Raw genomic sequence first — 116,622 nt, 5'->3', positions numbered from 1 at the left:
TATACAGAATAATATAAATAATAGAAATGTAAGGACCGTGCTTTTTGACGTTTTTCAGCATCACTACACTTACAGGTCAACAAATCAGCAAAGTACTCCCTTTATCCCAATGAAATTGACATAAATGTGGATTAACTCCTTTAAGCTCCTGTGTGGAGCCTGTATCCGTGACAGGCCACCCAAAGAAGCTGCCTGTTGCCCTGAGTGCTTCCCTCTGCCCTTAGTGACCTTCCATCTTCCTGCGCCTTCCTCTCCTCCTTCAAATCAATTCATTTTTATATAGCGCCTTTCACAAGTCGCCCCAAGGTGCCTTTCATGGGGATATTTTACAACATAATTTAGACAGAATGATACAAAAACAGGGAAAAGCAAAGAGAAAGAAATGAAAGAGAAAGGAAGCCAGATGGACAGGAGAGTAGAGGAACCAAAGACTCCCAAGTAGGCAGAAGAAAAACCTCTGAGGGTCTAAGGTCAACTGGCTGCCCCCCCCCCCCTGCTGGGCACGCTAGTATTATAGAAAAAGATAGTGTGGGCTTCCTTGCTAAAAGCAAGGTGTAGACTGTGATCAAGGTCAAAGCCAAAGTCCTTGAATGAGTCTGTTCCCCACACCACGCCGGTCTGTGTAGGGTGGGAAATTGAAGCACGATGTCACAGTTCGTAAGTTACATCTGCAATATCCTCCCTCGCTTTTCGCTTTGTGCCTGAGTGATGTACACTCCTCTGCCCCCCCCCCCCCCCCCCCCCACTTCCGCTCTGTCTGCTATTTGCCTCCCTGTCTCTCACTCGGCTTTGCAGGCTGTCACAGGTCACATTCACAGAGCTGTTTGCGCTTGTAACCCTGCCCCAGTAACGGCCTTAATGCTGCGGAGGTCACAGGGTGACACCCAGCACTGTCTGAGTTTGGGCCGTAGCAAGTGTCTCACAGACAGATCAAAAACAAATCTGTTACTGACACTGCTGACTCTGCTCACTGGGGGAGGATTTAGCGGGAATGCTACTGGCCGTGACAGGAGAGCCACACGGGATGGCAAATGTCATCCCTGCCAGCAAGGTAGGTCGGTGGATGGATGGATGGATGGATGGGCAGACCACCTTAGGTGTTGCTATGCTACAGAATGTCTTGTACCTCTTCCTTGAGGCTGGTGACAGACTGCTTATCTGATTAAACAGAAATCAAACCCATTTATCAGGGGACAGCATCTACTCATATGCACAGGCGTGTGTGTCTGACATGCCACCCTCTCTGTGCTCACACTTGGCCACGTTACTCGTGCCTGCTGCCCGCCAGGCCTGAGATGAGCCTCTGCTGCCTTCAGGAAGGCCCTCCCATCAGGCCCAGTGTGAATCGGGCCTCACTGTAAGCCCAAGGAAATTAGGTCTTCATGGAGATTTAAAAAAACACAAAATACTTTCAAGGACATGAGGTACAACAGGCAGGTTCTGGCAGGGTTGCAGCGCAGCCAAACATGAAAAGTCACAGTGACCGCAGCCACGGTCGAGCTTTAATATTAAACTGTGGCCCTCTGGCAGCCCTTTCATAAAGCAGCCTCTCGCTCTAAAGGGTGCTCTGGAACCTTCTGCCCTCTTGTGTTTTGGTTTTGGTTTTTTGGGGGCTCGTCTCCTGCACCAGCCATATGGTCTCTGCATCCACGTGGTCGGCGCCGACCTTTGAAAAGTGCGATGTGTGTGTGTGGGATCACTGACCGCCACAGACTCTTGCAGAACCCCACTGACAGGGGGCGATAGCGCTACCCTTCCCAGCATTCTCTGTGGGCGTCTGTAGCACAAACACATTATTCAGGTATAAATGTACATCCGTCCGTCTATCCATCCATTCATCCGGGGCACAGTTGTAGTTATCTCTGTGTGTGTGTGTGTGTGTGTGTGTGTGTGTGTGTGTCCATAAACACCTGCCTCAAATCCACTTGTTCTTCCCTCTTCTGCTATGAGCCCTGGTCCTGCGGCAACTTTCTGGGAACACTTTTGCATGATTTCATAACGCACACATTTTGACGGCTGCCTCTCTCTCGCTCACTCTCTCTCGCTCTCTCTCACTCTCTCTCGCTTTCTCCCTCCTCTGTCTGGCTGAGCTGCTGCTCTCAATAGGAAGATCTGCCATCTGTTAAGAAGCAACGTCAGTTTATTCCTTCCTCTGCTTCCTCCCTCCATCTTCCAGGGCAGCCTTCATCTTTTTAATCATGATCAATTCATCATTCTTCCATTGTAGTTTTGCCGCCTTTGTGAAATTCATACTATTCTTTTTTAAGTAGAGCTCCTGTGAATATTCTTGGCATTTTGGAGGCTGTTCCAGAGAAGCCATTACTGGTTTTTTTTTTTTTGTTTTGTTTTATGTCCTATGAATGGACTTGTGTTACAATGTCAATGCACATTGTATACAGCACAAAATAAAACCAGTTATTTTGACATTGATCTGCTGCCGAGAGAAAATCCGGGCCCCAGTACGAAGAAGGTGTGTGGGCCCTCATACAAAATTCTACACGCATGTATGTGTGTATATTATTATTTATTTATAACAATTGTAGATTACATTTATACATTTAGATAAGTATGTATAGGTATAAATGTAATAATAAAGTAATATATTTATAATAGTAAAAGATGTTTATAATAGCATTTATTGTCTGTTGAACAAAGATGTTTTTCTGACCTTTTTCCTGGGGAAACTCTGAATTACATAATCAAAATTAATCTGTTACGCTAGATCAGACTCAATACTTAGTCTTGCCAAATGTACTAGTCGCGCTTGTGAGATAGTGGATCTTAGATTTTTTTTCACTTGCTTCAGCACTCTGCAGAGGTGACAGTGGCAGGAATTGTCAACAGAATATGCAGACTGACGCACATATTTGGAAAGAGTCCTTCCAGTTCGTACTTTTTCATGCAATTCAGCAGCTCCAATGGGCTCAGTTGGTTTTCTCTAAAATTTGATGGATGAACAGCTGGCAGATGACTTATCTCCATTACAAGATCTTCACTGATGGCAATAAGTTCGAAGCTAGGAATAAACATGTGAGAACACTCGTCGATAGTCACTTTCACGAGTTTTTGTGCATTGACCACTGCTAAGTACCCTGTGACCCACGTGCCTTTTTCATTTTGAAACTAAGCAGACATGCAAAATTAAAAAAAAAGACAATAAAAATTTGATGAATTAAATAAATAAATGTTCAAATTACAGTGATCCCCACCTATCGCGGACGTTACTTCCAGAACCATCAGCGAAAGGTGAAAATCCACAATATAAAAAGACCATATCAAAAACATTTTTTTAATATAGTTTAAGCCTTAAAATACCCCTCCGATGCACTTTAAACACATGTAAACTTATTAAAACACTTTGTAAACACATATGATATGTGGATGTCGGGCTAAGGATATGAGTAACATAATAATAATAATAATGTTATAATTACAGTAATACATTGTTGTTATTAATAGTTTAGCATAGAAAAATGCTTATTTCAATGTAAAAAGTTGTCAAAAACCCATAAAAAACAATCACTATAAAACCGCAGATTTCCACGATAGAAAATTACATACAGTATGTTCCACAGAGAAATCCGTGATACACTGGGGGCACAATAGCTGAACCGCAGTATAGCTGGGGATCACTGTATAATAAAAATTATGGGACGCGTTGGACTTCATGGGCCCCCTTGAGCTTCATGGCCCCCCTTGAGCTTCATGGCCCCCCTTGAGCTTCATAGCCCCCCTTGAGCTTCATGGCCCCCCTTGAGCTTCATGGCCCCCCCTTGAGCTTCATGTACCGGCTGCACCCCCCTCTCCTCGGGCCTGTCTGTGACTGCAATCAAATAACTAAAAATGCCAAAAGTCTCGTATTTTGTTTGGTTACCTATGCTTAAGGTTAGGGTTGGGCAGCGGTTTAGGTCGTCATGTTGGGATTAGAGTTTTCCCCATAGAAATGAATGGCGAGTCCCCACAAAGATATAATTACAAACCTGTGTGCATGTGTGAGTGTAAGTGTATGCATATGCATGTGTGCCTGTGTGCACGAGTGTGTATGTGTGTGTGTGTGTGGATGTGTATGTGGAACTTGCACACTCTCACCATGTCATGTGGGCTTGTTACTCCAGTTTCCTGCCATTTAGGTGAAATGGTGTAAAATACCCATAACGAGTGAAGCTGTACGCCCTGTTATGGACTGGCATCCCTAGGGTGTCCCCTGCCTTGTTCCCTGTGTTTTCTGGGAATCACTGCAGGTTCAATGCAACCTTGTGCCAGATAAGCAGGTGGAAGATGGGTGAAACTTACTGATTTGTGATGTAATACATTAACTGAAATCTGATAGGTTTAAGGTGCTTCCCCTAAGTGTTTTTATGGCGATTGTTACCGGGACCTCGTGGCTCTGCATGCCTAGAGGCTTAAACTGTATAGATGCTTGTTTGGATAAACTCGACAACTCCTGGCTACACTGTCAACCAGCTGGCTTTGTCACAGTTAAACGTTAATGCTTGAGGGTCACTTACTTTACATTTATTAAGTACGAATGCGATATACCCATAACAACAACAAATTTATTTTTGTATAGCGCATTATCACAACATTACATCGTCTCAAAGCGCTTACAGCATCCCCACCCAAAGCCCCCAGTGAGTAAGCCATAGGCGACAGTGGCAAGGAAAAACTCCCGAGAAGGAAGAAACCTTGGGAGGGACCAGACTCAAAGGGGGAGCCCATCCTCCAGGGGCCGGCAGGGAGAGTCAAATCGGATTAGATTTACCCGTATGTAAATCTAATACAGCCCTTCATTGATGTACTGTAAGAGAGTCTCTTTCAGTTTCTGGAGTCAGTATGTGGCCGTGGAGAGAATGTGATACAGTCACGTAGCTTCCTCAAGAGTTAGCCTCTCAACGACTGCACTGCTACGTTTGCCCTGACATGGCTGGCCTTCTGATACCTTCGCTGTCTCGCCGTTTGATGCCTTGCCCTGCCTCATCTCCCTCCTCTTATGCTTCCCTTTTGCTAACCTGTCATCCCTGGGAAGGGTGTCCCATTCATCAGCGGGGTCCGGATTGCCCTCCCTTCCATCTCTCCAGTTCCGCCAATGAGACCATCGGCGACAGATTGTCTCACAGGGAGCGTGGTGGATTAGTCGCAGCCTCGCTCACAAGCTGCCCTCTGGGAAGGACATGCAGGGACAGGTAGGGGCATTGGAAGGCAGCCCCCCCATGACTGCTCAATAGCTGTCACTGCTGGAAGGGGTTACAGTGTGTTGACAATCACTGCCTTAACCCAATAGCAGGGATCACAGAGTGCTGTCAATCAGTGCTTTACCTCAATGGGAGGGGTTACAGTGGGCTATCAATCACTGCTTTAACACAATGGGGGGGGGGGGGGGGTACAGTGGGCTATCAATCACTGCTTAAACCTTAATGGGAGGAGTTACAGTTCTATCAATCACTGCTGTTACGAGCTCCAGTTTAGGGTTGGAGCCTGACAGAAAGGAAAGGGAAAGGGGAGGTCAAGACAAACAGGCAACGGAAAAAGGGAACACGAGTAACAAAGGGTTTTTTTCCCATATTTTTAAATATTTTATTCACACCACACAGAGACTTCACCAAACACCTGGTGCAACAAGACTTTTGGAGTGACTGAGGCCAAAACAATAAACAAACAAACACCTACCGAACACATTCCCAAAGCTAACCTAATCCTACGTGCAACAAAACAAAGTGGAAACAAAACAACAATCCTAAACCCCGATTCCCTAACCAAACGAACATTAAATGGCAGCCACTCTGTACACACCGATTCACACACACGCGCAACAAATACACAATCCGAAAATACAGTGTCTGAGAGGGCGAGCAAAAGAGTGGTCAGTAATCAGGCGGGAGATCGAAAGCCAGAAATGCAATTAAACGAAAACAAAAGTACAAAAGGGGCAAAGCGAAAATCAGAAAACCAATAAGCAAAACTGTCATACACAATAAATCCAAAACCAATAAAGCAAACCAACAATAATCAAAGCAATGAGCAGAGCTCTCGAGGTTTCTCTTTGTAGGCTTTTCAGGTCGAGGAGCCAGAAGTGATGAACGGTGCATCGGGCAAGTCATGGGCGGGGTCTGGACGGCGAGGAGGAGCGAAGGGCAGAGCTGAAGAGACAGCTGGCAGGTGAAGACCTGAGGGCAGAGTCGAGGCCACCCGCAGCCACAGCCACAGGAATTCTTTACGGCACATAACACTGCTTTAACCCAAAGGGAGCAATTACAGTGCGCTCTCAGTCACTGCTTTAACCCAAAGGGAGAGATTACAGTGTGCTCTCAGTCACTGCTTTAACCCAATAAGAGGGATTACACTGGGCTCTCAGTCACTGCTTTAACCCGACTGGATTACAGTATGCTGTCAATCACTGGCTCAACACAGTGGGAGGTAGGTAAAGCCAGTGAGTGACAGCCTCTCAGTGTTGGTTTGCAGTCTGGAATTTCATGCTGTTAGTGTTGCGTAAGAGTGAAAGTGGGACTTTGGCTGACCTCCATCATTCTAGATTGAGGAGAAACCGGACAAGAGACAGACACACTAAGTCAGATGTTACGAGATGCTTTTTAAATGCAATTGCTGTTCACAATTTTCATTTTACTTGCTTGCCAGTTTAGTTTAGCTGTAAACCTCCTAGAACAGACAAGGTGAGGTGCCCTTTACACCATGGCCAATTCTAATAGACATTTTCATCAAAATGCAATTTTTACAGGTATTATTTAACAACATAGCCTACAAAGATTTAATCTTCCCCAATCAAAACATCTTGGTGACACAGAAGAGTCTAGTCATGGGTATGTTTATGCGTATATGGCCAGGCTGACACTGCCTGACCCTGTACGCTAATACAACAGTAAGGCCCTGGATGCTGATCTAGCCCCTTAGCTGCTATGCCGCCTGCTGGGTGCTGGCAGGCGAGTCAGAGGCATGACGACAGGGGGCAGGGCCTGCTGTGGGGGCACTTCCTGTGCTGCTCTCGGCCCTCTAATCCCTCTGATCCCTCCTTGCCCTGTGTCGTCACCCCCGGCTCCCTCTCCCAACGCGTCTCACCTCTCCCGCTTGTGGGACGCTTGGAGGTGCCTGCTCCTTTCTCTCTTCTCCCTTTTGCACTTACTCATCCTCCCGCAGCCCCTGGCTGCTCCCTCCCTCCCTCCCTTCCTCTCTATCCACATGAAATATTGATAGCTTTCCCGAGTGTAATTACACAAGCAGAATATTCCCGCACCTACAGAATGACCATCACTCGTCTCTGAGCTGTCTCCAGTTTAATCCCTGTGTGATCCTTTGGAAGAAGCTCTCAGGATATATGGATGCATTATCCCATCCTTGACGTTGCTTCTTTTAAAAATATGCTTTTAACAAAGCGAGAGATTAAAAGATTAATGGGGTTCTTGCTTGGCCATTTTGTTTCTCAGCTTAACAAAATGTTTGCCTTGAGGAGACCTGGGTGTGTAATTGAAAAACCCCTAAAATGATGCAGCTTTTTGGGGTTCTGACTCTCCCCGGCAGCGTGACCAAAAAAGCATGCTGACACTGTTTGTAATTGAATTTAATCTCAAGGTGGAAACATGGCATTCTCCGGGGGCTGGCCGCCGTTATGCTGACAGTACCGTGTGACCTCATGAAGGGAACGAAGGCCAGTCAGGTCCCTGCCAAGGGGACTGGCCGCTCGCCATGGCGTGTCGCACGCGCTGTCCTGTCCCAGGCTGCCTCCGTGCGGACGGCAGGGCACACGGTGCACCTGGGGCACCTGAACGGGAGCGGGGGCCTGAAATGCTCCTCACGTCCCATAGATGCCCTCTGCAAACCAAGGCACCATGGTGTGATGCTGCCGGCAAGTTCCCCCGAAATGCTAAAAGAGGATGTCGTGTTTCTGCTTTCAAAAGGAGGGAATAAAAAGGAGAGAGGTATCCCACCTCTCTGAGTCCTCCTTTCTGCCGCACTGGAGGGGAGGAGAGGGAGGCATGGCAGGAGAATTTGCTGGAAGGTAAACTCTGTGGGGGGGCCAGGCAGGGAACAGGGGATGACGTAAACCAAGAGGAGGAGATCCTGGGGGCGGGCATGAATTTTTTATCTAACGCTCCACTGCTCCACTGCACATGGTCTGGCTTGCAGTCTAGGGGTCCCAGGGCAGCAGGCCACCAGGGTCAGGGTGCGGGGGGGGGGGGGGGGGGGGGCATGGATGCAGAGTTAACTGATAGTCAGGCTTCCTGAATAAACCCTAGCTGGGAAAGTGACAGCCAGAATTCTTTTCAAATTTTCATTTTTTAATATTCTTGAATGTATTTCAATATCATTCTATTTATTCCCTCCTACTGTACGGTCATCATGTCATATGGACCAGCATGCTCGCAGCGTGATGACATGTCAGGGGTTGCGTCATGTGACTGCTGTGCCCTTTCCCCACCTCCGCCCATCTGATGGGGGGGATGGGGGGGGGGGGGGCTGCTCACCATGGTGTTGTGGTCTATCTGTTGCTTCACTCTGTCACCTGCCCAGTTAATCCTGTCTGAATTTACAGACACCAGGATGCTGTCATGTCATGTGACAGCGCATCGCATTCATACCGAGCATGTTGTTGTTTTTGGAGGCGGGAGGCATGGTAATGAGGAACCTGCTGACTGAAAATATTCTAAGGTAAAAACTATGAGCTGAGCAAATTTATGTGAATGAATGATGATCATGTAAAACAGTGTCTCCCTGCAGTGAGCCAGTGAGTAAACATGCAGTAATGTCCAAGCTTTCGGGTCACTCTAACCTGGCAGCCACACTGTCTGATATTTGTACAGCACAATAACAGGTCATTCGTCATGAACACAGTGAAGCGCAGACTGAACAAGTGTCAGATAGGACTTCTGCCCATGGGTGCAGGAGCACAGCAAAAACTCTCTAAGCATCGCTTCTCGGCTCTGAGGTGAGTCAGCCGCCAGCCCGTGCTTCCTGCCCATGCCTGTGCTGCAGTGAATTCACTTAATCTTTTGACTTGGGGAGGGGGTATTTGTTCCTGTGAGTCTGATAAAGGGAGTTTCCTTTCAGCCAAAGATAGACCAACCTACTGGTAGCAGACTCCAGAATTTTGAACAGAATCATGGCATGTGCTTATTATGTCCCGGAGAATGTGTCTGCAAAGGAATGCAAGTGTGTCTCTCTTTCTGTGTCGCAGTGCTTTTATCTTCGAGATTCAAGATTCAAAGCGTTTATTGTCATATGTACAGTAGGAAGTGCATTTCTCTGTGCAATGAAATTCTTACTTTGCTGTCCACACAAAAAATGCCGAGGTACAATAGAAAAAGAAATAGAAAAATAAATACTTTGTGTACTGTTAATTCAAAATAATTCATTTTCTCTTAGTTTATTACCCTGTTTATCCCGTTCAGTAATGAGCTCCCTCCCCCTCTCTCCCTGTCTCTCTCCCTCTCTTCATCACTCCCTCTTTTCATCTCTCCCTCTCCCCACCTCTCAAACCCTCTCCTTCTCTTCCTACATCCTTTTCTGTCTAGCGCTCTCTTTTTGTCTCCCTCTCTCCGTCTTTCTCTCTCTACCCCTATCCCCGTCTTCCCCACTCCCTCTCCCTCCCTATCTGACCCTCTCCCTCCCCCTCTCTCCATCTCTCTGCCTCCCCCACTCCCTTTCTCCCTGTCTCCCTCTCTCCCTGTCTCCCCCTCTCCTGGTAGGATGAGGCACATCATGCGCCGCTTCACTCGGCCGGCCTGCCTGCTCCTAGCCTGCCTGTCCCTGGCCCTACACCTTCTCCTGGCTGTCATCTCCTTGTCGGTCCTCCAGTTGACCTGTGACCCCCTCTCTGCCATCACCCCCAAAGCTCCCAGGATTTTGCCTGATGCCGGTCTCACCACCCCACGGGCTGGACTGGTGAATCCAGCTGGGGTCTTCTCAGGCCCTCTTACTTCTTCTGGGCTGGGCCACTCCAAACTAGCCGCCCTCTTTGAGCACCCCCTGTACACTCTGCCTCGGCTGGCACTGCAGGAGGACGACCGGCTGCTGCGGGTGAAGGCACGGCTGCAGGCCAGTGAGGTGGACAGCTCGCAGGAGTGGTGAGTCGCCCACGTGGGCCAAGGCTCAAACAGGGCAAAGCCACCAATGGGCTGTCAGAGAGGGAGTGTCCAGAGGCTGCAACATCACCCATTACAGGGAGGATGCATCAAAGTTTCTGACACACCGACACCCTGCAGATGAGCATCTGCTCATATCCAAAATAGAAGCTGGAATTATAACCACATAGGGCATAAGATCCGGGCGAAGGTAACAGCGACAGTCTGTCCCAGTAATGCCCCCCCCCCATTTCCAGGGTGAGCGACACTGAGGATGGCTATGACGCCACCCACTGGAACGACAGTGTGGAGTCCCATCCAGCATGGCTGCGCTTCCACTTGGGCATCTCGCGCTGGGAGCTGTATGACGGGCGGGACCCAGCCCTGCCGGCCCTCATGGAGCAGCTGGCCACACACCGCATCGTCAGCGCAGGTAGGGGGTTGGAGAAAGGGGCTGAACGTAGCCTGAGAAGGACATGGGTTCCAATCCACTTGCTTTGTTTTATAGTGCCTTTCCCAACACATGTACCCAAACACTTTATATTTTCGTTGATATAAAAACACAGAAAAGTCCGGAAAGTCGCACATGACGCTCCTTGGCTGTTGCTGGTCACCATTCTCACTCCGGAAGGTCTCCATCCTGTCCTGCGAACCATGACACCCTGGACACCCTGGCTGGGATGCCAGTAAATCGCAGGACACACTCGCTCACCCACATAATTTCGTTTTGGGACTACGGAAGGAAACTGGAAGAGGCATGCAAACCTCATACACACCCCAACTTCTGATTCCACTCCTTTGAGGTCCATCCTTCCTCTCTGAATCTTAATCACCGTTTTATCTGTCTGTGACCCATCAATCCATCTTCTATAATCAGTGGGTGTGAGCCTCTGCAGGTTAGAACTGTCAGAAGGTCACTGCTTCAAATCCTGTGGTCTGCAGAGTGATCTCACTGTTAGACCCCTGATCAAGGCTCTTAACTCCTTGCTCCTTTGACCATCCTACCCTGCGTTTTGGATAAAAGTATCTGCTAAATAAGCGACATAATAACCTCCTGCAGCCACAGCATGTACTGCATGTCTGTCCGTGACGATCATAGTTAGATTCCATGTAAACTGTTGACACTTCATAAATGTCTTTGCTTTGCTTGAGTAAGTATGAGTTACTATATAAAATCAATCAAACTGAATTATTCATCCTAGTTTGGCTGACATACACTGGGCAGAGTGAGACCAAATCATGTCAACTATATATCAAAGAATATTCCAGACAATGAAAATAGGAAGAAGACCTCCAGAAAGGGAACAAAAGCAGAATGGGCAGAAGCAAGTGAAAAGCCCCTCAGCCCCCCCCTTACGTGGTCTGGAGGGGTCCAGCTGTTTAATCCAACTGTGATTCTGCCCTAGTGCAAACAGACACTTAACAGCCCATGCAGAATGAACATTACGCAACATCGCAGCTTACGCGAATTTGCCTGCCAGTCCCCCCATTCCCGACCCCCACCCCTGCCATGTGCACCGAGCTTACCTGCGTCATTGGTGATTTTCTCATCGATGGCCTGTTCACACATCGCAAATTCAGCTCCCACAGGCTCCCTCATGATGTTACAGTACACTTACGCATGACATCTGCATGGTTAACAATGTGCTTCATTTCAAATGAGAGAGCTTCATACTTGAGTTACTCTGCAATATCTACATGCATGTCATTTATTCACACACTCATTCATTTACTATATATCCATTTAAGCTCTCCTGTCCTGAAATGCCCAGTTAGGGGAGTTTTCTGTCTTATTTGCCCACCTACAATAGTCCCTTAGGTCACTTGTGTTCATAATTTTTTGTTTTGGTCAGCAGTTCTGTTAATCCTCATTGGTCCTGCGCACTCACATACGTCTCCCTCACGTTTGACACGAAACACAGCATGAATTGCGTTACCACAGGTCTGCTGCCAATGTGACTCTATTACGAAGTACAGAAGTGCAGAATTCCCTGGGTTGTGGTGCCCCCTAGTGTACAAACTGACAAGATACTTTAGTCATATGTAAATATGGCGAGGGAGAATTACTAAAGAAGAAAACTTCACAACTGAAGATACCGTTGTTCTGGAAGTGCCAAGTTGTTTTTGCATTTAACTCCCAGATTCATTCAGTTTATCTGTGTTTTTGGTGTTTCAGTGCAGAAGACGGGAGGCACGCAGCTGAAGCTGGTTATGTCCTTCCCCAATTATGGCCAGGCGCTCTTCAAACCCATGAAGTGAGGCTTTGTAGTCCTGCTTAATTGCACTAACCCAGTATTGTCGTCATGACAACACCGCGCCGCTTTTCTGCTTCACTAAATGGAAAGTGCAAAGGACTTTGGCCTGGCTAGAGGCCCACAAATGGACATGTGTTCTGGTGCCATGGCCTCAGTAAAGACCTCAGCCTGATCACCACTGATGCTGGTCTGACCCCAGGCAGGACCGGAATGAGGAGACGAACCCCAACCTCTTCTACTTTTCTGACTTTGAGAGACACAACGCTGAGATTGCGGCCTTCCACCTGGACAGGTACGATAAAAAAAGACCTATCCACGTTGTACTGCCTTCTGGCTACCTGCTTATCCTTTGTCATTTTTAGGGTGCTGGGTTTTCGGAGGATTCCCCCGGTGGTCGGGAGGCTGATCAATGTGACCAAAGAGATCAAGCATATTACCACGGACCGCAAGCTGGCCAGGACCTTCTACACCTCCCCCGGTTTGTCTCCTTGCAGTCACCCTGCTGTGCTTGCCGGAGTCTTGCATTGCTTCTGCAGGGCCAGCAGATGGCCCCAGAGGGTAGAGCTGCCAATGAACATGGTTTGGAAATATGTTTAGGAGGAATTGCTCCGACAGAAGGCTCAGTACCATTAGTGTAAGCATGTGCAGTGAACCCTCAGTGATGGTGCCATCATGGAAACATGAGCATGAGGTGGGGGGGGGATACACTGAGGGAGTCCTGAGAAGGGGGTGGGGGGTAAGATGTGCAGCGTATTATCTGAGAATGACAGATACAAAGATCATATAGAGAGCTGAGTGCCTCTGGTCTACTGAGCGTAACCCCAGCTGTCCCTCCTCTCCTACGCCTCCTAGTGGGTAACGTGTGCTTCTACGGCCAGTGCTCTTACTACTGCTCCCCGGAGCATGCCATCTGCGGCTGCCCCACTAACCTGGAGGCCTCGCTGGCTGCCATGCTGCCCGACCTCTCTCTGGCTCCCCGGCGATCCTGGAGAAACCCCTGGAGGCGTTCATACAGCCGCAGCAAGCTAGCGCAGTGAGTCCCTGTGGGGAGGGAAGGGGAGGGGAGGGGGAGGGCCAAAAAAGGTGATATTTGGGTAACGTACACATACAATTTATGGGGGGGGGGTGCTCTTATAATTCAAGAACCCTGGTCTTTAACAATCACTGTCAGGGAAATTTTCGTTTTGTGCAGTTATGTCATAACCATCCAGTGATTTATGTTGTTTTATCTGCAGGTGGGAAAAGGATCCAGACTTCTGTGGCACTGTGAAAAAGACTCTGCCGTACAACAAGGGCACAAGACTAGTGGACTTGATTGACATGACAATACTGGATTTTTTAATGAGTGGGTATTTATACTCAGTTACATTATACTCAGTTACATATATCATTAGATCAGTCAGATGTGAATGTGCAGCTTACATATTGGCAGAGACTGGCTTGAGTGAGGGATGGATTTTACTGTGACATGAGTAAGAATGAGTAAGCATGAGTAAGCATGTATTTAAGGGACAGTAGAAACAGGAGAAGGCATGAGCTCTTCTTGCTCATGGCCACACACTCCCACTCTTATGTGACAGGTAACATGGACAGACATCACTACGAGACCTTCGAGAAGTTTGGGAATGACACCTTCATCCTGCACCTAGACAACGGACGGGCGTGAGCTGATGTCATCTCTAATCCTCACAATAAACCCTACTGGTTGCTTTTCACTGCCGTCCTGGGCTATGTTACAGAGTTGCTGTCACTTGGCCCCTTACAGGTTCGGACGCCACTCTCGGGATGAGCCCTCCATACTGGCCCCCCTTCGCCAGTGCTGCAGGTGAAAGAGAGCTGTAGGGTAGAGCTGTCCAAAGGAACCCTATCTGTGGGGTTGGCATTTGTGAGCTTCTCAAGGGGTTTTGGAAAACTGCGCTTCTGACCCCCCCCCCCCCCCATTCCCCCCCCCCCCCCCGCTTTAGAATCCGTCGCTCCACGTTCCTGCGCCTGCGTCTCCTGTCACTGCCACAATTCCGACTCAGTGATGTCATGCGAGAGTCCCTCACCCTGGATCCCCTGGCCTCAATGGCCCCCCTCCTGTCGGAGCCCCACCTCATCGCCCTGGACCGACGCCTGTCCACCGTTCTGCAGGTTGTGAAGCAGTGTCAGCAGCAACACAGCACAGTAGAGGCGGTCATCTTCGACGACCTGAGTGCTCACATCGCTAACAGCTTTGCATCTGGGCTGCAGAAAAATACTTCAAATGATCAAGAGCCTTGGCGCTCATGAGAGAGGTTACCACTAAATACTGGATATGTACTCTAAAGCCCTATTCAGACAGGATTCATTTAACATGGGCATGTAATGTAATTGAAGCAATTGCAGATAAAAGCCATAATTTTAATCCATTTCAAATTTGGTATGTTTGTAATTCTGGAGCCAAGTACCTTTTGTATTTCTGTGAAAACAGATCTCTTTTACTAATAGTGGTCCTGTCTGAATTGTGATCAGGGTAATAAGGTTGTATTTGTAAAGAAATGCCTCTTTTTGTAATGTGGAAACAGCACTGAACCATTCTGGCAATGAGCTTCTAGAAAAGGTTCAGTTCCTGTTGCTTCTCCCAAATACTGCGCCATCTGCTGGGCAGATTTTAGAATACACAAAAATGTTAAAAGCCAAGTTTACTCAATGATGTGACACCAGGCCTTGGAACTAACTGTTGTCAAAAATATATATGAATAAAGAAAACAACTGTATGATTGTTTTTTTTATTTGTCTGAGCAGCATATCTTCATATATAATAATTAACACGACTGTTAACAGAATCAACTTAAAGTTCAAGACGAATGAGCTGGGTGTTTTCTGCGCTGTGGCTTGCTGGGGAAGTGCCATCACTTCAAGTAATACCAAACTCCTGAGCAAACTGCTCAGGACAGCCAGCTCCACCACAGCACTGACCCTGAACAAAATCATCAGGACAGCCAGATCCACCACAGGACTGACCCTAAACAAACTCACCAGGACGGCCAGCTCCACCACAGGACTGACCCTAAACAAACTCACCAGGACGGCCAGCTCCACCACAGGACTGACCCTAAACAAACTCACCAGGACGGCCAGCTCCACCACAAGACTGACCCTTAACAAACTCACCAGGACGGCCAGCTCCACCACAGGACTGACCCTAAACAAACTCACCAGGACGGCCAGCTCCACCACAGGACTGACCCTTAACAAACTCACCATGCAGGACGGCCAGCTCCACCACAGGACTGACCCTAAACAAACTCACCAGGACGGCCAGCTCCACCACAGGACTGACCCTTAACAAACTCACCAGGACGGCCAGCTCCACCACAGGACTGACCCTGGACCCTGCATAAACCCTCACAGCACAATACAATTCAATACATTTAAGGTTTATTACTTTGTCCGCGGCTCCCCCGCTCATTTTTTTTATCGCTTTTTCAGTATAATTATATAAATTGGAAGGATAGCTGGGACACTTTCATTGCTTGCTGGAGTTTAGCATCAGCTCGCAATGCATACGCGTTTTGTTTCGGTAACTTAATATAACAAAGTTTTAAGCAAAAGCGGACCCGTTACGTCAATAAGGTGGCGAATGCCAAAGGGCTTGACAGATGATAGAGATAACATCTAAAACATTTTTTTGAATGTCGCGCAATCTACCTTCACTACCTTTGCAATCTACTGGTCGGTCGCGATCGACGTATTGGGCACCCCTGGTCTATATGAACATATGACACTGAGCATATTAAGCAATTATTAGCCTAATTATGTTATGACCTATAATAACTAATAAATATTAATTTAATTTTCATATTTGTACTTTTGCAATGGTGTGGTATGCAAACAACAATTTATTTAGGTTTTACCTCAGATTACAGATGTAACCAAGGCATCACTTTAAAGTGTATTAGACGTTCTTTCAATTGTTATGCGGTTTTTAGCACTGACAACCGCGGTGGTATTCAGGCGGTTTATACCCATGGGATTTCATTTCATGTAGGCTATCTGTTTTCACATTTGTGCTCAACTTGGAAAAGAAGTTTGTCAGTATTTGCTTTCCCTCATTTTGTTTTTTCTTTTCTTTTCTGACAGCATGATTTCGCTTTCTTGGACAAGGGCATCGTCAACTGCAAAGCTACAATGCGCGCTCTAGTAGAAGGAACGGAACGCTAAGTAAAATGCGTCTAGTTAAAAAGCCCGCTGAAGGCAGACTAAATCATTTCGTGTTTTTGCAAGGGGTGAGGGGTGGCCTGTCCTCAGACACTATATACAGTATGTGGGATACAAAATTCAATCCATCACTCAACCGATTTATTCAACCAAAACATTCAATTTACATTAGTTAGAAACATTCATTGTGACCTTTATTTATGATAGTAATATTGAAAGAAAGATAAAATTCCAGACTTCTCAAGGGCCCTCCCCTGACTTGGGGTCCTGGTAAGACAGTCCCATTTTCCCCCCCACTATGACGCCCATGGCAATGGACACTGCCTGCTGCCATCAGACACCACCTACCCCCAGTCAAAATACTATGAAGTCAGGTGAGACCGACAATGGACATCCCACCGGACTGACCCTAGAGGCAGTAGTAGAGAAGAGAATGATGGCAAATTTGGAGACCGTTATGGACAGTTGTGCTCATCCGTGAACTTATATTCTTTTCCTAACATTTATTTCCTTAATATTCAATAATATTCTGTTTTGCACCACGTTCTTCGAAGCATGCAGCCCCTGAATTCGAATATAGCCATACTGTATGTTTGTCTGTGCTCTACAAACTTGTTGTTGCATGCAGAAGAATGGGAACCTGTCACATGGAAAGGATGGGCAGCGAGGCTTCACGCATCAGTGATTACATCACAGGTACACACTGATACAACTGTATTCTAATGTAAGGTGCACCTCGTGCTCGCTTCATTTCCTGAATTGCTTGACACGCATTTCTAAGCCTTGAGTACGTCTCACGTAACATCACTAGTACTGAATTTTCCACAACTTATAACATATACCTACAGACTCTTCTGTGTCAAGGTTTGAAGTAGGTGCAGAGCAGTATAGCACTACTGAGTACACACATTTCTTATCCTGTCTGAATCGATTAGTCAAATCACTTTACCATCTACATGCTCAACCTCCTTAGGAAAAACTAATCCCTATCCGAACTGGTCTTAAGGATCAATCATAACATATCCAGTGAAATATACATATCTTATGTAAGCCTATCCTATGTTCTTGTGGGAGAATTGTGCGAGATTTGAATGGCCCTTCTGATATTTTACAAAAACATAAAATATATAATTTTATTCAAGGAAAAAATGTTTATATGTATTTTTAGCCATACTGGCGTGGTACGAATTTGACGACGATAAGCCCATTCGCTGTAGCTGGGACGGAGTTTCAGTTTCATTTTCCCTTTCACAGGAGTAAAAAGTAACTTCCGCAAGAGACGCCGGCGGGAACTTTCATAAAAAAGAAAAAATTAGCACGGTAAAGAAACACAACGTCTTAACTCAGCAATCGAAGCATATAGTACGCCAGGGGTAGTGTCGCATCTTGGGAAGTCTGGTTTTCGTTATTCGCCGAGCAAGCAGGTTATTTGGGCAAATAAATATAAGCAAGGCCTGTATCGGGCTCATCCTATGAACATCTATGTGAATGGTACTGAAATCTTAATGATCGAGATTTGACCACAAAAACTCAAACTATGAATCCGTTAGACTTTAAAACCAACGAGGAATTAACCGGATTTTTCCGCTGCAAGAAGACCGAGCTGTCGTGCATGGAACAGCCGCAAACGTTCCTTCGTCAACTAAGAGACCACGGCCTTATTCCCGAGGATAAATACAAGGTGTGCGCTGTTCTTTTATTATTTTAAGTCAAACTGCATTGAATATTATTCGTCTTTACTGTTCATATTATGCGCTGATTTCCGTCTTTATAATGTGTTGGCATGTCTGGCGCTGTACATGTCTGGCGGCTTTCCTCCCCTCAGAAAGTGATAAAAACGAAGATCAAGCAGAGAAGGGTGGATGGGGTCTACGAGGTACTGGACTGGCTGGAGACGACGCGGCCCGAAAACATCTCGGCCTTCTGGAGATGTGTTTTCGAAGACCACATCCTCCAGCAGTACCCGATTCTGCGCGACATGCGAGAAAGACTGCTGGGCAGTGAGTTCCTTCGCGCTTTAATTACTGGTTCCACCATCGTGGGTTGCACGACTGAAATACGTACATACAAATAACAGTATAATTGGATAACTAGTAGTAATGAGTCAAAATCGACATGATATTATTCAAAACTCAAATCGCAGGTGACACACTGCTTTTTGGCACTTTTGAATGAGTACCTAACTGGAAGGAATAAAAGAGTAATAAAAGCCAGATGTTAGTTATGCAAAAATAAACGTGTGCTAAAATGTTAAATTAGATAATTTTCCCTTGAATATTGTAATAAAATGTGATATTTGAGAACAGTGCACTTGGGGGGTTGAGTCTGATGCCTGCTCTGTGTGTGTGGAGTTTATGTGTCCTGGGGTTGCCAAGACTCACACATCTGGTGTAACATGGTTTCAAACTTTAATGCTCATGCAAGAAATCTTACAGCAAATCTGTATTATCCAATTATAAACCTAAAATTAGCTACATCAAAAGTTTTGGGGTAGGTTGCAAACCCTACAGATGATTCACTTTAATAAAAATGTTACAAACATGTCTTATGAGGAGAGATTAGCTGAGCTGAATCTGTTTAGCCTCGAGCAAAGGAGACTAAGGGGGGATATGATCCAGGTCTATAAGATTCTAACAGGTCTGGATGCTGTTCAGCCAAATGGCTACTTCAGTATTATTTTAAATACTAGAACTCGTGGCCATAAGTGGAAATTAGCGGGAGAACATTTTAAAATGAATTTGAGAAAGCACTTCTTTACACAGCGTGTAAATATGGAATAGTAAGTATGGAATAGTCTTCCTGCTAGTGTAGCGGAAGCTAAAACCCTGGGTTCCTATAAATCAGAGCTACTATAGATAAGATTTTAACAACTCTGAGCTGTTAGTTAAGTTCTCCCCAAACGAGCTTGATGGGCCGAATGGCCCCCTCTCATTTTTAAATTTCTTATGTTCTTATGTAAAGTTGTTTGCAGACTTGTCTCGAATTGAAAATCTCACGCCAGCCAGCTGAACAAAGTTGGTGACACTGATGTCCTCCTTCAGTCAGGTGGGCTCCTGTGGGTTCTTCCCATGGTCCAAAGATGTGCAGTTAGGCTAACTGACATCTGTATATCGCATGTCTGTCTTCCAAGTGGCATCCCATTCATGGTGTACCCCTGTGCTGGTACGAATAGGTTGCAGGTCTCCAAACTCCCCATGACCATGTCCAGGATAAGTTGGCAGAAGACAGGTAGAGAATTAAGAGCATGTGTGGGCTTTTTGAGCCATCTCTGAAGCATAACCTTCATGTGATTTTAGAGTCCTCGACTTCTTCTGGAAAGCTGTCAGAGAAGAAAGAAACAATGGAGGCAAAAGAAGGAAAGGGGGTCAAAAGAAGGAAAATAGAGGATGGAAGTAAGGCAGAGAACCTGGAGGAGACAGAGAGCTCTAAAGAGGAGGAGAAATTGGGGACGTCCAGATGCTGTGAGTTTCCACATCATGAGCTGATTGATGACTCATTATGTTGTTTCCCTGCATTATGGAGATTCACGGGGCTGTATCCTATAAACTCTTTGCCCTACAATATAACTCAGTGGAAATAGCCTTGAATTTTATTGCTTGGGATATGTGAACAATACAATGTAGTCAGAACAATTCATGCAGTCAAAAAATGCAGTGTGGACAAGCAGAGAGTGAAGTCCGGTGACGAGGTACATTCTGGATGTCATCATGCTTAATTGTTTATGTTGGTATAAATCCACAGGGCCCCCTTTCAAAGAAAGCAAGACAGAGGAAAACTGGCTTGTGGTCTGTGGAGTCAAGAAGGGGCTTCTTTACAGAGACAAGCTAGCCAGAGGTAAGGGTTGGCAGAACACAGGGAGAGGTGGGGTCTTGCTTGGAGGGTGGGAGGAAAGTGGAGACGGAGCCTCACTGCTTCTCGCAAAATGAAGGAAAGGCCTGCCTACAGCCTTCCAGTCCTGAAAATCACAGCTGAATTGTTCTAGCTAATATCTCAAATTTGTGTGCCCTCCTCTTCATTCATCCCAGGGGAGAAATGTATCTTGGCAGACCAACGCTGGTTTTACCCCTTCGAGTTTGAGGAATATGGAGGGAAAAAGACCAGCCGGAACTGGAAGATCAGCATCCGCTATCAGAACAAGACCCTGCATAGGCTGATACAGGTGGGGAACAGCACCAACATAATGAGCCATGGAGGCCATTCAGATCAATGTGGCTACGTGCTGGGATTAGCATAGGTTAGCTGAATTTACTGAGGTAGTAGTAAGTTCACAAACCATGCTGGGGCAGATCTTGTTACCTGTGGATGACAGCTTTGCACTGTCACCTTCTGTGTCGTGCTGAACTGCAAACATTCTTTTCTATTGTCTCTGCAGGAGGGTCATTTGATATGTGGAAAATTTAAGCAACGCCGTTCTCGGAGTAATGAGGTAAACAACCGCAGAAGCAGTTAATTAACCAAGGCCCTATTTAGTATGATGCTGCAGTGACTAGGTAACTAAGGCCCTCTTCAGAAAACAACGTTGAATGAAGTAAAAAAATTAATGGCTGTCTGGTCGGAAGAAGAGATGCAACAAAAAGATCAAAATGACTTGACAAGAAATTTAAAAAGTATTTTGTTTTATGTACTAGGCGTGCTGTGAGCTATAGTGACCAGGTAACTGAAGCTCTCTTTACAGTGGAGCTATAGTGACCAGGTAACTGAAGCCCTCTTTACAGTGGTGCTATAATGACCAGGTAACTGAAGCCCTCTTTACAGTGGAGCTATAGTGACCAGGTAACTGAAGCCCTCTTTACAGTGGAGCTATAGTGACCAGGTAACTGAAGCCCTCTTTACAGTGGTGCTATAATGACCAGGTAACTGAAGCCCTCTTTACAGTGGAGCTATAGTGACCAGGTAACTGAAGCCCTCTTTACAGTGGAGCTATAGTGACCAGGTAACTGAAGCTCTCTTTACAGTGGAGCTATAGTGACCAGGTAACTGAAGCCCTCTTTACAGTGGAGCTATAGTGACCAGGTAACTGAAGCTCTCTTTACAGTGGAGCTATAGTGACCAGGTAACTGAAGCCCTCTTTACAGTGGAGCTATAGTGACCAGGTAACTGAAGCCCTCTTTACAGTGGTGCTATAATGACCAGGTAACTGAAGCCCTCTTTACAGTGGAGCTATAGTGACCAGGTAACTGAAGCCCTCTTTACAGTGGAGCTATAGTGACCAGGTAACTGAAGCTCTCTTTACAGTGGAGCTATAGTGACCAGGTAACTGAAGCCCTCTTTACAGTGGAGCTATAGTGACCAGGTAACTGAAGCTCTCTTTACAGTGGAGCTATAGTGACCTGGTAACTGAAGCCCTCTTTACAGTGGAGCTATAGTGACCAGGTAACTGAAGCCCTCTTTACAGTGGTGCTATAATGACCAGGTAACTGAAGCCCTCTTTACAGTGGAGCTATAGTGACCAGGTAACTGAAGCCCTCTTTACAGTGGAGCTATAGTGACCAGGTAACTGAAGCCCTCTTTACAGTGGAGCTATAGTGACCAGGTAACTGAAGCCCTCTTTACAGCTATAGTGACCAGGTAACTGAAGCCCTCTTTACAGCTATAGTGACCAGGTAACTGAAGCTCTCTTTAGCGCAGTGCTACAGTGAAACTTGGGAGAGGTTACAGCCAACAATAATATAAATATTCCATGAACTGCTGAAATTGTTCACCTTATTTCCTTTCAGAGATTGAGACCGAAATCAAAAAATCAAGCAGAAGTCTCCACCTCAGGTCAGGCTTCCTTTCTCCACTTGGTTACCCCATGTTCTCACCTTTTAGTAAGTCCTTTCCAATCAGTTTGTTTTTGTGTAAAACAGTAAATGGAAGTCTGCCCTTTGGTGCCTTTCAGGGTCTAAGTCAAAGAGACAGCTGGAGGAGGCCAGAGAATCATCAGCAGGGGGTGCAGCGGCCCATGACAGAGGGGATGGTGTGAAGAACCCATCCCAGTTTGGAGGAAACCGTCTTGCGGTAACTTGTGGATCAGCTAGAGGGATTCTACATAAAGATCGCTTTGCGACAGGTGAGCATTTGTGTGTGTGTGTGTGTGTGTGTGTATGTATGTATGTGTATATGTGTATTTATATGTATGAATGTATGGTAAAACTAGGGATGCTCCTTTTGACCGTTTAACCGTTAACCGAAATAATTAATTTTGACCGAATATTACTATCAGTTAAACGGTTTAAAATGTTTTTATATATATTTATATATATTTTAATTATTAGTAGTAGTATGAAGTTTTGTGGCATCTCAGCTGAAGATCGCTTTTCACATTCTAAATACACTGTGTTTGAATCGGCGACTGTGATTACAGGCACACAGGCTTAGCCCACTGAGCCATGAACACAGGTACGAGCTTTGCTGCTGAAAATGGAAACATTGGCGCAAAGCTTCAGCGGCAGAGACGTATCCGTGTGCTATATTGTAGCCGATCGGTGTAAACACTACCCAGACATGTGCTCTTGTTTTATTTCGGTTACAATGGGCGTATTCACATATTTCTTTATCCAATACTAATTGTCGGATTATCATGTTGTTATCATGCGAATAGCGCAATTTGCAAGTGGGAAGGCGATCAGAGCTGCTTCGAGACGCAGACGCTTAAGTCAGTCACTCTTGTTCTTTCTATTCGTATCACGAAGCTATAAAAATATATTTCGTTTCTACCTATATATATATTTGAAAAGTAGACCGTCCAAGGTTTCTGAGGGTGTTTTTTAAATGTGTAGGCCTATATGATAAAACCTTGCAGAGTTATTTAAATGGTTTGGCGAAATTTCTGTCAGATCCCGCCGGCAGGACTGCCGACCCCAGAGGAATTTAATATTCTAATCTAATCAGTTAACGGTTAATGTTCGGTTAACGAACGGCGGTTGTCGGTTGGGAAAATTAATCGAAATGAGCATCCCTAGGTAAAACCTGTTTTACTTTTTAGCTTGTGGGGACATTTGTCATGTCGGGGGCGTTTGTTAACATAAAATTAACAAACACACATACACACAGGCGCTTTTGATGCGTTTCCTTTAGTAGATATTAAATCTTTGAATTCATCATACCCCTCTAATAAAAGGTCTTGCTGGGATTGCGTGAAAAATTGTGCCCTGTTTTTTGACATTTTCTGGAAGCCAATGAGAGACTTGCCGATGAAGTTTTCTAGACTCGATATATATGGGCTTTTCAAGCAGTGTGGGCGCGCGCAATCATCTCGGATGAATGGGTCCAGCTACACACAGCTGCGTTTGAAAAACCAACTTATCCCGGATGAGTTTCACCGGCATTAACTCATCCAAGATGAGGCATCTGATCTCGAATGATTTAAGCGACGTACGAAAAATACCCCTTAGGTAGTGTTACACCAAATTTTGTGACCGTCGTAAAGTGTGACTCCAGAGGCGCTGTTTCACATGTTGCTGGGATGAACGCAAGTTAAATCCTAAATTTCCTATGGGATTAATTAAATATCTATCTTCCTGTTCACGTGCACGAGCCCTCAGCGCAGTTTACGTGCCGTAATTATTTTAACTTTTCCAAGGCAGCAGCGTTTACATACATGAATATATACTTTATCAATAGGTGTTTTTAGCTTACATGCATCCTCTTTGAAATAAATAAAAAAGCAAGCAGTCATGATAAATAGTTGCAGTTTTGCTGGTCGGATATACGCACCTCTATAATTTGCTAATGTTGAACCACCGTATTTCTACTTTTAAAACATGCTATGACTGCTGAGGTGTTCCTTTCTTCCATGATGCACCAAAACAGTAGCATGTGGCGCGCTTCCTTAATTTAATTTAATAGGCATATGGATTCGCCGATTTTATACACATTACTAACTTGTGGGCATCACAATGTGCTTCTCATGAATATTTTAGGTGCACTGCTAATCTTCTTATCTAATTGTGGATGTTTAGTTAATGTCTGTATCGTGCCAAAGAGCCAGCGTCTGTTACCTAAACCCCTCCAGTGTCATAGTTTGTTGTCAAAACAAAACTTAAATGAAACTGTTAATTTTAGGGCTGTTAAAATTAATGGGTTAACGCGGATTAATCCATCATCATGATTAATCTGATTAAAATTTTTAACGCAATTAACCCATCTGCAGTGCAAAATCCCTAAAATGTCTTTCAACCCATTTCGGGCAGTTTTGGTGCGTTCCATTTGACCTCGGAACTCGGTTTCCGAGTCGGATTCCGAGTTTTAAATCCGGAAGTGGCGACATGCGCGCTCCTGTATCTCGGCAATCCGAGAAATATCTCGGAGCAGCACAGAGGATCCCGAGTTCAGAATCCAAGATATGCTGCGCCCTTTATCAACAGAAGGGAAAGTTGTAGTTTTATACTGTTTAAGCACTACTTCTCATTTGTGGCTCATTAAATGGGTCTGCCACACTATACTGTCCAACTTATCTGTGGACGTGTTGCTACGGAGTTTTATATGTAAACAATATGTAACAATGGCAATTAACCGGGCTAGAATTGGATTTCATGATTAGTCGGATTATTTGTCGGATTTACGGTAGTTCGTGCTAATTGTAAGTGAACGCAGATAAAGACCATTTAAACTGAGGTACCTTAAATCCGACAAGTTGTCCAGCTAAGCAAAAAATCTTGCTTTTTGATATGGGTCCATGGTATTGCACTTCTGTGGCAAATGGAATGCATCCGACTCGTGTTCAAGATGTTCAGTAAACATGTTAAGTGCATATACTGTATATTCCCTTTTTTCTTGAGTCTGTTTGCTCATGCAAAATGAAATGCGATTAATATAGATTAAAAATTTATGATATTTAATCGTGGTTAATCGAAATTAATCCACAGTAACCCTGTGATTAATCTGATTTAAAAATTTTATCGTTTGACAGCACTAGTTTGATTTTCTTTAGGAAAATTAATTGTTCACATTAACCGACCAACCGGTCAAATAGTCAATAACTTAATCAATACAGAAACAGTCATTAGTGGCAGCCCTACCCCACAGTATAAACCTCAGTTTTACAGAAATCTGCAAATGCAATCAAAAAGTAAAAATGTTAAAAATCTTGCATGTTGTTTGGTTACTTGTGGATAAGGTTAGGGCTGGGTTTGGGTTAAAGCTGTCATAGATAGGATTAGGGTTATGACCACAGAAAGGAAATCCACCGGTTATGACCGGTTTCCTGGTCCCCATAAGGGAAAACTCTATTTTATAAAAATCGGTGACTGCTATGAAAAAACTAAAAATGCAAAAACTCTTGTATTTTGTTAGGTTACTTATGGTTATGGTTAGGGCAGGGTAGGGGTTAAGGTTGTCATAGTTAGCGTTAGCATTTTTCCCATTGAAATGAATGAGCGGTCCCCATAACTTAGGATATGTTTACCCTACGTGTGCGTGTGTGTGTGTGTGTGTGTGCGTGCAAAAATTTTTTATGGAAACAAGGTGGTTTTCGTAGACTCCCATGCACGCTCACCTGGACAGTGTGACAGGCTGCCTTTAGTGAGCTAGTTCCCTGCCCGTCCCCTCAGGGTTGCTGGGGAAGTGCATACGGATGGAAGACAAGTGGGTGACACCAGTGGATTTTTTGAAAGAGGACCCAACATTAGGTGACATCGATTGGATGAGCAGGATCCTGTGTTTGGGAGTGCCCCTCAGCGACCTCCTCAAGGTGCGTCGGATGGAGAATGACCCCGGGTGGGACAGGGAAGCCTGGTGTGAAGACACTTTGGCTTTGTGCTCTTCCCATATTTCATGGGCTTTTTTGTTTGGTTGCTTTGAGATGTTGTCTATAAGCTAGAGGTGACATAGATGCAGAGGTGTAAAGTAACAAAATACAAATACTTTGTCACTGTATTTAAATAGGTTTTTACTAGATTTTTATTTTACTTGAGTATTTCAAACTGTTGCAGCTTTTTATATTCTTTATTTTGACTCTGTCTTGCCTCAGATATAGAGAACTCGAGGTTTTATTTCAAGATCAGCCAAGACCACTCATCAAAACGTCTCAGTATTAATTACATCTTAATATTCATCTGTTAGTTATTCCAGAGATCCCAACAAATACAAAATGTGTGGATTTTCACACCCATTAATCTCAGACTCATAACTTTTGATAGGTATAATGCACAGACATGAATCGCATATCTTTGCAATCGAGAGAACTTACTCGATCCGGTTATATTTTAAACATTTCCCACGAAAAAGCACCCCTAATAATCCATAAAACATTGTTATTATTCACATTAGACGAAAAACAGGGCATTTTCACTTCCACAATCATCCACACACTACCCTTCTGGGAAGAAAATATTGGTAACACTTGAAGCAGTCATATTGCATTATACATACCTTCATAATGAATTATAATACATTCATAAAGTTTTATAAACACGGCTATAGCCATAAGACATTATACTCGTGTATTATGTGAAGGTCTCATCTATAATGCATTATAAATACCTTCATAATACAGCATATTCATAATACTGACCGTTATTAATCATTATGAAGGTATTCTGACTGACGTTTACATACATTGATACCTTTGCATTTTTGAGTCCAAATACAGTTCCTGCTCCTTTGCCATATCACATGGTTCAGTTGGTGAGTGTTATCCTGTCAGACCAAACACTAAGGCCTTGCCTGTCTGTCTGTCTGTCTGCCTACAGAAAAAGGTCCTGCACTTTCACCAACTCCAGTGTGATTGCAGACTGTGCACCAGTAAAGCTCAGACCTTGGTGAGAAGCTTTGTGGCTCTGAGGTCACTGCCGTGGCGACACCACCCCTGTACTCCATCTGGCACAGAAAGCCTTTTCCCACTCAGCTGTGAAACCTTTTAATACTCCTGTTAAAGTGAGGTGCAGATGCTCACCTGGAGTAAAGCAACATGCAGTTAGAGCGTAGTATACCTTACATTTTTGCTGTTTTTGGTTATGGTTAAGGTTAAGGTCACATAATTGTAACTGTTTATTGGAAATTGGAAACTGTTTATCATGGAGCATTAAGGTTCATTACTGACTGGAGATCTTATATGCATCATTATATTTGCATTTTCCAGTGTTATGTTTTCATTTATTAGAACATTTCAGATAAATGTTATTTGTCTGCTTTAATGCCCCAGAAAGATCTTAAGATAAATATTTCATGCTATCTTATTATTAGATGTGAGTCTTTTATGCGTTCGTTGTCTGAAACGATTTTTATTTCTCCCTATCACTTGGTGGGACTAACCTGGTTAAATTAAGGTCAAATAAGTTTAACAAAAAATTTAAATCTGCTTTTTATCTTCTATTTCTTTGTCTTTCCCTGTCACTTCTCCCCACATGCCACAATACATGTAGCAGGACCAAAACAATGACGATGACTGCTTCATATGCGATGTGCCGGGCTGCCTGCTGTGCTGTGATCAGTGTCCGCGTGCCTTCCACTTTGAGTGCCACGTCCCTGCTGTGAATAGAACTGTGGAGTGAGAACCCCTACTGACCATTAACTATTCTACATGAGAGGGAGACAATGCAAAGCAGTTAATGAACACATATTTGGGTACCTGGGCCAAATAGTTCAAACAAGCCCATGGTTTTGTTATAGGATTCATTTCTTTGGATCTTGTCCTAAATCCATATGTACTGTCATTGCTGCACAATTTTAGGGACTGTGGTCACATGACTCCCACAGACAATGAGTAACAGGCACATTAAAAATCAGGTGTCGTCGATGAGGCACCTCGGTGCAAACAAACGTGGGGTTTCTGTGTGAGTAACTGACCTTGCTCTCCAGTTACAGGGACAAGTGGATTTGCACTTACTGCGTGCTGAAGAATACTCAAGGTTGGCGCCACCCCTGCAAAATGACACTCCAGATTGCGCTGGAGAGCCCTATTTCAGCTCGCCTACTGGTGAGTGCAAACAGCTTTACTGCCCCATTGCTAAGCTAACCACTCAAAAACAAGGGCTGCATATCAACAGACGTAGGTCACTGACAGCATACTCCAACCTTACCGTAGTTCAGGCCATGACAGTTTCGCTTTTTATATTTGTTGCCTTGGCGATACCTTTAATTGGCCCTGATACTTTTCTAGGACTGCCAGTACCTCCTGTTGTGTCTGTACAAGGAGGACAGGGAAAAGGTCTTCAAAAGTGACTCCCAGCGCTTGGTGAGTGTGTTGGACATTTTTCATGCCCCTGTCTGTGCTTGTGTGGGTTTTCTTGGGTGGGATTAAAGTATGTGCACACTTAAGACTACCGGTGTGCACGGCAGGCAAGTTCAAAAGTCCAGGAGCCAATGTGGCTCGACAAGATTGCGGAGAAGCTGCAAAGCAAGTCCTACTCCACTGTGGGGCAGTTCTTCTCAGATGTCCACCTGATGTTTCGAAACCAGGTAAGATGGAGAAGTCTTGGCATAGAATTAAAACTCAGCAGATAAACACAGAAAGTTGTGAAAACAGAGGGTGTATGTCACAAACATAAAATAGTTTAATTCTGGTGTAATTATTGATCTCTGGTTAAAGGTAAAAGGATAAATATTTAAATATAAATTGTGCTTCCATTTTTCTTTTTGGTGACACTTAAAGTTTATGTTGTTCTAAATTTAGAAATTTTTCTTCTTCCTCAGGGGAAATGTTTTGCGAAGCTGGGCACCAAACTCACCAGCTTGTTTGAAGAGGAATTTAGGAAAGTCTTCTTCATACACCCTTAACCTCAGATACTGTACTTGTTGTGTCTAAGTATATCTCTGTTGTAAGACTAAATGTGGAAACTTAAAGCATTTGGAAAATATGACGATGTATTACAGGCCAGACTACTCTGGATGCAGGGGTGGAAAGTAACAGTAAAAAGCATTTTTTTCTCTTACTTAAGTAGTATGTCAGTGGATGACTTTTACTTGAGTAACATTTGGTGTGGTATCTTACTTTACCATGAGTATGTAAATTGAGTACTTTTTCCACCATTGCCTGGAAGTAAAAGTACTTATAGAAAAGTGGTTGTCACATCTGATGCAGATTTAAAATTGGAATCTGCAAATGACATGCCAGGTGAGATAAAGACTACAATACAGGTGGCTACAAGGCCCAGGGTGAGTAATTTAACTTCCAGTTCAATATTTGATTACTTGCTCATTCGAAGTTGTTTTAAATGCATTCTACTTTGATAATTATGCTTACGGTTGTGGTAAACTTAATAGCACTGTATCTGTAAAACAATATTTTATCTGTCAGCTAACCTGCAAACATATCAACTGCCTGCTTTTATATAATCAGACAATCAACTTTTGCTGTAAAAGATTATCACTATAAGGATACTCTCAGAAAGCAGAATGACATGAAATGCTTGTATTATCTTATGCCTTTAAAATTTAAAGCTGAATTTCACAACTGCTGTGTTCAATTTTTTGTCTCTCCCTTAACGATAAGAATGTTTTAATGGTTGTTTCATAAATAATGAGAAGTGATAAAGTTTAAGATGATAAGTTTCAAACAACCCATTAAGCTTTCACCAACTGCAATCCCATTCAATGTATACATAATCAATGATATAGATATATGCGGATCTAATCTTGATACCTGAACTCTGAATGCAGCTTGTAGGCAAGCATTATTTTTTATTACTATTAGGTTTTTGCATTCTCCATAGCTCAATCAATCAGAGCCTCTTGCCACTCATTACAAGAATTTAGGAAGAAAGCGTAGCATAACGTAAAATACGTTATTTAAAAGTCGTGTCCGTTTGTGGAGCGTCTTCAGATATCCAACTTTCATTTACAAAATGGCCGGTTTGAGTTACATGACTATATATTTTTTTACATTTGGATAGGGCTATAGTTTTATGTAGACACCATAGTGACTAAAATGCAAGAGAATGTAAAAAATACGCGCATGCTGTTTGCCAGGTGGCAACGCCAGCCCATCTGCGCCGCTGCTTCAACGTCTGCGCCACGCTGATGCAGGCCCTGCGTATTACGTCAGCGCACAGGCCATCAGCCAATCCCTGCCCAGAAATGCGCAGCACTGTTGCGCAGACGCGCTCGTCAAAGAGCGCAGCCATTACTGCGCGAATAACCCAGGCGGTCGCTTATGTAAACTGCACAGCAATACTTGAACAACAGTGTTTTGCAGAGTGAAAAACTAAAATTCAATGAGTCGGGGGGCATGGAAAAAGTTCGGATGCGCCGGATGGGTGTAAAAAGAACACTACCGCACATACAAGATAAATCCAACCGGGAAAGCTACCTTCATGACATATAAAACGGCAGTACCAACTCTCCTAAACGTAAAAGGGAGAAAAGTACTGCAGTAAACGGGAATGAACGGCAGCCCGAGCAGTGACTCGTTCCTAAGCGGGAGCGAACTATCGCGGTCGCGCACTGGTGAAGACGTCTTTGAATCCACGGACACTCCTGGCAGCGCATCGCAGGCGGCCCATGCGCTACAGACAGCGCAGACGGCCGATGCTGCCGCTCCCATCATCCTCTGTGAGTCGCGCTGCCTTCCCTCGCCTTGTCCCAGAACAATACACTGATATCGACTCTAGGTGTTCAAATAACGGCAGATTAATTGTTGTCCACACGTGCAATTTGTATGATGTAATTCGGCTTGACATTTTTGCTAGATCTTGTATGTAAGCAAACCAATTGATCGTTGAGAGGTTCCTTGTCGGACAGTATCCAGTACAAGCATGGCAATTCACATGTGAGTGATGTAAATTACAGGGCATCAAGCATTTCATCCTGATGTGGGATTTTCGCCAACCGAAAAAGTCTGGAGGCACAACCAGAAAATATTATATATAATAAAATATAAGTATTTTTTCTCAAATGGAAACATTCACAGATAATTTAAGTGTCTACAACTCTACATTGTTAATTTTATACGTGTTTCTTGCGTGCAGGATTAGTGGTAATATTAATTGCAGTTGTGCCACTTGCCTTTTTAAGCTCATTTCATATTAAACGGACACATGCTTGAACACCTGCACATAATTCAGTCCTTGACATCAAGTTTATACATATAATTTTAATAGTTATTATATCGTAACATTTTCACGATTTCCCGAAGATAAAAATGTTGGGTTTTTTTTGCTGATGTTTGAATTAGACTGACTTTTTCACTGCGCCATGAAAGATCACTTGCGGTCTTCTTTATGATGTAATATTATGACTTTTTAATAAAAACCTACCGTTCTTGATTGTTCCAGGTATTGTACATTTGCGGACAATTATTTTTAAATTTTCTTAATGTTTTGAAACCACGGTGTTTAGCAATTTTTATAAGTTTAAAGGTTTCAAACACAAAAGTATGCCTATCTTGATTAATTTAATGTTTGTCATTACTTAAGTAGCAATTTTAATAATTTTGTTACTCTGCTCATTTGTTGTAAGGATGCACATCTGACATTTTTGGACTTTGAGACTGTATATTATTTAAAACTATTGAAAATATATTCACATTAAAGAGATCGCATACAATAATGTTAGGCATGGTATGTATTTATTAAAAGATTATATATATGTATTAGATTCAGTCAGAAATGTACAAATATGTATGTCATGACATCTCGACATTCACCCACCTGCATGTCCTCACACAGACCCAGTGAGCTCCGACAGGGTTATTTCCACAACCACCTCAGACGGCAAAACCATTTTTAAGATCGCTGCAGGTGAGCCAAGTCCAGCTCTGATTGCTTCTTATCTCGTCGGGTGTCCTCCCAGCTGACACGGGATTTTAAATGTGTTGACCCTGCACACATCCATTAAGATGTCAAGCTAGAAGCTGATATAATTCCTGGATGAGCTTTTGATGCACTACAAGCAAATATGCATTTATGAGCAGAAATTGCACTAAAAACATTTGTAATTGGAAATTGGTGGGTTAGTGTAGCTGAAGGAGGGCTTTCTGCCTGTAGGTCCAGTCCCTACAATGCCAAAGCCACCCCCTGCTGGCAGTGCAGAGAAAATCGCCGCTCCAGAGTTCACCTACCAGGCCATTGTGTTCCTGATTGAGGCTGTGGGCCGGCGCTGGAGGCTATATGGCTCGCGGGAACGTGCCCAGCTCTTCCAGGGCGTGCAGCAGGAGCTGGAGGGCCAGGGATACTGCCTGCCTGTGGAGAGGATCCGCCGCAAATGGAACAACCTCATTGTCACGTATAAGCGCGTTAAGGACAGGAGCCGCGAGACGGGCCAGGCCAAGACATCCTGGGAGTACTATGAGGTATGGGTATGGTGGGCACAGCGAACAGCCATCCTGGGAGTACTATGAGGTATGGGTATGGTGGGCACAGCGAACAGCCATCCTGGGAGTACTATGAGGTATGGGTATGGTGGGCACAGCGAACAGCCATCCTGGGAGTACTATGAGGTATGGGTATGGTGGGCACAGCGAACAGCCATCCTGGGAGTACTATGAGGTATGGGTATGGTGGCACAGCGAACAGCCATCCTGGGAGTACTATGAGGTATGGGTATGGTGGGCACAGCGAACAGCCATCCTGGGAGTACTATGAGGTATGGGTATGGTGGGCACAGCGAACAGACATCCTGGGAGTACTATGAGGTATGGGTATGGTGGGCACAGCGAACAGACATCCTGGGAGTACTATGAGGTATGGGTATGGTGGGCACAGCGAACAGCCATCCTGGGAGTACTATGAGGTATGGGTATGGTGGGCACAGCGAACAGCCATCCTGGGAGTACTATGAGGTATGGGTATGGTGGGCACAGCGAACAGCCATCCTGGGAGTACTATGAGGTATGGGTATGGTGGGCACAGCGAACAGCCATCGTGGGAGTACTATGAGGTATGGGTATGGTGGGCACAGCGAACAGACATCCTGGGAGTACTATGAGGTATGGGTATGGTGGGCACAGCGAACAGCCATCCTGGGAGTACTATGAGGTATGGGTATGGTGGGCACAGCGAACAGCCATCCTGGGAGTACTATGAGGTATGGGTATGGTGGGCACAGCGAACAGCCATCCTGGGAGTACTATGAGGTATGGGTATGGTGGGCACAGCGAACAGCCATCCTGGGAGTACTATGAGGTATGGGTATGGTGGCACAGCGAACAGCCATCCTGGGAGTACTATGAGGTATGGGTATGGTGGGCACAGCGAACAGCCATCTCCTGGGAGTACTATGAGGTATGGGTATGGTGGGCACAGCGAACAGACATCCTGGGAGTACTATGAGGTATGGGTATGGTGGGCACAGCGAACAGCCATCCTGGGAGTACTATGAGGTATGGGTATGGTGGGCACAGCGAACAGACATCCTGGGAGTACTATGAGGTATGGGTATGGTGGCACAGCGAACAGCTATCCTGGGAGTACTATGAGGTATGGGTATGGTGGGCACAGCGAACAGCCATCCTGGGAGTACTATGAGGTATGGGTATGGTGGGCACAGCGAACAGCCATCCTGGGAGTACTATGAGGTATGGGTATGGTGGGCACAGGGAACAGCCATCCTGGGAGTACTATGAGGTATGGGTATGGTGGGCACAGCGAACAGCCATCCTGGGAGTACTATGAGGTATGGGTATGGTGGGCACAGCGAACAGACGTCCTGGGAGTACTATGAGGTATGGGTATGGTGGGCACAGCGAACAGCCATCCTGGGAGTACTATGAGGTATGCGTATGGTGGTCACAGCGAACAGACATCCTGGGAGTACTATGAGGTATGGGTATGGTGGGCACAGCGAACAGCCATCCTGGGAGTACTATGAGGTATGCGTATGGTGGTCACAGCGAACAGACATCCTGGGAGTACTATGAGGTATGGGTATGGTGGGCATAGCGAACAGACATCCTGGGAGTACTATGAGGTATGGGTATGGTGGGCACAGCGAACAGACATCCTGGGAGTTCTATGAGGTATGGGTATGGTGGGCACAGCGAACAGACATCCTGGGAGTACTATGAGGTATGGGTATAGTGGGTACAGCGAACAGGCATCCTGGGAGTACTATGAGGTATGGGTATGGTGGGCACAGCGAACAGACATCCTGGGAGTACTATGAGGTATGGGTATGGTGGGTACAGCGAACAGCCATCCTGGGAGTACTATTAGGTATGGGTATGGTGGGCACAGCGAACAGCCATCCTGGGAGTACTATGAGGTATGGGTATGGTGGCACAGCGAACAGCCTCTGCCATTTGGAAGACACAGGACCAGCGGGGCTTTTGTTCCTTGCAGTAGAGTTACTGACAGAAATTATTAATCATAATTATAACTAGAATCACTTCTGTAATTTTATAGTTTGCATCCATCTGTGTTCTGCAGTCAGTGCTAAGGCTGATGCCTGTGCCATTCAGCACAGACATGAGGCAGGGGAGACCCTGGGCAGGCAGATCCAGGGCAAAGACACACACAGGCACACATAATCACACATGATTTTTAGAGGCAGGAAATCCCTAAATGAGAAACAGTAATAAATAACTCTGTTTTCCCTGTCCTGTCTTGTCTCTGGCCTGTGGCTCTGTTCCCTCTATAGATGATGGACGCCATGCTTGGCGACACGATTGGTGCTCAGGTCGGTGGGAGCACGTCAGCAACCCTGCTGGACGTGGGCAAGGAAACAGCTTCCGCCAACCTGGGCGACATCACCAAGCAAGGCCTGCTGTCCCCCTGCAGCCTTGCCCCCTCCTGTGCCCAGATTCCCACCCTCGTCTCTGCTTCCCCGCTCCCACCCGTCAACCCGGACCTGTCTCCCTTGCTTCCTGGTCCCCCCCGCAGCACAGGCCGGCCCCGCGCACGGCAGAAGCTGCGGCGCGATTCAGGCTGCACGCCGACGCCCATCTCCTTCCCAGCCCGTCGACAGGACCAGGCCGAGGAGTGTGCCTCCCTGCTGCGCAGCCTAGCCAGCAACCAGGAGGAGCGTAGTCGGCAGGAGGAGGTGCGGCTGCGCCGGGGAGAAGCCCGCGAGAAGCGTCGCGAGAGGAGGGAGAACAAGATGCTGGAGGCCCTGGGGAGGATGGCCACTGCCCTGGAGCTACTGTCTGCCAAGCAGGACACCATTATCGCCTTACTGCAGAGGCTGGCAGACAGGCAGTGAGGCAGCAGGGCCCGCGGACAGCTGTGGGAGCCGAGTCTGCTGAGGGTGGGGGGACCAGCCATCTTGACTGCACCTGTGTGGCTCAACTGGATGATGTTGATTACACTCCTGCTTGTTGTTAAGGGCCTTGTCTCATTTCCTGCCTTAGGTTTCATTCTGAGGAGGGAAAAATCGAAATATGTCATTCTGTTGCACGGTATGTAAACGGAAGCTGACTGCAAACCTCATTCACCACAGACTTCTGCCCCTATTGTCTGCATTTTGTTGCTGATGGTAAATGACCATTAACTTTTTTAGCTGAATGGTTATGTAGTTATCAGATTGTTTTGTTTTTGTTCAGTTGAATTATCTGGGTGTTTATTTTCAATCTTGAATTAAATGCTGTCAGTGTTTTGCTTTTGTCTGCCATGTTGTTTGCAAAATGCATATGTACTTATGCTCTCTCCTTGAAGACCGGGTTGAGAAACACTGGAATAGGAGACCATCACCAAATTCCATAAATCCAACCATTTTCTAACCAGCAGAGGTGCATACTTCAGGTCCAGAAAGTAAAAATCCAGAACAAGATTTTATTTCAACCAACCAGTCGAGTACTTTGTTACTATGACTCTTTATACTCAATTGGTTGGTTGAAACAAAATCTTGGTTTGCACACTTGAACTACCCGTCTCTGCCAGTCACTTATGCAGTGCAGGGCTGCAGTGAGGTCAAATCCTACCAGAGAAAACGCAGAGCACAAGGCAGGTGGCACACTGGAGATCGCATGCCATTGCAGGGCATACACCAACATACTGAGGGAAATTTAGAATGGCTGCAATCCAACCTCCACCTCTAAGCATTTTAATAGAATGTCACGGTCAATTCTGTAACACGAAGATCAAGCTGTACAAAAACCAGAATCGGCAGTGAAAAAATGTCGTTCAGTACCTTCAGCGGGGCAGATACTATACAGAGCTCTAAAGCCAGACTGGAATTTATAAATGATTTTAGACTTATACAAGTAAGAGGTGATCTAGGAAAACACAACTTTTTCCAATATCTTGGAGATAAATGGTAGCTTGGAGATGGGCCTGTAGTTTTTATGGTAATTAGGGTCTAGGCTAGGTTTTGTCAATAAAGGTTGCATGATTGCATGTTTAAAACTGGAAGGGACAACTCCACTAGTTAATGAGTTATTAATTATGGCCAAAATAAGGGGGCAGATTGTAATGAATGTAACGAGATGGTATAATGTCTAAGGGGGATTAAGTGACATTCATTTGAGAGACCACCTCAGAGAGCTGGGCAGATGACACTGGCTGAAATTGCTGGAGGTAACTGATTGGATGACGTGCTTCTGGGGGATCTGTGTCTGGAGGTGAGATGGTGCATCTTCTGTTGTTAACTTTGTCAATAAAGAACTTCAAAAACTTCTCAGATTTCAGTAGCAGAAGCTATGGTAGGCATTTTTATTGATTAGTTCAGTGTGATAGTGAGCCTTAACAGAGCTTTGGTAGAGCTTTAAACAATCTCTAAAAGTTTCATATGAGACCTGAAGTTTATCTTTTTTCCACTTATGCTCTGCCCTTCTGTAATCGTGTCTAAGAGCACGGGTGTGGTCATTCAGCGGGAGTGCCAACATTCTTTACCTTGGATATTTTTAGTTTTAAAAGAGCTACAGAATCCAGAGTGTATGTGGTGAGTGAGTGAGCATAAATTTATTAGTAAAATGAGTGGCTGTGGTAGAGTTTATAGATAGGAGAGGGACATGTGCATGGGGCTGGCAGGAGGTGGTATGGGGACGAGACAATGAAAATTCAGACACAACCATAAAATGATCAGAAATGCCAGCATGAACAACTTTCAGTTTGGAGACAGAGAAACCAGACCATATCTAATGTAAGCCCCTTCTGATGTGTTGGAACCAATACTGATTGGATAAGATTAAAAGAATCCACAAAGCACAAAAACTCGTTCGCCATGGGTTTTGATGGACAACAAATATGGATGTTAAAATCCCCTACAATCAGCAATTTATCAAAACAAGAGGCCATAAATGACAGAAGATCAGAAAACTCTTGAATGAAATTACTGTTGTTTTTAGGTGTTTTGAGGCTAAGTTTAGAGATGGCGCTAGTTTGAGCCTTTCTTTAGCTACTTTCATGGAATACCCCCTGGAGCAGATTTGTTCACTCACCTAAGTTACCTTGGTAGCTCAGCGGGGATTCATTGAAGACACGTTGATGGAATGGAACTCCCACTTAAATGAGCCCGACTTGTCGAAATAAGTCAGACTTTCCCTTAATCCTGTGCCGGCGCCATATAAATAAAACCAGGGCTCTCAAGTCTCACGTTCTGTTTGCGATACACGCATTTCAACCAGCTGACAGACTCACGCGTCACACCTTGCGTGTCTCACGCTGAGAAGTAAGGGATAACGCCCAGAGAGGTGTCCCGTTATGTAGAATTATATGCGCAGGCATACAGACTGGAGTTTTCCACCGAGTTAATTAATTTGACCTACCAGCCAATCAGAAAATATCATTTGTTGCATGTGATCCCGCTGCAGACACGTTATTACAGGGATATGGGTTGCAGACAAGGTGGAAGTGGCAGAGCAAGATCCGATTAATGCGGTAGGTTGGGCTCTAAAATGTATCTAACACCAAACTTTTGTTGAAGCTGGAGGAGCCTAGTAAAATATAAATAAAAGGCTGTGTCCCATTATGATCCTCCCAGTACCTAACCAATAACTAACAAAATGACTTGTTCAAATAAAAGATTAGTGCTGTAATGTTTAGTGTATTCTTTTTGTTGTTATAACTGATTTAAAAACGCATTGGTATCAAAAAAGTATTGTTCAGGAGCTGGAATCAAAATCAAGGTATCATTCTGGCACTGGAACTGAAAGATTTTTAACAATGCCCAGCCCTAGTGTGGGACTCACTCCATGAAAAACACAACTTGGTTAAAGTAAATACCTCACAGATTATGACTCACGTGTGTGGCATGAAACTGGTTTTCGTTTCTGGTATGAAGTATAACAGGTAACACCCTGCACATCCACCCTCTGACACACCGGACATGCGAACAAACGATCAGACAGAGCAGCAGAGCAGCCACCTCGGCACCAAAGCCTCAGTAAGTACCCTCAGCTTCTCTGTGAACTTCATTTCATGTTCAGCTTTTTGTTTTGATATGACATTTTTCTCTGAGTTCCTCAATGCACAATTTAAACTGCCAGTGTGCATAATGCATAAACACCTATAGGATCTGTAAACTTTTTCCACAATTCACCATTTTCAATTTGCTTTCCTAAACAGCTCAAGCAGAGTATGAAGACAACCATTTATGGACAGTGATTATGTGTAATTTCAAAGAAAACACCAGTGGCATAGAAGGAATTAAAGGATTGAGAAATCCTTAAGAACTATTTGGTTGTATTTCTCAACTGGTGAAAAATGTCCTTCTACACCATGGAGGTCCTGGAGAAGGAAAAACAAACGAGGAGAGTAGAATCAATCCTATTTGAGACAGACGGACAAGAGGAAGACAAGATGCTGGATGATGAGGGATGGAGCTGTGCATGGAGACAGGGGCTCCCCGTGTCCGTGCTCACGACGTTCATGTTGCTTCTTCTAGTAGACTTTGCTGTTGGAGTGGAAGGCATGGGGAGGCGTGGCAAAAGCAGCAGCATGCTCGCTGAGGAGAGCCCCAGACCTTCGGACTTGTGGGAGTGCACCGAGTCAATTTTCTTCAGCACTCTTGCAGGGAGTGGCTATGGACTGGCAGTGGGAGCCGGGGCTGTGGTGGCCATTTGGATTGCCGAAGCCTTGTCTGCATCCAGTGGCCTGGTGGCAGTGGTGTGGCAGGTGCCCCTGCTGGGACTGTTCACGGGCGCGGGGGCAGGAGCTCTGGATGGATTGGACATGCTTTCGGAATGCATTGGGCAAGAAACCCTGTGCGAAGCAGCCAGAGGTGGGCTAATGGGCATTTGGGTGGGGGTGAAGGTGGCTGTAGTAGGAGGGGCCACCATTGGGGCCACCATGTGTGTTGTGTCTGCAGTGGCCATGAGGAACGTGGTGAGAGGAGGGCACCTGAGGCTGGCGCCGCTTATGGCTGTCTCAGCAGCTGCCGGGGCCTTCACAGTAATGCTGAGCTGGGCCCCCGACACCATGGCCATTGGGTGCTTTTTGGGGGCCCTTTTAGGGTCGACCCAGGACCCAGCTGTCTTGAAAACCCTGGGGCTCCTCGCTGTGGGGGGCTGTGCGGGTGTTAAAGGGCTAAGGAGTCCCTGTGTGTATCCTCGGGTGGGGTCCTGGTGGCTACAGATGCTAAACAGAGGTCTGGTGGGCGCTGGGGGGGCTGTATTTTTGGCGGCCATTTTAGGATTTCCCCTTAGGCCGTTCCCTGTCCTAGTAAGAATTTCAGTGGGGGCTGCGATGGCATTTTCGGTATGGTGGATGGTGGACAGCCTGTGCCACTCAGCTGCCACAGTGATGATTGGGGTATTAAGCATCAGTGCCCATTACGAGCATGGAGAGTCTGGAGGATAAATGACAACTTAGGTTCCTGGTCTGGGGAATACGGAAGCCCTGAAGGGCAAAACACACCAGCAAATACAAATACACAACAGCAAATAAGAAAATATGCCAACAAACGGGGGGCAGTGTGTGGCTCAGTGGGCTAAGCCTATGTGCCTGTAATCAGAAGGTTGCCAGTTCAAGCCCAGCCTTAGCACATCTGTGGGTTCTTAAGCAAGGCCCTTAATCCCCAGCTCCCTGGGCACCACAATGGATGGCTGCCCTTTGCAGACAACTTACTATACAAAAAAAAAAAAAAAGAAGTTGAGGGAGGTATAAAGACAATTTCCCCACAGGGATCAATAAAGTATTGATTATTATTATTATTCAAATACAGAAACACATCTGCAAGTGTGAAAACACTAAAACATTAGCGGCATTGAAAACGGAAAGGGTATATACCTACTGATCATTACGTGCTTGTTACTGATTGGACAGGGAGCCTGTCAATACGCCTCTGTTAGTCCAAAGGTACATCTTTAGGTACTAGATGCAAGCAAAAGATACAAAGAGAAAATGGGCTTCATTGGATGTGACTATACACACTGGAATCGAAAGACTTAGATGGATGGATATGAGCCTCCCGCTGTAAGTTAACCTTCAGCAGGACCGGTATCTACTCCTTTGTGCACTTCACCTACCTGCACAAACTTATTCGTGCTCAATATATTTAAATATATATATATATATATTTTAATATTCATTGTAACCCGTATTTAAAGACACAATATGGAACAAACCTCCAACCAGCACCATTAATGGAGCGTCGTTATTCGGTTTGTCAGTACATTCTGCTTTATTTTTCAAGTTCCAGAAAATTCTCACTCAAATATGGAACAACAGGCTGACATTTAAATCACAACATATTCTCGCTATTTTGTTTACGTGAGCCTCTTTGTGTCCCTCTTTTATATTTAACATTTACCAAGGTAAAGTACCATAAAAATTTGAATATTTGCTCCTGACAGACTTGATCATTCTTTCTGCAAATCTCATACGGAGATTTACAAGTCTTCTGCAGTGGGTTAGACCAGCTAAGCGTTAGTTCAATTGTAGCCTACGGTGGAAGTAAACTGCCCCTATGTTCGAGTTCATGAGCAACTAAAAATAATCGGTTGCACCACGCAGATAGTTTCAACCTAACTTTTTCACCTCCTCATCATTAGCTGCAAGGTCCAAAAACGTTTAAATGTGGTGAAAATGGCACATATGTGAATAACCTAATAATTTTTTTTTGTAAAACATGCAATGGTATAATGATATCAGAGATCATTTAAATAATTTGTTACCTTTCCCGCTGATTTAGGATTAAAACAAGGTCGCGGTCTTCATATGTCAACCTTAGTCAAAGTCAGCTAACGTTAGCTGGTAAGATAAATTGCCTTGCCATTTGGTCCCAGGGAAACTTGATTTTGTGATTTCGAGAAAACAACTGAGATTACAAGAAAAACGGGGTGTGATGCAGAGTTGCAGTGAAAAGATACAGACAAAGCAATCTGTCTTCACGTGAACTGGGCAATTTAAAAGTTCCTAAAGATGTACCTTTCGATTAACCATAGTTACGACTGCCTGCATGTGACAATCAGTAGGTACATACCCTTTCTGTTTTCAGTGCCGCTAGGTGTTTTCACATTTGCAGGCGTGTTTTTGCATTTGCAGGTGTGTTTTCATATTTGCTATTGTATTTTCATGTTTGCTGTTGTGTTTTTGTATTTGCTGGTGTGTTTTCTATTTTATTGGTGTGTTTTCCTATTTGCTGGTGTGTTTTGCCCATCAGGTCTTCTGTGGGGGAAGGACGAAAATAAAGGCTAAAATATGAACAAACCTGTTTCTTATTAGGGTGAAAATGACTGAAATAACAATATTACTTTTAAAAGTATTTAATTTACCTATAATTTAATGTAATTCATTGACCTGCCTTTTTTCTATCTTTATTATAGATACTTTACTGATCCCCGTGGGGAAATTGTCTTTACGCCTCCCTCAGCTTGCTCTTTGTAGAGTAAATTGCCTGAGCAACTTATACCAGTTAAGCTGCTTGACACTGGAGAATTGCTTCAGGTAACCAGCATTCATAAGTAAATGAGTGCAATTTAACAGGCAAGGCTTATCCTCATTTATGCTGTTTAAGTTACTGTGTAGCTCAGTTCACAAGTGATGCTGAAAGGGAGATGGGACTGATAGGCAGATTGTTTCAGGGACAACAGGGTTGTGACTCTAATCAGGCCCCTGGTGGAGAAGAGGCAGCGAAGCCATCAGATGAGGCTCCAGCTTTACAGTTTAATCTACATCCCTGCTCACACCTATGGTCATGAGCTTTGGGCAATGATGAAAAGATCAAGGTCAAAAGTATAAACAGCAAAAATGAGCTTTTCTCTGCAGATTTGCAGTGGTCACCATCCCTAGCAAAGTAAGGAGTTCAAAGATCCAGGTGAGCTCAGAAATGAAGCTTCTATGTGTAACATTTTACAGTTGGTCATGTTTTGATGAATAACTGAAGTGATTGCTCTCAATAAATTAACCCTGAATAATAAAATACTGTGCTTTGGATCTTTGCAGACTCATTTTATGCAGCATCATTAGTTATTCTACTGTCAATCTGCAAATAACTTGACAAAAAGACCACAGTTGTAATGAATATTAGAGTTAACGTTATAGTCTGGCTGAGAAAAATAACCTCTACGTTCCCACACATTAATTGAGAACTAATCATTTAATGGGTCACAACTAGGTTTGCAAAAATGACTATCCTGGTAATCAGTTAATCATGTGTACCATGCAATCAAGTAATCAATTAGTTGGGCCAAGACGTGGAATTTAAAGAAAAGTACAAATACTTAATTAAAAATAATAATAATCAATACTTCATTGATCCCCATGGGGAAATTGTTTTTACACCTCCCTCAGCTTGCTCTTTTTTGTAGAGTAAGTTGCCCGTGAAGGCAACCAGGAAGTTGGGGGTTAAGGGCCTCGCTCAAGGAGCCACAGATGTGCTGAGGCTGGGTTTGAACCAGCAGCCTTCTGATTACAGACACTCAGGCTTAGCCCACTGAGCCACAGTGTAGAAAGTTTCTACCGGAACAGGTATCATACATTCAGTACTTCAAGGTGTTGGTTTTCCACAGGTGTAAAAACTGGTACTAGTGCCGAATGACATCACATTGCGAGGTGGGTATTTTGTACTGAAATCAAAAAATGGCTGTAGTGTATAATAGGGCTGGATGATGTCCAGTATATAGGCTTACATTAATTATTAGGTAGATTACCTCATCATGCTAACAACCAAAAAAATAAATCAGGCAGTTTACATGAATAGATAGTAATTACTGCAGTGTCATGAGATGTAGTTTTAGTACAGGTATCTGTAGAAATTACTCATGTAGTATCTTAAATAGATCAGATTATCTGATACAGGTACTAAGCATTATTTCACCTTAAAAGTTATTTAATTACATTATTAAATTAGTAATCAACACAAATGCTTCAATTTCAAAATGCAGCCCACTTATATCAATTTACTAGAGGGTCCCTGAAAAATACCTAACAAATAAATGCGGTAGAGACTAATGTCTGTGGCATGCCATCCTCTATGAAGGGGTACATAGTAATCCCGGATTTCTAAAAATGAAGCATAATAGAAATCTTAATATTAAATAAGCAAGATTTGATTTGTTCTATTCAATTTGTGGTCTACAAGCAATGAGGTTGCCATATATTATACTGCTCTAGGGAAAATGCACTCTTATGGCCACTAGGGGAGCTCTCATTTTCTTTCAGTCCTGGTAAATAATTGTTTTACACAGTCTACAGTGGAATACAGTGGAAATCGCATATATAGTGATCAACGCTTATATGGATCAAAAAGCTTGGGACAGAATCATTTCTGTAGAAATACTGTTTAAATAATTCACTTATAGTAATCATGAAGTACTCTGCTTACGGTGTTCATTTACTTTGATAGCATTTTGATATGATAGCATGTGGGAATGCTTTGCCTTGCAGTAACTCATTTGCTTCTAGCTATAGCGACCTGCTGCGTGCACAGAAAATATGATGGTAAATAGAAATTTATTTCTCTCAATGAAAAAATGTAGACTCATCAAAACTTATGACAAACTGCCAAAAACGAGCCACCGAGATGCAGCAGAAAAACTACAATAAGCTGTACTTTATGTACATAGTACCATGCTGTATTATATAGCGTATTTGAATTATACATGTGATTCAGTAATGTGATTTGTACAATAGTGTACTTTTAAAAGCGTTTGAAACAGCTGTAGTGTATGTATTTTTAGAGTCAATAAAATTCAGTAAACAGGGACGCTTTCCGTTTTATTGCCTTATTAATGTAATAAATATACAAATGGCAATTAGATAAAAATCTGCCAGAGACAAAACATCGGTTGCACTAAATGAATGTTTAGGATTACAACTACTTCAGTGAATACTTTAATATTTACAATTATTTATAGTAATGACTAATAGATGATCGGATCTTAATTTATACAGGGGCGGGGGGGTAGTCAGTCTAAAGTTTGCGTCACTAAAACATTTTGTGCGGTTCAGATTGTTTAAACTTTACCGTCTTCATATGAACGTGAAATTCTAAAACTAAGTTGGGGCAATTTACATAGGAGTAATTTATTTCTTTGTTCACATTTCACATGCTGAATATTTCTCCAAGCAAATATTTCAACTTTGAGAACATTGTATATTTGTCACTTCATATCATGGTTTGTGTTACAGATTTCTATTCAGTATATATAATACACGCGAAGGAGTATGAAATGAAATGAGTGAAGCGAAATGAAAACACTGGGATGAACTTAAGTCGAAACAGGTTAAACCAGTCTTAGCCAAATAAACATGCCTACAACATAATAGAATGCAATGAATAATTCTTGGCAGGGGTGTCAGAGAAGTATGGATATCCTGGAAGATTCGGGAGGGCGGGGGCAGCACTTGAAATCGTAACATTTAAATTGAAATCATTTGCAGGTACTGTACGTATACATGTCCCTGTGCCCTACAACTCGGAAACAACCCATGAAGTCCATTCGGCTGGTAGGAGTACCGTAGGCAGTCAAATGCGCTTGACCGACGTCAGAATCGACAAATTAAACTGCAGAACGATGAACAAATACCCGAGGGACCAATCCGCTTCTTTCAAGCTGCTAAAGGCATGACCTGGATATAAAAATCACTGTTATTGCTGAGTGTGAACTGTCCGCGTATTATTATGCTGGCCTAGGCAAATAATCTTTATGCAGCAGAAATCTGAAAGAAGGATCGAAGTATTGCTTCACAATGGGTAGCGAAGAGGATTTCAGATTTGCTGAAGTTTTCTCATATGAAAGTCTTGTACATGCTGTTGCAGGAGCAACGGTATGTTAACTTACACATTTTTATATTTGCTGATATAGTTATTAACTTATTATGCAGTAATTTGTTACTATTGCTATAGATTCAGCTATATAACTATCAGAAAATACTAGATAGGCACCATTTCTTCATTATAAATATATAGAAGCAATGTTTATATCTATTGTGGGTTCGCGTTTGAAAGCGGAACCGGTCTGTCGCCGGATCGCTGTTGCAGAAGTTAAAATCAACTTTAATTACATACTGTACCAATTAAAGTAGAGCCACTGTATATGAAGTTAACATTTCCTAAACAGACTTTTCAAAACGTGTCGCATTAATAATCGCCATGCTTCTGTCCTTGTTAAATTAGTTAGCATTGTATCCCTTACCACGTTGTCACCGTATGCACTAGTGCAAGCGTACGTGTTACTGTATTAAATCTTAATACACACGGAAAACGTTTTGTACTGTCTTTCTACAGGGCAGTGTAACCGCGATGACTGTATTTTTCCCTTTGGACACGGCTAGACTCCGCCTTCAAGGTATTTTAACCCTTTATTTGAATAATACACAATCATAAAAATAGGAAAATATGTGTTTTTATGAATCACTGGAGACAGGTGTCACATCACGGATCGGGGAAGCAGGAGCAGGAAGACGGAGAATCGGGAAACAACGGATTTATTGGGGAACACAGCTAGGAACACGGGGTAATACAGGGAGCGACCTCAATGACAGGACTGGGGAAACGTACTTTGGCACGGAGTTAAATACATAGGACTACTGAAAACAACTGGAAACAGCTAATGACATCGGGATTGCACAAGAGGTTAACAAGGGGGTGTGGCATACGGGAGGAACGGACGAGTTGGCTCCTCAACCAACTCTACTAAGGACTTTTGGGGGGGGGGGTTTCTGTCATGCCCCGCTCCTTCGCTCCTCCTGTGTGCCACGCGGACGAACGTGGCATGACAACAGGGTAAATCGTTTGTCATTTACAATTGTTGCAGTGAATCCTGTATGTAGTTGCAGATTTGTTTTTAATGTAATCATTCCGAAGGCCTTTACTTCTCATTACCTGGTGCTCCGTCATTTCTTGACACTGCAGTGGATGAGAATAGGAAAGCCAGTTCCACACCAGCAATCCTCGCAGAGATCATCAAGGAAGAGGGGCTGTAAGTCTGACAGACGTTAAAAGGATTCCTATGAATGGGGACACAGAAAAACCACTTGGTTGAAACACCTCTCCTTTTCATGCTGGCTGTAAAAATCAGTGTATCTCTTCTTTCATTCCTCCGTCCCCACAGTCTGGCTCCCTTCCGAGGCTGGTTCCCAGTCATCTGCAGCCTGTGCTGCTCCAACTTCGTCTACTTCTATTGCTTCCATAGTTTGAAAGCTACCTGGCTAAAGGGGCAGAGGTCGACCACAGGCAGAGACCTAATCATCGGCATCGCTGCAGGTGATGCTGTTACTTTGACTCCTATCTGTCCTGATGCCAGCTGACTCCAAGGTTAAGGCCGGTTTTTATCTTGTTGGTGCAGGTGTAGTGAATGTCCTGGTGACCACCCCACTCTGGGTGGTCAACACCAGGCTCAAGCTGCAGGGGGCTAAGTTTCGCAACACAGACATCCATCCCACTCACTATACGGGCATTCTGGGTGAGTTAATGTCCCTTTCTGGCTGACAACCTTGGGTTAGTTGGGTTAGGTACTAATTACTGACCTCTACTGGCTAAAATGTGGTTTTGCATGCTTACAGCTGTTCTTCGTAATATACAGTATACAGTATAGTAACCCCTTCACATTCACAATGATTAGGTGTGGAAGATCCTTGCAAATGTGAAATTTCGTGAATAATACTTGGGCACCCATAACCCATAACGGTTTGCTAGCCTGAACGATAACATAAAAATTTGATTTATTACCAGTTTCTACACAGACTTTGCATGTTAAAATCCATCCAAATAATTTTCTGTATTGTTTTCGTCTGAAGCGCCATCTGTGAGTTTCTGAAATTTTTTGCCAAGCTCCAAAAATATTCCTTTTTGTTGTTTACAGTCAATTTGCAAATGACCAAAATGTGTAGGGATCACTGTACATCATCACATGTTGAAAGAATATTATATCTATCCATCAGTCCATCTTTCATAATCATGTATACAGGTGACAGTAAGCCTAAAACTTTATCCTTGGAATAACAGGTCACAGGACATGAATAACCCTAAATTGGATGCAAGTCCAGAATAGGCGCTTTCACACTGAAGTTCCGGAACCTGGTCCTGGTTTACAAGTCCCTGGCCTGTCTCGACCTGGGACCTGTGTAGCTCTTGGCCACTTTCGTGAGTTGCTTTCACACCGCAGAACAGGAACTGGGACCTTTATGCTAAATAAACATGAGAGACGCAAAAAAGTTTGTAGGTTAAACTTCACACATAATTTTAAAACAACAGAAGATAAATAAGTCATTTTGTTAGTTAGTTATTGGGGGGATCGAGCACAATCAAAACAGGACACAGCCTTTTTCTTATATTTTACTTATATGACCTGCGACATGTTCATGATTCTTATTAAATCTGGCTAGCAGATTGATCTTTATGTTTCCACATAATAAAAAGGTGATGTCACGTTATCCCAATAATAAGCACTGGCAAGTTTAACTGCACGGCACCAGCGATATTAGACAAAAGTATATTGGTTAGCAATCAAATTTTCCAATCCAGAAGTATGAAGAAGCAAGTGAAAAATGTATTAATTGTAATTGGGGTACAAAAAATAATTCCATCTGCTCAGTTTTTGCTCCTCTACATCTATTTTTCTGCACTTCCGCGTAACTTCCAAGTTAGCGTCGGTGCTTGTGGTCAAGCAAGCAGCAAGCTATCATTGTAAGAGCCTACTCAGTAGTTGGTGTTCAAACAGAAAGTACCTAGTTTGAAGTAGGCACTAAAAAAGGGTTCTGGAACTGCCACAGAGGAACTACAATCAGGCCGAGTTCCTGTGGTGTGGATACAACAAAAGTCCCTGGTTCCAGAAAAAAGTTCTGGCAGTATGAAAGTGCATAATAATATGTTGGGAGCTTTGAAGGACATTGCAGATAGTCATAGCTGCTTTGAGGGCACAGCACTGGTTCTGGTTTAGGTTGAATACTGCCCTGCTGTGTCCCCCTAAGATGCTTTGGTACAGATCATGCAGCGTGAGGGGGTCTCAGCCCTCTGGAATGGTACCTTCCCATCCCTACTGCTGGTGCTGAACCCGGCGGTCCAGTTCATGATTTATGAGGGTTTGAAGAGACAGCTGCGGAGGGGGGTCCCCAGAGAGGTACAGCCACACCCTGCCTGTTTGTGTGTTCCATGGTGTGCACACGCGTCCACATGCCAGTCGCACTGCACCTGACTCATGATGTGCACACGCGTCCACATGCCAGTCGCACTGCACCTGACTCATGGTGTGCACACGCGTCCACATGCCAGTCGCACTGCACCTGACTCATGATGTGCACACGCGTCCACATGCCAGTCGCACTGCACCTGACTCATGGTGTGCACACGCGTCCACATGCCAGTCGCACTGCACCTGACTCATGGTGTGCACACGCGTCCACATGCCAGTCGCACTGCACCTGACTCATGGTGTGCACACGCGTCCACATGCCAGTCGCACTGCACCTGACTCATGGTGTGCACACGCGTCCACATGCCAGTCGCACTGCACCTGACTCATGGTGTGCACACGCGTCCACATGCCAGTCGCACTGCACCTGACTCATGGTGTGCACACGCGTCCACATGCCAGTCGCACTGCACCTGACTCATGGTGTGCACACGCGTCCACATGCCAGTCGCACTGCACCTGACTCTCTGTGTGCATGTTGCAGTTGTCCTCCTTGGAGGTGTTCCTGATTGGGGCTGTAGCCAAGGCAATTGCCACCACTGCCACCTACCCCTTGCAGACGGTGCAGTCTGTGCTGAGGGTGAGTGCATCGCATACAGATGTACCAAAATAGTTCGTTATTCAGTTGTTATGCTTCAGTTTCCCTTTAATGCTAATATGAGGTTCAATGTAAGTTTTGTGAGGAATATGTTTTGACATTAGAGCTTCCGTGGCAAAGATACGCCTCTTGGCCATGTGGCTCTGCAGTGTGGGGGTGCTGGGGCTGTGTGTTCCTACGGCGTCACTCTCCTCCTGACATGTGCCCTTTTCAGTTCAGTCAGTGCAGGCAGCAAGGGGACAGGTCCTGGCTGCTGGGCAGCCTTAAGAGCGTTGTGTATCTGCTGAGCAGCAGGATCAGGTAAGCATGTGTACTGAAGAGGCCCATGCAGCTCAGACACCCTCCAACCTCCTCCACTTGTCCCCTCAGGAAGCACGGCATCATGGGATTGTTCAAGGGCCTGGAAGCCAAGCTGTTACAGACCATCCTCACAGCTGCCCTCATGTTTCTCCTGTACGAGAAAATTGCCGCCGGCACATTCCACATCATGGGGGTGAAAAGAGCCACAGTCAGTCGCTGACTCCAAAGCCCCGCCCGGAAACGCCAACGCTCCAGGGGACCAGCATCCAGACCCCGCTCACCTTGGTCTCTCAGCCTGTTTGTCTTCGTGCGCCAGCTCCTCCTTAAATGCTTAATCCCTCCAGTTATGGAGGGATTAAAAAATTATGTGTAATTTAGTATATTCTGCCAATGTGGGGCTAGTCACTTGAGTCGTAAATATTTGTTACTGATTACTGGAGAATGCTGTCTATTTCTCCACCCCCACCCCCCAGCATTGGTGCTGTGTAAAGAGTGGTGAATGTAGATAATTAGACAAGTTTTCAAAATGTCTTTTATTTCGTCTTGACTTCATATACAGGGTTTGGGAAGCTGCGACTGTAATGTTTTTCTGATGAGTAGCTCTTCAGGTTTGTGTACTTGTACACGTACACAAGTCAGACAAACTCAGCTGTCCTACTTAAATCTACTTGAAAACAAATATTATAAAGTTACTAATTTAAACTGGGAATTCCATTGGGTGGCTAAATGAAGTGGTTAACTTTGTGAATAGTTTGCCATAGTATAGTATAGTATAATATTAGCTGGTCACTGTGGACTGGCAAACCATCACCAGCAGCTTCTGCACACATCAAAAGACTTGAGCCTCCTGAAGTAGAGTCTGCTCTGGCATTTCTTATACAGCCTTGGACCCCCATCCCCCCACTGTTCAAGGGGACCCCAGATACTAGTAGAATTACGTAACCTCCACTTCTTCCCATTAGATAGTGACAGGTCTCAGGAGCACCTTGTCATGCCGGAAGTCTATCACCAACTCCTTTGATGTGCTGAAGTGTGCATACTTGCATGTTTCTGCAGAAATGGGCATGCGTGGTACACAAGTATGCATTGGCAATTTTTTGTCCTAGCAGCACAAATGCACATAAATCCTCATTTGCACCCCTTTGACAAGAAATTGGATTGGATTGTTTGCTGGAACCCTATTTGCTAGGTTTTAATAATAATAATTGTTATTATTATTCTGCAGTAAAGCAATATAGGGAGAGAGACCCTAAGGTGTAAAAGCACAACGTTTTGTGGAGTGGTGCAGAATTTCGATCTGGCAAATTGTTGTGATGCTATAGGCCAATGACTTTCTTGGGTGTGGCCTTTTTGCACTTAAAGCATTTCTCATCAATGAAACGTGTGTTTCTCACACTTATTTATAGCTGATACAATACTCTGAAGCCACTCCCCAAATTTTGTAAAAAAATCACCCAATAACGGGACACTATAACTCAAAATAGCTTATAACTCGGAAACCATTGGACATAAAAAAGATGAAATTTTGTATACCTGATTTTGGCCAGAACTTCCAACAAATCACATAATAAAAGTTGGTTGGGATTGCTGCACTAAGAGAGAGTTGTGTATATGTGGTGTACACTTGTGTTGTGAGCGTGTAACAGCAATTTTTTGGGGGAGTATATTTGTGTGTTTGCGTACTAGTACAATTTACGTGGGTGGCTGTTTTTTTCGTTCTGCGTGAATGCTTGTTTGTCCTTCTTAATAACAGAGCGAGTGTTACCCATAGTGAGTTGCAGCTGTGGGTTTCGCGTGAGCGGCGTTTCTGTCCCCGTAACTAAGCAAAAAACACCCGTCGGGCAATATTGCCTAACATTAGTAACGTTAACTAGCGCCAAAAAAAACAGTTGCCTGTCGGGGCAGGGAGGACATATTCCACTTTACCTGCTGTGGGAGTGTTTTTTTGTGGTTTTTCTTCCCCCGAAGAGCAACTTCACATGGTTCAGTAGGAAGTCATTCCTTGTGGTAAGTAATAGTAAATTTGGTTATTTTAATATTTAACCATGAATTATTTTAAGCTTAATTTTAAAGGTTTTATCTCTCTCACCCTATCGGATAATTAAAAAGTTCAAAAAGTGTTAACTTACTGTTTTATTGTACTCTGCACTGTATTAACTATATGTTAATGAAATCAACCAAAAGTTAAATGCTCTATATAAATATAGTGGGCTGGTCATGGTGAGATACACTCAGTGACAAAAAAGCACCCAGACGGAGTAGTGGAAATTAAACCAATCTGCACGTGGTGAAAGGTCACATGACTGTATCGCGATGATTATAATATCATCGAGTCTGGATACGTGAGGCCACACAGTGCGGAAGGGAGTTGTATCCTCTCCTGCAGCAAGTCAGCTCACAGCTGTTGTAACTGGCCCTCAAGATCCTACAGATTGGCACTGGGTCTGAGTTGACGTCCAAGCTGATCCCATACATGTTCAATTGGGGAAAGATCGGGGGACATGGCTGGCTACAGGAGGACCTCAACATGATGCAGGCAGTCCTTAGACACATGTGCTGTGTGTGGACGGGCATTGTCTTGTTGAAAGACTGCACCAGGGTGTTGTCTCAGGAGGGGTAATACATGTGGATGCAGGATGTCACTGACATAGTGCTTTGCCATCAGGGTCCCCCAAATCACTACCAGAGATGACCTGAAGTCATACCCTATGGCTCCCCACACCATGATGTCATACCCTATGGCTCCCCACACCATGATGTCATACCCTATGGCTCCCCACACCATGATGCCAGGAGTAAAGCAGGTGTGTCTCTCCACAACATTGGCAGGATTGCTCCTCTCCCCTCAGTGCTGCCATATGCACACACAGCAGTCACCTGTTGTAATACTGAACATGGTTTGACATCACTTGTCATCAGTCCTCGGCCTCCCGGTTATGGCACCACTCCAGATGCAGCCATCTTTGTGGTGGTGTTAACGGCAGCCTACACATGGGACAGTGATCCCATAGTCTGGCTGATGCCAGGCGTCAAGACATGGTGTGGGATGACACAGGGTGCTGTGGAGAGTCCAGTACCTGTGTCCGAATGGCAGGCACAGATGTCATGGGATTCTGTAATGCTTGGCACACAATATGATGATCCTCCTTTGATGTGTTCTGTTTTGGGTGACCAGAACCTTCACGGTGTGTGTGTGTGTGTGTGTGTGTGTGTGTGTGTGTGTACCCTCATGTACCCATTGGTCCCAACATCAGGCGACTGACATTTGAATGCCCTACATGATGGGCATTTGCACGATATAACCACCTGGCCCCATGCAAACCCACAATGTGACCCCTATTAAACTCCATCAAGTGCTGGTAATGCTTTCTAATGTCTTTATGAGGCATCCTCTGTGGATGGTGATTAAACGCGCCAGCTCCTTTCAAATCGAATCATTTATATACCCATCGCTGGTCTGTACATGTACCAAATTACATCCTAGCCGGACCATTACTTCTGGGTGCTTAACTTTTTTTGTCACTGAGTGTAGTTAATTATGGGGCCTGCTAAGTGTGTTTACAAGATATTTGCCCTTCCGGATGCTTGCGTCCAGTCGGACTTAATCTGCAAGCAGTGTCAGCTGGTGGATCATGACCTTGAGGAGCAACTGGCTATCATTCAACACGACAGATGAGATAGTTAATATGCCTTTTAGGGAGATACGGTGTATACCACAAGTGGGGAGAGGGGAGAATGATGAACAGAGAGATCGAGAGAGCTCAGTGACCATAGGTCATAGACGTAAGAAAGGTGTACGCACTTTACAAAGGTGGCATCACCTGAACTGACTGTCAAACCACTTTCAGATGCTTCCAGCTTTAGAGCCAGATGAGACTGGGGAGGCAGGAGGGTCCTTGGGCACTGAGGAGCCCCCTCCCCCCAGGAAGAGGGAGGTTGTGATAGTGGGGGATTCAGTGATTAGAGGTGTAGACAGTTATGTGTGCACACGTGATGCCATGTCATGAAGGCCCAGCTGGTTTGGGAACAGCGCAAGCTGGGCGAACTCTGGGTGCAGTGTGCAGTGCAGTGAGCAGGACCGGGAGTGGCTGCGGGGGTCCGCAGAGCAGGACTGGCAGGAGCTGGAGCAGTTGTGTGCCGAGTTGGTCAGCTGGGAGCAGGAGTGCGACTGCCAGAGGTATCTGGCTGAGGTGACATTAAGTGGCCGCAAGACAGTGCTGCTTGACTGGGAGGAGGCGTGTCACAGTTTGGAGGCCCAGCTGGCTCAGATGCCCTGCGTGATTGTGGGGAGGCATGTCGCAACTGGGAGGCCACAATACATCAGGAGTATGCTAGCTGGTACCAGAGGAATCTGGACTGGCTGTGCGAGGCCATCCGATTTGGGGAGCGAGAAGGGGAGCACATACATCGAAGGGTCACCACCCAGGGGGACCTGCAACACCAGCAGCCTCCTGGTCTACTCGGCCTCTCTGGTGCCCGCGAGCTTGGGAGCTGACGGAATCCCCCATCATTGGTGGCGGACCTTTGGGACTTGTTCCAAGGCTGAGGTGGGGACCGGGGATGGTTGCTGGGACGCTTGGTGCGATTTGCATATTCTGGCTCGTTTGCTGGCCGTGTACCTTGTTGTAAGTCACATTATGTATTTTTTCCCTATGTTTGTTTGCCATGATGTTTGAAGCCTTGTGATTGGTCCTTTTAAATACTGATATAAAGAGCAAAGTTCGTGTGAAAACATCTCGCCCCCTCTTCTTCACCGCTGCTTTGATGCCTTGGTCTGCCAGCCCCAAAATATTTACATTGCAGGAATCAACCAACCACTGCAGGGTAAATCACACATCTGGTCAATTCTGAATATCTGTGGAGGTCTGGTCAAATGTCCACGAGTAAAAACAGTATTGGCTATTCCTGCTTAAAATTCTACATTTTTGCGAAAGCCATGACAACCACTAGGGGGAGCTTTATTCCCACAGTCATTTTAATACACTGATTTAAATTATTTAAATGTGCACCAGCAATTGAAAGAGTGGGTCAAATTCAAATATCTGAATTAGCAGGATACATGCCAAGACATAATACATTTTGTAATATTAATTGGGAAATGTGTACTCAAAAACTTAAACTTAGGGTTTAGAAGTTACAGGAGGGTAGCCTTTGTGCGTCGCCAAAGGATCATAAACTAGGAGTGATTAACTGTAACTTTCTGTAACTGCTATTTTCAGTAACTCGACTCTTGCTGAAGAAGCTGGAATGCAGTCAACAGTGTACAGTCTCGTGATAGTTCAGTATACCAAAGAAGAAAGTTACGTGGCTTGCGTAACATGAGGAGCAACAGGCTGGTGTCGTTTGGGCAGATAGATGGATGATAGCACTCATTTCTTCATTTTTTGATCTGATTCGATCCAATGCCTAGACTGGTATCATCGATACCAATCCTGATACCGATATTCGGTGTCCGACCAACCCTGACGGCAGGGTGTCAGTAGTTCATGTCCTACTCCATACAATGATAGAAATATTGTATCAGATTTGTAATTTTAATAACCGATATTTTTGTTATAAAATTAATTTTGTTATATCAGACCCAGTACTGTTTGTATTTAGTATAATATTATAATGTGTTTCTGAATTTGTTTCTTATGTATTGGTTTCTGGATGGAACATTGTTTTGGGATGAACAAGAGAGTGTGGTCAGATATCCACATATTTGGATCTGCGTTACAGTTAAATGCTATAATTCGTGTAGGATTTGGATTTAAATTTTTAGGATTTGGATTTAAATTTGTAAAGTTAAAAATTCAATTGACAGAAAAGGAAACAGTTACAATAGCAAATACCAACTGCCAAAATCAAACCACAATCATAAAAGTATATCTAATAAAAATACATGGTGTGAAATCTAAAATTATAACTGTTTGTTAACTGGTTTTTCCAAAACACTGGTATTGTGCTATAAACTTACCCAAAGACTAAAAAAATGCTTTAACTAATGATTAGCTTTGGTTTATTCCAAAGATTTTTGCTGAAGGGGAGATATAATTTGGTGGATTCCTCTCTAGTTAGCCACCCCCTATTGCTCTTTTTGTCTGAACCTCTGGAAATCCACTAAAATTCCATCTTGGATATGGGCCTGGATTATGCTTCGCGTGATGGCCAGGAGGTCATCCCCAGGACAAGACACCCAACAACTGCCTAACTAGCTGGTAGATGGGCCTTGATGTAATCCAGTGGAACACAATGTACAGGTAGTGGGGCACATTTATGACAGGATGGAATACACAGACTAAGTCTCCACATGAGATTGCCCCCCTAGGCCACTGGGGACCAAGCTGGCGAACTCAAATCCATTCAAAGAACATAAGATGGGTGTTTTGTTCAGCAGTGTTTTGGGGAAGGGATTATTCAACTGTGTTAATAATAATAATAATTTTGGACTGATTAGGAATGATTGGATTTTGATTTAATTTGATTTCCCTACAATAGTGAAATATTTGCAATATTTTAAGTTTAGCCAGTTTGATGCTAACTGTAACTGTAACACTTTATTCACATTTTATGTTATGAGAAACATGAAATACTCATAGGTAAATAACTATTTTAATACACTGTTTCCAAAGTGATAATGTAGCCAGTCACAATATTTGGGCACTGCTTATGTATTACAGAGAATGCTTGATTTCGCGTGTGGCTCAAAAGTTGTCGCAGCAAAGTTTTGCTTGCGTCAGCGGAACAGAGCTGTTCGTGCCCCGATTGGATGGGAATCACGGCTGCTGTGCGCTTAGCGTTCAAGTCATTGGCGCAACGTCACCGAGGACTGCGCTCTCATCCAAAAATCGATCGCGGCACACTGTTTCTCGATTACGATTTGACACGTTGGCGATCAATCATTCAAATGCCTCTTTCGATTGGTGGTGCTGTGAGGTGGAGGGCGGGGCAGATAGAAAGTGGGATAGATTTCCGGTAGAAGTTTATTGTAAATCGGAAACGACTTCACATACTAATAAAGGGGTTTATGCTTTATATAAAACACAATATTAATTAATGCATTTAAACAACATATATCTGAATAGAGTAAATTTATTTTTGTGAGGTGTATGCTACAACGGATACACATAATAAGATTTAATGTTATTACCTTAAGTGTATGTGCCGACAGGGTGAACGTTGAGTTCGCAGTGCAGCCGGATAAGCCAATTGTTGCTGCCTGTCAGCTGTGTTGGAGGTGTCGCTCCCAGAAGGCCGGTCGTGATTTGTGGTCGTTTCTGCGGTACGATGCAATGGAGCGAGCGAACAGCGGCGACGTGCTGACGGTAAGGTGAGTGGATCAGGTACGCGGCGATGACTATGGGGAGATGATGGTGCAGGACAGCACCAGATGAAAACCATGTGCTTCGAATATACATGAGAATTAAATGCATTCATAAGATGATCGCCAGATATCGGATTAAATGGGCTCGTGGTCGGGCACCGGACAGGTCCCTCTGCTGCGTTGTAGATTTGTACTTTATCTGTTGTGTTCCCAAATGTAGCCCAAGTGTCATCGATACAAGTTCAGTCACATCGTCTTGATCGCATGTCGCATATAGGAGTCATCTTTCTGTATTTAGTGGAAGTCGCTAAGTTTAAGATCAGAGCTTCTGAACCGATTCGCTTTTTGTTATGAGATAAACTTCTGTAAACGATACGCCTAACATAACCATAATTTTCACTGGAAAAACGGATGCCCATCACTCGTAAAGCGCTTGTCTTTCTGCTGTTTGTTATTGTTGCGGAAAATAGGTTGAGCGATAAGAATTTTTTTTATGAGATGTAAAAATTGATCAGATTGGTAATTTAATATCTCAGGGTTGAAAGCCGTTGTAGTTTATCAAAGGGGATTTTTTCTAAGAAATTAATGTTCTATATTAGTGAGACTGTACTGCCATATGCTTCTGGCATTACAGATTTTTTTTTTCCCCACAAACCCGAAAAACATTTCGTTTATTAGTAGCAGCCGTAACTCCTTCTGTCAGGAAAGTGGTTTTGTTCAGACGGAAAATTGAGATCAAGGCATATCAGAGACCCACGCAGGTTTTCCGTGGTGATAAGAGAGGATGTTTAAATGAGTGCGCAGCTGAAATGGGTCACGCCAGCGTGAATACAGCCCTTAAAGTAGATCAGATGTTATGCAGGGAACCACGCTGATTCTGTCATCCTTTTTGAGGTTAAGATGATGCACTAGGCTTTTAAAGGCTATCCTTGGTAGCTGACCCCTATGATGTAAGACACCTAACCAGAGCTACTTTGAGCAGTTGAGGGCCAACATATGCTCAAACCACGGTAGAGATTTGCAAAAAATGAACAAATTGGAAGGAAATAACCACATTTCTCACCTGACACTCTAGACATTTTAGTAGCTGCTAGAAGCAGCAGACCTGCATCCACCCAGCCTTCTTTATTGATATTTTTCAAAATGTTATTTTTGCTGCATTGACATATTTAATTTGTCTGGCTTTTCCCTTAAGGTCGTTCTGCTGAAATGGAAATTCCTAGCCCTTGCTCAAAGAGGAAATAAATCAGGTATGCTCTGGCTGTTTCTGGGTTTAATTGGCACCCGTCCCCTCTTGTGGTTTTATCAAACTTTTTGATTCCTATCTGTGAGATGCCTTGTGCGTGTGATCACTGGCTGGTGACCCAACACTTAACTTCTGCCATGGCTTTGTAAACCGGTCTTCCGTTGCTTAATATCCTTTCTTATTCTATACTGGGTCATTGTGAGCGTGGACCCCATCCCAGGGAGCTCCAAGGGGCACAGACAGTAGGAGCATCTCAGATACACTCATACACCATGTGCTTTTGGGCGATACAGGGAGAACATGACTGCTCCATCCCGACAGAGCATAGGATTTGAACCCCTCACCCTGGAAGTCCGAGGTGTTTTTAAATCCGGCATGCTTATAGTTTTTCTTCAGAAGTTTACAGCGTTCTGCAGTCATCTTAAATGGTCACATCCTGTTTTTGTTGGGTGTCTGTTATCCTTTAGGGTGTTTGTAGTTTGGTGTTCGGTGTCCTGGAAAGTCTTAGTTTACCATAGTGACCGTTACCATAGGGATTGAGGGAACCAGGCCACAAATTATACCTCATTTGTATGGTCTGTACTAGGGCTGCACAATATCACATTGCAGTATAATCGCAATTACATGGTGCATGCGCAAGAATCACTAGTGCTCTAGATGACAAGCATAAACATTTGTCTGGGTGGCAGCTTTTCAGTGCTATATGGGCGTTTGCTTGCACCCACAATATGGTAAGTAGGTTAGCAGTACGCCTAAAATATTAATGAAAGTCGTATCGTGACGTCCAGAAGTTAGTAATCTGTATAAATTCGTCGTATCCTTGTGTTTATTAAGTTCTGTTAGCGGAGCACGCCACATACTACAGTTTTAGTATATCTTGGAAACGATACACACTGAAGTGAAGAGAGGCTCAGCAGCCATAACATCTTTTTGAAAGGAGGAAATAATCCGGATAAACAAAGTATAAAGACATTGGTGGTGTGGCTGTACTTTTTGCAGTTTATAGTCCGACACATTCATTAAACATTATTTAATACAGATCACTAAGTTTTGGGCATCACAATACATTTCTCATTAATATTTTAGGCACACTGCTAATCTGCTTACCATATTGTGGGTGTAAGTAAATGTCCGTATGGTACTGAAAAGCCGTCGTCCAGATAAATGTTTACAGCCATTATCTGAAGCCCTGATGATTATTGCGCATGTGTCATATAATCACAATGTGATATCCTGCAGCCCTAGTCTATAAAAGAATTCATGATTGATATTTGATGTCCTTTGTATATAGTTTGCTGATTTTTCTGTGGAAGTACTTGTGGTAATAAAGCTTCTTCCATAAAATGTTTCAGGTTTTGTTCCGTAAAACTGTTGTACATGGCCTTTGTTTATCTGGCATTTTGAGTGTTTTCCAAGAACAGGAACGTAGATGCAGGTACTGAGAGCCTTGATGTGTTAAAGTGCCCAACGCGTTGTAGCCTGGCTATCTCGTTTCTCTCCAGCTTCCCTGGGGGTGGGGTGGTGGGTGTGGCCACGTGGGGTGGGTGTGGCCACGTAGGGTGGGTGTGGCCTCGAGGGGTTGGGTGTGGCCGCGTGGGGTGGGTGTGGCCTCGTGGGGTGGGTGTGGCCACGTGGGGGCACAGCCCATTTCCTGCTCTGCTTCGTCTCGTACTCCTTCTCAGACTACCATCACTCGCCCTACCAGGAAGCGCCCTGCAGGGCAAGAGGGCAGCATGTTGTGGTTTTGCCTGGCTGTGGACCCTGCTGGGTGAGATTGGCATGTGTGGAGTAGAGAGACCCATAGGGGGTGCTGTGGTTCTCTGAAGGTTTCCTTCACAGATTCTTTATAGAGAATCACACTTGATTTGTCAGTGAGGAGTGTGTGCCCTACCCAGGCCCGGCTGTCATGCACGGGATACCTACTCTGGCCTCTTTACGTTCTGTCTGGATCTTGAGGGGTTCATACACTGACACAGTGTGAGGTCAGCATGAACAGGGCGCCTGGTCCGCTGGTATCTCTCTGGGGACCCCCTCGGCCTCCAGTGTTTTTAAACTCCGAGCTCATTTTTTGATACTGGCACATGTGCTTTTCCACACACGCTGCTGGGAAGGGCACTAAGCGTTTGACTGTCTGCTTTCACACCCTTTACCATTGTTTTTAATACATTGTTTGTGCCCCTCAGGACTGGCAGAACCCCCCCCCCCCCCGCCTTGCCCTGTCGACAATGGACCCCCCGCTGGGCGTAGGGGCCAGCCCCAGTGAGGGGGTGTCATGTGCAGTTCCTGGCTCCGCCCCCAGCCCACAGAGCGAGGCAGTGACCAATGAGATGGAGGAACTGTCACTTCAGGCAGGCCTGGGTCTGCTTCCACTGCAGGAGAGGAAGAACGGTGAGTGGGTGCAGGGGTATCTGCTCTGTTTGGACCTGGAAATGTTTTTTCAGCCTTGGATTGCCCCCTTTGCTTTGTACATCTCACAGGCTGTTTTCTACACTAGGACATCTGATGGCAGGTTATAGCAGGATCCCATCTGCAGGGGGCGAGAGGCAGAGAGGCTGTTTGGGCAGATGTGATCCAGACAAGTGGCATGGCGGGGTGGGGGGTGTCCACTCTGTGCAGAGAGAGAGCACCAGCCTGCAGTCTGGGAGAAAACAGCTCCACACAAGCGAGGGTCATTTCTGCTCTCTCCTGGATGATGAGCTGTCCCAGCATGCTTTGCATTTCAATCCCCTGCCAAGTCAGATGGAGAGAGTGGAATTAATGGGTTCCTTCTGGCTATTGACTGAGCTCCAGTGGTGTTTTTCCTGTATTTCCTCATTTTCCAGTGGGGATTGTGCTCCTACGCTTCCTCTGGGTAGGACACCCGCACTGGCTTAGATGCTGACACGCACACACACACATACACACACACACACACACACACACACAAGAGCCTTCTCTGCTGTTATGACCCTGCCTGGCACCAGGGGGGCACAATCCACTGATGGAATCTCCCTCACTCCCTTCCTTTGTTGTCAACTCAATCCTGACCCAAAACTCATTGGATGGTTATTGCACAGGTGCATTCTGGGATATTAATCAGTTCCCACTATCCAAGACCCCAGTTAAGGATTCCTCCTCCAATTTGATTCATACAGACTACTGTGTTTCTGTTTGTTCCCTAGATGTATGTTGGGTGGGACTGGTTTGGGTTGGTAGGGGTGGGGGGGGGGGGGTGGAGTCAGAGTTGCAAAGAAGAAACCCTGAAGCGCCAGCTTGGCCGCGGACCCCAAAGTCCATTCAGTCATCATCATGACTCTGTGCCTCTGTGTGTATTTCCATTTACCCCACCTCCCAAAGCAGTAAGAACATAAATAGAGCAATAAAAGCCTTTGTTGTTACTGTGAGTCTTGCAGAGAGGGAGGCAGAGCTGTGGTTGGGTGGTTGATAATTTCTGCCATGTGATTCTGGTGAGTTCTGTGATGAGAAGAACCATATGTTCGTATTCTATGCAGATTGAGGTCATGGTGCCCCAGGTGGCTGTCCCAGCAAGCACTGGGTACAAAGCAGCATCCTCACTGTGGAAGCCAATCCAGTCGAGCACAAGAGGATCATGCATTCTCTACACACAGTTATACTCAAACCCACATCTCTGGAGGTGTGAGGCAACAATTCTTACCCCAGAACTGTGTGTGCACTGTCCCCATCTGGCCATCTGACAACCCCAGGACACGAGGCTGACCCTGGACGGCATGCAGGTTACCAAACTCAAACTTGAAGGTTGTCTACTCATTGCTGTCCTCTGGTGGCTGGAGCCAATATTACAGTAGCACAGAGGAAGCCCAGTGCTATGTGTGCGGGATCGTGGTGTAAGTCTGTGTCCTCACATTAATGCACGCTGGCTGTCGCTTATGTTAGCGACGAATTGCGCTGAAATGCGTGAGGAGCATGAGAATGCAGCTGTGAGGGGGGCATCTGCGCATCTCTTACGGGCGCCTGAGGTCGCAATATTAGCATGTAACCCTAGCTGTGCCCGCACAGGTGAAGCAGTCTGGATATAGTGCCTCCGGGCAGCTGCCCTTGCTATTTCAGTCCGAGGGGGAGCGTCCGCCTGCGGCGGCGCGCATTCTGGAAGGGCCTCCGAGAAGAAAGGCGATCCGACCGGCTAATTTGGGACTTGTTTACCGGTTTTGAGGATGGGTACCCCAAACCGTGGCGCTCTGCTTCGAGGTGCGCTCGAGTACAGCTGCCAGCCGCACTCGCAGTGTGCGTGGCATGGTTTGTATCCCTGCTTATCACTCAGTCTGTTATTCTTGTTTCCGCGGGGCCCCGTTGGCTATAGGCTGTGCGTTGAGTTCACAGCCCCACTGCACCTCTGTCACAAACAGTGACTCCTGATACTCTGCTTGCCCAGTTTATGGCCCAGAGCTTGACAACTGCGTCCCCTACTCCCACCCCCCGGCCATGCGTCTCAGGGTGGTGAGGTCACCGCCATGGATGAACAGATGTTTGCCTGCTGTATCATTCAGGGCCAATTGGCCCCGGGGGGTGGGGTGAGGGAGACGTGTGTTTTAGGGGGGTGACAGCAGGGAGGAGGGGCCGGGGGAAGGCAGATGACAGCGGTGCCTAGCCGAATGACTGACTGTAATCGCGGCTAGCTGGAGAAGCTGTCAGATCGTCTAGCTGCCCTGCGCGCCTCTCTCTTGAGCCCGGCCCCCAGCCTGTGCTGGCCAGCTTACTGCGGATCAGCCCCCCCCTCCCCACCAGGACTCCGCTGCTCTGCTTGTGGTGGCTTCATGTATCCGGACGATATTAGGATTTGTATGCAAGTTGCATTGTTTTTTTTTTACCCTGGAATATATTTACCTGACATTGCATATTGGGGCATGCAGGGCTGTCTTTGATCTGCTTGTCTATCTCTGTGTTTTCCCCGGAGTTTGTGCGCCGTGTCCCAGAGGAACAGCACAGACAGCAGCTTGCATTCTCATCAGCCCTCTGACACAGAGCTGCTCTCTTTAAATATCCCGGCTTGTCATCCTTTTCCTCCCTATTGGACTGAATTAAGCTTTTTTTGTGACTTTTTCTCCTACTTACTGTAGGATTATTTTTATTCTGTCAAGACTGTCACCATGCTGGACACCAACCCCCTACTTCGCATTGACCCCGCCCCATTGGGAGTGCCACGGCCAATCAGAGACAGCCCTGAGAAGCGGGCCGTCCGATTGGATTATGAGAGACATGCCTGTCAGAGTCTCAGGGAAGGTGGGAGAGGCGATTGGGGGGTGGGTAGGAGGAGACCCATGGTGTATTTTTGCTAATCGCGGCTGCTGTACTGATCTGTGCGCTGCTCTCAGATACATTAAAGGTCACATGGTCACAACCAGCCTGCAGACCTTGCAAGAGTTGAGGGGGGGTGTTCTGGTGTCAAGATGGGCTCTGGAGTTTTTGAGGCTCTCAGTGGGGGTTGTTGAGGGTTGCTGGGTCGGGGACCCTCCCTCTAGGTCCCCAAGGGTTTCTTGGTTCACACTTCTAGCCGATCTGCCTGATTTACAGTACTACTCTGTAAAGGGGGGGGGGGGGGTTCATTAGGCACTGTTACAGTGTGGATGGAAATAGAAAAGAGGCCTGGTAGGTAGGTGTGGGGGGGGGGGGGCACTGAGCACTGTGCAGCTGTGACCTTTGGACTGAGGGCTGGGTCCTTCCCAGCACAGTGAGAGTCTGTGTGTGTGTGTGTGTGTGTGTATGTGTGTGTTTCTCTGTGTTTATCTGGGCAGCTAAAATTCTGCATCGGTAGGGGTGGGTTCTTTTGCTGACATGTTCAGTGCCCCGGCCCCCACCTCTCCCCCAGCACGTCCATGAGCCCCTAGCCCCGGTGCCATGCTTACGCTGGGAGTGTTTCTGTGGGTCTCCAGTAACATGTGTTATCTCTGAAATTAATGCATGTAATGTCCAATGAAATTCAGGCTTGTAGTTCCTTGTGGCCCCACTTTTTTCCACCTCCCTGCATCTAACCCGCAAATGGGGCCACATTGTGGATCTGCTGAATTACAGTTCTCAGCTGGTGGCTTTGGCATGAGCAAACTGATCCGGCCTCCTTTCCAAGTACTGGCTATACTGTCGACACCCCTTTGATTGGATTTTCACCCAGGCAGGTCACACAGAATTCCAGTGCTAAGCAACCCCTAGTGGTTGGGAGAAGGGCTACTTCAGACAGGGAGCATATAAGGTCGGTATTATATTACAGTTATTCAGATGATTTGGTCCAAGGCAATATACAAGTGAGGTTCAGAGTGCGAGGTCAGCTAGCATCCCTAGAGCGACTGGGGTTGAAGGCCTTGCTAAAGGGCCCGACAGTGGGATTGCTCTGCCATTTATAAGGTTTGAACTAGTGACCTCCTGATCACTGGCAAAGGGTCTTATCCCGCAGAATCAGATGCCTCAGATGAAGGCCTAAAAAGGAGGAAAATAGCCCCTGGAACAGGAAGTCACATGAGGAACCGAGATACTTGTGCTTGAGTTATTGATCGGCACCCTGGTCCCCCCTCCCTTCGAAATGCAGTTTGAAACTCGGTTTGAATATTGAACTTCCTGTAATGAGTTCCACTTCCTCACTGCTGGAGGGGACAGTGTGGCTCCCCTGACATAAATGCAGTCTGTTGGGGTTTTTCGAGGCCTTGCGTTGCGGTTCTGTGTACCTGTGTGTGTCTCTGTGTATGAGTGTGTGTGTGTGCCTGTGTTTGTGGTAGGAGTAGAAACCAACCAGCACTTAGTGCTGTTTCAAGTAAATGAAGAAACAGGAAGTGTGTAACCCCCGCCCCCCCAATGTTTCCCTTGCTGCCTGATAAGCTCCTGCGCATAGCAAGAGCGCGTGTGAGGGTGACGAGCGCCAGCGAGCTGATCAGCCATGACGGCCGCCCGCCCTTCCGCATCGCTGTAGCCCCAGCCGCCTTCCTTGCTCAGGTTGGCCCCCATGTTTGCTCACCCCCCCCTTTTTCTCCTGCAGTTCTTCAGCTGAAGCTTCAGCAGCGACGGACTCGTGAAGAGCTGGTCAGCCAAGGGATTATGCCACGTAAGTCCCACCCCTTCACTGCCCTCTCCGGCTTCGGGATCCTGTCCCGTCGGGTACAGCTGACCCATCTTGATCCTCATGGCCTGTTACCTGCCTGGCCTGACACCTGCCTGGCCTGACCGTTCCTAAGCTCCCCACGACTGTGGCTGGCGGCCGCTCCTGCATCTGGCGACAGTGTTTGTTTGTTTGATTCTTTGTTTGTGATGCTGTCAGTATCACGTTTGAGTTATATCTTGACTGGAGGGTAAGTGTGGTGAGGCTTAGGTGTGCAGACGGTTCTGGTGTAGCCGGGAAAGCCGCGGACGGCCGCGTGAGGCGAGCGCCGGGCCAGAGGGTGTAGGGCACCACCGGGAGGCTGATTTCCTGCTCAGAGGCTCCTGGCTGCTTTTTTGTATCGTCAAAGCGGGCCGACTCTTGGAGAGGAAGAGTCGGTGGCGAAGCAAAGGTTGAGGGCTGATGGCAAGTGTATGTTTGTGAGCTGAACAGATGACAGTAGTCGACAGAACTGTGAGTCATGGCAGTTTGTACTGCACCTTGGGTGTAAGTGCTCGAAGCAGCTGAAAGGTGCTCACAGTGGGGGTGCATGCTCACCTCTTGGCCTGGGACAGGGCTCTCTACACATTCAACTTGTGGCAGAGCTGAAGCACCCTGTGAGCTTACAGCAGCTGCATGGTGAGCTTGGCCGCGTGGGTGAGTTATCAGTGCTGATGATTATCGTGCCCTGCACGTCTCAAGCAGCTGCCTGCACTTCATGCAGCCGGATACAACCACTAGGGGGGCGTGGCCATTTTGTGTGTGTCTGGCCTGTGTGAGTGGGTATTTTTGTGGGTGTGAGTGCATTTAGGGAGGTTGGTCGCCACTGGATGCGGGCTTGCCGTGTGCTCACTGTATGCTTGCTGAGTGCTCGCTGTGTATTCACTGTGTGTTCGCTGTATGCTCGCTATGTGCTCACCATGTGCTCACTGGGCATTCCTTGTGTGATTGCTGTGTGTTCACTGTGTCTTTACCATGTTCGCCATGTGCTTGCTGTCTGTTCACTGTCTTATTCACTGTCTGTTCTCTGTGTGTTTGCCATGTTCGCTGTGTGCTCACGGTGTGTTCACTGCGTGCTTGCCACGTGTTCGCTGTGTGCTTGCTGTGTGTTCACTGTGTGCTTGCTGTGTGTTCACTGTGTGCTCGCTGTGTGTTCACTATGTGTTCGCTGTATACAAATTGCTTTACCTGGTGAGGGGAGGTTCTGCACACCAGGCAGTGTCAGCGCTACCTGGGCAGTTTCCTGCTTCTCGCTCTATTCCTCTCCACCGGGGTCAGCAGGTCATGCTGCAGGGCTGCTTTATGGCCCCACCCACAGGCCTTGGAGGTGGTCCAGCATCCTCTCAGACCCTTCATCCTGCACTCTGGATGGCCTGATCCAGGTCCATGCGGACTTCTTTTCCTGTGATTCTCAGCTGCCACACGTGTCACATCCTTTGAGTCTCAGTTCACCGCACTGTGGCCCAAACATATGCCCTAGATGGTAAAACCCAAGTGAGAGCAGGCGTGAATGACCAGTGGGGGCGGTGTATTTCAAGTGGCCCTTGTCACCCCATTATGAGGCCGTGTCTCGGCCATGCAGCGTGCCATTGGGTGATTGCTGGGGTTCTTGGAGGTCATGCACTGCAGAAAACAGCAGAGGGTGTGAAAGAGTAAAGGTGATGCAGTTCCATGTGGCCCCTGTGAGAGGCAGTAAAGAGCACCCTTCGTAGCCCTTTGGCTCTGTGCTCCACCTCTGTGACTCTGCGCCCCCTGATTTTCTTTCTGTCTGCGGTTGCCTTTGCACGAGATAGCGGGTACTCTGAAGGAAGCAAGCTCGCTGCCAGCATGGCTGCCTGGCTGCTCTCGCCTTTCCTTCCTCCTTTTTTCCAACAAACAGTAAGAGCAAACTGAATCTCCCCCCCCAGCCCTAAAGAGTCCGGCTGCCTTTCACGAGCAGAGGAGGAGTCTGGAGCGAGCGCGGGTGAGTGTCCCTCTTCTATTCATGCCCAGCTGCCAATCAGTCCCTTGCTGACTGCCCCTCCCCCCGCCCCAGACTGAAGACTACCTGAAGAGGAAGATCCGGAGTAGGCCTGAGCGATCGGAGCTGGTGAGGATGCACATCCTGAAAGGTGAGTGTCCTCTGTGGCCAGGGTCTTCCTTTTGGACCATTGAATCAGGTCATGCTTAAGCAGAAACCTCCAGTAGTACAGAAGTATGACAACACTTTCGTTATTTACATCTTCTTTTTTCCATCAAGTACACAAGTATGCACACACACACACACACACACACACACACACACACACAAAATGTAGTTCAATCAACACAAACAGCATTTTACATCAATCCCTCCCTCCCCAGTCACCCCCAGGGAAGAAATAAATTCATTAATTGATTAAAAAATAAGTAAATAAATAGATTTTTAATAATAATAATAACACCCAACAGTAAATGCAGCAGATCAGTTTACCTCCTTCAAGGTACAGCAGACGGACTAGCCTGGGATTGGACCATGTCCTTGACGCGCTGTCACACCCCACACTTAGCGACCCCCCCGGTCCCATCACGGTTGCTAAGGCGTTGGCCTCCGCGCGCGTCTTGCCTGCAGAGTCGTCGGCTGAGCCCTCCCTGCAGGCCCGTCAGCTGCAGCTGAAGAGGGCGCGACTCGCGGATGACCTCAACGACAAGATCGCACAGAGGCCTGGGCCCATGGAGCTAATCCACAAGAATATCCTGCCCGTGCACAGCAGTGTCAAGCAGGCCCTGCTCGGTAGGGGGCGCCACACTCACACGTGCTCCTGGCCAGCTGTCACATGCTGTCTGTGTTTCAAGAGTGACTGAACATGCTGAACACTCTCAAGCCGTCAGTCAGCTACCGAAAAGTACAGCAAACTGTCATTTAATAACTCGACTGGACTTAACTGTACATGTCTGTATTGTGCTTCCCATCATGCTCTGCACCCAGGGTCAGTGATCATGGCACTTTGAGAATTTCCAGAATTGTTACTGGAATTGCCTTTAGTTCAGCAAACACAGCACTGTGGTTGACAAGCTGTTCAAAAATCCCCAACGTAGCACAACATCAGCTTGCACAGATGAAGGACTTTAAAGAAGCATAATAATAGGATACGTCTGCTTTCTCAGACTTCCCGAAGGCGGTGACGGAGAGCTCATCATTTGACGACGACAGCAGTGACGGCTTCTCGCCAAGCCAGCTGGGCAGCCAGCCCTCACCCCCGGACACGTCGAGCCTCGGGGTCGGTGACCCCTCCCCCACGCAGGTGCGTGATCTTTCTGTGGACTCTGAGGCCATCTGTATACCACCATCTCCTAACATATATGTATGTGTGTCACCCTTAGGCCCCACCCCCTGCCCTGCCTCCTCCTGCCCCACCGGTGCCCCCAGTGCAGCAGAAGCTGACAAATGGAACTGCAACTCCCCCAGCCTCCCGGCCTTCACCCCTGCCAGTCAAGGTGAACTGTCCTCCTTCTGCCCCTACAAGGGCCACGACTCCTGTCCCACTGTGGTCTGTCAGTGCTGTAAAGCCGTTTCATGTTAAAGACCACTGTGTCCCCCCAGGCCCAGGGGAAGACCGGATCTGAACGGGCCACTCAGCGCTCCAAGAAACCCAAGGACAGCAAGCCCAAAGTGAAGAAGCTAAAATATCACCAATACATCCCCCCCGACCAGAAGGTGGAACGCGAGCCCCCCCCCCTGCTGGACTCCTCCTATGCCAAGATCCTGCAGCAGCAACAGCTCTTCCTGCAGCTTCAGATCATCAGCCAGCAGCAGCAGCACTACAACTACCACACCATCCTGCCTGCCCCTCCCAAGTGAGCACCTCCTCCCTATCCCTACCACACCATCCTGCCTGCCCCTCCCAAGTGAGCACCTCCTCCCTATCCCTACCACACCATCCTGCCTGCCCCTCCCAAGTGAGCACCTCCTCCCTATCCCTACCACACCATCCTGCCTGCCCCTCCCAAGTGAGCACCTCCTCCCTATCCCTACCACACCATCCTGCCTGCCCCTCCCAAGTGAGCACCTCCTCCCTATCCCTACCACACCATCCTGCCTGCCCCTCCCAAGTGAGCACCTCCTCCCTATCCCTACCACACCATCCTGCCTGCCCCTCCCAAGTGAGCACCTCCTCCCTATCCCTACCACACCATCCTGCCTGCCCCTCCCAAGTGAGCACCTCCTCCCTATCCCTACCACACCATCCTGCCTGCCCCTCCCAAGTGAGCACCTCCTCCCTATCCCTACCACACCATCCTGCCTGCCCCTCCCAAGTGAGCACCTCCTCCCTATCCCTACCACACCATCCTGCCTGCCCCTCCCAAGTGAGCACCTCCTCCCTATCCCTACCACACCATCCTGCCTGCCCCTCCCAAGTGAGCACCTCCTCCCTATCCCTACCACACCATCCTGCCTGCCCCTCCCAAGTGAGCACCTCCTCCCTATCCCTACCACACCATCCTGCCTGCCCCTCCCAAGTGAGCACCTCCTCCCTATCCCTACCACACCATCCTGCCTGCCCCTCCCAAGTGAGCACCTCCTCCCTATCCCTACCACACCATCCTGCCTGCCCCTCCCAAGTGAGCACCTCCTCCCTATCCCTACCACACCATCCTGCCTGCCCCTCCCAAGTGAGCACCTCCTCCCTATCCCTACCACACCATCCTGCCTGCCCCTCCCAAGTGAGCACCTCCTCCCTATCCCTACCACACCATCCTGCCTGCCCCTCCCAAGTGAGCACCTCCTCCCTATCCATACCACACCATCCTGCCTGCCCCTCCCAAGTGAGCACCTCCTCCCTATCCCTACCACACCATCCTGCCTGCCCCTCCCAAGTGAGCACCTCCTCCCTATCCCTACCACACCATCCTGCCTGCCCCTCCCAAGTTAGCACCTCCTCCCTATCCCTACCACACCATCCTGCCTGCCCCTCCCAAGTGAGCACCTCCTCCCTATCCCTACCACACCATCCTGCCTGCCCCTCCCAAGTGAGCACCTCCTCCCTATCCCTACCACACCATCCTGCCTGCCCCTCCCAAGTGAGCACCTCCTCCCTATCCCTACCACACCATCCTGCCTGCCCCTCCCAAGTGAGCACCTCCTCCCTATCCCTACCACACCATCCTGCCTGCCCCTCCCAAGTGAGCACCTCCTCCCTATCCCTACCACACCATCCTGCCTGCCCCTCCCAAGTGAGCACCTCCTCCCTATCCCTACCACACCATCCTGCCTGCCCCTCCCAAGTGAGCACCTCCTCCCTATCCCTACCACACCATCCTGCCTGCCCCTCCCAAGTGAGCACCTCCTCCCTATCCCTACCACACCATCCTGCCTGCCCCTCCCAAGTGAGCACCTCCTCCCTATCCCTACCACACCATCCTGCCTGCCCCTCCCAAGTGAGCACCTCCTCCCTATCCCTACCACACCATCCTGCCTGCCCCTCCCAAGTGAGCACCTCCTCCCTATCCCTACCACACCATCCTGCCTGCCCCTCCCAAGTGAGCACCTCCTCCCTATCCCTACCACACCATCCTGCCTGCCCCTCCCAAGTGAGCACCTCCTCCCTATCCCTACCACACCATACCACCTTTCCCCGAAGTTGAACACCCCCTTTCTAACCCTAACCCATCTTCCCCCCAAGCTTTATCACATTTGCTTATACACTGTCTCTTCAGACCTCCGGCAGAACAGCAGTCTCCCTCCACTTCTGGCCCTTCTCCCTCTCGGGGTGGACCCACCCCTGCACTGACGACATCTAGTCCAGGTGGGCCGCTCCGTCAGGCCCACCCCACCGTGGTGTTGCCTAAGCTGGGACCCTTGCCCCCTAATTTGGATGACTTCAAGGTGAGTCAGGCTGGTGTAAAGCAAAAGAGTGGCTGCAGGACCATGATGACCTCCATGCAGTAAAGAGGTACAAATCTTTTCAGGTTGCTGAGCTGAAGCAGGAGCTGAAGATCCGGGGCCTGCCAGTGTCGGGTACGAAGAACGACCTCCTTGAGAGACTGCGGACCTTCCAGGAGCAGAACGGAGGCCCAGCCCCTTCAGGGGGCACTGCTGGGGTCGGTGCCCCAAAATGCAGCCTACCGCAACAGCTATCCCAGCCTGTGGGGCCCTCCCCCATTCTGGGAGGGACCACTGTCTTGCACCATTCCGGTGAAGGAGGAGTGGTGGTGGCGGCGGCTTTCCCGTTCGTGGCTGCAATTGCAGGAGGCGGAGCTGCACCGGGGCCCCCACCCCCCATCATGAAGTTTGGCAGCACGAGCTCATCACCACCCGAGTCTCCCGCCCCCTCTGACCGTTCACTGGCTGGGATGAGTCCAGATGAAACCAGCTGTAATGGAGATACATTTGGGGATACGGTATGTCTCACCTGCTAGGCAATGTTTAACCTCGACAAGGACTCGATATTTATTTACGTTTTAAACCCAATAAGTGACTGGATGTATTGCAGTTCTTCTCTGTGGCCTTTGGGGCAGAGACTTCCTGAGCCTCCTGTTTGCAGCCTCTTTGTAGCTTGGGTTGACATTCTCTCTCCTCCTGTCCTGTGGTTCGCCTCCTTTAAAACAGGTCAGCTCCCCCCTGACGCAGTTGAACCTCCACTCCTCCCCGCTGCTGCCCACCGCGATCAAAGACGAGGCCCCAGCACCGTGCCGCTTCTCCCGCTGTCCTCACACCCTGGACAAGGACCAGATGCTGCAGGAGAAGGACAAGCAGATTGAGGAGCTGACGCGCATGCTGCAGCAGAAGCAGCGGCTCGTGGAGACGCTGCGCTCGCAGCTGGAGCAGGGCAAGCGGGTGGGGGCGGAGCTGCAGGAAGTGGCTGGCGTGCGAGTCAAACAGGAGCCTGATGAAGGTGTGGGGGAGACCACATGCTGTGCCTACGGCTCATATGTCCCCGACCTTAGCGAGGATGACACCATCCAGGTGACCATTAAGGAGGAGGTGGAGGATGACTTGGGTGACATGCTGTCACAGGCAGACCTGCAGCTGGGATCGTTTGACCAGCCGGCCGTCCTGCCACTGACACAACAGCCAATGGAAATACTGCGGCGTCAAGTATCACAGACACAGCAGTCAGTGGAAATACTGCAGCGTCAGGTGCTACGAACACAGCAGCCAATGGAAATCCAGCAGTGTAAGGTACCACAGATGCAGCAGTCAATGGAACTGCAGCAGCATCAGGTGCCACAAACACATCAGCCAATGGAGATCCAGCAGCGTCAGGTGGCACAGGTGCAGCAGCCAATGGAGATCCAGCAGCGTCAGGTGGCACAGGTGCAGCAGCCAATGGAGATCCAGCAGCGTCAGAAGATTCAGGTGCGGCAGCCAATCGAATTAGAGCACCAAAGACAGCAGTGGCAGCAGGCACCTCAGGGGCAGCTGGTGCAGGATAGACAAGCGAGTGTGACGCACAAGAAGAAGAAGAAGAAGAAGAGGAGACCGTTGGAGGTAGAGGTACAGCAGGTACGGACAGTTGAGAGGGGGGCTAGGGGGGGACTGGGGGGAGGGGTCTAATAACTATGTATGGGTACGTTAACTGGGCAGAACAATGAGCTGTCATCCATTTGCCAGGTGCCCCCTGTATTTGGGAGCCAGCAACCTGCCATCTCTATGCCTGCCCCCTCCCTGTCATTGGACATCCTCAAGTCCTGCCCCGCCCCGACACTGCTGAGCAATAGCAACAGCAACCACTTCCTGGTTGCACTTGGCAGTCGCGGCCAGGAGGGGACGCTGTCACAGTGCGAAGGCCCTGGAAATGTCAGTCTACAGGTAGCCTCAGGGGAACTGGCCTGCCATGATGGCCAAGGTGTGACCTTGAGCACCAGCTGGGACAAGGACTCGGTAATTCTCTAAACATGCGGCTTTGCTCTGTTGTCTGTGTCCCATAGAGAGTGCAGTCCACACCCACCAAATCCTCCAGCCAATCACCTCCCGTGACTGACAGTAACGCCCAATCCAAGTCACAGTTTCAGCCAGGTCTCAACCATCAGCTGGTGAAAAAGGTACGATGTGCTTGCGCCTGTCATAATTCCCTGATATCATTTCTTGTCAGTGAAGAGTATGTTCCTGGGCATTCCAGGCCTAGTCGAGAGTGTTCATTTTTTTTTGTTACCATGGATGATCTCAGTTAATATCTCATACAAACTGATTGGCACCAGGTGCAAGATCAACAGAAAAAGGACGACCTGTTTCGTATCTGTCTGGTTAATGAGGAAGTTAAATGTGACAGAGTCTGTCCTCCAACTAGGGACTCCAGGTGTCCACCAACCAACGACAAGAGTCAAACAGCTCCCTCTCTGCCCCGCCCAACCTGCAGCCTTTCTTTCTCGGTAATGAGCCCGCCCCCTCTAATGAGCCCGCCCCCTCTGAGGAGCCCGCCCCCTCATCTCCCACCCACATGGTAAGTGTGAACAGTTTGGATGCCTGTGCAGTCTTGCTTGCTGTCTCCTTCATCCCATGTCTCTCTCTGGACCAGGTGGGTATGTCTTCTGGTATCGATGTGCACACCTTATTCGGGCCCCTCTCCCCGGCTTTTAAGAGGCAGAGTCCCACACCCCCGCTGCACGACAAGGTATGTGACACAGCTACCTGCAAGGGCGTCAGCCGGCTGCCTTCATACATGCAGGTTACTTGTAACCCGGAGCAATTTGGATGACCGTGCTGCTAACTGCTCCCAGGTTGCAAAGCTGTTTAGCTGTTTAGGTGCGACTCTGCCTTGGAATGCCTTCATACTGATTATGTTTTCCCTCCTGAAGGAGAACAACTCCAGTGAACAGATGGCTGACTTTTTTGACATCCTAATTGAGAGCGGAGGTACCAGTTTTCCTGTTTTTACTCTGCCTGTTGCCTTTTTGCTTTGCCTCTGAGTGCAATCTTTACTCCTTTGCCTTCACCTTGCATCGCCTGTTTCTGACTCCACCCATTCTATGATCTTATTTTATTTCATGTTGGCTTCCCAGAAATCTCTGCCAGCTTCAAAGACCCGGGGCTCTCCTGCCTTGACTCCAGAACCTTGCCCCCTTCACCTAGCCACTCCCCTCTACATTTCTCAGCCCCTGTCCCCCTTGAGCCCCCAGTCTCTCAGCACCCTTTGGAAGGGGAACCTCAGGCACCTGTTTCTGCAGAACAGGAAGTGGTCGGCACAGGAAGCGGCCGTCTGGAGGACTTCCTGGAGAGCACCACTGGAAAGCCATTGCTGGGGGTGGAACCAGGAGGCCCGGTGACTTTGATTGACGACCTCCATAGCCAATTGCTGAGCACTTCCAGCATCTTGGACCACCCTCCTTCTCCTATGGACACATGTGAGCTCTCCTTCACCCCCCACTTCGGAGAGCCGGGCCTGGATGGCATGGATTGGCTGGACATCACCATGGGAGTGGGGACCAGCGGGCTTTCAGGTGTGCCCCCTCTGGGATCTCATGCACCCTCCAGTGTGTTTTCAGCAGACTTCTTAGACAGTTCTGACCTGCAGCTTACCTGGGACTCCTGCTTGTAGCTGTGTAACCCCCCCCCGGCGATTTGTGAAATAGCTCATCCCCTTTCTCCATACCCCCTCCATCTCTGTCCTGTGCACAAGCACTCACGTTCAGCTGAATCTAGAAATATCAGGTTCTAGCTGGTTTAAATGCTTGTGGGGGGAGGGGCTGTGTGTTACCACCCCTGGTGTCTCTCTTAAAGTAAAACACTGAAAATTTGAGCTTTATTTTGATTACCCTATTTTACTGTTTTTACTGTACTGTATCAGTACCCTGCCTCTAACACTTTTTTAAATGTCTCATCGCTTAGCCGTGTTACATCGGTGGCAAGCAGGCGTGACTGAGTGTATCTGGAGATGCATCTTTAATATGTTACACCTGTGTGACAGATATGCCTCAGGTGGGTAATTTGGCTCCTTAGCATATCTCCACCAGGTCCTCTGCTCTGCCCCCTAGTGTTGATCAGTGGGGTTGTGTCTGGAAGCTGCTGGATGCGAAGGAGCAGTCAGACGCACACCTTCAGGGTCTCTGCCAGTGCAGCTCTGCCCCCTGCTCCATGTTTGCACTCGGTGAGCAGGCGTCATGCGGAGGGGGGGGGGTGTGAGTGAGGTGCTGGTGGGCCATTCTCATCATGCAGCTGCTTGGTACCTGGGCCCGCTAGCCCTCCACATGAAGACCGACCTGCACCGAGGGCTCAGACTTTAGTCATTTGGATATGATTTTTTTTTAAAGAAAAATAAAAGTCTTTATGTTTCACCTGGAGTGCTTTTCTGTGTTACACACCCATCCCAAGCAGCGTCCTTAAATCTCACACCCAGATCAGACGGGGTGTATGAGCCCTTCTCAAACCTGGCATGTCGGCTAGGTGACACTCACTGCACATCCAGCTGGGTTATGCTGGTGTAGGGGTGCTTTATGATATACAGGGCTGGGTAAAATAACACAAACAAGCAATGTTTTATCGTCGGCCTAATAAGTAGCAGCCTTCCCTTGCAGGGCCATCTGCAGCTGTCTGTCTGCCCCTGTGGCTCTGGGCACACTGAAGCACTTGTGACTTAATGCTAATGTTAGTGAACTAGTGTGTCAGTCTTGTGTGAGATCAACTTGGCCCAGGCTGGAATAGTCTTCCAGCCTTTCAGGAGCCCAAATAGAAGTCTAGAATGGCAATTGCGTGCAATTGCTTTCAGGTTCCTGGAGAGGTCAGAGCAACCTTTAATTAGTATATATTAATATGATTGGCATTATCAAAAATGCATGAGTGAAGTAGTACAGTAATATTGTTATAATAACGCTGAAAAAAACATTTTCCTAGTTGATCATTTATAATTATGTGCACACAACTGAAAATATTTACGTCATTAGAAGTAATAACAGTGTATATTAACGTGCAGGTGCCTTTGAAATTATACCAGTTAGGATAAAGTGAGTGGATCACCCCGACACATAATGACAGTCTAGTACTTGCAGGCCTGGACTAATCGTTTAGGTCATTGGGTCCGTTTAAAAGCTTAAGTCCTACTAATGAATCAAAGACGCTTACTCCAGACCCACTGATCGATTCTGATATAATTAATAGTTAAACTCCGTTAAAGTGCTTAATGATTCTACACTCAATTAGCAATGTGCAAAGTGGTTTTCAACCCTTATTGAAAGCTAAACTGACCAAACTAATTTAGATGTTATGCCACCCCCCCACTCCAGTAAGCTAAAGTGCAGGTGTTCTCTCTGCAGTTCATTGTCAAATCCAGAAGGACTTGAGGTCCATCCCGTTCATTCACTCTCGGTTTCTTCCTCCTTTCCCATCCTCTTAAACGACCTGGACATCTGATGAAGTGTGTGTGTGTGGGGGGGGCAGTGGAGATTGCAGACCATTTCAAGTGGGGGGCCATACTGGGGCCAGTTCTCCTGTTATGGGGTGGGCATATGCGTTTGACCTTAAAGTACTCTAAGTATTAGTTACACAAATTGCCAGCTTTAAAAAACAAATTACAATTTCGAAATCCGATTTTATGCATTGTTTTTGTGGTTACACTTTACACATTTTACAAATATGTCTCTCCCTCTGATTTCTTGTTTTGACTGTCTTGATTCCACAAGCTTGATGATCTTTTTTTTCTGTCGTTAGCGTTCTTTATCACCAACTGTAGCGATTCGACTACCGGGCGCACCTGCGTTAAAAGTCCGTCAAGAAAATGTGCTTACGTTTGTGTTTCACTTGTTTCCAGCGCATTTTAGCTCGCATATATAATTGTAAATAATAATAGCAGTACGTTTATTTCAGACCCAAGTAGCATACGTACGCGTATTTAGTGGGGCCACCGTTGTCACGGAGGCACTGCCCCCCTCTCCAGAACCGCCCCAGGGACCCTTCAATGAATTTGCACTACAGCTGTACCTTTGAATTTTTTTTTCTCTCAGGCTTAGGTTCATATTGTATGTCATACAGTCTCACTGGAAGGTATGGAATGGTCCTCATAACGGGGATGAAATTATCGCTATACCCACATTTCTACTCAAAGCCACCAGGGGGCAGTGTGCTTTCATAAAACGCCGTACAGCCACTGTTTACTACAGGACGAAAAGAACTACGACAGCACTCCAGAAACCGCAAATTTATGTGAATAGATTTACATAAGATCAATTTCCAGTTGTTTACCGCATTTATCAATTTAATTTACACTTTGATACTGGCTGACACATATGGAATGGGACAGTGATGAAAAGATCTACGGGAAGCTTTTTTAAATCGACTAAAGCATTTGAAAACGGGGCATTCCTCGTGGTGACCGTGAATTTCTGAACTGGTATGGCTGCAGACTTGTGTGCTCCAGACCTGGTGTGTGCTCGCATGGAGTCTTCCTGCTCATCCCTGCCCCCTCGACCTGTTCGCGAAGCCCACAACCATCCAGCCTGTGTACTGACAGGTGCTGTGAGCAGACTGCAGAAAAGAGAGATTGATAGAGCTGTCAGACTGCACGCAGTGGAGGGCAGGGGGGCCGGGTGGGGGGCGTTTGACGAATGTCTCTGCTCCTTCCGCAGCCCATGCCCCCACTGATGGCAGAGCCAGACTGTCGTTCTTCCCAAATCCCCTTGCCTGTCTGTGGTACCCACCTTCAGTGTTTGGCGCTTTACAATCAATCACATTATTACCCGATTATCTATACTCAAATCAGAAGCGGTTGTAGTGTTTATCTCAGTTTCCTAACCTTCCCATTCCCTTTCCACACATCTATATTTCCACCATTTTGTTTTCATTTGGATCCTGTCCAGGGTGTCTTCAGCCTCGCGTGCTGTGCTTCCTGGGATAGGCTCCAGGATCACTGCATCTCAGAAATACATCCACCAAATTCCTTCATAATGTGCGTGAACACATGCATAATTGCTTATGCAGCTATATATATATATATATATATATATATAGTGATATTTGTATTTTTTATCAAGTTATACAAAGAACAGTTAGTAATGTTTTCCACAAAAGGGGACAATTACAAGCTGTGTAATAGTTCCAACCTCGAGTCTTTACGTTAAAAATAATTAGTGCTCTTGCCACATAAAATCAGGTCGTTCTCAGCACTGTAACCTTCTAGAACAATCATTTTTTGCCCAAACATAAGAGCCGCAGTCGTTTGAAACAGACCTCGGTGGGTCCCGGTTCCTGGCCACTGCAGCCAAGTCTCAGTGTCAGGTGGATGGTGAAGGACATTGTCACCTTTTGATTCTGAGAGAGCAGTGCATCAGATACAGAGGCTGCCCTCATACGTAGGTGCATCATTCATATACAGATTAGGTCAGGGAAAACTATAACGGTTAATACGCACGTGTGTGGGTTACGTATATACACTCACCTAAAGGATTATTAGGAACACCTGTTCAATTTCTCATTAATGCAATTATCTAATTAACCAATCACATGGCAGTTGCTTCAATACATTTAGGGGTGTGGTCCTGGTCAAGACAATCTCCTGAACTCCAAACTGAATGTCAGAATGGGAAAGAAAGGTGATTTAAGCAATTTTGAGCGTGGCTTGGTGCCAGACGGGCCGGTCTGAGTATTTCACAATCTGCTCAGTTACTGGGATTTTCACGCACAACCATTTCTAGGGTTTACAAAGAATGGTGTGCAAAGGGAAAAACATCCAGTATGCGGCAGTCCTGTGGGCGAAAATGCCTTGTTGATGCTAGAGGTCAGAGGAAAATGGGCCGACTGATTCAAGCTGATAGAAGAGCAACTTTGACTGAAATAACCACTCGTTACAACCGAGGTATGCAGCATAAGCATTTGTGAAGCCACAACACGCACAACCTTGAGGCAGATGGGCTACAACAGCAGATGACCCCACCGGGTACCACTCATCTCCACTACAAATAGGAAAAAGAGGCTACGATTTGCACAAGCTCACCAAAATTGGACAGTTGAAGACTGGAAAAATGTTGCCTGGTCTGATGAGTCTCGATTTCTGTTGAGACATTCAAATGGTAGAGTCAGAATTTGGCGTAAACAGAATGAGAACATGGATCCATCATGCCTTGTTACCACTGTGCAGGCTGGTGGTGGTGGTGTAATGGTGTGGGGGATGTTTTCTTGGCACACATTAGGCCCCTTAGTGCCAATTGGGCATCGTTTAAATACCACGGCCTACCTGAGCATTGTTTCTGACCATGTCCATCCCTTTATGACCACCATGTACCCATCCTCTGATGGCTACTTCCAGCAGGATAATGCACCATGTCACAAAGCTTGAATCATTTCAAATTGGTTTCTTGAACATGACAATGAGTTCACTGTACTAAAATGGCCCCCACAGTCACCAGATCTCAACCCAATAGAGCATCTTTGGGATGTGGTGGAACGGGAGCTTCGTGCCCTGGATGTGCATCCCACAAATCTCCATCAACTGCAAGATGCTATCCTATCAATATGGGCCAACATTTCTAAAGAATGCTTTCAGCACCTTGTTGAATCAATGCCACGTAGAATTAAGGCAGTTCTGAAGGCGAAAGGGGGTCAAACACCGTATTAGTATGGTGTTCCTAATAATCCTTTAGGTGAGTGTATTTCAAGGTGGGGACCAAGCGTCCCCAAAATGTGATATTAAAAAAAAATGACATTGTGGGACCATTTTTCGGTCCTCACAGGGGGACACTCAATTTTATACAAATCTGTCAAATACAAAAGTCTTGTATTTTGTTTGGTTACTTACGGCTGGGTAGGGGTCGAGGTTGTCATTGCTGGGATTCATAGAAATGAATGGATGGTCCCAACAAACGTATGAATACAAATGCGCGCATGCGTGTGTGTGTAACAGAGAGACAAAATCAGGCTAAGAAGCTGCTTCGATGCAATTTAACAAAAGACTGAATACATCTGACTAGATAACGGTCTATGTTACAAATAGTGCACATTGTTCCATATCCAGACATCTCAAAAAATCGTATGGCTCATTTTTACACTGACTGGGGATAAAGGAAGACCGCAGAACAGACCCCGGGGAGGAGGAAGCTTGGCACTACCGTGCGCAGTTCAGGAAAGGCGGGGCTTAAGACCCAGGTAAATGGTCCGCTTCAGTGGCCTGTACTACGAAGCGGGGTTACTGGCTTATCTGGGTAACTTTAATTGTCGGATTTAAGGTAGCCTGGGCAAAATGTAAGTGAGCGAATATTTAGTCCATTTAAACTGTGGTACCTTAAATCCGACAAGTTACCCCGATAAGCCAGTAACCCTGCTTCGTAGTACAGGCCACAGGTGTTGGCTTGGTTTAATGCTTATGTTTCACTTCAGAATGCGTGCGTGCATGTTTAAAATGTTTATTTATACAGTGTATCATACAAATACATACAGTATTTAAGCTTTTTTGCTCATTTTTCCCTGAACTAAGAATTAAGAACAGCAGTTGTAAGCATGGATGTAAATAAATTAAATGGTTAATACTCAAGAAACGATTATTGCCGTTAACATTAAAATCTTCCTTTTCCAAAAAAGCTGGTGAGTCATTCCACTGTCCAAACGGGCATTTAACGTCACACGCACGTGTTTGTCCTGCATGGCTCTCCTTATCCAGGCTGGTTGAGCTCATTTGCCTTATTTTCGGTTCCGGCCTTTGAAAGCAGACTTTTGCATTTGCGTTCAGATAAAATCATGCTGTGTTTTACCACGTTCTTGAGGCACCATCTGCTCTTTTCTCTTTTCATTTTCTCGATTTGTCAGCATAGAAACTTGTGTTTCGTTTGGAAGGCAGTTTCTTGATTTATTTAAATTGCAGTTTGAACGAACTTGGCGCAACATTCGCGGTTCTTCTTCGCGAAGAAAACCAGCAGTTCAGTTCTCAAAAGCCCTTATCGATACCAAATACGGTGTATGTCAGCTGAACATTGGATTAGTCACATGATTTGTTGATAATCGAGTTTGTCTTAAATGTATCCAAATGTGCCGCTCAAACACTTGAACGCAGTTAATTTTTTTACAACAAATACATTTTCATTTTGCATTTCATATATATATATTTCCTTTCTAGTCGTCTTCATTACATTATTTTCCTTCCATAGTTGGTATTTTGTTGTGACATCAGCTCTGGGACATTCACATGCAGCTGAGTCAGCATCTCTCAGTCCCCTGCTCCTGGGCCGGTCACAGATGCCCACGGTTATTGGTACCAAAATTGCATGCTCAGCTCTGCCGTTTCTGACCCCCGGCGCAGGCTTGAGCTGCCTGGGGGATATTCTGTCATTCAGGGGTTCACAGAAATGCCATTTGTCCTAAAAGTGTTCCATGGTGCACATACTTCCATCCTTTGACCAAACAGCATTGCCCTAGATAGCTGGCTCCACAATGGAAGCCCCTCACTTTTACATCTTGTTATATAACATGTCCATCCCCTTGTCACTAAGCCTTCCCAAAGTCTGGTTATTGCTTTTCTGAGTGGAACTGGGACACCCCGACGTCTCATCATAATGCCAAAGTGCAGAACTTGGTGCTTAGTGAACAGCTGTAAACTGTATATCCCTTCTCATATATGCAGCCCAGCACTGATGGTTTTGTAGCTGAAATTAATTTTTATTTGGCTCACAACCGAAGGAGTTTGATTTATATTTTCTATGGTTATGCAGTTGGATAAAGTCCAGGGGCTGGTTGCACAAAATACCTTAAGTTTTCCCCTCAAGTATGACACTTAAGGTTTAATTTCTCCTTAGCTAATGGATTTATTTAAGGGTGTTGCACAGAACCCCTTAAAAGGTTTCCTTAGTTAAGGAAAAACATTAAGGGATTTACGACATTGAAAGACGCTTTACAGCAGTAAAATTGTCCCGTTTCCATGGATACAGTTCATATGCTTGCACTCGCGCCTGCTTGTGATACCCGTTATCGCCTCACAAAGTTACTCACAAAGTAAAAAAAAAAAAAAAATGGGAGAAAAGAAGACAAGAAAGCCAAATTGGTCAGAGGAGGAAAAGATTATACTTTTGGAGGAATACAATAAAAGAAAGAACATATTAAAAAGTAAAATTGATAAACAAGTAACAGCAAACAGAAAACAACGGATGTGGGAGGAAATTGCAATGAAAATTAATTCAAGAAGTGTACTTTGTGCTACAACGTTAGTTATTTTATGTTCATGATTGGAAACTAACTGAACATTGATTGAATATTGATTTTTTTCTGTTAATAAATTGAGCTTCATATTGAACGGGAGCTTGAATAAAGAAGTGTGTCGCTATTTCATCCTCTTCTTGTTTAGAGGGGAATTTCACCACGGTGTTCAACAGACGGGCAATGGCGTTTGAAATTCGGTGAATGACGCGGCACACCGTTGACTTGTGGACATGAGATACATCGCCTATTATAGCCTGGAACGAGCCCGTAGCATAAAACCGCAGAGCAATCATTAATTGCAACGCAGCTGGGAAAGCACGGCTTCGGATTGTGGAGTGATCCAACTGTAGACAATCGGACAAATCATTAATTGACTACCGGTCAAATTTATAAAGCAAAATCAATTGCTCATCATTAAGCGTATCTAAGGGGTTCTCCCGGTCGCGGAAAATTCTTTTTGGGATGCGTTCATTTTCGTTATTTACCATCATAAACTGCCTTGTTGCAGTTAAGGTACGGTTAGAGGTACCTTAATTTTTTCCCCTTAGTTTGGTTGCTAAGGTCTTTTGTACAACCGTTAAGGGATTCCTTAAGTATAAGACCAAGATAAGGAGAAAAACTTAAATACTTAAGAGAATTTTTTTAGGAAACCTTAAGGAGGAGACTTAAGGGTGTCTTGTGCAACCGACTTTATTTTAAAGAGACCTTAACTCGGATTTTAAGGAAAATCTTAACTTAAGGTGTTTTGTGCAACCTGCCCCTGGTCAGTCTATAAGCTGATACTGATGGTGCTGGCTCTTTGGGTTGGAAAAGTCAGCCATGGACACTAGGAGCCACCACTTCCTGCTGGAAACACAACATAATGGACCCATCCAAGGCTGAGACACTGAGAAGCCCTACCAGGACCAATCTCATGACATCTTCCTTTTTCAAGCTGTGCAGTCACTTAAGCATTAGGCATGAAGTTTGTCAGGGTGTCCTTGGTAGTGTAGGTGTTATTGCTCTTTAAAGAAAATTGCATATAGCTTAATTCCCCCCATGACCCATATGCCAAAGATGCACAACAAAGACCTTAAGTGGTGTCGTGGTGCTTTTCAGCTGGGATGGTCTGTAGAACCTTGTGTCTGTCATGCGTGAAGATGGGAAGATGTGACCACACCAGTTTGTTTTTCTTTCATACTGAGACAGGCAGGGCTGTGCTTTCTGTACATGCGTATAATAAATCAGTATGCATCCCCTACAGGAGACTCCTACTCCAAGTCAATACCAGCATCGGAGATCTGCAGTGCCTGCATGAGGCAGCGACGAGGTAGACTCTGAGCTGTCCTTATAAGTGCCTTTCCACATGGAAGCATGAGTCGTGATGGCTGATTGTCGATTACTACAGATGTAGACTGTCAAACACCTAGAGCTAACATGGCATTATCTATTACAGCAATCCCAAAGACAGAGCATTATCATGTTTTTTTCTACATAGCTACGAATATTTGCCAGAACTTGACATAATGTGCCACTAATGATGACTAATGTTTTGAAAGCTATATAGCCCCCCCCCCCCCCAACCCTGACCGGAATGGTTCTCCCCCTGGCAGCTGCCAGCCCTAAGGTGTAGATATTCCTGAACACGCTCCCACCTTGCTACCAGACTGCAGGTTGGTGCTAACAAAAGCATGCAGTACGCCTGTGAACAGCTTGGGTGATCGCTCAGGGTCGACTGAAGGAACTCCTGCTATTATTCAAACTGTCTGCGGCGGGTGGGGCTTAAGGGACATAAAGCAATAAAGCTGTAAAGGTAAGTGATTTAGGTAAATGCTGCCAGCACTTAAGCCCATCATATGTGCCTGATAACTTCACTCTCTTATCTCTAGCCTCATCAGTAACCTATATCCTGCATATACATGGTAATAATGTGTCTGTATTAAACATTGGTATTAAACAAGAGTTCAGTGTCTATGCTAATGTTGTGATTTATGAATGTGATCAGCATGCACTAGATATGAATCCTTCCTGGTTTTTAGGTCATTCTAGAAAAGCCGTCATGAGTCTCCACTACGGATCTCCGCTCTATACACGTCAACGGTTCACCGTATAACTTTGAGCCCCAGCTTAAAGCATACAATGTCCTTTAAGCGATGGCTAAATCAGAGTTGGTTCAGAATATCATCAGTGAATCAGGCTGTCCCAGAGCCCTCTCTACATGATCCATGTTCAGTCAGTTCACACCTTCCTGACACCCGGTACCCCGCTGCTTCAGCGGCTGTGGCATCCATGCCATAGGGCCCCTGGGGCAAATGGGGCTCTGACCTCATCAGCACCAGCGTGTGATGTGATCCTTGCTGTTCGAGTCCTGTGGGTAACCTGCTGCAGTCTGGGCTTTGCTTGGGGCCCAAGCAGCAGATGGCACTCCTATTTTCTCTGATTCTGTTCCTCCTGGACAAACACCTTGGCAAAGACTTATGTTTCCTTTCTCTTCCGGTTCCCGGAACTGCGCCTCTCTTCTGTTCTTGTCTGAAGCTGCTGGGTGCATTGTCCCTGCAGCCATGTTGTATCCCAGGGGACCTTTTTCAGTGAGCGAGGCTATATATGTCCCTCTAACCATAATGATAGGACATGCAGATCGCATGTGGTCTACAGGAGGAGCACGAACCGAGCTGGGAAGAGAGGTGGCAGAGTCTGGGGGTTGGGGGGGGGGGGTTGGGGTCGACAGGGAAGGGAGAGGGAGATGGGAGGAAAAAAATCACAAGCAAGCAGTCATGTCTCTGATTCCTCACCACATTTAACATGCATCCAGTTTTGTGGAAGCGATCTCCCACACTCCAGGGCCCATCGTTCAGACCGTGACCTCCGTCTTGCTGTTGGTTGGCACCCCCTTAAGCTTCTGGGAGAGGTGTATCTGTTGTCCATACCCCAGGGACTGAGTGAAAAGCTCGGGCAGAGTCTCGGTGTTGAATGGGCTCTTTCCAGAATAGACATGCTGGCAGTCATAGGACTGCTCCTGGTGCGACACCGGCTGCTGCTCATAGCTTCTACTTGGGTCCCACGCCTTGAAAGCGGAGCTGGAAGTGAGGGGCTGCTGATTGGTCTTTGATATCTTCGACATTGGCATCTCGGAGGCCGCAAAGGTGATGGGCAGTGGGGAATGGATGTCAGGCGACGGCAGATAGCTCTTCTCCTTGGGGTGGAATGTTGAGGGCTTGGGCTGGTGGTGGACATAGTCCACCATGGGGTAACCTTTATAGTAATCTCTGGCAGAATCTGAAGTGAAACAGGAAGGAAATGTTACATGCACCCATCTGCAGATTAGGGGGACTCCTTGGATGCATCGGTCCATCATAGATACACACACACATGTACAATTGCCAATCATGAGATACAGCTCAGGAGCAAATTAAGAGACCACAGCAAAATTTTCAGTTTGACTCATTTCTCAATTTATGGGTGTGCGCCTCTGTGAAATGTACATCTTTTTAAACTCCAGCCTGGCTCCTCCCTGCATCTAATTGATGAAGGACTTTTGCTTTGTTATTTCGGACTTCAGTCCTGCTTCTAGGAGCCTGTTGAACTTGTCCTACCAGTGCACTTCACACCACTTAATGTTTCCCATTCTTTTTGAAGGTCATTGAGGTCATCCTTCAATTTATCAGGCACTGCCAGATAAGTTGACGGTCATCTCTGGCATTAGAAAGTTGCTTCTGCCCTCTACCTGGCTGGTTTTTGGTTATTGCCAGTGTCTCCTGTAGAAACAAGTGTTGTTGTTTCTTACTATTTTTGGTTGCCATTTATCATCATTTTAAGTTGTTTCTGTATTGTAAAAATGTGTCCCAGAAATGAATAGTTCAAAATGCCAAAAAGCCTCCTTTTTGCACACATTTTACATTTTACTCCTCAGCACAAAATCTGTCTTGCTCTGTGGTAAGCTGTTGTTTCTTTACATGTATGCCTTGTTCTTGTATACTGTGGTCTTAGAAACTTAGAGCCTGGAAGCAGCTTGCCACGTAGTGTAGCCTCTGCCAGCAGAACCAGGATTAAACCAGGATTTAAAAATGCAGATTAAAAAAATATATATATATAAAGTGGTCTCTTCATTTTTTTTTCCAGAGCTGTATATAAATCACATCCTTGTGATAAACATAGAGAACATGTTAAGGTCAGGATTAATTCCTCAGTGCAAGCTACTGAACGCCACGCCATCCTACATGACATCCATCCATCAATACTTCTGTTAAACATTTATCCCTGTAAAGGTTGTGAAGACCCTGTATTGTGTATTTTTGGGTTTTGAAGGTTCATCATTCTCTACAAGTTTAAATATAAATGACTATACCTGAATGTTTTCTGTGTGTTTAGCTGAAGTTATTGTCAGAAACAAGGGTTGTTGTTACTTATTCTTTTTGGTTGCCATATGTTTTCATTTTAAGTTGTATTTGTATTGTCAAAATGTGTCCCAGAAATGAATAGTTCAAAATGCCAAAAAGCCTCCTTTTTGCACCCATTTTACTTTTTACGCCTCAGCACAAAATCTGTCTTACTCTATGCTAAGCTATTGTTTCTTTACCTGTATGCCTTATATGTTTCTATGTCTTGGTTTCACACACAGACATTTTTATATACATACATATAGAACTTGTACTTAGAAAATTAAGACATTGAGGACGTGTTAAAGACATTTGGAACAAATGCCAAGAGAACAGACCAGCTGGAAATATCCTGTTAGTGAGCTGTCTTTGACACCTTGTCAGGTAAGGTAGGACTAAACACATGAACAGACAAACAGCGATTGTGACAGTGTTACAGGGAGGAGCCCATTTAAGGTGGGGGAATATATCCTCTTCAGTGAACATTAAGTGCAATGATAACTACAGAATACGTGTGAGTTTTAAAAATAGAGCAAGGCGGCTTGTCGAGTCAGATTAGGGCAAGCTGTGACAGGTCAGTGCTGTCAGTTCAGAGCCCTTGGACACTAACAACCTTGTTTGGTTCTCCGTTTTTTTCCTCTTTAGTTTTTCATCTTGGGAATTTTAGTGGCCATTGTTATTTGTCTTCCCAAGCTGTTTTGTCATAGTCCTAATAATCTGTGTTGGGGTGGGGAGACTGATGGGCAGGGGCTGTGTATTAATCATAAGTACACTAGGCACTGGGGAGATATTAAGAGTTCACAGGCACCTCTCTGCCAGTAGACAGTGTGCAAACACATACAGTACAGGGCCTCCTGCAGGATTTTATCTCAGACTATGCACCACCACCCCCTCCCCACACATACCCATACCTGTACACATATGCACCAGCGTACCTATTGTGAAGACAGCCCAATTATAGTTCTCGGAGGGAGTTCCTGAACCGTTTTTAAATCCCTGCTCTGGAGTAGGTACTTTTTCTTTGACCAGGAACTACTTGGTGGGGCTTATCACTTATCACTAGCTGGATGGTTGACCACAAGCACTGGCGCTAACTTGGAAGTGCAGGGATACGAGCAAAAAATGAGCTGATGGAATTACTTTTGTATCTTACTTACAGTAAATACATTAATGAATATGTTTTTTTTTCTTGCATCTCCATATTTCCGCATCAGAGCATTTGTGCAATAACCAATATATTTCTGTCTACTATCCTCTGTAAAACTTGCCAGTGCAGGGCTGCCCCTGGCTGTCCTGGCACCTTAGGTGAGATTCTCCTGAATTTCTGCTGAGATTCTGTGTCTTTCTATCTGGTGTTAACCAATTTATTGTGTATCTTTACATATTTACATCTATGTTTCTATTTGTATATACACCATATTGCCAAAAGTTTTGGGACAAATCATTGAATTCAGGTGTTCCAATAACCACAGGTGTATAAAATCAAGCACCGACTACAGGCATGCACACTGCTTCTAGAAACATTTGCGAAAGAATGGGTCGCTCTTAGGAGCTCAGTGAATTCAAGCGTGGTACCGTGATAGGATGCCACCTGTGCAATAAGTCCATTCGTGAAATTTCCTCACTACTAAATATTCCACGGTCAACTGTTAGTGGTATTATAACAAAGTGGAAGCAACCGGGAACAACAGCAACTCAGCCTCAAAGTGGTAGGCCACGTAAAATCACAGAGCGGGGACAAGGCATGCTGAGGTGCACAGTGTGTTTAAGTCGCTAATTGTCTGCAGAGTCAGTAGGTACAGACCTGCAAACTTTGTGTGGCCTTCAGATTAGCTCAAGAACAGTGCGTGGAGAACTTCATAGAATGGGTTTCCATGGCCAAGGAGTTGCATCCAAGTGTTACATCTTCAAGTGCAATGCAATGCATCGGATCCAAAGGTGTAAAGCACGCCACCACTCGACTCTAGAGCATTGTAGACGTGCTCTCTGGAGTGACGAATCACGCTTCTCTGTCTGGCAGTCCGATGGATGAGTCTGGGTTTGCCGGTTGCCAGGAAAACGGTACTTGCCTGACTGCATTGTGCCAAGTGTAATGTTTGGTGGGGGGGGATTATGGTGTGGGGTTTGTTTTTCAGGGGTTGGGCTTGGCCCCTTAGTTCCAGTGAAATTAACTCTTAATGCATCAGCATGCAAAGCCATTTTGGACAATTTCATGCTCCCAACTTTGTGGGAACAGTTTGGGGATGGCCCCTTCCTGTTCCAACATGAATGCACAAAGCAAGGTCCATAGGGACATGGATGAGTGAGTCTAGTGTGGAGGAACTTGACTGGCCTGCACAGAGCCCTGACCTCAACCCGATAGAACCTTTGGGATGAGTTGGAACGGAGACTGCGAGCCAGGCCTTCTAGTCCAACATCAGTGCCTGACCTCACAAATGCTCTCCTGGAAGAGTGGTCAAAAATTCCAATAAACACACTCCTTGACCTTGTGGACAGCCTTCCCAGAAGAGTTGAAGCTGTTATACAGTAGTTGCAAATGGGTCAGCTCCATATTAAAGCCTATGTATTAAGAATGGGATGTCATTAAAGTTCATGTCTGTGTAAAGGCAGGTGTCCCAGTACTTTTGGCAATATAGTGTATATTTTCAATTACATTAACAGTAACCTGGGCCTCATTGTGCAATATCCTGGAGTGCAAAATTTCAACTGCTATTCAGATTACAACAATATACATTCTATTTATATACAGAATATCGTTTGTTCCGTCTTCATAAAGGCAACGTGTAATGAAAAATAATAATAAAGAGAAATGTATCGCTCAAGAATCGTGAGAGAATCTTGTGATTTATATTTAACCCAGAATCATGCAGCCCTACTATTTTTATGTTTCTGTTGCAGACAAAAAAAGGCAAAAAAAAATGCATGTAAGATTATCCAATGAATAAGTCTAAATGCCAAGGGCGTGTACAGACGTACAGCTGCAGGCGGCCATTAACACATAGCATGTGTGTAGTGCCTATTAACAGCACTCGAGGCCAGATCAGACACATTCTTAATAAAGCCGAGTAATCTGTGAACTGTTCCTCTTTTATCACCAGTAATAAATGTGTCTCCTCATAATATGCCTTATATAGGGGAAATATGTTGCTTCATTAAAGCTCTATGTAATTTATTCCTGGTGGGTTTAAAATAACATGGTATGGCAGCTGTGATCATCACTTACATTATCTATCATCTAATCTTTATATTTCCTCATTTTCCCCTCTCTGTTACTGCTATAAAAAAAACCTCTACCCCATAGTGAGTTTGGTCCGTACCAAAATGAATGTTTTCAGATCCTTAGGCGGCTGGAAATTGTTTTGCTCCAGGGCACCAATACCCCTGGAGACCAGTAAGAAGCATGTATACTGCAGAATCTTCACGCCACTTAAAAAGTCCCCTGTTAGCGATTAGTCTCAGTGCAAAGTAAAAATATGTGCTGGCTAAGATTACACCAGTAAGTAGACCTTCCATAGCATGTGGTGTCTGAACACATCACCGAGTAACAGGCACGTGCATCTCATTACACAGAAAATTATTCATTCACGTCAGTTGAAGATGAAATCTGTCATTCCTAGTAAGAACTCACTTTATAGTTTTGGAAGTATGCAAACCATAGATAATGGTGCATGGCACAGAGTCATACAATTTTGATACATGATTGAGTCAGAGAATCTCCGAAATGCCAAAGCTTGTGGTGACCACCTACTGAGAGCAGTCCTAGGAAGGAAAAACCACAAAATGCTGAAAGGGTGTTGGGTCACCAGGACTCATTGATGCGGGATGTGAACTAAGGGCTATCACATCTGGTATAAACCAATTGAAGGGCTATTGCAGCAAAAATGGCAGAAAAATTTCATGATAACTATGGGAGTAACATATCACAACACACAGGGCATCAAGCCCTGTTGCATATGGGGCTGCGTAGCCACAGGCCAGTCAGAGTGCCCATGCTGACCCCTGTCCACTGTCAAAAGTGCCTACAATGGGCATGCAAGCATTGGAACTGGAACTTGGAGCAACGCTAGACGGCTGATGAGTCACGTTTTCTTTTGCATCATATGTACAATCAGGTATGTTTTGAGTATCCATGGGATATCTGTAGAAACCAGAATACCCAGAGGAATCCCCATGATAACAACATGCAGACGCTACACATATGGATCCATGACTTCACACTGCAGGACAAATGTGGCACAAATCCGATTTTATCAATTCCGATTTGGGCCACTTCAGTATGTGGTCATACATCGGATACAGGTCTGATTTTTTGCAATGCCACCTCAGTCTGAACAGCGAAATCGTAATTCATGCGACTTTTACACAGGGGCAGAGCCAAGAGGGTGCCACCCCCAACAGAGCCCTTGCCACCCCCAGTGCCACCCCGCTGGAAATGGTAAACATTAAAGTATACCAATGACGAGATCGGGCAAAGATTTGAGCGGAAAACTGTAATTTCCGAGTGCCCCTGAAGGCATCCCGACGCAACAGGACCCTGTGCGTCCTGCTTACTGACATTTCATTGGCTAAAAGCTCTGGCAGTGGCACACGTTCATACATGATCCAAAACACACCTGCGGTATTGATAACAGCAGGAGTTAAGCAGGTATTTATAACATATTACACTGTATTACCTTCCTAATGAGAGGTGGCCACACACTTGCAGTGCATAAAAATAGCAGCATGAAAGCATTGCGCACTGTCTGCTCCATGTCTCGCTTAAATTAGCCACGAGCCCTGCTCCTGCTGATATAGATCGTCTTTGAGACAGCGTCTTTGTACCTATGTATGTTTTAGTGTACATGCTGAATTATACTGTTGTTTTATTATTTTTGCAAAGCTACCCCTTGCTTGAAGTCTGTGTGGTAAACATATATGTGGAGAACCAGTCATTAGTTTTCCACTGCATGTAAGCAGGCTATGCATGTCATATTAAGTGCATAGCTCTTCCCATCCAAGTGCTCCAACATGCTGTAAGAGAAAAATGTAACAGTTGCAAACAACCATGGGCCCGTCAAGGCTCTGGGTGTGGGAGACACAGTCTGTTAGACTTTAAAGCCATTCGTCTTAGAAACATGGTGTTTCTCAAAACCCTCATGTTGACCGTAGTAACCTACACTTACGCTATGTAGGCAATAGCCACAAGCCATTAGCTACTGATATGAAGCCCTGGTAATTTCATTAGTATGGTGAAAAGATCAACCTCTACTAAATTATTCTACATATTAGAGAAATGAGCCACATTTAACATGTGAGACCTCTGAAATAGTCCTGGTGGATGTCATGGCAATTCATTATGCTCCCTTCTGTTACACAGAACGAACGTTCTCAAAACAGCGTTCAAGAGGGCAAAACAACAACCAACACAGAGGGTCACATCAAAATGATACAAACATGGGGGCTGCATGAATCCCTGTGCTCCATTAGAATACCCTCTTTAGCATCTACATAGCTCATTAAGAGGAATTCAGACAACATTACTTCATGCTTAAAGCTTTGAATCAACTTCAATATACTGTAATGTGAGGGTTTAATTAGCTGCCTAGATTCATTAATTTAATTAATTAGATTAGGCTTGGTCTTTATGATTGGTGTTTATGATTTTGTAAATGTTTGTTGTGTTTATTCAACAAACATTTACAAACTCATTGTTTATTATGAGTGTGTACGAGAAAAATATTCAGGCAAAACTAGAAGGCCCATATCGTAACCAGGCAGTTTTCGAATCAATAAAGCGACGTCTTTGTTTTTGCGCATGCGCATGCGTCATTGCGTCTGTTGTTTTGTGTCGCACACGGGCCAGTTCAGTATAGTGAACCGTTCACATTGAAATCCGATATTGCCCACATTAAAAAGAGTAATGTGAACAGGCAAAGAAAAAATCCGATCTGAGCAGAAAATCAGAATTGAGCATTAAGTCCTGCAGTGTGAACGTAGCCTTAGACTCGAACCCTGGTCCCAATGGTGTGTGGCAACAGTGCTAATCACCGTGTTGTGCAGTCTTGTTTTTTGAGTTCTTGTTTATTTTTTACATATAATAGTCATATTACATATTTATTTTCAGTGTACAAATGAGCAGCTCTTTGGGTTTGTTATTTAGACACATTTGGTGTACAAGGTTCCTACAATTATGCTTAAGTGCGTAAACTCTGCTTTGTTGTTTTTGTGGTCTGGATTAGTATGCAAAAATTTTGGGAATATTTTGGTATCTCCAGAATATGTCCAAAATAATGGCCTTCTGTGTATTACACAAAAAACATGGGAGGTGGCTCAGTGCCAGAATGTGCAAATTGCGTACACTGCAAAGCAACGTCCCAAACCGAAGAGCGGGGGTGTGTCCGTGGGGTGTGTGACCGTGGGCGACCTTGCAATTTACAATGCTCACAATAGGGAAGTGCAACTTTTCACCTGATTGGACTACCAGGCTAAGGATGCCAAGTGTGAACAGAACGCAAAGTGTGTGTGAAGTTGTTCAACATTTTGAACATGAGTAGTTGAGGTGGGCAGCCGTATTGCCGTCTCGTTGGGGCTAGTAACCGATCCTGTCAGCAATAAGATGAATAACTGCCTGGGTGACTCTAATTCAGGGCCACCAGCACCAGGGCCAATCCCCATCCATTAATACAAGGTTTCAGACAGTGACCCAAGGTACCTGACTGTGAAGAAGGACCATCTAGGGCATCACTACCCCATCTAGGGCAACATGTGCAGCTCCTGAAGGGCCCAACGTGATTTTGTATTTATTATTTTTAAATTTTTTGTCTTGATCATTGCATTCCCCAGTCAGGAAATTTCTACAGTTTTGGGACCTGTCTGCCAACGCAGATGCTCTATCGTTAATATGATAGCTCAAAAAGTATTTGCTGGATCTTTTTCAAATTTTATAAACACGTTGTCTGATAAAATTTGATCAAATTTTGCGACAGATCACACCAAATTTGTAGCAATGCCACATAGTGTTCACAGAGAAAACAGCAGTTTGGTCACTTGATCCTGTTTAATTATTGTGTAGGCGAACAATTGGAACTGATCAACAGATTGCCCCAAAATGAAAGCCATGCATCTTAGTGACAGCGATTGGAATGGAGATTGCAGTTGACTTTTGACCGTGTTACAAGTAAGATTCTGCAATCTCTAAAAAGTGGAAGTGTTTCTACAACTTTGGCCAGTAGTGTACTCCCCCATGACAATTTTTACCATCACTCACCCTTACTACTGAAAAAGCATGCAATTTTTTAAATCCTGGGTTTGAAACTTCCCAGTATTGTTTGCAGTTTTAATAATTAAAACATTCTAAATAAATTCTGTTTCACTGGTGTGCCAAAATTGCACTGAACTGTGAACCCATGCACATAGCAGAATTGTCTCGGTGTCTGTTTCCTGTATAGAATCCAGAGTTTCTTTCAGTGGTGTGGGGCATTTCTCTCACCTGCCACCCATAAGCAGAGAGTAGCTGCTTGTTTTACCCAGTTAGTTTTTGTAATCATTCTGAGAACAGGGGCCTCTGCAGGTTTTGGTTCTAACTTGATCACGCCTGAGGCTGTTCTGAGTTCTGTCTGCCACAGATGCTGCCAGTTTCTCCTTGGAACAATGAAGGAGACTGATGGGGAGATCGATTTACGTTCATGCCGCTCCCATACCAGCCCCTGGCAGGAAGCTGCTGTGTCGTCACTGACTGACGGAGATGGTCTGAACCGCCTCTCCCCCTTTCTATAGGTTCCTGTCTCTGCCCTCCATTGGGTCACGCAGGTCATTTGTGTTTAATTAAGGTGTGATTAGAGCTGTACTGATCCAGCACTTGCTGCCACTCCTACTGAAGCATGATTCGCTCTGTCCAAAAGCCCTGACTGTGTCCTCTGATCGACTTTGGCTGCACAATGGGGGGGGGGGGGGGGCGTCCCAGGGCATAACTAATTTCCCTACTGGGGTGAGGGGTGATCCCAAGGGGGTGTTTCAATTTGCTGGTTTCCCTTAATGAAGCGATATCAGATTGACACCCAAGGGGGAGTCACAGGCTCTGTGATTGTGTATAAATGGCACCCCAGTCCCCCTACCAGGCAGTAAACACCCTGCCGCATGCCTGTCAAGACGCTATGCTACTGCCTGCCTGTCTGCATACTGTCCTACTGGAGGCATGTCTGCATGCTGCCCTGTCGCCTGTCTGTGCTATTGCATGCCTGTCTGCACGCTGTGCTACTGCATGCCTGCCTGCACACTGTCCTGCTGCAGGCCCGTCTGCACGCCACCCTGCTGAAAGCCTGTCTGCACATTGCCGTGCTGCATGCCTGTCTACACGCTGTGCTACTGCATGCCTGCCTGCACACTGTCCTACTGCATTTCCCAAGTACTGTTTCAGATTGCAGTCCATGGGCGTTTCTGAGTGTGTGATGGGTCCTGCCCGTTCTTCTCTGGGTGTGTGTGCATCTGTGGCGGCATGGGGTAAGGTGTGATTCTGGACCGCAGCTGGGCTGGGGGACCTGGTGCTACTGAAAGTGCCCATGCATGCACCTGCTCCGCATGCTGCTGTGCACTTACCTGTGAGCTTGAGTGATGTGTGCTTGCTGAAGCCCAGGTTTGAAGAGTTGAAGTGGCTGTTGGGGTGCGTGAGGGAAAGGGGTGGGTACAGCGGGGAAAGGGCGGCACTGTTCAGGTGGCTGTGCTCAAGAGACGACCCTGGGGAGAGCACACAGAGTGTTAGTTAACCACAATGCACAGCACTGTGGCATTTCGATGAGGCTGCATACTCAGCTCCCATCGTCATTCATCCCAGAGGCTTAATAAGAGGCCACCCAGCAAGCGCTGCCTGAACCTGGATGCGGGCATTTTTACAACCAGCCGTGTCAAACTGCTCTGCTCCCTAACCCCCCTCCCTCAGTGGGCTCCTGTGTTCCTGTAGCTTTTCATTATCTGCCAGCATCAGTTGCTCATAGCTGCTGCTGTTTATGCTATCGATCCAGTCAGAAAATGACAGTGCTGAAGTACGATGGGTTCCTGGTTGGTGCTGTGTTAAATGAAGGTAAGTGTTGAAGGATTTGAGGGGCTTCTGCGGTGAGGGAAACAGCCAACCCCCCCCCCCCCCAGTTTTGCTGTATTTCTCACCTTACCCCTCACGAATACATTTTTGTTCCCCTGCAACCGCATTTCCCTGTTCCCTTTTTGCCCTCTTCCATTGTTCCCCCATTTTGCTCATTCCCCTTTTTCCTCATTGCTTAGTTCCCCCATTCCCCTGTTCCCTTGTTCATTGTTGCCCTGTTTCCCAGCTCTCCCATTGCCCTGTTCCCAGGTTCCCATGTTCCACCATTCCCCAATTCCCCCATTCCCTTTTTCCCCCTGTTCCCTCGATCCCGCAGTTTCATTGTTCCACCATTCCCCTATTTTCCCAGTTCCCTTGCTCCCCCAGTTCCCCCATTCTACTGCTCTCCCATTTCCCTGTTCCCATGTTCCACCATTCCCCCATTCCCTCAGTTCCCTTGTTCCCCCAGTTCCCCCATTCCCATACTCCCCTAGTTCCCTTGTTCTCCCATTCCCCGGTGCCCCCATCTCCTCATTCCCCTTTCCCCCCATTCCTTCATTCCCCTTTCCCCCCAGTTCCCTCATTCCCCTTTCCCCCCAGTTCCCTCATTCCCATTTTCCCCCAGTTCCCTCATTCCCCTCTTCCCTTGTTCCCTCAGTTCTCTCGTTCCCCCATTCCCTTGTTTCCCTGTTCCTTTGTTCCCCTGTTCCTTTATTCCTCTGTTCCTCCATTCCCCGATTCCCTCATACCCCAGTTCCGTTGTTACTGTGGCTCAGGCCGTTCTGTCACCGGCTGCCGCATTCTGCTCTGCAAGGCCTTTACCGCATCTTTAATTATGGAACCCCACTGTGACGTTGTGGGATGGGGAATCCGCTACCCCAACAGTGGTAGCAAGGCTGCACATGCGGTGCTGTGACAGGGCTCAAGCCAACTCGCTCCCTGTACTGCTACGACTCACTGCACAGAACTTTCTGCTGGCTTCCGTCCCCCTGGGGCGGCCTCACGGCGTCGAGCCAGGTTGCCATGGTTTTCGGCTCTGTCCAGCTCGGTGCTGCCCTCCGGTGCCCAAGGCTTAGAGGTTGGGAATTGCTGCTATGTGCTTTTGGTATTTTTGTGTTTCCTTTAATCCCACATGCAGACAGAACTAATTTCACTAAATTTATGGTATGTGATTCTGTGTGTGGGTGGGGTCACATATTCATTAATGTTAAATATTACTATCAAAGAGTGTGTGTCTGTCTATGTGTGTGAGTGTGTGTTTGTGTATGCGCACCTGTCTCTGTATGACTGTGTCTGTGTATGTGTCTGTGTTTCTGTGTGTATGTCTGCGTATGTGCATGTGTGTGTGAGTGTGTGTGCTGCCCCAGTATAACAGTGTCCCCCCCCCCCCCCCGACCCCCCATGATGCCTGTCAGGTCCCCTTGCCCCTGCGGCGGGCATGCCAGGGAAATGCCACCGCCATTATAATTGGATGGTTAACGAGGGCTGACAGGGTCCCCTCTGCTTAGCCTTTCTGTGCCCGCTGCTGGCGCAGCGTCCCCGCTGGACGGCCACATCCACCTGAGGTGAGGTAATGCCCAGGCGGTGCAGCGTGACGGCAGCGAGTGTCCCCATGGCCGCAGCCACCGTGATGAGCCTCAGCTCCCTGCGCACTGCACTTCCTGTGCATACTGGTCTTTTGCCCGGTATGGCGCTCCTTCCCATTCAGCTGGTGCGTCACACTGCTACCGATGTAAAAATGCACACAAAAGGCATTCGGTTGGCTGCCATCTTTGGTTCGGTCCGTAGGTCTATTAAGGCCCCTGGGGCCTGGAGCGGCACTGCAGCAGCGTGTAAGCAGTATCCAACCGGCAGCCACTGGGAATGGTGAGGTGAAAGCGCTCTGCTGCAGCAGGCGTCCCGGGTGGTTTTGGGATAGCATCCCCTTCCTCGCCGCAGTAGCCTTCGCCCTGCCTTCACACTGTCCCTTCCCTACCCCCAGCGTCCAGTGACCTCGGCCACCGCCCCCGGCTGCACGCTCCCATGCAAGCACGGGCTGGGGCTGTCGAGTTCTGCAGCCTTCTCTGCCCCTGTAGGAACCAACCACCCGAATGTTCAGAGCTGCCGTGTCTAATGTGATACACACAAAGCCTGCAGGGACTTGCATATGGCGGCTTCCGGCTTTCGTGGACATCTGTGTGAGTCCCGTGACAGGGTGAGGGGGCTGTGATTAGAAACCCCTGTGTCCCCTTGACCTTCAAAAGCCAAACACATCCACCTCCGTCCTCCCCACTTGGTATGTCCTGGCAAAGGACCTGGTTTTATATGTAATTTTTTTCCCTGGATCATTGAAAGGAAGAAGACAGCTTGGGGGAGGGGGGGGGGGGGTTATCAGTCTCTGCACACATTTGTAATTGACGGGTCTCTGGGACAAGCTGCTTGTGTCTCTGGATAGCTGGGGGGGGTGGATGGGGGGGGGACAGGAGGAGATGTAGGGAGTATGAAACGGATCGAGAGGAAAGAGGACACTAAACAGACAGATGATGGTTAACACATGTCAGGGTTAGGGGAAGCAGTGGAAAAAAATGAGCGTGCATAAAAAGCAGCCGTGGGGGGCAGGAGTGGGGGAAACAGCCAGGCAGTAGATGCCCATCCCCAGATGCTCGCTCTCTCCCTTGATGGGTAAACTGCAGCCGTTACTCTTTTAAATGTTTTCTTAATTCCCTGATTGCAAATTCACATTCCCTCGCCATCATTTTTACATTTTTACCTTCTGCCCTGAGCATGGGGAGGTCTGCCTGTGCCTCACTGACATGGCTCTCAGTTTGGGCGTTGCTGTGTTGTGGGGGGGGGGGGGGCTGCTCCCCATCTCAGGAGAAGACCCCATTTACCCTTGGGCTCTTTAGCTGGAAAAGTGAAGGGCATCTTCAGGTAACTAGGGGTAAAATATGTAGCCTCTCCCGCGCTGGGCTGTGCAGGCATTTATGGGAATGGCGCTACCTCCTCATGCTGTAAGAGAAACACACTAAGCTGCATGTTACTCTAACTATGGTAGAGTGACCTATGGCTGTCACATTGGGGACGCATAACGCTGTCACACTGTGTGCAAACATGGTGCTCAGTGTGCCTCTAGAAAGCATCCAGATGTTGCATCAACACTCTTATCAGCATCACTGTTGGGAGTCTGAGCTCAGAGGGCAAAACAAAAATACCACCATAAATCATGCCGGAGCCCCGCAAGTGAAGATGTAGGGGAAAGGACTGTCCCTGGTTCTGATCGTGGCCCAGCTGAATGGGTGTGAAGCAGTCCCTGGTTCTGATCGTGGCCTGGCTGAGCTGTTCTTGGTTCTGATTGTGACCCAGCTGAACTGTTCCTGGCTCTGGTTGTGGTCGCCAGTCATGGTGCCCCAGGGCAGGGCATAATTCTGTGTTAAATGTGATTTTTCCTTCTCCCTGCTTCATCGTCCCTTTGGTCACGCGCTCTGTCTTCCTCGTGCCGCATCATGGTGATCATGCGCTAGTGTGCACTGTGCTGCACCCTCCCATCCATTATCCTGAAGGGCGCGACAGTCCCGCTGGCGTCCAGCTGGGGCAGGGCTCACTGACAGAAGCTAATGGGGGCCGGCTGGGTGTCTGCCCACCCTACAAAGCGAGTCGGGGGGGTGGGGGTGCCAGCGGCATGGCAGACAGACGGCGCACATGCAGGTGGGCTGCTCTGCTTTGTCAGCAGCCTCTAATGACCATTTAATTAAGCACAAGCAAAGCCCAGTGGTGGAGAGATGTCCAGGAAAAGGAAAGGGGTGGAGACTGAAATACTGTGTGTGTCTGCATGTGAGGATGTCCAGTTAGCAAGCAGATATACCTGAACAGTGCAGTCTTTAATGGGACGTGTGAAATGGGCAGGCAAGAGGGGCTGTGTTTGTGGGATAAGGAGCTTGATTTCTTAAAGGGGTGGACCAGAGGGGGCAGTATTTGTGGGATAAGGAGCTTGATTTCTTAAAGGGGCGGACCAGAGGGGGCAGTGTTTGTGGGATAAGGAGCTCGATTTCTTAAAGGGGCGGACCAGAGGGGCTGTGTTTGTGGGATAAGGAGCTTGCTTTCTTAAAGGGGTGGACCAGAAGGACTGTGTTTGTGGGATAAGGAGCTCGATTTCTTAAAGGGGCGGACCAGAGGGGGCAGTGTTTGTGGGATAAGGAGCTTGATTTCTTAAAGGGGCGGACCAGAGGGGGCAGTGTTTGTGGGATAAGGAGCTTGATTTCTTAAAGGGGCGGACCAGAGGGGGCAGTGTTTGTGGGATAAGGAGCTTGATTTCTTAAAGGGGCGGACCAGAGGGGGCATTGTTTGTGGGATAAGGAGCTTGATTTCTTAAAGGGGCGGACCAGAGGGGGCAGTGTTTGTGGGATAAGGAGCTTGATTTCTTAAAGGGGTGGACCAGAGGGGCTGTGTTTGTGGGGTAAGGAGCTTGCTTTCTTAAAGGGGTGGACCAGAGGGACTGTGTTTGTGGGGTAAGGAGCTCACTGTCTTAAAGGGGCGTACCAGAGGGGCTGTGTTTGTGGGATAAGGAGCTTGCTTTCTTAAAGGGGTGGACCAGAGGGGCTGTGTTTGTGGGATAAGGAGCTCGATTTCTTCAAGGGGTGGACCAGAGGGGCTGTGTTTGTGGGGTAAGGAGCTTGCTTTCTTAAAGGGGTGGACCAGAGGGACTGTGTTTGTGGGGTAAGGAGCTCACTGTCTTAAAGGGGCGTACCAGAGGGGCTGTGTTTGTGGGATAAGGAGCTTGCTTTCTTAAAGGAGTGGACCAGAGGGGCTGTGTTTGTGGGGTAAGGAGCTTGATTTCTTAAAGGGGCAGACCAGAGGGGCCGTGTTTGTGGGGTAAGGAGCTTGCTTTCTTAAAGGGGTGGACCAGAGGGGCTGTGTTTGTGGGGTAAGGAGCTTGCTTTCTTAAAGGGGTGGACCAGAGGGACTGTGTTTGTGGGTAAGGAGCTCACTGTCTTAAAGGGGCGTACCAGAGGGGCTGTGTTTGTGGGATAAGGAGCTTGCTTTCTTAAAGGAGTGGACCAGAGGGGCTGTGTTTGTGGGGTAAGGAGCTTGATTTCTTAAAGGGGCAGACCAGAGGGGCCGTGTTTGTGGGGTAAGGAGCTTGCTTTCTTAAAGGGGTGGACCAGAGGGGCTGTGTTTGTGGGGTAAGGAGCTTGCTTTCTTAAAGGGGTGGACCAGAGGGACTGTGTTTGTGGGGTATGGAGCTCACTGTCTTAAAGGGGCGGACCAGAGGGACTGTGTTTGTGGGGTAAGGAGCTTGCTTTCTTAAAGGGGTGGACCAGAGGGGCTGTGTTTGTGGGGTAAGGAGCTCACTGTCTTAAAGGGGCGGACCAGAGGGATTGTGTTTGTGGGGCAAGGAGCTCGCTTTCTTAAAGGGGCGGACCAGAGGGACTGTGTTTGTGGGGTAAGGAGCTTGCTTTCTTAAAGGGGTGGACCAGAGGGGCTGTGTTTGTGGGGTAAGGAGCTGACTGTCTTAAAGGGGCGGACCAGAGGGACTGTGTTTGTGGGGCAAGGAGCTCGCTTTCTTAAAGGGGCGGACCAGAGGGACTTGTTTGTGGGGTAAGGAGCTTGCTTTCTTAAAGGGGGGGGCCAGAGGGGCTGTGTTTGTGGGGTAAGGAGCTCACTGTCTTAAAGGGGCGGACCAGAGGGACTGTGTTTGTGGGGTAAGGAGCTTGCTTTCTTAAAGGGGCGGACCAGAGGGACTGTGTTTGTGGGGCAAGGAGCTCGCTTTCTTAAAGGGGCGGACCAGAGGGACTGTGTTTGTGGGGTAAGGAGCTTGCTTTCTTAAAGGGGGGGACCAGAGGGGCTGTGTTTGTGGGGTAAGGAGCTCACTGTCTTAAAAGGGTGGACCAGAGGGGCTGTGTTTGTGGGGTAAGGAGCTTGCTTTCTTAAAGGGGGGGACCAGAGGGACTGTGTTTGTGGGGCCAGTTACAGTGCTCCAGCTGAAAGGCCGTCGTCAGGCTTTCATGGCCCCTTTTACTAAAGGCAGAGTTCTCATTCCCTTTTAAGCTGCATTCCCAGCGCATGTGACCAAAAGCTTAGTGTCCAAAATCCAAGGCAAGGCCATGCTTGACTTGGAAACCCCAGTCCACAGCTCACCTCTGTCTCGTAGCCCCCTGCCAGAGAGTCCATTGGTCCCCTTGGGTGGGTGGCCCTCCATCCCCTCCAGGCATCCCAGCTCACCCCCTGGCTGCTTCAGGAGTTGAGTCTGACCCCTGGAGAGTAGGGAGAGAAGTGTGAAAGTGGTGCACAATTCACATAGTTCAGAGCCAGGGCGCCAGGGGAGCACAGGAGAGATGTGCTTCTACGAGGTGCCGTGGTTGCTGTTGTATGCCTTTAATCTCACACTCTCTGGCATCTCTCATTACACAAAGCATTATGGGTACCAGCAGAGTTGCCTTGAGTGTGGAATCACCTGCTAGTAGTACATGGAGGCGAGGCGAGGCGAGGCGAGGGCTGCCATAAGGCGTAAAGTTACTGCCCAGCTGGAGGCCCATTGTCTGCCAGCCCTCCCCTGTGTTCTGGAACTTTCTGTTCTACCCTAGTGCCCCCCATTCTGCTGCCAGTTTCAGCCATGGCACCCTCCCTACATCGTGCCCACGAGCAGATTACATGTAACACTGTGATATAAGCAATCAGTTGCCTTTAAGAAAACAGTGAATGTGCTTCTTCTGGATGAAACACTTTCTGTGTCCTGCCCTGGCAGTTGACAGCCCCTTGTCTGCAGTCTCATGTTCATGCTTCACACTCCGCTGTACTGACTCTACAAATCGGATCCCCATGTCCCTCCCAAACACTGTTCCACACTGTTTCTGCACTGAACAACCTTTTATCTTATGAATGTGATGTTTTTTGGGGTTAGTTGAAGCCAGTCCTGGGACAGACCTTCAGTAAATTAACTGTGCCCTGTGTGCTTGTGTCTCATTTTGATGTTTTTGACAATAAAAGCCATGTCGTCCCCCCCGCCCCCGCCCCCGCCCCCGCTGCCCTGCAGCATAACCCCCATCCACGTCTGACATCAAAGCTCCCGGGCTGCAGTAATACTCACATGCCATGCCCTGAGGGGTGTGTCTGGTGTGCCCGAGTTTTAACGTGCCACGTAATTAAAATCGACTCGGCCTCATTTCATTTTGGATGCCAACTGTCACACGCCACTGGCTGCATGGGGTCAGGTAAGTGTAATTGCACGCTCACTGTGATGATGTGTGACTCAGTGTACTTTAGTCATCCTGCCAGGGGGAGGCGCTGTAATCCTGCAGTTACTCATTGCCAGTCGACTGGTGCTTAAACTTTTTTTGTATGGCAAACACCTGCTTTGGCAGCGATCTGCTCAGCCAGCACAGCCCACACTCTCTGTCTGTGTCCCTCTGTTTGACTGTAGCTTGGCTGTGGACAGGATCCCTGTGCCCCCCAGGGACTGCAAACTGTGACCCCCCCCCCCCAACTACGGATCTCTGTGCCGTCTTATCTGGTCCATGATCAGCGGAAGCTTGTGTTGGCCCCTGGGTTCCTGTATGGATTCTAGATCGATTAGAACCGGCCCAGGGCGAGTCATCCATCCTAGGCAAGCCCTGCTGACACTGCACTCTTGAGATGGCGCCGTTTCCGCTTGTGGTGCCGCCACCACGCACTGGCATGTCGGGAACTCATTGGCTGCTGTGAACTAGCCTCTCTGTCCGGGGCGTGACCTTGAGTGCGACGTGACAGGAGGTGTAATCACCCCTGCTCGATGGAGCCACGTCCAATCCCCCCAACCCCACCCCACCCCCGTGTCACATCTAGCGCATGCCATTAGCCCTGCCAAGCCCCGACTTGGCCACCACGGAATGGCTCCCTCATCTGGTGACCCTGTGCTGTGTAGATCACCCCAAATGGGGCTGTTAAGTCTGCACACCCCCTCAAAAGTCATTTGCTTGTTCGTTGCAGTTCCATCCTTTGCCAGCCCAGTTCCTTAAACCCCTATCTGCCCCTGGGTGTGCCCCCTTCCCTTTTTTTCGGGGTTTTAACCTCTTCACTACTTCAGCCTGACTGCATTAACAGTTCAGACTGATTTTCATGTCCTGCCAGATGCTGGGTAGCACTTAGTCTTCAGGTGCCCCCTTTGGCCTCACTGTCCTCCTCCAATCTCCCTTGGTCCTGTTCTCCTCCCCTCTTCCTTGTTCCTGTCCTCATCCCCTCTCCCCTGATCTTGTTCTCCTTCCCCTCTCCCTCTCTCCTGTCCTCCTCCCTTCTTTCTTGCTATTGTCCTCCACACATCTCCCTCACTCTTGTCTTCCTCACCCCTCTCTTGCCTGTCCTCCTCACCTCTCGCTCACTCCTATTATCTGTGCCTCTCCCTCGCTCCTGTCCTCCACACTTCTCCCTCGCCCCCATCACCTCCGCCTCTAACTGTCTGTAATGGAGGAGCAGTCTCAGCCGGAGACTTCAGAGGCTTCAGTTTAAATGGTATCTGACTGCCCTCCAGTGATTACCTGATGTTCCTCCTCCTCTGCCTCCTTTTCTGTGTGTTTAGCTGCTGCTGACTGATGCTGAATATTAGTACTCCCAGGGGTTAGCCCCCCCCCCCCCTCGCCACCCTGCAGCAGGCAGGATGTGAGGGTAGGGGTGCATCTTGATCTTTGCACCTAGGGGACCAGGTACAACCCCAAGTGAGGTGTCAATGGGTGATATTTCTGACCTCCCCCCCCCCCCACAGAGTTAACCAATAAAAGGCAACATTGATAGAAGAAGTGGAACCCTGAAGCATGCAGTAGGTGGGGCTACCGTGAGCTATCAGTCAATGATGGGTTTAACCCAATGGGGGCCAATCAAGGCATCAGTGGCGCAGGAGTTAAACCAGTCAGGAGCTCCCAGCACAGGCTAATCTACCCTACAGGTCTCCATCAGAGGAGGTGCTCAGCCGCAGAGCCTGTGAGCAAATTGCATTTCTCCCGAGCTTCTGGGGAAATTCCCAGCCCCGAGTCTCAGCCCATTTGTGTCTCTCGGAAGCAAAGGCCACCCCCTCAAGCTTGTACCAGGTTTCCAGTTGCGTCTTTTCTGGGCTTTTGATACAAAAGGGAGCATTCAGCAAGATCCCACAGTGAAGAAGACGTGACATAAGCGTTCACCCCCCCAGTCCTCAGTAGTATAGCAGCATGTTGGGGGGGGGGGTATTTTTAGCTCTCGAGCTCTGTGTTGCTCTTGTCATCGTGCATCAGTCAGAGTTGATCCTCTCGAGTGGGTCTCATGCCCAAGCGTTTCACACATCCCCTCAGCTGCGCCCTTTGTCCTGGATCTAGTCAGACCTGGCTGTAAGGGAATGTGCGTTTACCACGTGGTTTTACTGCTTTTCCTGCATTACGATTCCATTTGTCCTCCTGCCTGCGGTCCCTGAGGCAACCTCCCTCGTAACACCCTTCACGGTGCGTCCGTCACACGGCACTTAGCATCGCTGCTTAGCACATTGGCCATTAAGCCCCTTATCTCCCTGTTAATTAACACCAGCGCTCGCTGCTGGCTGTGCCTCTTGGCCATCAGTGGGGGCTCTGTCTGCCTTGTGTGCTGTAGCCTTTTGTCACTGAAGGGCTCAGAAACAGCAAAGAGAGAAAAACTTCATCTCGTGTGCAATACACACCCTGCTCTGTCCAATAATTACTCTGATATGTAACTGCTCTGCAGAGCACTTGTCAGAAAAACCTGTTTTTGCTAATTGACATGCAGGTTTCATGTTTGGTCTCTAGGTGGCGTAGTGCTGATCCTATGTATGTGATTTGATTGACATTTGGGACATGAGATTAAAGCTGATCTTCAGCGGTTGTAAGTCTCCCCAGACATGGCAGACACCTGTCCAGATTCTGTCTTACACTGGTCCCGTCCGTGCTGGAGGAGGGCCGGTCCCGGGGTGGGGGGGGGGGGTGGGGGCGCAGGGCAAGAGGTCAGACTTACAGCCAGAGTCAGTGGAGTTCATGACGGTTACTCTAATTAGAGATCAGGAGATGTCTATTGATGTTAATGTTCCCAATGTAAACAGTGTTTCTTATTCTCCAGCAGAAAAAAAACACAGTTAGAGCTCCCTTCTGTGTTATTTGAACAACGACTGTTGTACCTGATGGAAGGACGAGTCTAAGTGGCCCGGGGTCTGCAGAAGGCTTTTTCAGAGCTATGGTCATGTGACACATGAGCTTTTTTTAGAAATCAGTGCCCCCTCCCTTAAATTTGGTAGATTCAGTGTTAAAGCCTTTGCTGAAACCTGTTTTTGTTTGATTATCTGAATGAAAATGCCCAAAGGTGCTGGAGCTGCTTGCTGGCTTTGCGTCCGACCCTGTTTCCATAGCTCCTGGGGCTCCTGTTTCTGCTTTTGGGTTCTACCAATCAGACGGAAGTTTTAAAGCAAAACCATGTTCTTAGTGGAACATTTTGTCTGCATCATTCTAGCTGGGGTGATTTGCCTGGGGGTGTCGTGCAGCTGTGATAAAGGCCACAGTCACCCCCCTTTGGCTTGGGTTACAGCTTTGATGAGTGTAAGGGGGTGCTGAGCTTTGGTGAGGCAGGAGGGATGGGAGGCTTCATGCTCCTGCCCGTGCTCCTGCCAAGCACCTGTGTCTGGGCTGATGTGCGTTTTACTCCCATAATTCCTGAGGCAGCTCCAGAGTGTGATCACATCAGATAGAACACGGCATTCTCTTGGATCGGCGTGGCACATCTGGGGGTGGTGGCTGGGAAGGTACGTAACGTACACGTGAAAATAGTGTGTACTCTGTCCCTTTGTGTAAACATGCTGTCGCTGTGGCGCACAGCATGTGCCACAAATGTACAGCCCTCAGAGTCAGGGGACGATTCGGGAAGCTGTATAAAGTTGGAAAGGATGGATATATAAACCAGTGCATCTGCAATACGACAGCGGCATGAGGAAATGCGTCACCACAGGACAACACACAGCGTCTTTGGAAGTTATGATGTTTTCTTAAAGTTACGGCCTTCCTCGAAAAGCTGCACGTGGGTTTTTGGTTCTCCACATGGTGTTTTCAGGAGCAGATTTATCACCATAGGGGGGCGCTGTGACATCAATATGTCAGCAATTGAGGTGCTTAAATTCGAAGGAGCCAGCGACATATTAGTCCCACCAACCTTCAGCTATGGGTCCCTGTGAATTGATGGGTCTCATTCACCGAGCGTCAACCTAGCATCATTGTATTTCTTGGGTTGTTATGACAAGGCCTCGCCCACCCCCCAGGCCAGCATGCCACCGAGAGGCCGACAGGCCAAGAAGACAATTAGGGTAAAAACTCAGTGCTCTATGGTGAATTTCGGTAAGTGCTGATAGGTTTGGATTTTGAATGCCCAACCTGGGGCCCCAGTTCCTCCTCCCCTGCCTGCAGCCCCCCATTAAGCCATCAGAAGAACATCTGGGGATGGTTCCTTCACCCCCTTTCACCTCTCTCATCGTCCCCCTACAGTGAGACAACTTTGCCCAGCTCAGTCCACATTAGTCCCCTGGTGGGGGCCCTACCCCGTTTGCCGACACCCCTGCTTACCTGGAGTTCGTAGTCTCATTCTGGCTTTGCCGCCTCTTGTCCAGGCCAACCCTGGTAAAGATTCCCACCAAAACCATGATGGCCACCACCCCGCAGATGATGTAAACGATCATTTGCGTGCGGTCCAGCTCCGGCTCCTCCCGGGCCTCGGTGACGGGGGCGGGCGGTTTGCCTGTGTTGGCCCACACTGGCGTGTCGTAGTTGGAGCAGGCTGACTGGTCCAGCCGGTGACTTTGGAACTTGCAGCAGAATCGATAGTAGCAGGATCCACAGCAGAACAGGTAGACGCCCACGTTGCAGTTGAAGGCAGGATCCCACTGGCCCATCACGTCGTAGTATCCCCAGCAACGGCTTGGCACGGACCCAGCAGTTTGGTTCTCCGCGTCCCCTCCCGGCATCGTCAGGGTCAGCTCTGGAACCGCTGAAGGCAACATGGTCCAGTTGGCTTCCGTGTTGTTCATCTCAACCTGCTTGTCATTCTGGGCCAACGAGGTGGAGCTCAACAGTAAGGCGAGCAGGAGGGGCATCTGGGTGGCCATGTTGGGCAGATCTCAGTGGGCTGGACAGAGAAGGAGCAGGAGTTCAAAGGACAGATCCTTTGATCTGATGATGTTAACACTAATTAGAGTTCAGTAGATCCCCAGTGACCAGCTAATTCATTCTTGACACTCTTTCGGAAGAAATTTTGATTTCGATGCTCATCAAAATATTTGCAGAGAACCAGGTCAATATCCAGAAATTAATTATCGTCTGGCTAGTTAAAACCGACCAGGCGGGCCAGATCAATCCCGAATCCGAATGAGCTGCTGGAAGAAAGGGCTAAAGGGCTGTCTCTGTTATTCACGTGATGGAATGTGAATCCGATCCACAAAGAAGCAAGTCAGATTCAAAAAAAAGATTCAGTGTCAGATTGAGAAGGTAACCGTGTCAGATCCAGCGTTTTCTGGAAGCTCCAAGCTGGCACTTGTCACCCGGTGGTGGCTGCTTAGCAGAGCGTTACCCTGACAGCCTGAAGGCTTTGCTTTTTATTGTGTCTTCATGATGGACAAAAGGAGGTGGAACATCCAAGTACAGAGCAGAGTTTGCCAGTGTTGCCAGGAGAGCTGCCCGTGCCCTGCTCCTAAACACTCTTCTCCTGCGTATTTTTTCAATAAAAGCCGTCTCTTCCACAAGGTGGTCAAGTGCAGTTTACTTCCCTCCTATATGACCTTTGGTTCTAGTGTCGATCTCAGATATTTTACGCCTTCGGGGGATTCTGCCTTCCCAGGAGTTGCTGGGAAGGCAGAAAATGGTCACAGCCCTCTGGTGTATCTGTGTCCCACGCGGGGTGGACACACAGCGCTACGTGCATGTGACTTCTCAGTTTGTCACTGAGCCTCTGCCCCTCTTTTCTTCGGTCCTGAGTGCAGGAAAACAACAGTGCTGTGCAGCTCCAAATTCTTAAATGTGCTTTTCTGCTGATTCCTCCGTGCCAATTTGTGAGCTCTGTTACGCTGGATTTTTGGTTTCCTGGTTTAGTGTTTTTCTGTTTGACCTTTTTTTGTTTTCCATCAGTCTGTCTCTCTTGTCCTCTCTTGTTCTCTCTACCTCTGTCAGCTTTGAATCTTTGATTGACTCAGGGCTTGTATGTTGGGTCCAGTTTTTTCACTTTCAAAACCAAAAAGTAGAGGGAAACATGACACCCCTCCAACATGCAAAAAACAAAATGATCAAAATAAAACAGGCTGTAATCCCGTTTCCATGGCTCCAGTGGAGTGAGGAGAAATTCCAGTGTCCTTCCGCTGGTCCTTTATGGTGCCTTCCTGCCTCCTGGCGCTTTCTTGTGAGCCGTGTGATGCCGTGAATTCTGAACTCTCACCTCTGCTTCCTAAGCTGGCTGCAAGCTTTCCCGTTCCTGAGAAGCAGGTGTGCAGGGAGATGCACGTCCTCATGCGTCTGTCACGTTTTGTGGGGAGCTGAAAAACACGCTGAACTAGTTCCTTGCTGCTGGCCTGACCGCGGCTCCTGTTGACAGAGGCATGCTTCACGCTCTGTGCCTCCGTCCCGTCTCTCTCTCTCTCGTACTCTGGCAGGACTACGCGCTCGTCTTTCTTTGTCTCTCCCTCCCTCTCTCTCCCTCTCTCTCCCTCTCCTGCAAGCGGCTGAGTGCTCCTATCGCAGCGCCTCTCCCCTCGTTCTCTCGCTTTGTCCCTGACACGCCTCCCTCTCTCTACCTCATGCTTTTTTGCTCTCCTCCAGAATATCTCCCTTTGTTATCCATCCCTCTATCCTCTGCCCTGTTATTCAGCCCCTTCTCAGCCTATCAGTATGCTCCCCTCGCTGTCTGCAGCCCCTAACTGCTCTTCCTCTTTTTCACTGCCTTGCTCTGTGGCCCCCTCCCTTTCTGAGCCACCCCACACTCTCACACACATCCCCCCCCCGCCCTGCTGCCCCAGCCTCGCTGCTATGGCATTAAATCCCCCTCCGTTCAACAGATGAGCGCAGCAGCAGCACTGCCTCCGGAGGCTGGAGGCAGGAGCACATGGGGGCGGGACCTCCTCTGGCCCCCGTGCACGTTCGGTGGTGTGGAACTGGGGACAGCCCAGCATAATGGGCAATAAATTATGGGGGGATGAGATGCAGGGGGGCGAAAAGCATCACCATTAATGACAGGGAAGAAATTAGAGAAGGGGAATGGGGGAGGGGGTTCAAGAAATGCGGGGAGGAGAATTTGAGAGAGAGAGAGAGAGAGAGAGCGCCCCCAAGTGGTGGGTTAGAGATACGCCTGAGTCTGAGGAAGAGTGCAGCTTCTTCAGGGCCCTCAGAGACCAGCTGCTAAATGTGTGTTGCTCCTTAATCGGTTCCATTCTCCAAAAGACTTTGCCCCTTGGTCCTGTTTGAGGACGGCTGCTCTTGGACATGTTGCCACCACTCGTCTATCTCAGCAGTGGTCCGGTCCAGGTCGGGTCAGGCTGCCTCGGCAGCGCTTCCTGGTCGTTGGCATATTAAAGCGCCCCCTCCCCCCGATTCCTCCTAGCAGATATGCAGTTTCTCCTGTTCCTCTTTCATTTCCTATCTCCTTTCTTCTGGTTGCTTCTTCGGAAAGGCAGGTAGACCTGCATATCTGCACATGTCTGTGAGGCTCATAAAAGCACAGCAAGCGCTTTGTTCACTGTATGTGCTCGCCCGCCTGCACCTTCCTCTCCCTCCCTCTACTCATTCATTCATCCTGTGCCCCCCCCCCACAACACCATCACTCACTTTCTCTGCTACACCCCCCCCCCAGTCTCACAAGCGACTGTTCTCCCACTTCAGTGCACCCATCGATAGCAGCTGTGGGCGGAGCAGGGGCTCTGCACAGTACCACACCCACAGCAGAATGGCCATCGATGTATCGACAGATGCTGCATGTAATGTGGGGCGGAGTAAACGCTCTGAATGAGGGGAGGACCCACGTTATCTAGGGGGGCTCGCTGGGGCCATGAGGCATGCTCACTAGGCCACACGCCCGCTTTTAATTGCTGTCCCGATTTTGGCTGTACTCTCGGACAGAGTGTCCCTGCAATACCCCCTCCCACCCCCCCTCCCAGCACCCCCCTCCCACCACCCCCCTCCCACCTGCACTCTGAATGGCTGAGCATTTTCACTCAAGGCCAGTGAAAGAGATGGACGTGAAAATTGTTATGTTTCCTAGTGCCGTCACCCTGAGCTTGCCCCCCCCCCTTTAGGCCTGGGTTCTTTGACTGTCACTACACATTAAATCTGGCACTGACACGAGAATCTAGACATAAGTAAGTACAATAACATCGCCTTGCACGTAGGCGGCCTCCCTGCCTGGCCCTCAGCCAATGAGATGAGGAGGTCCTGCCCCCTTGGTTACCAGCTGTTGTGATGTTATCCTCTGCCTCAGCACTTCATCGAGTTTAGAATCACAGAACTGAGCTGCAACACTGCTGGAGCTGCCAAGTGACCACTGTACCTTACATTCCCCTTTTTCCAGAGAATAATCTGAAAATGCCTGGGTTTATTTCTTTTGCGTGTGTCCAAACAGAGGGTATCGTCTGCAGAGCTCCTCCCAGGAGGCGGTCTTACGTGGTGATAACCAATCAGCTGGTGGGGTTTGTTGTTGTGGTGCTGTATTCTTACAGTATGTAATTTGAATACTTTTTTATTCAGTCCTAGGTTTAGCTAATGCTGGAACACTAATTTCATGATTAGCCCATCAGTTTGGATGCTTAATGCCCTCTGAGTGTGTGTAGTCAGGACGTCAGTGATGTCAGAAAAATCCGCTTAGAATTTGAATTATTGGAATTAGGATGGGGGTGGGGCTGTGCAATAAAGACACTGTTTGAGGGATAATTACTAAGATAGCTTGAGAGCCACATCGGTCTGTGAAGGCATTATGATTTTCACAGCTAGTTTTCCCACTTACTCTTGTTTGATCTTTTCCTGTTTGTTCCAGGTTGATCTTTTCATTTCCAGCCATCTGTGAGTTGCCTCTGTCCCCAAGCACGTCCCTCACAGCCTCCCTCTGGATCCACTTCTGAAGACCACAAGCTCAGTTCAACAGAATCCACTGCTGGCTTTTAGTGTGGTGCAGCTCTACCTTTAGTTAAAGTAGTTAAGTTAGTTAAGCTCATCAGCCTGATCTGTGTTCTCTGACAATTAATTTAAAGTCTGCAGGCAGACCGGATAGATCATGCAATGATTCCTCCTTTTAAGCACTGCATATTAGTGATTTAGACTACTTTCTTCTAAAGAGTATATTAAGAAATATCTGGATACAATTTGCATGTTCTGCTGCTCTTATATTCTTCTCAATCATAAATAATAATAATTTAGTAGACAGTAGTGTAGTGACATTGGACACAAAGCACCAAGTCCCCATTTCTCTTTTCAATGTTAAAACATCAGAAGAATTATTAGGAAAGGAGTTTAAAAATTGTCAGAATGAAAATCGTTTGGGTGAGATGGTCAGAGAATTTATAAACAGGCTGAGAACATAATGAATGAAAGTTACATTTATGCAGTGCTTGTCAAGACACCCAGAGCACTTTTACAGAACCAAGGGGGAGCCGTTTCAACCACCACCACTGTGTAGCACTTTCCTGGATGATGTGACGGCAGCCATTCTGCATCAGTATGCTCACCATACAGTAGCTAAGATGCTGAAGGGGTAGGAGAGAATCCACTAATTACATTTAGGAGGACAGATTTGAAAAGGCCACAGTGGGCAATTTCCACCAAGGGATCAGGGTACCAACCCTACTCTTTTGAAAGAGTAACTTGGCTTTACACCTCATCCAAGGGATGGTACTATTTCTACAGCTCATTACCACACCAACTCTTCTTCCAGCAGTAACCCAGCTTTCCGAGTTGGTCTCCCATTCAATTACTGGCCAAGTCTAAACCTGCTTAGCATCAGGTGTACGACCTAGTCTGAACTACAGGTGGTCGGGCTGCTTGCTGTCTGGCATGCAACAGATCTAGGCATGTACCAGCATGTCTTTGTATCCACACAAGCCTCTGTGCCTTTGAATGGCTCTGATTTCCTGTCCTGCAGACAGTCTTTATGGATCCCATTAACAGGGATGGACATACTGTAACTGCTACGCAAGTACGCATTCACCTTTAAAAACGATAAGTGCAACAATCGTTTGTTTGTCGTACTTATGTGCATTTGCGCTGCTATGACAAGAAAATACTTGTATACTGCAAATAAAGTAGAGTTAGCATATAAAGATTAAAATGCAGTATATTTTGTTTTCATGTCAGTGCAAATGCACATAAAATAAGTACGCATTTACACTGTCACCACAATCGATTGTGACACGTATCGTTTTAAAGGTGAATGCGTACTTGTGTACCAGTTATGTCCATCCCTGCCTGTTCAGCTCTGCCTGCTCTATGGAAGGATGCAAGGACAGTTTTGTTGGTCTGTCAGCTTTTACACAGCAGCTCTCACCAAGAGCAGCAATCCAGATGGAGCCTCAGCTTTCAGGCAGGAACTGTAACACCGCCGGCATGAGAGGAAGCTGCATCTGAGACCCTGAGCTTCAGCCAGACAAAAAGACATCATGAGTGTTTTTTCAGCACATGTATGGATTCGTTCGCGTTAAGTTTGGGGTTTCGTCTTTAGCCAGTCTGCAGCTATATGTCTGAAGGGAGCGAATGTTACAGAGGTCCAGCCTTCTGTCTGGCTATATGAACCAATCCAGCACATGGACACACAGATCATTTGTCCAGAAATTTTGTAGAGATATGTTATTGTGTGATGCGGTTAAAGGTGATTGGTGTTGGCAAAAACAAAATATGTGTCATAAAGCTGAGCATACAAACAGAGGCCTTGGTACAACCTCCATGGTTAGTTAGTATACTCCTGAACAGTTAGTATATCCACAGCTTAGTAAGCAAGTTATATTGTACTTTTCACAACTTGCAAGTTGTAAATCAAAACTGTAATTTGCGGCTTAGGATTGGGTTCTGTCACTGCTGTTAGTTTAACAGTGAATGAGAGACATATGACAGTTTAGTATGAAGGAGTTTTGATTTAGAGTTTATCGTAACACAACCATAGGACAGGAAGCTGGAACACCAGATGTATGTGTCTGTGTCTGTTTGTGTGTCTCTGTGTGTCTGTATGACTTTGTGTGACTGTGTGTGTTTGCATCTGTGTGCATGTCTGTGTATGACTGTGTGTGTGTGCATCTGTGTGTGACTATGACTTTGTGTGTCTGCATCTGTGTGTGTCTGCATCTGTGTGTATGTGTGTGTGTGTGTGTGTGTGTGTATCTGTGTGTATGTCTGTGTGTTACTGTGTGTCTGTATGACTGTGTGTTTCTGTGTGTCTGCATCTGTGTGTATGTTTCAGTGTGACTGTGTGGGTGTGATTGTGCATATATCTGTGTGTTACAGTATGTGACTGTATCTGTGACTGTGTGTATCTGTGTGTGACTGTAGGTGACTGTGTGTGACCTTCCTCATCTTTGGCCCCTCTCTCTCATCCCACAGTGACTTGCTGAGGCCCCGGTCTTCCTGCCTTGATCCCATGGCCTGCCTCAGCTCACCCTTTCCCACAGTCACCCAATCCCCCCTCCAATCCCACTCAGGGTTAAGATCATCAGAGGCACCTCTACCAACACCTGCCCTGCTCCCTGCACCTTTTAAATCACTCATTCTTCTATTTTTTATGGATTATTATTTCTACTGTAAGCTTTGAAGGGCTGTGGATTTTAATTATCTAAATATGAATTTAGTAATTTCAATTCACAGCTTCTGTCATGCTCCACTTGTCCGATCCTCCCGTGTGCCATGCCCCCTCATCTACCCTGTGTGGATTCCCTGTGTTTACCAGCTGTTTCTTGTTATAGTCATTAGTCCTATGTATTTAAGTCTGCGTAAGGTATGTTTTCCCCAGTCTGGTCATTGACGTCAGTCCTTTGTTTGGTCGGTGTTTGTGGATGTATTCTCCCCAAATAAAGCCCTCATTTCCCTGATTCCCTGGACTTCTGCTCCTCTGTTCCCACTCTGTCCCCGCAAAACAAGACAGCTTCGAATTATAACATTGTTAATTGTTATAGATTATGGATTGTCACTGTAGTTATGGGAATTGGTAAATTAATTTCTCTGGACTTATTTTCCAGTCAGTTTTTATAATAACAGGCAACACAGTGATCAGCAGGCCACTAGCTTCTGCAAGGTCGTGGTCTCTCACGGAGCTTCCGTAGAGCGTGGTCTTCTATCCGGCAGCTCAGAAGTGTCACGCCCGGCTGGTCCGATCGTCGTGTGTGTCACGCCCCCTCATTATCCACGTGTACTACCCTGATTGTTCCCAGCTGTTTGATGTTAATTTTGGCCTGTTTAGTGTATATTAGTCCACGTCTACCTCTGTTTCCCAGATCTCTCATTGACGTTCGTCCTGTGCGGTTCTCTGTACGTCCAAATAAACCCCATTTACGGCTCCGATGTCTGCTTCCTGCTTGTTCGCTTGCGCATCGACACAACAAGAAGCTCCTCCCCATTGATTGCTTTGTTTAAAAATATTATCTTGTGCTACCTTGTAATTTACTGGGAGGAGGATATTGGATAACAAACAACGGTCCAGAAGTATGAGCAGAATTCTAGCTTGGGGGAGGGGGTTCTAGGGATGTAGACCTGTAGCCTGTGAATGAGGCTGATCAGGTAAGCAGTCTGAGAAGATTCACTTCACTTCCCTTGACTGAGGAATTAGCACCTCTTGTTCCTCAGGTGATTGGCTCATTTCCCGGCCCCCAGGTGACCTTTGTGCTCTGTACACAGTGCGGCTCCTTTGCAGATGAAATTCCTTTCTCTGTATGTGCATGTAGGTAAAACCGCTCGCAGTATCACGTATCCGGAGGATCGCAGTGTCACTGTTTACTGGCTGCAGGTTTGAGCATGGAGGCCTGTATGTATGGATTTCCTCCAGATAAACAAGTTTTCTCTCAAACTGCAAACACATAGAAGTAGCAATTCTAAAATGGCTGCATCACTGTCAGGTGAGGAGCAGGAGAGAGGCAGCTGGAGAAGACAGGATAAAATATCTGAATATAGGGAGCGAGCTGAGGAGGACTAAGTAAAAGGACTGGTCAGAGAAATCAGGATCGAGGAGATGACAGGGAGCTGGGCGCTCTGACGTTCATCTTCAGGCCCACAATTAATTTTTTTTAATTAAATGATTTTTTTTTTTTTGTCATGAGGACTTGATGATTTGGGTGGAGATATTGTTTCACTGTGAGGGCACACATCTTGAAAAAAAAAATCTAAGGTTTTGCTCTGTTGTACTGTTTTTTTTATTATTTAAAGAAAAAGTACTGTGCCTTTAAGATATTTGCGTTCACCATATATATATATATATATATATATATATACATATATATATATATATATATATATATATATATACATATATATATATGTATGTATGTATATATATATATATATATATATATATATATGTGTGTGTGTGTGTGTGTGTGTGTGTGTGTTTCTGGAGGGTAGTAATGTCATTCCGATCTATTTATATGAATTGATATTGATATATTTCTATTCCTAATATCGGTGTCTGGACTCTATTAGTACTTCTAAAAAGAAAAGTATTACAGCAAATGCCGAATGCTTGTTTCATTTTGCCTGATACAAGGATGCATGTGCAAATATTTCCTATAGCAGTTATCCATGTGCCACGCTTGTGCCAGCATTTCTCCCATTTCCCCTTAT

The 116,622-nt window shown here is 46.8% G+C and overlaps 7 protein-coding genes across 14 annotated transcripts; 6 read left to right on the top strand and 1 right to left on the bottom strand.

Moving 5' to 3' along the window:
• The first annotated feature begins 8,518 nt into the window (after nt 1-8,518).
• On the top strand, nt 8,519-15,063 carry fam20cl (family with sequence similarity 20 member C, like). The gene is made up of 12 exons (XM_072705090.1): nt 8,519-8,658; nt 8,811-8,935; nt 9,696-10,073; nt 10,328-10,503; nt 12,247-12,325; nt 12,525-12,617; nt 12,688-12,803; nt 13,178-13,358; nt 13,561-13,670; nt 13,906-13,987; nt 14,091-14,150; nt 14,290-15,063. Exons 2-12 carry the CDS (start codon nt 8,832-8,834, stop codon nt 14,594-14,596), a joined length of 1,686 nt encoding a protein of 561 aa, XP_072561191.1. The 5' UTR covers nt 8,519-8,658; nt 8,811-8,831; the 3' UTR covers nt 14,597-15,063.
• Nucleotides 15,064-17,727: 2,664 nt separating this feature from the next.
• LOC111846412 (uncharacterized) lies at nt 17,728-29,882 on the top strand. 3 transcript variants are annotated; one of them, XM_023816550.2, is made up of 15 exons: nt 17,728-18,188; nt 18,333-18,507; nt 19,804-19,968; nt 20,249-20,341; nt 20,533-20,666; nt 20,880-20,933; nt 22,225-22,270; nt 22,389-22,559; nt 26,041-26,180; nt 27,181-27,249; nt 27,856-27,977; nt 28,289-28,406; nt 28,590-28,664; nt 28,769-28,888; nt 29,123-29,882. In XM_023816550.2, the coding sequence occupies exons 1-15, from the start codon at nt 18,045-18,047 to the stop codon at nt 29,204-29,206; spliced, it is 1,710 nt and encodes a 569-aa protein (XP_023672318.1). In that variant the 5' UTR covers nt 17,728-18,044; the 3' UTR covers nt 29,207-29,882. The 3 variants fall into 3 exon arrangements, with proteins under 3 accessions (XP_023672318.1, XP_072560893.1, XP_023672317.1); XM_072704792.1 differs by having other exon boundaries at nt 27,853-27,977; nt 28,295-28,406; XM_023816549.2 differs by having other exon boundaries at nt 17,729-18,188; nt 27,853-27,977.
• A 132-nt stretch (nt 29,883-30,014) lies between these two features.
• LOC111846413 (uncharacterized) lies at nt 30,015-35,955 on the top strand. The gene is made up of 4 exons (XM_023816551.2): nt 30,015-30,979; nt 32,095-32,166; nt 32,413-32,717; nt 35,003-35,955. Exons 1-4 carry the CDS (start codon nt 30,811-30,813, stop codon nt 35,561-35,563), a joined length of 1,107 nt encoding a protein of 368 aa, XP_023672319.1. The 5' UTR covers nt 30,015-30,810; the 3' UTR covers nt 35,564-35,955.
• Nucleotides 35,956-38,087: 2,132 nt separating this feature from the next.
• Nucleotides 38,088-42,661, top strand: LOC111846400 (uncharacterized). Its single transcript, XM_023816524.2, has 3 exons — nt 38,088-38,178; nt 38,582-38,683; nt 38,866-42,661. Exon 3 carries the CDS (start codon nt 39,004-39,006, stop codon nt 40,096-40,098), a length of 1,095 nt encoding a protein of 364 aa, XP_023672292.1. The 5' UTR covers nt 38,088-38,178; nt 38,582-38,683; nt 38,866-39,003; the 3' UTR covers nt 40,099-42,661.
• A 2,461-nt stretch (nt 42,662-45,122) lies between these two features.
• On the top strand, nt 45,123-51,369 carry slc25a17 (solute carrier family 25 member 17). Its single transcript, XM_023816539.2, has 9 exons — nt 45,123-45,510; nt 45,971-46,031; nt 46,598-46,664; nt 46,797-46,948; nt 47,031-47,147; nt 48,655-48,803; nt 49,360-49,455; nt 49,688-49,773; nt 49,843-51,369. The coding sequence occupies exons 1-9, from the start codon at nt 45,433-45,435 to the stop codon at nt 49,991-49,993; spliced, it is 957 nt and encodes a 318-aa protein (XP_023672307.1). The 5' UTR covers nt 45,123-45,432; the 3' UTR covers nt 49,994-51,369.
• Nucleotides 51,370-51,506: 137 nt separating this feature from the next.
• On the top strand, nt 51,507-75,636 carry LOC111846404 (myocardin-related transcription factor A-like). 6 transcript variants are annotated; one of them, XM_023816534.2, is made up of 20 exons: nt 51,507-51,780; nt 56,927-57,085; nt 58,275-58,329; nt 60,509-60,713; nt 65,305-65,370; nt 67,311-67,366; nt 67,439-67,514; nt 67,994-68,155; nt 68,530-68,666; nt 68,746-68,859; nt 68,966-69,219; nt 71,080-71,248; nt 71,332-71,763; nt 71,972-72,868; nt 72,977-73,174; nt 73,294-73,407; nt 73,653-73,805; nt 73,881-73,976; nt 74,161-74,218; nt 74,365-75,636. In XM_023816534.2, exons 4-20 carry the CDS (start codon nt 60,551-60,553, stop codon nt 74,898-74,900), a joined length of 3,681 nt encoding a protein of 1,226 aa, XP_023672302.1. In that variant the 5' UTR covers nt 51,507-51,780; nt 56,927-57,085; nt 58,275-58,329; nt 60,509-60,550; the 3' UTR covers nt 74,901-75,636. The 6 variants fall into 6 exon arrangements, with proteins under 6 accessions (XP_023672302.1, XP_023672298.2, XP_023672303.1 ...); XM_023816530.2 differs by lacking the exon at nt 51,507-51,780 and having other exon boundaries at nt 56,539-57,080; XM_023816535.2 differs by lacking the exons at nt 51,507-51,780; nt 56,927-57,085; nt 58,275-58,329; nt 60,509-60,713 and adding an exon at nt 62,852-63,563.
• Nucleotides 75,637-80,672: 5,036 nt separating this feature from the next.
• On the bottom strand, nt 80,673-109,775 carry LOC111846392 (protein shisa-9). Its single transcript, XM_023816517.2, has 4 exons — nt 107,407-109,775; nt 101,993-102,108; nt 95,401-95,538; nt 80,673-85,726 (listed from the first exon to the last, which is right to left on the bottom strand). Exons 1-4 carry the CDS (start codon nt 107,943-107,945, stop codon nt 85,302-85,304), a joined length of 1,218 nt encoding a protein of 405 aa, XP_023672285.1. The 5' UTR covers nt 107,946-109,775; the 3' UTR covers nt 80,673-85,301.
• Between the last annotated feature and the right edge of the window lie 6,847 nt (nt 109,776-116,622).

This window comes from Paramormyrops kingsleyae, chromosome 22 (assembly GCF_048594095.1).
Source record: "Paramormyrops kingsleyae isolate MSU_618 chromosome 22, PKINGS_0.4, whole genome shotgun sequence".
In the NCBI taxonomy this organism is placed as follows: domain Eukaryota; kingdom Metazoa; phylum Chordata; class Actinopteri; order Osteoglossiformes; family Mormyridae; genus Paramormyrops; species Paramormyrops kingsleyae.
The sequence above is the reverse complement of the archived record's forward strand: the minus strand, read 5'-3'. Positions and strand labels throughout refer to the sequence as shown.

What these genes read in the sequence shown, in the direction of transcription:
- LOC111846404 (XM_072705219.1), top strand. Translation starts at nt 65,124, where the DNA reads ATGTTTCCCTTGCTGCCTGATAAGCTCCTGCGCATAGCAAGAGCGCGT. An exon ending in TGTCAAGCAGGCCCTGCTCG is followed by an intron (nt 68,156 to 68,529) that starts GTAGGGGGCGCC and finishes CTGCTTTCTCAG; the next exon opens with ACTTCCCGAAGGCGGTGACG. An exon ending in ACCATCAGCTGGTGAAAAAG is followed by an intron (nt 73,408 to 73,652) that starts GTACGATGTGCT and finishes TCCTCCAACTAG; the next exon opens with GGACTCCAGGTGTCCACCAA.
- LOC111846412 (XM_023816549.2), top strand. Translation starts at nt 18,045, where the DNA reads ATGAATCCGTTAGACTTTAAAACCAACGAGGAATTAACCGGATTTTTC. An exon ending in GCGAGAAAGACTGCTGGGCA is followed by an intron (nt 18,508 to 19,803) that starts GTGAGTTCCTTC and finishes ATGTGATTTTAG; the next exon opens with AGTCCTCGACTTCTTCTGGA. An exon ending in GCCGTTCTCGGAGTAATGAG is followed by an intron (nt 20,934 to 22,224) that starts GTAAACAACCGC and finishes ATTTCCTTTCAG; the next exon opens with AGATTGAGACCGAAATCAAA.
- slc25a17 (XM_023816539.2), top strand. Translation starts at nt 45,433, where the DNA reads ATGGGTAGCGAAGAGGATTTCAGATTTGCTGAAGTTTTCTCATATGAA. An exon ending in ATCATCAAGGAAGAGGGGCT is followed by an intron (nt 46,665 to 46,796) that starts GTAAGTCTGACA and finishes CCGTCCCCACAG; the next exon opens with TCTGGCTCCCTTCCGAGGCT. An exon ending in CGGTGCAGTCTGTGCTGAGG is followed by an intron (nt 49,456 to 49,687) that starts GTGAGTGCATCG and finishes TGCCCTTTTCAG; the next exon opens with TTCAGTCAGTGCAGGCAGCA.
- LOC111846413 (XM_023816551.2), top strand. Translation starts at nt 30,811, where the DNA reads ATGAACGGCAGCCCGAGCAGTGACTCGTTCCTAAGCGGGAGCGAACTA. An exon ending in TGCCGCTCCCATCATCCTCT is followed by an intron (nt 30,980 to 32,094) that starts GTGAGTCGCGCT and finishes GTCCTCACACAG; the next exon opens with ACCCAGTGAGCTCCGACAGG. An exon ending in CATTTTTAAGATCGCTGCAG is followed by an intron (nt 32,167 to 32,412) that starts GTGAGCCAAGTC and finishes TTCTGCCTGTAG; the next exon opens with GTCCAGTCCCTACAATGCCA.
- LOC111846392 (XM_023816517.2), bottom strand. Translation starts at nt 107,945, where the DNA reads ATGGCCACCCAGATGCCCCTCCTGCTCGCCTTACTGTTGAGCTCCACC. An exon ending in AATGAGACTACGAACTCCAG is followed by an intron (nt 102,109 to 107,406) that starts GTAAGCAGGGGT and finishes CCTACTCTCCAG; the next exon opens with GGGTCAGACTCAACTCCTGA. An exon ending in CACATCACTCAAGCTCACAG is followed by an intron (nt 85,727 to 95,400) that starts GTAAGTGCACAG and finishes GTTTCACTTCAG; the next exon opens with ATTCTGCCAGAGATTACTAT.
- LOC111846400 (XM_023816524.2), top strand. Translation starts at nt 39,004, where the DNA reads ATGTCCTTCTACACCATGGAGGTCCTGGAGAAGGAAAAACAAACGAGG.
- fam20cl (XM_072705090.1), top strand. Translation starts at nt 8,832, where the DNA reads ATGAACACAGTGAAGCGCAGACTGAACAAGTGTCAGATAGGACTTCTG. An exon ending in AATACTGGATTTTTTAATGA is followed by an intron (nt 13,671 to 13,905) that starts GTGGGTATTTAT and finishes CTTATGTGACAG; the next exon opens with GTAACATGGACAGACATCAC. An exon ending in CCCCTTCGCCAGTGCTGCAG is followed by an intron (nt 14,151 to 14,289) that starts GTGAAAGAGAGC and finishes CCCCCGCTTTAG; the next exon opens with AATCCGTCGCTCCACGTTCC.